Source organism: Homalodisca vitripennis, chromosome 5, assembly GCF_021130785.1.
Source record: "Homalodisca vitripennis isolate AUS2020 chromosome 5, UT_GWSS_2.1, whole genome shotgun sequence".
NCBI classification, from domain to species: domain Eukaryota; kingdom Metazoa; phylum Arthropoda; class Insecta; order Hemiptera; family Cicadellidae; genus Homalodisca; species Homalodisca vitripennis.
The window spans coordinates 30998420-31142598 of NC_060211.1; the positions used below are offsets into that span (position 1 = coordinate 30998420).

The 144179-nt window shown below is 33.7% G+C and overlaps 1 protein-coding gene across 1 annotated transcript; it reads right to left on the reverse strand.

Moving 5' to 3' along the window:
* Positions 1-35023: 35023 nt before the first annotated feature.
* LOC124363403 lies at positions 35024-115330 on the reverse strand. The gene is made up of 7 exons (XM_046818654.1): positions 113343-115330; positions 88254-88410; positions 81903-82019; positions 74086-74252; positions 46380-46577; positions 41862-42012; positions 35024-35241 (listed from the first exon to the last, which is right to left on the reverse strand). The coding sequence occupies exons 1-7, from the start codon at positions 115281-115283 to the stop codon at positions 35024-35026; spliced, it is 2949 nt and encodes a 982-aa protein (XP_046674610.1). The 5' UTR covers positions 115284-115330.
* Between the last annotated feature and the right edge of the window lie 28849 nt (positions 115331-144179).

Genomic DNA, 144179 nt, shown 5'->3' on the forward strand with positions numbered 1-144179 from the left:
TCCAAGTCCATAAATACAATGCATAATGCAGTGTTAAGAGTTTCAAGATCAATGAAGAGTAGCCCGGAGGAATTTTTGAAATGGGAACAAGCCTATATATTAACCCGAGACCCTAAGGATGTCTATGTGAAATTTACATGTTTTGATCATACAAGTGGTTATAGAGACCAAAATATTTTGTACGATAATATTCCAACTACTATTCTTCAAGCCATTACTACAGAGCACTAACTCGTAATCGTAGTACTTCAGCGGGAGCCAAAGTTGACAGAACGCATCAAAGCGGAGGGCGGATACTCAGATAATTAATCCATAATCGTTTGATCAAACAAGTGGCCATAGTGACCAAAATATTTTGCTCGATAATATTCCAACTACTATTCTTCAAGCCATTACTACAGAGCACTGACTCGTAATCGTAGTACTTCAGCGGGAGCCAAAGTTGACAGAACACATCAAAGCGGAGGGCGGATACTCAGATACTTAGCCCATAATCGTTTGATCAAACAAGTGGCCATAGTGACCAAAATATTTTGCTCGATACTATTCCAACTACTATTCTTCAAGCCATTACTACAGAGCACTGACTCGTAATCGTAGTACTTCAGCGGGAGCCAAAGTTGACAGAACGCATCAAAGCGGAGGGCGGATACTCAGATACTTAGCCCATAATCGTTTGATCATACAAGTGGCCATAGTGACCAAAATATTTTGCTCGATAATACTCCAACTACTATTCTTCAAGCCATTACTACAGAGCACTGACTCGTAATCGTAGTACTTCAGCGGGAGGCATAGTTAACAGAAAGCTTCAAAGCGGAGGGCGGATACTCAGATACTTAGCCCATAATTGATTGTTCAAACAAGTGGCCATAGTGACCAGAATATTTTGTACGATAATAGTCCAACTATTATTGTTCAAGCCATTACTACGAAGCACTGACTCGTAATCGTAGTACTTCAGCGGGAGCCAAAGTTGACAGAACGCATCAAAGCGGAGGGCGGCGGCAGCAGAGCAGACGCCTCGCCGACACGTCATCTCTCGCACTTATTGAAGCCAGTATTTTTAGTGCACCGAGTGACATTTGTAAGTGGGCTAAGTATAGAGCGGTCCGCTCTCTGGTCTGTGGCCAAGGCAAATATTGTTATCGACAATGAGCCAACACCAACTGCAGTCTCGCCTCGGGAACTTCCTCCTGATCCGCCGACACTGCATTCCCTGCTTCCGATGGTTTCATCTTTCACGGTTTGCACATCTACCCCGCAAGATAGTGCAGGTGCCGAAAAGGTTTATGACGAAGATTCTTAGTTATCGGAAGTTGGAAGTATGCCAGACCTTTAGAACGGGTATTCAGTCGCAAGTACCTAAGTCAAAAGTTTTAATATACCTCATTGTACGAAACATATCAATGGTTGGAATGATGCCACTTCCTTCTCAAACTAAAAATATAAATTTACTCTTTTCTGGAAGCCGGTATATAGTATTTTATGATCTTCTACGCCAGAGAAAACGGGTTTTTTTCAAAATGTTTTATGAACCACCAAGAATCCAAACGATGGCATCATAGTTAGAGAACCATCTGATGCCTAGGCTGCATTGAAAGTAAATATTTAACAGAAAAGTATAAAACAAGGAATCAGATTCTCTAACTTTTGGGAGTTTTCACTAAAATTAATATCACCATTCCAGGATAAAGTGTCCTCTCCCAAAGAGTGCTGAAGCTTGGGGACGAAGAATTATTTGCTAAGAGGGTTATAGATGTAAACAGGCCATCATGAGAAATATTTAATTACAGGTCATTCGTACAATATAAAAACGGAATAATGAGGAATAATGTGGTCTGCATTCTTTCAATATCGAGTTCATCGAACTTTTCGTATAGATGATGCAGTCTTTGTTAGATTGGTTTAATTTTCAGAATTAGAAAAACTATGTAATCACAGCCCCTATATTTTGTATATCAGAAGACAAAATATAGTGAAGATTCTCTTTCATTCTATCACGAATTGTAGGAAAAAAAACTCGTAATATTTGGGAGTATTTTGCAATCAGACCAATAAAAAAAACTGCTGAAGATGAGAGTACAAAATGTTACAGTATGTTTATAAAACTTATGGTTTTATGAAAAAATGTAATTTCCTTAAAAGATATTTCATTTAAAACATTAATTTTCACAAATTACACTTCATTAAAAAACGTTGTTTTATGGATTTATAAATAATTAAATATTAAAAACTGCTCAAACGTGTAGCAGCTTTTCTTAGCTTGTGGTTGTTTTTATTCGAATTTTATTCAAATAATGTAAAATTACATCATTTATTACATCGTAAGTGTCTTAACTGGTAAGTTAAGGACTTCTACTGCAGTTTCTCTGTAACTTAGGATTTCTCCACATTAGCCTAACATAGTTTTAATTGTTATTGGATTTGTTGGATATGTTCAATAAAATTGTGTTACAGGTTTGTTCCTCTGTTACTTTCAGGTCGAAAGTCTCGTGTCTAAGCCAACCATTCATAGTATACGAAAAAACTTAGCAATAACTAATAAATAAACTTAAGAGGGAGCGAGGAACTCAATGAATATTGAATCCACTGAATATTTATTTATCTTACAAATAAATCTAAAAACTAGGCTGGCTTTTTAATAAATTAATGTTTTATAAGACTGGGTACAATACTACTAAGTCTATTAACTATATTGTATATTTATTTACACACGAGTCTATTTTACACTGTACAGTCAATAATCATTAACGGATTTCCATCTGTCATGATCATGAGTATTGCCACTAATTATGTCACTTAAAAAGTTCAATTCTGGACCTCAGCCCACTTGCTGCGTCGCTACAGCTCCTTGGCGCTTCGAGAACATTCGAATTCGAGAACTTACTATAGAAGACAGACGTGCGGGAAGGAAGAACAATTAAGGTGAAAAGGTCACAGTGCCTACCCACCGCTCGTGTAAGGAGGGCCTGTTGTCGTATAAAGCAACTGACCCAACCCACTGAGCGCTCTCTCTCCAACGACGGTATTAAGCTATTATCCCTTTTGGTACTGTCAGGGACTCGAATGTTTGGTCACAAACCCTTGTAACAAAGGTTTAACTGTTTATCTGAAACATTCTCCTACATTCTATTAACACTACCTCCTCCTTAAGACTGTTCAGCACTACAGAAGGGTTTCCTTTTGGGTTCAAGGGAGCGGCACGATGTCTTCGTCTGGATCACATCGCCCTGTCTGCTTTGCCTCTACGATTTTTTCAAGAATTGGAAATAGACACGTAATGTCAATTCCTGAGTTTTCGAAGACCTTCTCCAACATTGATCCGGCAATCTTCCAGTCTAGACCACCGTAGCCACAACATAATTTAGGAATACCGAGCTTCTTCACACCTAAGCACTGGAGGTGGAGACGCAGATTGAGCAGACCTCTCCACAATGGTGTAAATAGATTCCTTACACACCGTTTCTCTTTGATCACGCCAGGGAAATAGAGTGCTAATCACGAAGTCGAAGGTGTAGTACTACATTCTCGTAACAATATCATGAAAAGTTGGAGAGAAATTTGAGAAATTTCAGAAGTACGTTTAAAAACAGCTTCACTTTCCACTTCAGGGCCCTGTCTTTAAACTGAAATAAATAGATGAAGAGATTGTAATATCTTTCAGTGACTAACACTGATCTCAGGATTGTTTGGAATGCTATTTAAAAAGGATATGTTCATGGTATCTCTGTTTTTCAAAATGAAATTACGTGCGAAGCCACGGGTAACTACTGCTAATACAAGATATTTTGATTACTGTGGCCATATGTAAGGTCAAACGATTATGAGCAAAGTAAGTATATCTAGGCTTAGGTATATTTCAACGAACGCCTCTTATATGGCTGCTAGGCGTCTGCTCTGTTGCCTCTACCCTCCGATTTGATGGTCTCTGTCAACTTTGGATCCGCTAAAGAATAATTATTAAGCTTCAATAATTTAAACAGAATAATTTTGTACATTATTAGAAAATAGTTATTAAAATAACGCAGTTTGCTCCGCTATAAGTCATAATTACTATATTAATATGTTGGAATTGACCACTAGAGTATTTATGAAATAATTCAATGCGTTTATAATCTTGAATTAATTCGTTTTCAAGTATCTTAATGCTTATAAGACATTTAAATTACATTTATTTCCGGTTAATTTCTTAGGTACAGTGTGTGTTCTTAAAGATCTGTAGTAAAAATTGCAATTGTTAATGTTAATAGAACAGATTTTGTTACTTATATCTGGATTAAAAAAAAAAAAAAAAAAAAAAAAAACATTGAGGAACGGGTCGGTACGGAGTGCAAATCAAATCAAATCAAATTTCTTTATTGCCAAGACATGGTTAACATGTATAGCATGCGTCAAATGACGTTATTGTAACTAAAATTTTTCCATCCGTTCTACATCAAAATCCTCAATCAAACATACAATTTCACCTTCATTCATTTCCTTTTATTCGCCAATCATCCCACCACCAGCGACGGGGCGACATACCTATTGGCTGGTCTCCCAGTTTTTTGCCAAATACTCGTCGACATTATAAAATGCCTGTGTCGCTAAAAAGCGTTTTAGACGAATTTTGAACGCCTTGGGCGTTGGGGCATTTTTTATTCGGTGTGGCAGCTTGTTGATGAAATGAACTCCTGCTTGTGATGGCAGGCGTTCATAAATCACCGTTCTGTGTTGGCCAATTCGGTAGTTTCCCCTGGCTCTGGTCTCATATGAATGTATGTCTTGGCCACTTGTCTTGACGCATTTTGACATACAATACTGTGTTGTTTCGAAAATGTAGAGATATTGAGGGCGAGGCTTGATCGATAGGTCTAGTTTGTTGCGGAGGACGATTTTTGGAGTGGGTGAAGCTTATTTAGTAAAGTTAAATGTAAGGAAGAGCTATCCCCTTGCCTGCTTTGACTGAATAGGCTGGAACTGAGCTAGCCTTCTCTTCTTCCAAGGTGACATGACTGGGACGTATCTCTCATGGTGGATGTAAAAATGGAACCTCAACTCAAACCTTATCATTCCTGAATGTCCTGCCAATCCCAGATTTTTAGTGAGCTTAATAACCTAAACTCCTATCCGAAAGTATTGTAGAATCAAGAAGTCATCTGCGTAATTGTGATTTCTTGTGATGTTCAAATACAAATTTGGCACAGAAGACTGAAAACGAATTAATCTCTACGATGTTCCAAATAAACAGACCGTCTTGACGTTGGTTCGCCCAATCGTGAAAGGAGGAATGCCAAAAATATCCATGGGGTTTCATTTATTCACAGATATGACCTGGAAAGTAAAAGGCACTCATTGTTGGACGGAATGTGGAGACAATGTAAGCAACGCTGCCAATGAGGCAAGCTGTGGCTGTCAATTCACAATTGCTGCTCGAGTACTGTGGTGCTGGCCTCAAGCCACGTCGTCAGCCCGGCTTATTTATTCCTGCATTGTTTTTAATAAACTCGCTCGCACGCAGCTGTCGAATGAGATCCTGTGCGTGCGTGCTGCAAGTGTCATGCACGGCAGTGGGGCCCACAACTAGCGCGGTTTACGATCTATTTGTTGCCTACTTGACGCTTACTTAGGCCTAACTTTAGCTAGCGATCGTTGCAACATCGATTCTACACGCCAATCACTTCCACTTGTAGCAGCTGGTTAAAATGGTACTTTATGGATGTAGATTGTGTAAAAATATGATAATAATAATGTTATTGCTTTCGAACATGTACATGTTATAGCAATTTTCAATCAGAATATAGGCTAAACTTTGGATTCGTACATGACATCTAGGTTACTTTCATACATACAATTTGTTCCATCCATCCTACTGCTCATTCATTCGAATTTCCCACTCTAGCACCAGCGTCAGTCAGCCAATCATGTGGTCGTCCAAATATGTGCCATGAACTCGTCTGTACTGCAATAATCTTCTGAGATCAATGCGGTTTTCAGACGAGTTTTAAATGCCTTAGGCATTGCGGCACTTTTTATCAAATTTGGCTGTTTGTTGACAAACTGAGTTGCTGCCTGAGAAGGCAACGCTCATGTACTACCGTCCTGTGTCTCCCTGTTCGGTAGTTGTCCCTGCCTCTAGTCACATACCTCTAATGTGATTGCATTTTGATCTGAAAAACAAAGACGTCTCTAAAATGTAGAAGCAGGGTAATGTCAACAGTTTCAAATTTCTAAACGCTGGTCTGCACGACTCTCTCCACGGTAGTTTTACAAATGTTTCGAACGGCCTTTTTCTTACATTGATAGAGGTTTTTTCTTTACACGATAGATATTTAACGATCTCCGCTCAAGAAGTGTTAATTTTGTGTTTACGCAGAATATACCAGGTGCTAGTATATAAAAAGTATATTATTTTAATAATGAAAGCTATTGCAGTACTAGAAAAATAAAAAATTAAGTAACTCAAATTTTGTAAATTTAAATGATTGTAATGAATGCTCCAGTAAATTTCTCTTCTAGATGGTTTTTACATTCCAGTAAACCCTATACTAACTGGGAAGAGCAAAAACGGATAGCAATGATATTTGGCCGACCATATGGATGCCCAGGAGCGGCACATTACTATAACCGCATATGTCGATATGTTGATGTGGAAGTGTCGATCAATAGGTCCAGTCTAATGCGGAGGATGAGTGTTGGAGTGGGAGGAGCTCTCTTAGTGTTAAGGGCTGTTTCTAGCCTGGTCATGAGGGAGTACTTTGCCCTGTCCGATTTGACTGGAAATACTGGAACAGAACTGAGTTCCAGTTCTCTTCTTACAGGATGGCATGACTGAGAGTCCCCGCGATCCCACCTCAAGGGATCTAGAAAGGAGATGGTGCCTTCTTCAACCTTACCCATCCTGAATATCCTTTCACTCCAGATGCAAGCACAAAGGTCATTTTAGGACTGAGTGCAATGAGAGGTTTCTCAACTTTTTGTCCTAAGTGAAAAGAAATTGTAGCTACAAAATAAAATCAACTATATTGTATTAAAATGTATGCCGGTAGAGATTAGAGTTGATCTTTCTTACTAAGTAGATAGCCTCCAAACTGTATAAGTACTAGGAATCAAATGTAACAAAACAAAATATTTCAGACATTTGTTCCTTGTGAAATTTAAAATGTTTTAGTTTAATACAATTATAAAATAAGTACAAACTAATCTAACTAACAACTCGGTAAGATGATGTTCTAATTATTTTATTTATTTATTATGCATTGGGGCATCCTGTAAATTTAAATGGAAATTCATTTCAATCCATACTCTAACAACAATTGCCTGCAAATTCTGTTGGTTATAAAAATTAGCTTGCTGAAAATGTTTTGAATACTTGATATTTTTGGTATGAACGTGTTAGTTTTTCAAAAATTTGAATGTCACAAGTTCATGTGTAAATTTGTTGAGTACTGCTGTACTTACAAAATTTAGTAGGATTGCTTCCGTCATAAACATTGTTAGGTATAATACAGGTATACATTTAATATAATTTATTTGAATACAAGTATATTTAGTATATCATAACTACTACATGACTTCCAATCTTATAAACATAATGATTCTCCTGCATTTGTAAAGGAAGTTGGACTAAAAAATCGTCAAAGTAGCTACGGCTTGGAATATAAACATTTTTAATTAAGTTTTATCTTGCACGAGTTTACTAAACATTAAATTCTATTTGTAACTAGCATGATGCTGCGGCAAACAAATCCATATACTCACTGACATATCAATTTTCATGTTCACATTTTTTCTTTAATTTACCCCGGATTCATATATTTGAAATTATAGCTTTGTGAAAACTCAGATGATTCTCTGAGTATAGACAATAGATCTTGAACATTGAGAATAGTTTTAAAAACTATTTAATAAGGCACTGCAGTCCAGTCCATCAGGTTTTTGTATTGATTATCTCTTTTTGCTTTCACTTATTCAGTATCGAATTGTACTTTTGTAGAAACTGAAGTAATATCTCATATTGAAGTGGGCAATTCAATAAGAGAGCAGGTGCTGTTTTCAAACTTCAAATTGATGTGATGGGTAGAAGTTAGAACCACCTGGTAATTTTGGTTTCCGATCTTACTAGTGTGTCAGAAATAAAAAGTTTTAATTTCCACATTTTTCTAAAATTTTCAAAGATTTATCCCACAGTGGTACCTAATTGGGGGAATGTTTTCCAAAACAGGACCTCATCCGAGGGTTTTAAGCTGAATTTCAAACCAGCAGAAACCGCCACTAATCATGAGTAGTTGTATTTGTTCAGTTCTGATTTCATACATAATTATATAAATTAAGTTTTGGTGACCATAATATTAAAAGAGTTCTATCAGAGGAATTAGAACAACTTTGAAAATTTAAAGTAAAATCTTGTAACCATATTATGTAAAAAGAAATAATATTTAATCGGATAGTATCATTGTATATCAGCTTCTTAATTATCCTTGATGTTTATTTAGTAACACACGATATTCTCTCTGTGCCAATGTTATTAGTACCAACTATTATTATTATTTTATTATGTAACAATAAGCTAATCAGGACTAACTAGCTTATTTACTTTTCCACAGTCATACATGTAATACTGATGGAGATTGCACTCTTCTGAAAATTATATACCATAAATATACAATTAAATAGAGCTAAATAGAGATCAAAATAAAATTTTTACATTGTGTGTGTCGACTATATCTTCAAGGAATCCAATATGTTTTAATATCTTATTTAAAGTAACTTTTTTTATGAAATATGACTTAAGAAAGAGAAGTGTTCTTATCTTTACGTTTCCTAGTACATAAGTAAATCACATTCTTTGTGTAAGAAATATATCACTTCTTGCTGTTATCTTTCACACTATAAGAAATTCACAACTTACGCCCTCTTTTCGGGCCTGTTTTCAAGACATCCTCAATTATTACTTTAAACATGTACAATACATGACAGAGTAATAAAACTTTTCTACTTTTCTTGTCTTCTGGGAAAACTAATGAAAGGGCTGTGGTTAAAACTTTTACAACTAAAAACAGATCATTTTAAATTACCACTCTATATTATTCACATTATGTAGAGTAACTCTGCAGTTGCATAAGTAAATTTTATAGTATCTAATGAAGGAACATGTGTCAAAGACACGTGTGTTACTGACGTACAGCCTGGCAGTCGCAAACCGTTAGCTGCTGTTTCAGAAAGGTTCCTCAGAGAGCCTGATCAGTCCGACTCTGAGCATGCCCGGGTTGCTGGACACCCTGTCAGTGGACGACCTGAGCCAGGAACAGGGCGGCATACCCAACATAGTCAGCTGCTGTCTCAGGCATCTGGAGAACCATGGACTGCACACGCTCGGCATCTTCCGAGTCAGCAGCTCCAAGAAACGTGTTCGTCAGGTGAGTCTGATTGTGTTAATGCGTAACTTTTGTTAGCGTGTTACTAATCCTATCCTTTACTTGTGAAAAAAAAAACTTAAGATATAATGTTAAGAATATTTCAGAAATTTTCCAATGTTATACTGTATGTTACAACAAAAATAAAACACTATGCTTCTGGGGTTGAAATCTTCCTTTTTTCAGGTGTAAAAACCCATAAAAATAAAAATTCTTATAGGCTAAAGTGTAGCAATGAATTCCACTCAAAGGTATATTTAAGTAACAGCTGGCACAAAGGTAGCCAGAAAAACATATTTGGAGGGGTCCAGATGATTGATATTTTCCCGTGTTGGAAAGAAAGTAAAGAAAGTGCAGTCAACCGCTCATTCCCCATTTTGTTCCTTAAAAAGTCCTTGATCCATTTCGATGTTGAGAACGATCTTTCAGCAGTACATGTCAGTAATATTAAATTATTTAAATAATAATAATCGTTTGCTAAAAAGTAGTTTTTAAAACTTGGAAGGGGTCCGTAACCCTTGGACCCCCTCTTTGGCTAAGTCCTTGACACCTGACTAATACATGAACAACATGAAGTCCAGACTGGAAATAATGAACCCTAGCAATGTTACTACTCATGAGCCAAGAGCACAAAAAAAAACTTATCACACCTGAAAAAGTGAATTTGGAAGACAGGCAAATGTCCAGAATCATACTGTCCTTTCAAATCATCCATCATCAATAACACACTTTAAACAAAGAACAAGGTTAAACATGCACAAAGGCATGAAGCTGTAATCAACAGATGGTAATCGTCAACTCACCAATATCAAACTTGACATCTGAATAAGTTTTAAATCAAATAATCAAGTATAAATGTGAATGTCCAGAGCAGACAGAAGAAGAAATAAATTTCAATACAGGCACCTGCAGATCAAATTCTGCACTCACTAGATAAGAGGAGACTGGGAAAAAAAATTTTGTCCAAGTGTTTTCAACTATGACTGAGAAGTTCATCACCATAATAAATTAATTTGTCTTTTAATTACAAAACATAATTATGAAATGCTTAATAAAATCTTAACATTTCCAGTCAAAAAAAGCTTACAGTAGGTACTTGAAAGAAGCGAACTGTATGTCAGTATTCATAATATATTACCAATAACCATAAAATGTCGTACAGAAAGGCTCTTTCCAAATCTGTCAGAGGATTTTACTAAATAATGCTTACCATTAATATATAAACGTTTTTTAAATTGTATGTTAACTAAATTATATGTTTGTTTTTTTTTTTATTTGAAGAAGATGATAGATTCTCATTCTTAAAATGCAGTCTTCTAATTTTTTTGAAATATATAATTAAATTTCGTTAGGCAACACTCCATAACCATTTACATTCAGATGCGGTAGTAAAATATTATATAAAAGGTTTTTGTGCATTGTGCAAAGTTAACGACAAAAATTTAAAATTAGAAAGTGGTTATTCTTATAATACCTAAAAAAGGACTTATACATAAAATATATTGGGGAACTATCATAAATATTCGCCTGAAAAAAAATTGTATTCTTTTGTGTCAGACATATGGATCTAGAACCTGTAAATCTCAGTACAGTAATTGTGAACTTATTATGTCAAACTCACAATTAATCTTGGCTTTTTGTGAAATAAACACTTGAAACAGAGCAATCAGGATATTGGGAATATCAACGCAATCTAATCAAAATGGAAAACTGAAGATGACCCTATTCGCTTAACTATCAAGCCCTGCCAAAACTCATCTGATGAGTTCTCAGCAAAAGCAAAATCAGTCAAGAGTTTGGCTAAGCCTGTGGTATCTCTTCAATCAGGTTGTTTCATGTAATACGATTGTTGTACTCTCATCTACATGCAGATATGGAATGTAACTCACTTTCATAGCCTTCTGAAAAATAATGATTACCGTGTTCAATTATTATTTACATCATGTTGGAGTGGACATTTCATTTGAATACGGTTTACGAGTTAAGAGTTAAGTTTACGGTAAACTTAAGTTCTTTAAGACAACCACATGTGGGCAGGACATTGGGTATAGACAGGCCCACAGGGTATAGGTCTAAGAGCCTGGTAAAAAAAGGCAGGAGAGATGGAGATGTAGCAATATATCCCATGTTGCGAAATCACTTGAAACTCACCACTGACAAATTAATTATATTTCTTACGGTGATAAGCTTTGTATTTATTACAGAAACATATTTTTTACATAAACAAAACTAGTGTTTCTAGTTAAGCTATGGCTGTTGTGGCTTTATCATCAGATGTCTTTTTCCTGGATTTCAAGATCTCCTGAAATATCTATGAGTCTGCTGAGTTTATTAGAAGTAATCTCTTTTTTGTCCATCCTTGTGTCTGATTTTATTACTTTATGACATGAAAATCATAAACTCCAACTGAAGTGAATCTTTAGTGGATATACGGTTTTTAAAATATCTCCAAACATCTGTGAACTTATCCTGATTATTCTGTCTCAATGTAACCTAATTATCTGTACAAAGTGATCTCCGATCAGAATGACCAACTAGCATTACTTGAAGAGTCATATGACATAAGCATCATAGCAGAGTGCAAGTTATAGTGAATTCCGATGGTATCATATAATACATGTTATATATTAGTAATTTGTACATTATTTTTATTTCAGTATATTTTAATTTAAATAAACCTAAATTAATTTTTTATCATATGAAGTTTTTAAGATATTTATGATAAGGTTTTTAAATAGCCGTCATTTTGAAAATAAACTTTATAAAACCTAATTATTTTTTATGCAATTAGGTCTTTAGGTTATAAAGCTGTATACCAAATTTCAACTTATTACACATAGCCATTCTCAAATTTAAAATATTTGAATGAAAAAACTAAATTATGTTTGAAGGGTATAATTTCTTAATAGAGATGTAATTTACTTAATATTTGTTATTCACCTCTATTACATTTAACGTTGATTATTTATTAGTACCAGAGTATAATAAAAATGAGAGATTAATGCGATTTGGTCAGCAGCACTATCCTATGTTCAATTTGTCAATGAAATTATTGTTTCTATAAAGATACTTAGCAACTTTTTAAATGTGTGTATTTAAAACTTGATGACATCTCCTGACTAGTAAGGAAAATATGGAACGTAAAGGTACAGTACTGTAATAAAATTCTGTTTCTTACCTGTACCACTTGCATAAAACTTGTTTATTTTATTCAAATCGTATTTGCCTAGTTTAATAAGTTTAATGATCATAATATTATTTTAGTGATAAAAACCAAGTTAATGGTTAAACATATATGTTTAAAATATAACAAAACTTAAATATATATTTAAAAACATGTTAATATTTATCACTATTATACTCTAAATGGTTTAGATCTTTTCAACGGAAAAGTCCATGACTTCTCCCTTACTATTCAGGCAAATGTCCAATAGAATGCATTTGGACAAGGATGAAATCATGTGTTGCAAATGGAAGTGGTACATGTAAATATTTCTAAAACGCAGTCTCTTTGTGAAAATAATATAGCAGCCATTGTTATAAGAGATGAACTACAAGAGAAGCAGGTTAGAAAACGTTTGGAGAATTTAATAGGTGTAAGGATCCAAAATCTATAGTATTCCTTTATAATTCATGAAAGTAGACACTATGCCTTTTTTAAATCAGCACAATGTTGATTTTCCCTCACAATGACTTTTCCCTTACTATTCAGACAAATGTCCAATAGAATTCATTTGGAACAGGACGAAATCATGTGTTGCAAATGGAAATGGTACATGTAAATATTTTTTAAATGCAGTCTCTTTATGAAGGTAATATGGCAGCCATGGTTGTAAAAGATAGACTGAAAGAAAACCAGGTTAGAAAACGTTTGGTGAATTTAATAGGTGTAAGGATCCAAAAACTATAGTATTCCTCTAAAATTCATGAAAGAATACGCTGTGCCTTTTTTTGAATCAGCACTGTGTTGTTTTTAATTAGCACACACAGTTCAATGGTAAATTACTTTTCTGTTCTGTATAGAAATAAGTGACAACACGAACTATGCGATATTTAGTCCGTATTCTTATATTACAGGAGGAAGTTGACTAGATCAAGGATCAGTAGTATTAGTGGCAGTATTCTTCTTTCATATTAATATTTGTAACCCCCTCTCGCCAGTTTTATGTTGCTGAGAATATAACAAATAAATTTCAAAGAATCTATTGCCTTTATCTTGAAAATTGTTGTAAATGAATTGAACACTGACGATGGCCTTAAATAAACGCTTGTGCTGATGGTACGTGCAGTTGCGAGAGGACTTTGACTGTGGCAAGGAGACAACGATGGAGCCAGACCTGTGTCCGCACGATGTGGCAACACTGCTCAAAGAGTACTTTCGAGATTTGCCAGACTCTCTACTCTGCAAGGACCTCTACTCAGCTTTTGTGCAGACCCAGAGTAAGTATAGAGTGCCTTACAGAGGATCTTGTTGTGCTTGCTATTTAATTGATTATTATCTAATATTATTTCTGGAAATGTTGATCAGGAAATTATTTATTTAATGTTGTAAATAATCAATCATGCAAATTTGTATCTCTTTTTTGCTTTATGTGGAATTTTCTCACTTATCATACCTATATATAAGATTTGATACATGTTTCCTTGTCAATTTTTAGGTTTTTTATTTTTAACAACAATTCACTTAATATACTATTCCGGTTTTCAACATGTTTAGCTATATCCTTTTCTTCGATTTTAAACAATTTACTTAAGTTAGTTAGTCGGCGCTGCCAATGATTTATTTTTGTTTCACACCTAACTATGTCCAATGTTAGTCCCTGTTCAATGGATTCCTCCAGTCTACTTCCTAATACTTGGGTTTCTAACTTAATTCTATCCCATTCCTCCTTGAAAGCGACCTTTCCACTCAGGTTCAAATAATTACTATTTACATCAAGACTTATTAACTGCCGTAACTTTTTCCTTAAATCTATCACTTTAAGACTAGGAGACACTTCCACACCTCTTAACCTAATTTCATAGTCCAATTCCTCCTTGGTTAACAAGTCCACCTTAAGTGCCATTTTAAAAGTTTAATATTAAACACTTTATAAATTTCCAGTATCCAAGCCACTTATTAATGAACAACCACTAAGTTCAATTTTATTAAGGTTCACCAGAATAAAGCAGAGTGGCGCACTTATTTGTATACTAAATGTTAATATACAAAAATTTTTTGTTTTTATTATGATGACCTTAAATATTCTCGAACTCATAAGATTTAAGTAGATACTGGTGGAAATTAAAACTGCACCTTTTTAGAAATATTCAGGTTTATTAAATCAATCCAAATTTCAATTATTAACCTTGTATTCCACCAATGAAATGTTTTGCACAATAGTTTAAAATTACTACTTCCTTAGGCAAGGCACTTTCGATTTAACATGGACTCACTGTCCTCCAAATACGTGTGTATAAAATATAAAATAAAATAATAATCTTGAATAAATTTGTATGAAATAAAATAAATTGGCTTCTTCTCAAAAGTAATAAAATAAAAATTATAAACTTCTTTAAAATAAAATTCACAAACAAATCTAAACAGTTCTCAACAGGAATTTTTCACAAGTTCCTACAGGATATGGTGCAGTACCTGCAGCTCTTAATTTTAACTAGAATCCCTATAATTTCAATTAAATTTTTACGTTTGACTTTAAATAAATAACTCCTTTACAATTTAGATATATATTAGTCCACACTCAACAGAATTTGATCGTTAATTTCAAATTTCAATTCTAATTTCAAATTAATTCACTTCTTAAATTTTCAAATTTCAAATTTAGAAAAATTTAATAATTCAGTCAAAAGTACTTAGCTCTTTGGTCGTGAAGGTCTTGGAGTTCGGTATTAAAATAATCTATACCAACGGATCCTACGCCCGACACTACTTTTAAACTCGCACTAAAGACTTTACTCTATCGCTTCTCAACTCGGAATGGAAGCAGAGCGTGTTTTCTTGGCCTGCACCGACTACGCTCCTGTTCCTGCAGGCCTGTTTGAATCACTCTCAACGCAGGTTCGCCGCCTAACAAAAGATTGAATCCACTGTAGACTATTGTTTAGCAGTCACTGCCATCAAGTCAGGTCTAGACCAGATTCCAAGCGCGTTGTGCCTGCCGCTGGATTACAATATAAATTTACTTTTTTATTCCCTATCCATTTACAATTCTAAAATAAAATTTTATTTATTAAATTTTTATTTTTATTTAAAGTATACCATGTAATTGGTATACACACCCCCCCTTAAAGCGCTTGGTATCTGCCAAGTTTAATACTTAAATCTAAGAAATTTATCTCACATCCTTTAGAAATTGTATTTCCACCTAGCCTTAACATGCATCATCAAATCTACAAAACCCTTTTTTTTTATTTATAATATTTGTTTTAATTTATTTTTGATAAATAGTTGTAAGAAGTGGCAGCATACTAGTTGTCAAGTTATTTTAACCAAGCGTTAATTATTATAAATTCTTTTTAAAGGAGTCCATACATTATCAGATTGTTTTTTGAAAACTTAACAATTAAATTCCCCAATAGAAACCTTGACCTAAACTATGGCAAATATTAAGAGTCCAATTGCCACCTACCTTTTTACAATTCTAAGTCCTACCATAAAGATAGTCCATCCAGATAATCCTTCACAATGGGTCGAACGAGGAAGACGGTGATTGTTGTTGTGGGATGTTTATAGCAGGTCCGGTCTGTTATCAGTTGGGTCGTCCCTGGAACCTTTGCCCTGCACGGCTGTGTGTGTTGGCTCGCCCATTCACTGGTTGATGCAGCTTCATATAGTTTTTAAAACATATCCCCAGACGGGGGTGTCAGTTCTTATTTTATTATTTTTACCTATACCATTCTTTATCATAGAAATAACAGTCTTTTTTCTTCTGTTCCCCTCTTCCTTGGCATAAATTTTATCAAACTAACAAGTTTAAATTAATATTCCAACATTCGTGTTAATTATTAATTTACATACAAACATAAATAACACATGTTAATAAGATTAATTACGGACCATGAGTTTCGGATTTGTGCATTATTCAGAAAAATAAATACTGAATTGGTTTAATACACTCCTCCTCTCCCAAACCATGTAGTTATCGCAACTGTGTACTTCACCTGTGCCCTTTTATCTAAATCATAAACTTTTTATTCCTCTTGAGGTTTCTTCAAGTTTAAAATACATTTTTACAAGATTACAATTCCAATTAAAATTTACAATTTAACAGGGCTGTAGAATTTCCTCAATTGTTCACTATATTTTAATTTAATCTTCCTTGTCACTGAAATTTCTCAAATCAAACATACATACATACAACGTACATCCAATATAGTTTTTCTTCATTCTTACAACTAATTTAATTCGTCATAATTTTTAATCAGTTCCTTTTTTAAAAATTTTTTGTAATTCAATTATTTACCCCTCGGTAATTATTTTGTTTTGTTATATTTAAATATACATTCTTCTTTCCCCAGTGGGTTTCACATCCTGCAAGTGTATTCTACGGAACTCATTCAATTCTTTTAAATTTTGAACCACATATGAGTTGGAGCTAATAATTGAAATTATTCTGAATGGTCCTTCATATTTCAGATCTAGCTTATATCGCTGATTTGTAATTCTACAATAGACTACATCATACATTTTTAATTGCCTGTGATTTCGGTTGTATCGGTTTCTTCTCGAATTCAGCTCATTTTGTCTTTTTAAATTTTGAATAGCTTCAACCATCTTTGCATTCTTATCTTTGCTCCATTTTTTCATCACAAATATCTTTAATTTGCCATTTTAGTGACAAACCATCATTTGCTTTGAAACTGAACATCAATTCAAATGCAGACGACTTTATGCTTTCATTGTGACAAGTATTTAGGGCCATTTGCACATGGTACAAATCCTTGTCCCAATTCTTTTTACAGTCATGATAATAAGCTGTCAGAATTTGATTTAAATTTCGAATTTGCCTTTCACTTTTATTTCCTTGAGGAGTATAAGGTATTATGGTCCTTTGTTTTACACCCAAATTAAACAAATAATTTTTGAATTCCTCGCTGACAAAATATGTTCCATTATCCGTCACGAATTCTTCAGGCAAAGAAAAATTTTTGAAAATATTATTTTCTAATGCATTAATTACATTACCTGAGGTGCATTTCCTGAGTGGCATTATCCAATTATATTTGGTGAAGTCATCTACTGCTATCAGGATGTATTGCATTCGATTGGAAGATGCAGGTAATGGCCCATAAATATCCATATATAACTTCTGCATTGGACGACTGCTCAGATTGCTGTTCAAAGGTCCTTGGTCCCTCCAGTTGCTACTTTTTGCTTTCAAACACACTTCACAAAATTTTACATTATTTTTCACATAATCATTTAGTTTAGGGTGATAAAACCTTTCATTTATTTTCTGTTGTGTTTTTAAAATGCCGAAGTGACAGCCAGACAATGAGTTGTGATAATACTCGTATACGACCTTGAATAAGTGCTCAGGTAAATAGATCCTTTTAGAATTGTTTTTATTTTTCACATAAAATAACACCCCTTTTTCCACACTGTAAACATCACTATTGGTATAGTTCAATATACCCTCCATAATTTTAGTTATATTTACATCCTGTTTCTGATGCGTTTTTAAGTCCATAAAGCTAAAAGGCATCGTACTTATACTATTTATAGACACTGTTTCCTCTCTTATTACTAAGTCCTTATTATTTATAGTTTCATTGTTCATTTTTATAGAGTTATCATTCATCTTGTCCTTATTCACTAATTTTTTCTAGTTCATGTAACACATTGTGGTCAACTTCACTATCTTGAAATAATCTAGATAAATAGTCCGCTACTGGGTTCTGATTACCTTTAACATGCGTAATTTTAAATGGTAGAGACAATATAACCTCCACCCAGCGCCCTAATTTTCCTAACTTACGAAAGTGGGACAATACCCAAGCCAATGCTGAGTTGTCGGTCACTAAGTTGAATGGTCTCATTTCTAGGAAATTACGGAATTTATTTATTGAACAGACAACTGCCAAAGCTTCCTTTTGGTAGGTAGTAAGTTTCACCTCACTTTCGTTAAATTTTCTCGAATAATAGGCCATCGGTTTTAAATGTCCATTGTCCGCTTCCTGTAATAAACAGGAACCGAGGGCCTTATCACTCGCGTCGCATTGGACTGTGAACTCCTTGTTGAAGTCAGGGATGGCTAACACGGGGGGACGGGTAACCGCTCGTTTCAGTTTATCGAACGATTCCTGACATTTTTGGTCCCACACAAATTTGGACGACTTCTTCCTCATTTCACTGAGTGGATGAGCTATTTCCGCATAATTTGGAATAAATTTAGAGAAATAACTAGTCATCCCTATGAATCTCGCAATACCTTTCTTGTCCCGGGGCCTCGGAGATTCTAATAACGTCCGTGTACGGTCAGGGTCCATTCTTATAGTGTCTTTGGAAACCAAATGTCCCAGAAATTTAATTTCATTATAACAAAATTTTACTTTCTCCGGATTCACAGTAAGATTATTTTTCTTTAAACACTCTAACACTTGTTTCAAATGCATATAATGTTCCTCCAATGTCTTCGAATACACAATAATATCGTCCAAAAAGGCGATATTGCAAGTAAATCTCAATTCTCCTAAGATTTTATTCATATATGACGACAATACCCCACTTCCAATTAATAATCCAAAAGGAATTCGTTTAAAGCTGTAACTTCCGAAAGGTACCGAGAACGTAGTTAACTCCTGGCTTTCCTTCGCTAAACTTATTTGATAAAAACTTTTGGTTAAGTCTATTACTGAGTAATAATTGTTTCCCTTCAAATGGTAATATAGTTCGTGCATGTCGCCTATAGGATAACTCACTCCTTCCAACTTCTTGTTTAACTCCTTGTAATTAACTACTAATCTTTCCGATTTTCCATCTTCCTTACCTACTAAAAAGGCTGGACTCGAGTACTGACTCACACTTGGTTGAATAATGTCCTGTTCCAATAATTCGTCAATAATTTTTTTTATTTTTAATTGTTTAGGTGGATTCAATGGATATGGTCTAAGTTTTACGGGTTCATGATCTTTAACTTTTAATTTATACTCATAATCTAGAGTTTTACCAATTTTGTCGGTAAATACCGTTGGAAATTCCTTTATAATTTTTATTATTTCATTACTGGCCTCTTCGCATCCTATTTTATAAGTGTGATTGGTGTTCATACACGCTACTGTAATATTTTGCACAAATTTTATACACTTTTCTATATTAAAGTCAAATCGACAACAATTATTTTTCAAGTCTATTAACAAACCAGAATGTTTTATAAAGTTCGCTCCTAAAATTGCCTTTTGAGCTAAGTCCTTCACTATAACAAATTCCACTTTCCAGCTGAACATATCTATTTTTATTTTTATATTTACACTGCCGATTACGGACATTTTTTTATTTTCAGCACTCATACATGTCAGGTTAGATAACTGGTAACACTTTACAATCTTATTATCTAATAATAGTTTATACAGTCTATCACTTATTATATTTATACTACTACCAGTATCTAATAATACATTTAATGATATATTCTTGCCAAAATCTATTTCTAAGCTGGGCAATGAACTGATATTTTCCGAATTTTTCTTTTGCCAAGTATGATTTAATTTAGCAGATAATTCATGTGAATTTTTGTTGGACACAATTTTAGGTAACCGGGAAAGTTCGCCCTTCCTTAACTCATTGTTCGAACTTTCCCTACTAACTAGTTTTTTGACTCCTGTACATTACGACCTACATTTTCGGGGTTTATAGCTGGAGTGTGGTTTACAATAGGTCTCCGCTGGTTTACAACAGGTTTCCTGTTTACCTCCCGGCACTGATAAGCATAATGACCAGGTCTATTACATTTATAACAAGTTATTGTTTCTTGCCTCGCCCTGATGCTGTTAACCGGTACATTATACTTCCTATTCACATTCAAATTATTCCCTGTTTTCCTCACGTTGTCAGCATAACCTACATTATTCGCCCTTATACACATCTCATCCAGTTCGGAATATGTGCTCGGATTTCCCATAAACACTAGTTTATTTCTGGTTTCAGGATTAATTCCCACCTTAATTAATTCCACAACATCCCTTTCATTTATATTACAACAAAGTACTTCTACTGATTCCTTAATGTCTATAATGTAGTTGGATAAGCTTTCATTATATCTTTGGGGACGGTGCACCTTTTCAAATTTCAAAAGTTCACGCTGATGATATGGCACGAAATAATTCAATAATATTTCAAGCATTAATTTGACCGTGACATTGTCCTGTTTTATTTCTAATAGTTTCGACAAAAGAGCTCCCTGACTATGTGAAATCGCAATCTCCATAATATCCTCTTCCGTACATCTAGTTTCCTTTTTAAGTTTCAAGATTATTTTAAAGAATTCTAATAATTCTTGAACATTTAATCCATCGCAGATTTTTAACTCTTTCAAATAACGCTCAATGGGGTTCGGTAGTTTATTATAACTTAAATGTGGCCGTCCCGAAACAAACACCTCATCTCTCATATTTAGACCAGACTTATCTTTCACTTCCGGTTTACTAGCCTCTTCCAGCTCACCTTCTATTTCCAGATTGGAATCAGATAACTTACGCACTAAGTTATCAGATGTTTCCTTGTCAATTTTTAGGTTTTTTATTTTTAACAACAATTCACTTAATATACTATTCCGGTTTTCAACATGTTTAGCTATATCCTTTTCTTCGATTTTAAACAATTTACTTAAGTTAGTTAGTCGGCGCTGCCAATGATTTATTTTTGTTTCACACCTAACTATGTCCAATGTTAGTCCCTGTTCAATGGATTCCTCCAGTCTACTTCCTAATACTTGGGTTTCTAACTTAATTTTATCCCATTCCTCCTTGAAAGCGACCTTTCCACTCAGGTTCAAATAATTACTATTTACATCAAGACTTATTAACTGCCGTAACTTTTTCCTTAAATCTATCACTTTAAGACTAGGAGACACTTCCACACCTCTTAACCTAATTTCATAGTCCAATTCCTCCTTGGTTAACAAGTCCACCTTAAGTGCCATTTTAAAAGTTTAATATTAAACACTTTATAAATTTCCAGTATCCAAGCCACTTATTAATGAACAACCACTAAGTTCAATTTTATTAAGGTTCACCAGAATAAAGCAGAGTGGCGCACTTATTTGTATACTAAATGTTAAACAAAATTTTTTGTTTTTATTATGATGACCTTAAATATTCTCGAACTCATAAGATTTAAGTAGATACTGGTGGAAATTAAAACTGCACCTTTTTAGAAATATTCAGGTTTATTAAATCAATCCAAATTTCAATTATTAACCTTGTATTCCACCAATGAAATGTTTTGCACAATAGTTTAAAATTACTACTTCCTTAGGCAAGGCACTTTCGATTTAACATGGACTCACTGTCCTCCAAATACGTGTGTATAAAATATAAAATAAAATAATAATCTTGAATAAATTTGTATGAAATAAAATAAATAGGCTTCTTCTCAAAAGTAATAAAATAAAAATTATAAACTTCTTTAAAATAAAATTCACAAACAAATCTAAACAGTTCTCAACAGGAATTTTTCACAAGTTCCTACAGGATATGGTGCAGTACCTGCAGCTCTTAATTTTAACTAGAATCCCTATAATTTCAATTAAATTTTTACGTTTGACTTTAAATAAATAACTCCTTTACAATTTAGATATATATTAGTCCACACTCAACAGAATTTGATCGTTAATTTCAAATTTCAATTCCAATTTCAAATTAATTCACTTCTTAAATTTTCAAATTTCAAATTTAGAAAAATTTAATAATTCAGTCAAAAGTACTTAGCTCTTTGGTCGTGAAGGTCTTGGAGTTCGGTATTAAAATAATCTATACCAACGGATCCTACGCCCGACACTACTTTTAAACTCGCACTAAAGACTTTACTCTATCGCTTCTCAACTCGGAATGGAAGCAGAGCGTGTTTTCTTGGCCTGCACCGACTACGCTCCTGTTCCTGCAGGCCTGTTTGAATCACTCTCAACGCAGGTTCGCCGCCGCCTAACAAAAGATTGAATCCACTGTAGACTATTGTTTAGCAGTCACTGCCATCAAGTCAGGTCTAGACCAGATTCCAAGCGCGTTGTGCCTGCCGCTGGATTACAATATAAATTTACTTTTTTATTCCCTATCCATTTACAATTCTAAAATAAAATTTTATTTATTAAATTTTTATTTTTATTTAAAGTATACCATGTAATTGGTATAATTAGGTATTGTTCTAGACTTGAATACAGTATGTTCAGAAAGTCTGGGTAACTCTTTAATGTTTTTTAAGCCATAGCATAAAATATCTATAAACTTTGTAGTGCTATATTGCTATCTTAATTAATTTTTTATGCAATACCCACCATACACCTAAATTGGGGGGGGGGGATGGCCCATGGAGATTGTTATTGACATCTGAAATTTGGTCATGGGTCTAGTCATACCTTGTTTTAAAGATCTCATTTAGTTGTTAAATGCTGCTAGTTGTAACTCAAAAGATGGATCTATTTAGAATGTGATTGGAAAACATGATGGTGTGTAGAAGAAAACAATAAGCAAACTACAATAATTGTAGATTTCTTAAACATCCTCATTTGTTAAGAGATGACTGTATTGGCAGCCATCTAAGAGGCTTATCTGTTTGTAAGGAAAACTAGGTTAACAGAAATTTACTTGTAGTAGCTATAAATCTAAGTTGAATAGGAATGTCTAAAAGAAACTTTGTGAGAAGTTACTACATTTACAGAATATAAACGTTATTTGTGGAGGAAACAGGATTTTTCCAGACATTTGCCATTGTTCAACGATACGGAAAATCCGTAACACTATGTTTTGAGATATGCAATCTGATCTCTTCCTCAGGTGAAAAACTAATCTAACACACAACTACAATCTAACTTAATTACATTTAAAAACTTAAAACAATAGTTAGTTCTTTTACTTTTGTGAGGCCTTTCGATAGCAAGGCTATCTTCGTCGGCCTCTGCTATCGAAAGGTCTCACGAAAATAAAAGTACTAAATATTGGTTTAAGTGTTTAAATGTAATTAAGTTAAACAGACGCCAATATAACCTCCATATTCAACTGCAATCTAGTTTAAAATAAACAAATCATACCAAAGTGTTATGACATGCATAAGTCAGGGATCACGACAACCATGTTGTGTGTCAACGCCATGCACACTAACTCTAAAATATGTACTTAATAAAACAAAAAGCACTAATTAATAAAACTGAACTACACTGCCAACTGGTCTGCCAATTTAATGTATGAAGACTCGATTAATTTCCTATTAAAGAAATGAGGTTCCTAATGTATTACGTTGGCTTCACCCCAATTTATACAGTGATATGCAATTCTTTATTTTTCTGTTAGGCCCTTTCTGGTTTCTTTGTTTTTATTATCCTTACATTTAATGGTCTTTCCTATTTTGCAACTATATTTTATACTGTAAGTACCAGTGTACTCTGAAATCCTGTATGGCATTTTTTTGGTTTTGTTTTTACGAGACTTTCTCTGAGTTTAGTGTTTTTTAAACGCAGTTCTAATGTTATACTATCTACCTACTCTTCTAATTTTTACAAATAATGCTGTTACATAAGGAATTGACAAAAAGACAAATTTATCTCTGTTCTGATTTACTCATGAATGAATGATTCTTCTGGTTCTTTGCACTTGTTTAGTACTGACTGAGGGTATCCATTATGTCTAAGATCCAATTCATCGTTATTAAATTTCTTTTTTCATCCATCTTTATCAGAATATTAGCTCTTTGCTCTATCAAATAATATATATATAGACCACTCCTCTTTTGACAGATTTTTGGTAGTTTGATTAATAGTTTAAATGTTTACCTGTATTTCCTTTTGAAAAAATCATAGTCTTCAGGATATTCCTATCTGTCAATACATAGTTATCCAAAAAAAGGAAGCTTGTTTTAGATTTCCAATTCCATTGTGAGGTGGACAGAAGGAGAAATACTATGATATGATCTAAAATCTCACATTCAATTCAGTGGCTCCATGATAAAAAAACAACAAAATTATCATCCACAAACCTCCACCAAATTTTCATTTGAAGCCTAGGCATTTTGCTCAAATTCCTCCATAAATATATAGGTGAAAATAGGAGATAGTGGAGAACAGTTGTCATCCCCTCATCTTGATGGTAAATTTTATACTCTAAATCAAAATAATTGCATTGAATGCATAGTTCTAACAGTTCTATAATTACTCACTCGGGAAGTTTAGTCCTTTCATTTAATGTTTGGTCTTATTTGAGATGTAATTTAATGATTTTAGGAGTTTGTGGAACTGGTACATTTGTAAATAGATTTTCAATGTCAAAACTAACGTCAGCTTGTCAGTTTTAGTCAACTTTAGGAATTTTGACTTCTCTACAAAATCCCTAGAATGTTTAATAAAAGAGTCAGTTTTTCTAAAAATGGCGTTAAAACATCCAAAAGGATTTTTTTTAGAAGACAATTCCCTGCAGGGTTAATAATGAGAACTAATTATAGGCAAGAGAGGGATGCTAGGTTTCTGGATTTTGGGAAGGCTATACATATGACGATTTTTGGAATGTTGAGGATAACTCCTAGGATGTGTTAATTATATCTTAATTCATCTGAAAAATGTGTTTTGTGTGTATTCTGTACTGTATAGTAAGTTGATAAGTGACACTATAACATCTAATCAGATATGTTATGGGATACACATAAATTCTTAACTTAGACTGTCTTTAAAACTGTAAAAGTTATTTTTAATAATTGGATTTTAGTACAGATTCTTGAGGCATAAGAGTGGAATTTTATGTTTACGAGCAAGAAATTACCAGGATTGTATTGTTGTTACTAAGTGTCATTGATTATAAGTACCAAGTGCATGTTGGATTGCTTATTTCGTTATTCCCTCGTTAATCAACTCTGTGGCTGTGTGTCTGTAAACAAACCCATGAATCTACTACTTGCCACTTTCACCAGCTTTCATTCATAATTCCAACAAATTTAATAGCTTACAGTTTTTGGATGTTAGCCTTCTTTTCCACTCAATACATTATTAAAGCATAAGATATATACATGAGATCCAATACACTCTTCTACATTGTATTCATCAGGAAATTTCTATAATTTAGCAATCTACTTGAATCAATTTTGTTTGTAAAAATACTTTAGAACAAATCTTTATAGCACATTTTTTAGACTTTTGTGCATAACATCTAGAAATTGTTAAATTTGTATATAATGAGTAAAAACAAGCATGTGTAACCATTACAGAAGAAATGAGATCCTACCTGACAGAAGCTATGGAGGTTCTGCTATGCTTATCTTTACCAGAAATGGTGAAATGGACTGATAGGAGAATATTAATTAGAATGGTGAAATCGGGTTTACTTGAAGAAATAAGGTTGAAGCCCAACTGCTACTAGAAGACCACTTTTCCAATCTGCTTAGTGACACAACTATAGGAAGTATTCCTTTGAGAGGAACTACCACTTTTAATTAAGCACCAAGGGAATAGCAACACTCAAAACAGTTGTGTGATGCAAACATCCCAAAATGCAAAAGTACAAAATGCACACAGTCCATCATAAATAGAATAAATGAGAAATGGGACATAACTATTGTTATGACAGTGAAGCAAACATAAGAACACTGAATTCTTACACAACTATCTCTGATATGGTGTGGAACTACAAACAGACCGTGAATGATGTACCATAAAATGAAAAATTTTTCCTCCTTTGGGTATAGGGCATGTAGAAGCTGAAGGGAATAAAGAAGCCGATCAACTAGAAAATACAGGAGGCTCTACACATCTACTAACAGGAATTGAAACAGGATGTGGGCTGAGCACTAACTTTTGTTTTAAGAAAAACTCAAGGAAAGTGGAGAAACCAAAGAAGAAATCCTTGGGACAGAACTTAAAGGCTGAGATATGTCAAAGAGCTATTTGAGAATTATGATCAAAGACAACTGAGAAGAAACAGACAGATTATTGATTGGCTTTCTTACAGGGAGTTGTAAGAAATTGTAAGCTCAATGGATATCCAAGGAAGCTAATACAGGTTTGAGAGAAGAGAGAAGATACTGCAGGCATCTGAACATTCTACCAGGATGGACAGTAGATAACTTTGCATATGTTAGGATAATATGATACTCTAGCAAGGAGAAGGGTCAAAATCCTAGGCTGGCATCAACATAGAGAACAATAACTAAAAAAGTAATGAGCCCATTCAAATTATTGTACTCTTTGGGGAGACAGGGCTGGGATTTTCCTCAGTGAAGCAGCAGAGGTAGTACAATAGATCTAGGTTGTGTTGCCTTTTTTCCATCTTATTTAGTTCAGTACAATACAATCTTTGATTGTTAAGAGAAATTTTAGTACAATTTTATAACTGCACAAAATATTCAAAATACAAAGTTATATTAAAATTTAGTAAGTAAAAAACAAATTTTTAGATTGTAATCTCAAAACATGAAATTTTTAGAACATCAGTAAAGTATTTACATATTTGGTTTAGAAATAAAAATTGGTATTAAAAATATACTTTACATTGGGATACTCCATTTATAAAATTATTGAAAATTTTGTATTCTAGAGAAGAATGATTCCCTTGGTACATCTTGACAACCACGAGTGTTGACTTTTTCAACGAGAAATTCTAATTAAGGAAGAAAAATACCTATCATATTCCCAAAAGTAAATAAATAAATAAGTGTTTTTTTTTATGATTACATTTATAAAACTGTACGATATTTATCCTAGTCATTAAAATTTGTATTGTAAAATTCGAATCTCTTGTTTAAGTATAAGTTTCATAATAAAATTTAATATTTTTTAAAGTTTGATGACTTTTCAACACATTTCACAGTACATGCAGTAATAGTAGATTAATGATTTGTGGTATCATTGTTACACTCTTATTTCTGAAGATCGTAACTTTTCTTCATGGTTATATCACTGTGTTTTGTATCATACTATTTTCATATCGTACATGCCACCTTAATTTTTATCACTTTTCTTGACATTCTAAAATGTACTGATATGGTGAATAACATTTTGTGTATGGATACACTAATAAAAATGCTATTCTCTAGCTAAACCGCCTGCTAGGGATTAGAAAACAAAAGCAACAAGGCAACAAAAACGATTTAGTATTACTCACAGTCATTAGTTAGTGGGCATTGTCTGTTTGTTCCATATTAGTTTGTTCTTTAGGTATTGACTACATAATGTGAATGACTAATAATCTTTGTCAAGTAAATTCACAATCAATTTAATTGTCATATTTCTAAGCTAATATTAAACCAGTTAACTGATGCTGTACAAACAGCATATAAACACTAAACAAACTGCAGTAACAACTCAATATCTCAAAAACTTATTCCAAGAATATAAACAAAAAAATTTTAGTTGGGTCCAAGACAACAGATATTTTCTCAAAGTGGACAGAAACTAAGGCCCCATGTTGTTCCTTAAAATGTTATTGATCCGTATCTGTGTTAAGAACGATCTTTCAGCATTACATGTCAGATATACAGAATTATTTATATTTAATTAATACTTATTATTTACTCCAAAAGTAATTGAAACAATTGAAAATTTGGGGATGTCCGGACCTCTTGGACCCCCTTGCTGCTGCGCTGGCTTAATGTAAATATTTCGTAGTAGGCTACATATGCGTTAAATCTGAACAGGTGATGTTTTATCCCCTTAAGATAAATAATAAAACAGGCTAGATTATCAATTTATTGACCCTGGATATTTAAGTTTATTGTGAAATCATTGTTTAAAAAGACGAGTTATGTTCTTAAAATAAATAGCCTTAAGAGCTAGCTGTAATGAAGTAATATTTAAGTTTTACCCCAAGAATAATGGTAAACTTTAATATTTTACAGCGTTAATTTAGGTTATATAATCTTGGAAGACTTAAAATATATGGTAAATATGTATCAAAAACTTGCCTACAAGAACTTAGTAGTTAAGGTTTACAATCTTATCACTAGTAACATTAGCCTTGCTCTCTCTCAAGTTCTCAATAATTCGAATAAGAATATTTTCTAATCTACTTTTTCGAGATTTTGTTGTTTAAATTACGACACTTACTATATTTTTATCACAAAACAGACTCTCAAAATAGCTACAAAACCATCTAAATGTTTGAGAGGGTTAGGAAACTAATAACTGTGATATTCATAAAAGTTTTATTACGCAGCAAAGGTTAGAAATACATTGATCAGTCACATGTAAATTAATTGAATACCATAATTTACTTGCAGAGGTTGAGAAAGAACTTTACAAAGGAGTAAAAATCACCTTGCAAAATGTTTTGATATTACACTGTATTATTTTGGTTTGCTAGCAATCTTTGTTTTTTATTGTTTCATTTTTTATTAGTTAGTAAGATGTAAATGTATTTAATACTTATTTTCAGATACATACAGCAGTTGACTGTAATGTTACTGTTGCAGTCAGTGTTGCAGTTGCTGCCATAATTTATTCTGGTTTGGGTGATTTCCATGGCTCAGGTAGCTAATGTACGAGTGTATACAGTATTTGTGTGCAGGAATACGCAACAGGCGGCTGCAGCATGAGGCTTTACAGCACCTGCTCCAGCTGTTTACCGGTGCGAACAGAGACACGCTCTGGGTCCTGCTTGCTTTCCTCAGCCAGGTGGCGCAGAACAGTGAAGACCACAGGGATACGTTCAGGTACCGTACGCAGTGTTAGATCTCTGCAGTTCAATGCCATTTCTGACAAGAATCTTACAATTACTGAAGACTGTTTGAATGTTGAGTTAGCTCCAGTTCACCTTCCTCTTATTGCAGCGTCTGGTACCTGACGCTGTCTCAGACTTGACTCCTGGAATCTGGAGTCATGTTCGTCTGAAGAGATAGAAGGAAAGTTAGTGACAAAGAAGCTCAAAATGAACGTTTACATGGTTTCAATATCAGAACACAATATAAACTACAATGTTTCTAACATGATTTCTAAGCATGGTGGAGTAACCGAGTTTTCTACATATTGTTTTGAGCTTCTTCATTCACCCAACTTTCTTTGGATCTCTTCAGACAAACATGACTCTAGATTCCACGAATCAAGTCTCAGATACCAGATGCTGCAATAAAAGGAAGGTGAACTGGAGCTAAACTCAACATTTAAATTGAATCAATCCTTCATACCATAGCTACGTTATGTACTGAAGACTCTTGGAGCAATTGGAAAAATTTAAAGTATAGTACAAAGACATATAAATGCAAGCCTGAGTTGTGACGTGGTGTTGCCAGCTGTGATGGAAAAAATAACTAGTCAATAGATTATTCCCAAGGGATAATCGATTGAATTCAACAATCAAGCAATCGTTACTGCTTATCTTAATAATATCTACCTTCCTGAATCTTTTACCTTCACTATTAAATAAACAAGTGTTACACAACAACACAGAACATGAACAAAAAATATAATAAAATAAAAACATGCAGAATAATCTAACAAAATGGATGTAAACAGTTGGAATGAAGTGAGACCTCAACATTAGCTATGCAGTAACTGCCCATACAGTTTTGACTTGCAACAACGTGTCTCATACTATAGTAGTTAATAAAACATCACTTTTCCAATATTTTATTTTTTTGGGTGAAGCCTTTTCAAAACCGAAGGTTTCGTCATCAGACGACTCCACAAATAAATATTTACATTATTTTTATTACAAATAATATTACAATACAATATGGTATAAATACGCAAATATTATAATTTGGAATTATTTCAACCAGTATGAAAAATTAGACATGACTAAAATTTTAGTTTAGTAGAACGGAATTTTAATTATAGGCTTCTTCATTATCAATCCATTTGTTTTGTTTAAATCTTTTATTGATTTTAGATCTGTATTTTGATATTGTGTCCTGATTCAATTTAGTGCTTGGATACATACAATTTTTTAATTCTTCCATATCTTGTGTGTAATAAATGCTTTTTAAAGCTTGTTTTAATTTTTCTTGTTTAGCCATATAATGTTTCACAGTCATCAAATCTAATCTCTTAAATTTCTTATCCAAAGTCAATCACATCATAGTGCACCTATAAGACTAAGAATATCTCTTCCCCTATATTAAACTATATCGGTGGTCTAGATGTCTGATTTCGTAACGATGTAATGAGTTCACTTTCAGCTTCTTCGTCACCAAACTTTTTTTTGTATCTTTTCAGACAAACATGACTCCAAATTTCAGGAGTTAAGTCTGTAACAGCATCAGATTTCCAGATGCTGCACTAAGAGGAAGGTGAACTGGAGCTTAACTCAATATTCACATTAAACCAACCTTTCCCACCATAGCTACTTTAAGTGTAGAAATACAAGCTGATAAACTATGGACTTAGGAATTTGTCTCTGTAATAATAAGAGTACATTGAAACAAGTTTCTTAGATATAATCAATGAATAATGGATATCAGTGATAGAAAGTATTATTTAATCAGATATAAACCTTATTAGCTTCAGATGACCTCCACTTTTCTTAAACGTATACTACAGAAAGTTTGAAGTACATTTTACTGGAGAAAGTAATAACAAATAATTACCACAAAGCAGTAATGATTTACATAGTGCAATTTATGACAACTGATTGGTTATTAGAGGTAAGCCTACTAAGAAGTTGTAGACCAAGCTCTACAACACACGCTGTGATATCTATTCATCACAGCTTTTTCATTTGTTGATAAATAATCATCTGAATCTAGCCTAAATTAATGTGATTAGTGAATTAACCAACTAGTAAATTGATACTAAGTAGGAGAGTAGGCTATACCTGAGCACATGTGGTTTAACAGGCTTCACTAAATTTTGAGCCATGGAAAAGCACTTGGCCAAGAAAAAAGTTTAGAGGGGGTCAAGACAAAATTGGTGTGCCTCCCCAAGAAATATTCAAAATTTTTAAAAACTTTCAAATTTTAAGCAACCAAAATAGTTAATTTTGCACAAAGTTGTTACATCTCTGATTAGGTTGTATTGACGATTGATAGTCACAACTGTGGAGGCACTGCTTTATTAGGCTGTGTAGGGTTAATTTCAATTATTATTGGTTCAGTCTTATGTAGTAATGTAATTACAAAAAGATGCTTTTATTAGCCTGTAAAACAGGAAAATAGTATAACAAAAACAGTAAAATTCTTCTTGATTTTTCTGAGCCATTGTATCTAGTACTTGCTCTGGAGAAACTGATATTTTTCCTGTAGTGACAGAAAGTAAGGCGAGTGCATAGTCAATTGCTCATTTCCCATTTTGTCCCTTAAAACGTTCATGAACCCTTTTCAATGTTGTGAATCTTTCAGCAGTGCATGTCATTAATACTGAATTATTTAAATAGTAATTGTTTTGCTAAGAAAGTAATTGAAAAAATTGGAAATTTGGAATGGGTCTGGACCCAATTCTTAGATATTCCCCAGGACTTTACTAATACTCCCACCAAATCCTATGCAAACATTTTTAAATCTACAGCTTAATTTCTTTTCTTCAGATATCCACCTGAGTGATGCTTTGATAACACTTAGCCAAACATCTTAAACTGGATATAACCCATAATCAAACTCAAATTTGCCTATTGAAGGTTTGTGTACAAACCTTCAATTAGGCAAATTTGAGTTTGATTATGGACTATATCCAGTTAAGATGTTTGGCTAAGTGTTATCAAAGTATCACTCAGGTGGATATCTGAAGAAAGAAATTAAGCTGTAGATTTTAAAATGTTGCATAGGATTTGGTTGAGCATTAGTAAAGTCCTGGGGAATATCTAAGAATGGTCCAGACCCTTCCAAATTTCCAATTTTTTCAATTACTTTCTTAGCAAACAATTACTATTTAAATAATTCAGTATTAATGACATGCACTGCTGAAAGATTCACAACATTGAAAAGGGTCATGAACTTTTTAAGGGACAAAATGGGAATGAGCAATTGACTATGCACTCGCCTTACTTTCTGTCACTACAGGAAAATATCAGTTTCTCCAGAGCAAGTACTAGATACAATGGCTCAGAAATCAAGACGATTTTACTTTTGTATACTATTTTCCTGTTTTACAGGCAATAAAAGCATCTTTTTGTAATTACATTACTACATAAGACTAATCAATAATTATTGAAATTAACCCTACACCGCCTAATAAAGCAGTGCCTCCACAGTTGTGACTATCAATCGTCAATACAACCTAATCAAAGATTGTAACAACTTTGTGCAAAATGAACTATTTTGTTTCTGAAATTTGAAAGTTTAAAAAATTTTGAATGTTTCTAGGGGAGGCACACCAATTTTTATCTTGACCCCCTCTAAACTTTTTTCTTGGCCAAGTGCTTTTTCCATGGCTCAAAATTTAGTGAAGCCTGTTAAACCAACATGTGCTCAGTATATAGCCTACTCCTACTTAGTATCAATTTACTAGTTGGTTAATTCACTAATCACATTAATTTAGGCTAGATTCAGATGATTATTTATCAACAAATGAAAAAGCTGTGATGAATAGATATCACAGCGTTGTGTTGTAGATCTTGGTCTACAACTTCTTAGTAGGCTTACCTCCAATAACCAATCAGTTGTCATAAATTGCACTATGTAAATCATTACTGCTTTGTGGTAATTATTTGTTATTACTTTCTTCAGTAAAATGTACTTCAAACTTTCTGTAGTACACGTTTAAGAAAAGTGGAGGTTATCTGAAGCTAATAAGGTTTATCTGATTAAATAATACTTTCTATCACTGATATCCATTATTCATTGATTATATCTAAGAAACTTGTTTCAATGTACTCTTATTATTACAGAGACAAATTCCTAAGTCCATAGTTTATCAGCTTGTATTTCTACACTTAAAGTAGCTATGGTGGGAAAGGTTGGGTTAATGTGAATATTGAGTTAAGCTCCAATTCACCTTCCTCTTAGTGCAGCATCTGGAATCTGATGCTGTTACAGACTTAACTCCTGAAATTTGGAGTCATGTTTGTCTGAAAAGATACAAAAAAAAGTTGGTGACGAAGAAGCTGAAAGTGAACTCATTACATTGTTACGAAATCAGAGACATCTAGACCACCGATATAGTTTAATATAGGGGAAGAGATATTCTTAGTCTTATAGGTACACTATGATGTGATTGACTTTGGATTAGAAATTTAAGAGATTAGATGTGATGACTGTGAAACATTATAAGGCTAAACAAGAAAAGTTAAAACAAGCTTTAAAAAGCATTTTATCACACACAAGATATGGAGAATTAAAAAAATTGTATGTATCCAAGCACTAAATTGAATCAGGACCCAATATCAAATACAGATCTAAAATCAATAAAAGATTAAACAAAACAAATGGATTGATAATGAAGAAGTCTATAATGAAAATTCCGTTCTACTAAACTAAAATTTTAGTCATGTCTAATTTTTCATACTGGTTGAAATAATTCCAAATTATAATATTTGCATACTTATACCGTATTGCATTGTAATATTATTTGTAATAAAAAATAATATAAATATTTATTTGTGGAGTCGTCTGATGACGAAACCTTCGGTTTTGAAAGGCCTCACCCAAAAAAATAAAATATTGGAAAAATGATGTTTTATAATATAGTTTTATTAACTATTATAGTACGAGATACGTTGTTGCAATTCAAACTGTATGGACAATTACTGCATAGCTAATGTTGAGGTCTCACTTCATTCCAACTGTTTACATCCATTTTGTTAGATTATTCTGCATGTTTTTATTTTATTATTATTTTTTGTTCATGTTCTGTGTCGTAGTGTAACACTTGTTTATTTAATAGTGAAGGTAAAAGATTCAGGAAGGTAGATATTATTAAAGATAAGCAGTAATGATTGCTTGATTGTTGAATTCAATTGATTATCCCTTGGGAATAATCTATTGACTAGTTATTTTTCCATCACAGCTGGCAACACCACGTCACAACTCAGGCTTGCATTTATATGTCTTGTACTATACTTTAAATTTTTCCAATTGCTCCAAGAGTCTTCAGTACATAACGTAGCTATGGTATGAAGGATTGATTCAATTTAAATGTTGAGTTTAGCTCCAGTTCACCTTCCTTTTATTGCAGCATCTGGTATCTGAGACTTGATTCGTGGAATCTAGAGTCATGTTTGTCTGAAGAGATCCAAAGAAAGTTGGTGAACGAAGAAGCTCAAAACAAACAATATGTAGAAAACTCGGTTACTCCACCATGCTTAGAGATCATGTTAGAAACATTGTAGTTTATATGTGTTCTGATATTGAAAACCATGTAAACGTTCATTTTGAGCTTCTTTGTCACTAACTTTCCTTCTATCTCTTCAGACGAACATGACTCCAGATTCCAGGAGTCAAGTCTGAGACGGCGTCAGGTACCAGACGCTGCAATAAGAGGAAGGTGAACTGGAGCTAAATTCAACTTATATGCACACGTTTTGACATATTTTCTTGATCGTGACAACAAGGCAAACTCAAAATTCAATCAGTCTTCAGTAATTGTAAGATTCTTGTCAGAAATGGCATTGAACTGCAGAGATCTAACACTGCGTACGGTACCTGACGTATCCCTGTGGTCTTCACTGTTCTGCGCCACCTGGCTGAGGAAAGCGAGCAGGACCCAGAGCGTGTCTCTGTTCGGCACCGGTAACAGCTGGAGCAGGTGCTGTAAAGCCTCATGCTGCAGCCGCCTGTTGCGTATTCCTGCACACAAATACTGTATACACTCGTACATTAGCTACCTGAGCCATGGAAATCACCCAAACCAGAATAAATTATGGCAGCAACTGCAACACTGACTGCAACAGTAACATTACAGTCAACTGCTGTATGTATCTGAAAATAAGTATTAAATACATTTACATCTTACTAACTAATAAAAAATGAAACAATAAAAAACAAAGATTGCTAGCAAACCAAAATAATACAGTGTAATATCAAAACATTTTGCAAGGTGATTTTTACTCCTTTGTAAAGTTCTTTCTCAACCTCTGCAAGTAAATTATGGTATTCAATTAATTTACATGTGACTGATCAATGTATTTCAAACCTTTGCTGAGTAATAAAACTTTTATGAATATCACAGTTATTAGTTTCCTAATCTTCTCAAACATTTAGATGGTTTTGTAGCTATTTTGAGAGTCTGTTTTGTGATAAAAATATAGTAAATGTCGTAATTTAAACAACAAAATCTCGAAAAAGTAGATTAGAAAATATTCTTACTCGAATTATTGAGAACTTGAGAGAGAGCAAGGCTAATGTTACTAGTGATAAGATTGTAAACCTTAACTACTAAGTTCTTGTAGGCAAGTTTTGATACATATTTACCATATATTTTAAGTCTTCCAAGATTATATAACCTAAATTAACGCTGTAAAAGAGTTGAAGTTTACCATTATTCTTGGGGTAAAACTTAAATATTACTTCATTACAGCTAGCTCTTAAGGCTATTTATTTTAAGAACATAACTCGTCTTTTTAAACAATGATTTCACAATAAACTTAAATATCCAGGGTCAATAAATTGATAATCTAGCCTGTTTTATTATTTATCTTAAGGGGATAAAACATCACCTGTTCAGATTTAACGCATATGTAGCCTACTACGAAATATTTACATTAAGCGTTAAAATATGTTCAAGGTAAGTAAAAGATATGTTCCTTGAAATTCTTCGACAAGGACGCAGCCAGCGCAGCAGCAAGGGGGTCCAAGAGATCCAGACCTCCCCAAATTTTCAATTGTTTCAATTACTTTTGTAGTAAATAATAAGTATTAATTAAATATAAATAATTCAGTATATCTGACATGTAATGCTGAAAGATCGTTCTTAACACAGATACGGATCAATAACATTTTAAGGAACAACATGGGGCCTTACTTTCTGTCCACTTTGAGAAAATATCTGTTGTCTTGACCCAACTAAAATTTTTTTGTTTATATTCTTGAAATAAGTTTTTGAGATATTGAGTTGTTACTGCAGTTTGTTTAGTGTTTATATGCTGTTTATACAGCATCAGTTAACTGGTTTAATATTAGCTTAGAAATATGACAATTAAATTGATTGTGAATTTACTTGACAAAGATTATTAGTCATTCACATTATGTAGTCAATACCTAAAGAACAAACTAATATGGAGCAAACAGACAATGCCCACTAACTAATGGACTGTGAGTAATACTAAATTGTTTTTGTTGCCTTGTTGCTTTTGTTTTCTAATCCCTAGCAGGCTGTTTAGCTAGAGAATAGCATTTTTATTAGTGTATCCATACACAAATGTTATTCACCATATCAGTACATTTTAGAATGTCAAGAAAAGTGATAAAAATTAAGGTGGCATGTACGATATGAAAATAGTATGATACAAAACACTGTGATATAAACATGAAGAAAAGTTACGATCTTCAGAAATAAGAGTGTAACAATGATACCACAAATCATTAATCTACTATTACTGCATGTACTGTGAAATGTGTTGAAAAGTCATCAAACTTTAAAAAATATTAAATTTTACTATGAAACTTATACTTAAACAAGAGATTCGAATTTTACAAATACAATACAAATTTTAATGACTAGGATAAATATCGTACAGTTTTTATAAATGTAATCATAAAAAAAATTAAACACTTATTTATTTATTTACTTTTGGGAATATGATAGGTATTTTTCTTCCTTAATTAGAATTTCTCGTTGAAAAATTCAACATTCGTGGTTGTCAAGATGTACCAAGGGAATCATTCTTCTCTAGAATACAAAATTTTCAATAATTTTATAAATGGAGTATCCCAATGTAAAGTATATTTTTGATACCAATTTTTATTTCTAAACCAAATATGTAAATACTTTACTGATGTTCTAAAATTTCATGTTTTGAGATTACAATCTAAAATTTGTTTTATATGAAGTGATGTACTTGAGACAGTTACACAAATAAAATTGATTTTTTTAACTTCTGTTTAATTTATAAAAATAGGGATATCGAATAAAGACATCTCATGCTTACTACATTTTAATATAACTTTGTATTTTGAATATTTTGTGCAGTTATAAAATTGTACTAAAATTTCTCTTAACAATCAAAGATTGTATTGTACTGAACTAAATAAGATGGAAAAAAAGGCAACACAACCTAGATCTATTGTACTACCTCTGCTGCTTCACTGAGGAAAATCCCAGCCCTGTCTCCCCAAAGAGTACAATAATTTGAATGGGCTCATTACTTTTTTTGTTATTGTTTCTCTATGTTGATGCCAGCCTAGGATTTTGACCCTTCTCCTTGCTAGAGTATCATATTCTCCTAACATATGCAAAGTTATCTACTGTCCATCCTGGTAGAATGTTCAGATGCCTGCAGTATCTTCTCTCTTCTCTCAAACCTGTATTAGCTTCCTTGGATATCCATTGAGCTTACAATTTCTTACAACTCCCTGTAAGAAAGCCAATCAATAATCTGTCTGTTTCTTCTCAGTTGCCTTTGATCATAATTCTCAAATAGCTCTTTGACACATCTCAGCCTTTAAGTTCTGTCCCAAGGATTTCTTCTTTGGTTTCTCCACTTTCCTTGAGTTTTTCTTAAAACAAAAGTTAGTGCTCAGCCCACATCCTGTTTCAATTCCTGTTAGTAGATGTGTAGAGCCTCCTGTATTTTCTAGTTGATCAGCTTCTTCATTCCTTTCAGCTTCTACATGCCCTGATACCCAAAGGAGGACAAATTTTTCATTTTGTGGTACATCATTCGCGGTCTGTTTGAAGTTCCACACCACATCAGAGCTAATAGTGGAAGACTGTGGAGCTAGTGGATTCTAATCATGTTGGACTGTGTGCAATATTACTTTTGCATCTTGGTGTGTTTGCATCACACAACTATTTTGAGTGTTGCTATTCCCTTAGTGCTTCATTAAAAGTGGTACTTTCTCTCAAAGTTATACTTCCTATAGTTGTGTCACTAAACAGATTTGAAAAGTGGTCTTCTAGTAGGAGCTGGGCTCCACCAAACTTATTTCTCCAATTAAACTACAAATTAAGCAAGTTCTAAATGTTATGCTCAAAGTTCTAAAACATGTGCCATAAAGATTTGTTCTGCAGTATTTTTTATAAACAAAATTGATTCAAGTAGATTACTAAATTATAAATTACCTGGTGTATACATTAAACAATAGTGTATTGGCTCTCATGTATATATCTTATGCTTGAATAATGTATTGAGTGGAAAAGAGGGCTAACATCCAAAAACTGTAAGCTATTAAATTTGTTGGAATTATGAATGAAAGCTGGTGAAAGTGACATAAGTTATGTGGCAAGTAGTGGATTCATGGGTTTGTTTACGGGCACACAGCCACAGAGTTGATTAACGAGGGAATAACGAAATAAGCAATCCAACATGCACTTGGTACTTATAATCAATGGTACTTAGCAACAACATGATAAGCCACGTTCAAAGTAACACACGTGGTACATGAGCTTCCTTCACGTGGTAAGAAATCCTGGTAATTTCTTGCTTGTAACACATCAAATTCCACACTTATGCCTCAAGAATCCGTACTAAAATTCCATTATTAAAAATTACTTGTACAGTTTTAAAGGCAGTTTAAGTTAAGAACTTATGTGTATCCCATAGCATAACTGTATTATCTAACTAGATAGTTTTAGTGTCACTTATCAATTCACTATACAGTGAACAACACACATAAAGCATATTTTTCAGATGAATTAAGATCTAATTAACATCATCCTAAGTTAATTCACCATTCCAAAATCCCTGTATGTATAGCCTTCCCAAAATCCAGAAACCTAGCATCTTCTCTAGCCTATAATTAGCTCTCATTATTCACCCTGCAGGGAATTGTCTTCTAAAAAAAACCGTTTGGACGTTTTAACGCCATTTTTAGGGAAAACTGACTCTTTTATTAAACATTCTAGGGATTTCGTAGAGAAGTCAAAAGTTCTAAAGTAGACTGAAACTGACAAGCTAGTAATTTTTGACGTTGAAAGTTTATTTACAAATATATCAGTTCCAGAAACTTCTGAACTCATTAAATCACATCTCAGAAAAGACCAAAAATTACATGAAAAGAATGAACTTCCCATTCCAGTAATTATGGAACTGTTATAACTGTGCACTCAATGCAATTATTTTGATTTAGAGGGTCAAATTTACCGTCAAGATTAGGGGATGGCAATAGGTTCTCCACTGTCTCATATTTTCACCTATATATTTATCGAGGGATTTGAGCAAAATGCCTTGGCTTTAACTCAGTTTAAAACAAAAATTTGGTGGAGGCATGTGGATAATACCTTTGTTGTTTTTTTTTATCATGGAGACACTGAATTGAATGTCAGTTTTTGAATCACATTAATAGCATTTCACCTTCTATCCACCTCAAAATGGAATTTAAAATCTAACACAAGCTTCCTTTTTTGGATATCTATGTATTAACAGATAGAAATGTCCTTAAGACAATGATTTTCAAAAGAAAACACAGGTAAACATTTAAACTATTAATCAAACCATCAAAAATTTGTCAAAAGAGGAGTGGTTTTCTTTATTATTTGATAGTGTAAAGAGCTAATGCTCAGATAAAGATGGATTAAAAGGAAAATTTAATAAAGATGAATCGGATCTTAGACACAATGGATACCCTCAATCAGTACTAAACAAGTGCAAAGAACCAGAAGAATCATTCATGAGTGAGTAAATCAGAACAGAGATAAATTTGTGTTTTTGTCAATTCCTTATGTAAGAGCATTATTCGTAAAAATTAGAAGAGTAGGTAGATAGTATAACATTAGAACTGCGTTTAAAAAACACTAAACTCAGAGAAAGGTCTCGTAAAAACAAAACCAAAAAATGCCATACAGGATTTCAGAGTACACTGGTACTTACAGTATAAAATATAGTTGCAAAATAGGAAAGACCATTAAATGTAAGGATAATAAAAACAAAGAAAAAACAAGAAAGGGCCTAACAGAAAAATAAAGAATTGCATATCACTGTATAAATTGGGGTGAAGCCAACGTAATACATTAGGAACCTCATTTCTTTAATAGGAAATTAATCGAGTCTTGATACATTAAATTGGCAGACCAGTTGGCAGTGTAGTTCAGTTTTATTAATTAGTGCTTTTTTTTTTATTAAGTACATATTTTAGAGTTAGTGTGCATGGCGTTGACACACAACATGGATGTTGTGATTCCTGACTTATGCATGTCATAACGCTTTGGTATGATTTGTTTATTTCAAACTAGATTGTAGTTGAATATGGAGGTTATACTGGCTACTGTTAATTTAATTACATTTAAACACTTAAACCAATATTTAGTACTTTTATTTTCGTGAGGCCTTTCGATAGCAGAGGCCGACGAAGATAGCCTTGCTATCGAAAGGCCTCACAAAAATAAAAGAACAAACTATTGTTTTAAGTTTTTAAATGTAATTAAGATAGATTGTAGTTATGTGCTGGATTAGTTTTTCACCTGAGGAAGAGATCAGATTGCATATCTCAAAACATAGTGTTACGGATTTTCCGTATCGTTGAACAATGGCAAATGTCTGGAAAAATCCTGTTTCCTCCACAAATAACATTTATATTCTGTAAATGTAGTAACTTCTCACAAAGTTTCTTTTAGACATTCCTATTCAACTTAGATTTATAGCTACTACAAGTAAATTTCTGTTAACCTAGTTTTCCTTACAAACAGATAAGCCTCTTAGATGGCTGCCAATACAGTAATCTCTTAACAAATGAGGATGTTTAAGAAATCTACAATTATTGTAGTTTGCTTATTGTTTTCTTTCTACACACCATCATGTTTTCCAATCACATTCTAAATAGATCCATCTTTTGAGTTACAATTAGCAGCATTTAACAACTAAATGAGATCTTTAAAACAAGGTATGACTAGACCCATGATCAAATTTCAGATTTCAATAACAATCTCCATGGGCCATCTCCCCCCCACCCACAATTTAGGTGTATGGTGGGTATTGCATAAAAAATTAATTAAGATAGCAATATAGCATTACAAAGTTTATAGATATTTTATGCTATGGCTTAAAAAACATTAAAGAGTTACCCAGACTTTCTGAACATACTGTATTCAAGTCTAGAACAATACCTAATGTATCAAATCTTATATTATATAGGTATGATAAGTCAGAAAATTCCACATAAAGCAAAAAAGAAATACAAATTTGCATGATTGATTATTTACAACATTAAATAAATAATTTCCTGATCAACATTTCCAGAAATAATATTAGATAATAATCAATTAAATAGCAAACACAACAAGATCCTCTCTCTGTAAGGCACTCTATACTTACTCTGGGTCTGCACAAAAGCTGAGTAGAGGTCCTTGCAGAGTAGAGAGTCTGGCAAATCTCGAAAGTACTCTTTGAGCAGTGTTGCCACATCGTGCGGACACAGGTCTGGCTCCATCGTTGTCTCCTTGCCACAGTCAAAGTCCTCTCGCAACTGCACGTACCATCAGCACAAGCGTTTATTTAAGGCCATCGTCAGTGTTCAATTCATTTACAAAAATTTTCAAGATAAAGGCAATAGATTCTTTGAAATTTATTTGTTATATTCTCAGCAACATAAAACTGGCGAGAGGGGGTTACAAATATTAATATGAAAGAAGAATACTGCCACTAATACTACTGATCCTTGATCTAGTCAACTTCCACCTGTAATGTAAGAATACGGACTAAATATCGCATAGTTCGTGTTGTCACTTATTTCTATACAGAACAGAAAAGTAATTTACGATTGAACTGTGTGTGCTAATTAAAAACAACACAGTGCTGATTTAAAAAAGGCATAGCGTATTCTTTCATGAATTATAGAGGAATACTATAGTTTTTGGATCCTTACACCTATTAAATTCACCAAACGTTTTCTAACCTGGTTTTCTTTCAGTCTATCTCTTACAACCATGGCTGCCATATTACCTTCATAAAGAGACTGCATTTAAAAAATATTTACATGTACCATTTCCATTTGCAACACATGATTTCATCCTGTTCCAAATGAATTGTATTGGACATTTGTCTGAATAGTAAGGGAAAAGTCATTGTGAGGGAAATCAACATTGTGCTGATTTAAAAAAGGCATAGTGTCTACTTTCATGAATTATAAAGGAATACTATACATTTTGGATCCTTATACCTTTCAAATTCTCCAAACGTTTTCTAACCTGCTTCTCTTGTAGTTCATCTCTTATAACAATGGCTGCCATATTATTTTCACAAAGAGACTGCGTTTAAGAAATATTTACATGTACCACTTCCATTTGCAACACATGATTTCATCCTTGTCCAAATGCATTCTATTGGACATTTGCCTGAATAGTAAGGGAGAAGTCATGGGGACTTTTCCGTTGAAAAGATCTAAACCATTTAGAGTGTAATAGTGATAAATATTAACATGTTTTTAAATATATATTTAAGTTTTGTTATATTTTAAACATATTTGTTTAACCACTAACTTGGTTTTTATCACTAAAATAATATTATGATCATTAAACTTATTAAACTAGGCAAATACGATTTGAATAAAATAAACAAAGTTTTATGCAAGTGGTACAGATAATAAAACAGAATTTTATTACAGTACTGTACCTTTACGTTCCATATTTTCCTTACTAGTCAGCAGATGTCATCAAGTTTTTAAATATACACACATTTAAAAAGTTGCAAAGTATCTTTATAGAAACAATAATTTCATTGACAAATTGAACATAGGATAGTGCTGCTGACCAAATCGCATTAATCTCTAATTTTTATTATACTCTGGTACTAATAAATAATCAATGTTAAATGTAATAGAGGTGAATAACAAATATTAAGTAAATTACATCTCTATTAAGAAATTATACCCTTCAAACATAATTTAGTTTTTTCATTCAAATATTTTTAATTTGAGAATGGCTATCTGTAATAAGTTGAAATTTGGTATACAGCTTTATAACCTAAAGACCTAATTGCATAAAAAATAATTAGGTTTTATACAGTTTATTTTCGAAATGATGGCTATTTAAAAACCTTATCATAAATATCTTAAAAACTTCATATGATACAAAATTAATTTAGGTTTATTTAAATTAAAATATACTGAAATAAAAATAATGTACAAATTACTAATATAGAACATGTATTATATGATACCATCGGAATTCACTATAACTTGCACTCTGCTATGATGCATTGAGAGAGAATAATCAGGATAAGTTCAAAGATGTTTGGAGATATTTTAAAAACCGTATATCCACTAAAGATTCACTTCAGTTGGAGTTTATGATTTTCATGTCATAAAGTAATAAAATCAGACACAAGGATGGACAAAAAAGAGATTACTTCTAATAAACTCATCAGACTCATAGATATTTCAGGAGATCTTGAAATCCAGGAAAAGACATCTGATGATAAAGCCACAACAGCCATAGCTTAACTAGAAACACTAGTTTTGTTTATGTAAAAAATATGTTTCTGTAATAAATACAAAGCTTATCACCGTAAGAAATATAATTAATTTGTCAGTGGTGAGTTTCAAGTGATTTCGCAACATGGGATATATTACTACATCTCCATCTCTCCTGACTTTTTTATCAGGCTTTTGGACCTATACCCTGTGGGCCTGTCTATACCCAATGTCCTGCCCACATGTGGTTGTCTTAAAGAACTTAAGTTTAACTTAACTCGTAAACCGTATTCAAATGAAATGTCCACTCCAAAATGATGTAAATAATAATTGAACACGGTAATCATTATTTTTCAGAAGCCTATGAAAGTGAGTTACATTCCATATCTGCATGTAGATGAGAGTACAACAATCGTATTACATGAAACAACCTGATTGAAGAGATACCACGGGTTTTGCCAAACTCTTGACTGATTTTGCTTTTGCTGAGAACTCATCAGATGAGTTTTGGCAAGGCTTGATAGTTAAGCGAATTGGTTCATCTTCAGTTTTCCATTTTGATTAGATTGGGTTGATATTCCCAATACCCTGATTGCTCTGTTTCAAGTGTTTCAGATGAGTTCTCAACAAAAGCGAAATCAGTCAAGAGTTTGGCAAAACCTGTGGTATCTCTTCAATCAGGTTGTTTCATGTGATACGATTGTTGTACTCTCATCTACATGCAGATATGGAATGTAACTCACTTTCATAGCCTTCTGAAAAATAAAATTGTGAGTTTGACATAACAAGTTCACAATTACTTCACTGGGATTTACAGGTTCTAGATCCAAATGTCTGACACAAAAGAATACCATTTTCTCAGACGAATATTTATGATAGTTCCCCAATATATTTTATGTATAAGTCCTTTTTTAGGTATTATAAGAATAACCACTTTCTAATTTTAAATTTTTGTCGTTAACTTTGCACAATGCACAAAAACCTTTTATATAATATTTTACTACCGCATCTGAATGTTTTGCACACTATTATTTCCATTCAGTTATGGAGTGTTGCCTAACTAAATTTAATTATATATTTCAAAAAAATTAGAAGACTACATTTTAAGAATTAGAATCTATCATCTTCTTCAAATAAAAAAAAAAACAAACATATAATTTAGTTAACATACAATTTAAAAACGTTATATATTAATGGTAAGCATTATTTAGTAAAATCCTTTGACAGATTTGGAAAGAGCCTTTCTGTACGACATTTTATGGTTATTGGTAATATATTATGAATACTGACATACAGTTCGCTTCTTTCAAGTACCTACTGTAAGCTTTTTTTGACTGGAAATGTTAAGATTTTATTAAGCATTTCATAATTATGTATGCATTTCATAAAAGAAAAATTAATTTATTATGGTGATGAACTTCTCAGTCATACTTGAAAACACTTGGACAACATTTTTCCCAGTGTCCTCTTATCTAGTGAGTGCAGAATTTGATCTGCAGGTGCCTGTATTGAAATTTATTTCTTCTTCTGACTGCTCTGGACTTTCAAGTATATGCTTGATTATTTCATTTACAACTTATTCTGATATCAAGTTCGATGTTGGTGAGTTGATGATTACCATCTTTTGATTACAGCTTCATGCCTTTGTGCATGTTTAATATTGTTCTTTATTTAAAGTGTGTTATTGATGATGGATGATTTGAAAGGACAGAAGGAAGGATTCTGGACATTTGCCTGTCTTCCAAATTCACTTGTTCAGTTGTGATATGTTTTTTTTTGTGCTCTTGGCTCATGAGTAATACACTGCTAGGGTTCATTATTTTCCATTCTGGACTTCATGTTGTTCATGTATTAGTCAGGTGTCAAGGACTTAGCCAACGAGGGGGTCCAAGGGGTTCGGACCCCCTCCAATTTTTCAAGTTTTAGCAAACGAAACTAAACTACTTTTTAGCAAACGATTATTATTATTTAAAGAATTCAGTATCACTGACATGTACTGCTGAAATATCGTTCTCAACATTGAAATGGGTCAAGGACTTTTTAGGAAACATAATGGGGAATGAGCGGTTGACTGCACTTTCCTTACTTTCTGCCCAATATGGAAAAATATCAATCGTCTGGAAACCCTCCAAATTTTTTTCCTGGTTACGTTCTTGTAAGGATTTACTTAAATATACCTTTGAGTGGAATTCCATTGCTAAACTTTAGCCTATAAGTTTTTTTTTTTTTATTAGGGTTTTTACACCTGACAAAAAGGAAGATCTCAACCCCAGATACATAGTTTTTTACTATTTTTTGTAACATGTAATGTTGGAAAATGTCTTTAATCCTTCTTAACATTACATCTTAAGTTATTTTCCTAAGTAACGGAGAGGATTACTAACACCCAAACAAAATTTATGCACCAACACAATCAGACTCACCTGACGAACACGTTTCTTAGAGCTGCTGACTCGGAAGATGCCGAGCGTGTGCAGTCCATGGTTCTCCAGATGCCTGAGACAGCAGCTGACGATGTTGGGTATGCCCCCCTGTTCCTGGCTCAGGTCGTCCACTGACAGGGTGTCCAGCAACCCGGGCATGCTCAGAGTCGGACTGATCAGGCTCTCTGAGGAACCTTTCTGAAACAGCAGCTAACGGTTTGCGACTGCCAGGCTGTGCATTAGTAACAAACACATACTGGCATGTGTGTCTTTTTTTTTTAGACACGTCTTGGACACATGTTCCTTCATTAGATACTAGAAATGTATATGTTAAATTGGCTTAGGTCTTAAACATCAGAGAACTTCCATGATACAACTGCAGAGCTACAATACATAATTTTACAATGACTGTGTGGTAATAAGCGGTGTAATCTGCTTTTTGGTTGTAAAAGTTTTAACCACAGCTTTTTAATTTATTTTTCCCAGAAGAAAAGGAAAGTAAAAAAAGATTTTTATCATTCTATTATCAATTGTACATGTTTAAAGCAATAATTGAGGATGTCTTGAAAACAGGCCCGAAAAGAGGGCTTAAGTTGTGAATTTCTTATATTGTGAAAGATAACAGCAAGAAGTGATATGTTTCTTATATACAAAGAATGTGGTGTTTACTTATGTAGTAGTTAACACATGAGATAAGAACACTTAATTTTTCTTAAGTCATGTTTCGTAAAAGAAGTCACTCATTAAATAAAATATTAAAACTTGGATTCCTTGAAGATATAATTGACATACATAATGTAACATTATTTTAATCTCAGCACTATTTAAATGTATATTTATGGTATATAATTTTCAGAAGAGTGCAATCTCCATCAGTATTTACATGTATGACTGTGGAAATTAAATAAGCTAGTTAGTCTTGATTAGATTATTGTTACATAATAAAATAATAATAATAGTTGGTACTAATAACATTGGCACAGAGAGAATATCGTGTGTTACTACTAAATAGACATCAAGGATAATTATAGGAAGCTGGTATAAAATGATACTGTCCGATTAAATATTATTTATTTTTATTGTTCTAATTCCTCTGATAGAAACTCCTTTAATATTTACGGTCACCAATATAATTATGTCTGAAAACAGAACTGAAGAAATACTACTCATGATTTGTGGCGTTGTTTGCTGGTTTGAAATTCAGCTTAAAAAACCTCAGATATTTTTTTTATCAAAACTTTTATTTCAAAAATTGTTATCAAACAGTAGTAGTAAATACTTTATTTAATCCTTTTCAGGTCTTGTTTTAGAAAAAAATCCCACAATTTGGTGCCACTGTGGGATAAATCTTTGAAAATTTTAGAAAAATGTGGAAATTAAAACTTTTTATTTCTGACACACTAGTAAGATCGGAAAACCAAAATTACCAGGTGGTTCTAACTTGTACCCATCACCATCAATTAGAAGTTTCAAAACAGCACCTGCTCTCTTACTGAATAGCCCACTTCAATATGAGTTATTAATTCAGTTTCTACAAAAGAATACTTCCATACTGAAGAAGTCAAAGCAAACAGAGATAATTAATACAAAAGCCTAACAGGTAGGACTTCAGTGCCTTATTAAATAGTTTTCATAACTATTCTCAATTTTTAAGATCAGTAGAAATTACATGAATAACTAATTTATGAATTTACATGATTTCACAAAACTATGACTTTCAAACATATGAATCGGGTGTAGATTAAAGAAAAAATGTGAATATGAAAATATATATGACAGTAAGTATATGGATTTATATGCCACAGCAAGCATCATACAAGTTATAAATAGAATCTGATGTTTAATAAACTCATGCAAGAAGAAACAATGAAAAATTTTTATATTTAAAACCGTAGCTACTTCGACGACTTGTTAGTCCATCTTCTTTACAAATGCAAGAGAATCATTATGTTTATAAAGATTGGAAGTCATGTTTTACATTATGATATACTAAATATAATAGTATTTAAATAAATTACATTAAATGTGTACATGTGGTTTGCATGTAAAATAATGACATTCAAAAGTTTTGTAAACTAACATGTGTATACCAAACACATTAAAAAATTTAAAATATTATCAGCTAACTAATTTTTATAACCAATAGAATTTGCAAGCAATTGCTGGTAGAGTACGTATTGAAATGAATTTCCATTTAAAGTTTAGAGGGATGCCCCTATGTGTAATAAAATAATTAGAACATCATCTTACCGACTTGTTAGTTACATTAGTTAGTATTAATTTCATAATTGTAAACTAAAGAATCATTAAGAAGAAGTATCTGAAATATTCCGATTTTATTATAATTTGATTCCCAGTACTCTTACTGTTTGGAGGCTATCTATTCTTGGTAAGAAAGAGCAACTCCAATCTCTACGGCATACATTTTAAACACAATAAACAGTTGATGTTTTTTTGTAGATACAGTTTTTTTCACTTAGGACAAATAACTGAAAACCTCTCATTGCACTCAGTCCTAAAATGACCTTTGTGCTTGCATCTGGAGTAAAAGGATATTCAGGATGGGTAAGGTTGCAGAATGTGCCATCTCCTTTCTAGATCCCTTCAGGTGGGATTGCGGGGACTCTCAGTCATGCCATCCTGTAAGAAGAGAGAACTGGAACTCAGTTCTCTGTTCCAGTATTTCCAGTCAAATCGGACAGGGCAAAGTACTCCTCATGACCAGACCTAGAAACAGCCCTTAACACTGAGAGAACTCCTCCCACTCCAACACTCATCCTCCGCAGTAGACTAGACCTATTGATCGACACTCCCACCCCAATATATCGACATTTGCGGTTATAGTAATGTGCCGCTCCTGGGCATCCATAGGGTCGCCCAAATATCATTGCTATCCGTTTTTGCTCTTCCCAGTTAGTATAGGTTTTACTGGAATGTAAAAACCATCCAGAAGAGAAATTTACTGGAGCATTCATTACAATCATTTAAATTTACAAAATTTGAGTTACTTAATTTTTATTTTTTTAGAATTAAAATAGCTTTCATTATTAAAATAATGAACTTTTTATATACTGGCACCTGGTATCTTTTATATGCTGGCACAAAATTAACAGGACTTCTGAGATCGTTAAATATCTATCAAGTAAAGAAAAAAGCTCTATCAATGTAAGAAAAAGGCCGTTCGAACAATTGCAAAACTACAATGGAGAGAGTCGTACAGACCAGCATTCAGAAATATGAAACTGTTGACATTACCCTGCCTCTACATTTTAAAAACGTCTCTGTTTTTTCAGATCAAAATGCAATCACATTAGAGGTAGTGATATACACTCTTATGGGACTAGAGGCAGGGATAACTACCGTACTGGGAGACACAGGACGGTAATACATGAGCTTTTGCCTTCTCAGGCAGGAACTCAGTTTGTCAACAAACAGCCAAATTTGATAAAAAGTGCCGCAATGCCTAAGGCATTTAAAACTCGTCTGAAAACCGCATTGATCTCAGAAGATTATTGCAGTACAGACGAGTTCATGGCACATATTTGGTTGACCACATGATTGGCTGACTGACGCTGGTGCTAGAGTGGGAAATTCGAATGAATGAGCAGTAGGATGGATGGAACGAATTGTATGTATGAAAGTAACCTAGGTGTCATGTACGAATCCAAAGTTTAGCCTATATTCTTGCTTGACAATTGCTATAACATGTTCATGTTCGAAAGCAATAACATTATTATTACCATATTTTACACAATCTACATCCATAAAGTACCATTTTAACCCGCTGCTACAAGTGGAAGTGATTGGCGTGTAGAATCGATGTTGCAACGATCGCTAGCTAAAGTTAGGCCTAAGTAAGCGTCAAGTAGGCAACAAATAGATCGTAAACCGCGCTAGTTGTGGGCCCCACTGCCGTGCATGACACTTGCAGCACGCACGCACAGGATCTCATTCGACAGCTGCGTGCGAGCGAGTTTATTAAAACAATGCAGGAATAAATAAGCCGGGCTGACGACGTGGCTTGAGGCCAGCACCACAGTACTCGAGCAGCAATTGTGAATTGACAGCCACAGCTTGCCTCATTGGCAGCGTTGCTTACATTGTCTCCACATTCCGTCCAACAATGAGTGCCTTTTACTTTCCAGGTCATATCTGTGGATAAATGAAACCCCATGGATATTTTTGGCATTCCTCCTTTCACGATTGGGCGAACCAACGTCAAGACGGTCTGTTTATTTGGAACATCGTAGAGATTAATTCGTTTTCAGTCTTCTGTGCCAAATTTGTATTTGAACATCACAAGAAATCACAATTACGCAGATGACTTCTTGATTCTACAATACTTTCGGATAGGAGTTTAGGTTATTAAGCTCACTAAAAATCTGGGATTGGCAGGACATTCAGGAATGATAAAGTTTGAGTTGAGGTTCCATTTTACATCCACCATGAGAGATACGTCCCAGTCATGTCACCTTGGAAGAAGAGAAGGCTAGCTCAGTTCCAGCCTATTCAGTCAAAGCAGGCGAGGGGATAGCTCTTCCTTACATTTAACTTTACTAAATAAGCTTCACCCACTCCAAAAATCGTCCTCCGCAACAAACTAGACCTATCGATCAAGCCTTGCCCTCAATATCTCGACATTTGCACTCCGTACCGACCCGTTCCTCAATTTTTTTTTTTTAATCCAGATATAAGTAACAAATCTGTTCTATTAACATTAACAATTGCAATTTTGACTACAGATCTTTAAGAACACACACTGTACCTAAGAAATTAACCGGAAATAAATGTAATTTAAATGTCTTATAAGCATTAAGATACTTGGAAACGAATTAATTCAAGATTATAAACGCATTGAATTATTTCATAAATACTCTAGTGGTCAATTCCAACATATTAATATAGCAATTATGACTTATAGCTGAGTAAACTGTGTTATTTCAATACGGTAACTATTTTCCAATAATGTACAAAAATATTCTGTTTAAATTATTGAAGCTTAATAATTGTTCTTTAGCGGATCCAAAGTTGACAGAGACCATCAAATCGGAGGGTAGAGGCAACAGAGCAGACGCCTAGCAGCCATATAAGAGGCGTTCGTTGAAATATACCTAAGCCTAGATATACTTACTTTGCTCATAATCGTTTGACCTTACAAATGGCCACAGTAATCAAAATATCTTGTATTATCAGTAGTTACCCGTGGCTTCGCACGTAATTTCATTTTGAAAAACAGAGATACCATGAACATATTCTTTTCAAACAATCCTGAGATCTGTGTCAGCCACTAAAAGATATTACAATCTCTTCATCTATTTATTTAAGTTTAAAGATAGAGTCCTGAAGTTGGAAAGTGAAGCTGGTTTCTATACGTACTTCTGAAATTTCTCAAATTTATCTCCAATTTTTCATGATATTGTTACGAGAATGTAGTACTACACCTTCGACTTCGTGATCAGCACTCTATTTACCTGGCGTGATCAAAGAGAAACGGTGTAAGGAATCTATTTACACCATTGTGGAGAGGTCTGTTCAATTGCGTCTCCACCTCCAGTGCTTAGGTGTGAAGAAGCTCGGTATTCCTAAATTATGTTGTGGCTACGATGGTCTAGACTGGAAGATTGCCGGATCAATGTTGGAGAAGGTCTTCGAAAACTTAAGAATTGACATTACGTGTCTATTTCCAATTCTTGAAAAATCGTAGAAGCAAAGCAGACAGGGCGATGTGATCCAGACGAAGACATCGTGCCGCTCCCTTGAACCCAAAAGGAAACCCTTCTGTAGTGCTGAACAGTAGGAGGAAGTGTTAATAGAATGTAGGAGAATGTTTCAGATAAACAGTTAAACCTTTGTTACAAGGGTTTGTGATCAAACATTCGAGTCCCTGACAGTACCAAAAGGGATAATAGCTTAATACCGTCGTTGGAGAGAGAGCGCTCAGTGGGTTGGGTCAGCTGCTTTATATGACAACAGCCCCTCCTTACACGAGCGGTGGGTAGGCACTGTGACCTTTTCACCACTCGTAATTGTTCTTCCTTCCCGCACGTCTGTCTTCTATAGTAAGTTCTCGAATTCGAATGTTCTCGAAGCGCCAAGGAGCTGTAGCGACGCAGCAAGTGGGCTGAGGTCCAGAATTGAACTTTTTAAGTGACATAATTAGTGGCAGTACTCATGATCATGACAGATGGAAACCCGTTAATGATTATTGACTGTACAGTGTAAAATAGACTCGTGTGTAAACAAATATACAATATAGTTAATAGACTTAGTAGTATTGTACCCAGTCTTATAAAACATTAATTTATTTAAAGCCAGCCTAGTTTTTAGATTTATTTGTAAGATAAATCAATATTCAGTGGATTCAATATTCATTGAGTTCCTCGCTCCCTCAAGTTTATTTATTAGTTATTGCTAAGTTTAAGTTTCATCAGTTTCGTATACTATGAATGGTTGGCTTAGACACGAGACTTTCGGACCTGAAAGTAACAGAGGAACAAACCTGTAACACAATTTTATTGAACATATCCAACGATTTCAATAACAATTAAACTATGTTAGGCTAATGTGGAGAAATTCTAAGTTGCAGAGAAACTGCAGTAGAAGTCCTTAACTTACCAGTTAAGACACTTACGATGTAATAAATTATATCATTTTACTGTAGTTGATTAAAATCCTAATAAAAACAACCCCAAGCTAAGAAAAGCTGCTGCATGTTTGAGTGGTTTTTGATGTTTAATGGTTTATAATTTCATAAAACGAAGTTTTTTAATGAAGTGTAATTTATGAAAATTAATGTTTAAAATAAAATATCCTTTTATTACGGATATTACATTTATTCATGAAAACAAGTCACTCCGTCTAGTATAATTCTTAAACATACTGTAACATTTCGTACTCTAATCTTCAGCAGTTTATTTATAGATCTGATTACAAAATACTCCCAAGTATTGCGAGTTTTTTTTATTCCTAAAATTCGTGATAGAATGAAAGAAAATGTTAACTATATTTTGTCTTCTGATAAGATAACAGGGGCTGTGACTAAATAGTTTTTCTAATTCTGAAAATTAAACCAATCTAACAAAGCCTGCATCATCTATACGAAAAGTTCGATGAACTCGATATTGAAGCATGCAGACCACATTATTCCTAATTATTCCGTTTTTATATTGTACGAATGACCTGTAATTAAATATTTCTCATGATAGCCTGTTTACATCTATAACCCTCTTAGCAAATCATTCTTCGTCCCCACGCTTCAGCACTCTTTGGGAGAAGAAACTTTATCCTGGAATGGTGATATAAATTTTAGTGAAAACCCCCAAAATTTGGAGAATCTGATTCCCTGTTTTATACTTTTCTGTTAAATCCTTACTTTCAATGCAGCCTAGGCATCAGATGGTTCTCTAACTATGATGCCATCGTTTGGATTCTTGGTGGTTCATACAAATTTTTGAAAAAGACCCGTTTTCTCTGGCGTAGAAGATCAAAAAATACTATATACCGGCTTCCAGAAAAGAGTAAATTTATGTTAGATATGTAGCCTCGAAAAGTGTTTTATAATAAATAACATAATAGTAAATGATTTTGTACCTGAAGATGGAATCAATGATTCCGAAATGTACATCGTCTAAGAAAAATAAAAGTTTAAAAGTGTTAAAAGTTTATTCCTATTATGTTATTTATTTAGTAAATTTATATTTTTAGTTTGAGAAGGAAGTGGCATCATTCCAACCATTGATATGTTTCGTACAATGAGGTATATTAAAACTTTTGACTTAGGTACTTGCGACTGTATACCCGTTCTAAAGGTCTGGCATACTTCCAACTTCCGATAACTAAGAATCTTCGTCATAAACCTTTTCGGAACCTGCACTATCTTGCTGGATAGATGTGCAAACCGTGAAAGATGAAACCATCGGAAGCAGGGAATGCAGTGTCGGCGGATCAGGAGGAAGTTCCCGAGGCGAGACTGCAGTTGGTGTTGGCTCATTGTCGATAACAATATTTGCCTTGGCCACAGACCAGAGAGCGGACCGCTCTATACTTAGCCCACTTACAAATGTCACTCGGTGCACTAAAAATACTGGCTTCAATAAGTGCGAGAGATGACGTGTCGGCGAGGCGTCTGCTCTGCTGCCGCCGCCCTCCGCTTTGATGCGTTCTGTCAACTTTGGCTCCCGCTGAAGTACTACGATTACGAGTCAGTGCTTCGTAGTAATGGCTTGAACAATAATAGTTGGACTATTATCGTACAAAATATTTTGGTCACTATGGCCACTTGTTTGATCAAACGATTATGGGCTAAGTATCTGAGCATCCGCCCTCCGCTTTGATGCGTTCTGTCAACTTTGGCTCCCGCTGAAGTACTACGATTACGAGTCAGTGCTCTGTAGTAATGGCTTGAAGAAAAGTAGTTGGACTGTCATCGTACAAAATATTTTGGTCACTATGGCCACTTGTTTGAACAATCGATTATGGACTAAGTATCTGAGTATCCGCCCTCCGCTTTGATGTGTTCTGTCAACTTTGGCTCCCGCTTAAGTACTACGATTACGAGTCAGTGCTCTGTAGTAATGGCTTGAAGATTCATATTTGGAATATTGCCATACAAAATATTTTGGTTACTACAACCACTTGTATGATCAAAAATGAAAATTTTACATAGACATCCTTAGGGTCTCTGGTTAATATATAGGTTTGTTCCCATTTCAAAAATCCCTCCGGGCTACTCTTCATTGATCTTGAAACTCTTAACACTGCATTATGCATTGTATTTATGGACTTGGATTAATCACCCGATGGTAAATATGTTGTCATCCCTTATCCTGGAAACTTAAGACTAATAAGTATTCTACTTTATACAAATTTAAATAGTTAAAAGTAAATGTTTGTTGTATCCATCTGTCAAGGTCAGTTACACTTTGCACGAAGACGTTGACACGATCTCTAAGCACGGCGGAGCAACCGAGTTTTTACACATAACGTCGCTATGGTGGGAAGAATTTATTCAATGTGAATGTTGAATTTAGCTCAGTTGTGCACTTTTTGATTCCTTAATTTGATCCCTAAAGAACTCAATTTAGCAAATTTCTCAAAAATAGCCCAATTAGAGGGTGGATGTGGTTTGTTTGACATATGCAGATGTAAACATGGATTGTTTGAGACATAATATTAAAGGTCACATTACAAAGAACATTTTGACGAAATAAAATTAATTACATTCAACCGCATTTACAGGCTTAATGAAACGTTAAAAAGACGTTTAAAAATAAATATTGGGTTATTCTTACTATAATATGGAATGGTAATAACTTTTTCCAAGCCTAGTACTAAGATATTCTTTAAGGGAATACATGGTAGGAGCGCTATTGAATTGGGATTTCCAAATTAGAAAACGCTGATATTTAAAGAATAATAAAAAGAAAAAACTCATATTTTAAATAGTAACAAATAATGAATGGTAAACTCCATGAAATATATCCTTAAAATGCATATTTCGTATATAAGGCCTTTGTCTAACTAAAATGGCAGCCTGAATCACAATCAAAATTTTTAACCAACAAAATTAAATAATTCACATCCAAGTTTCGTAAATGAACCTTTAAAAAAAAACAAAAAACAACACAATCTTGTTTTACAATATGTTTGTTCCAGTACAGACTACTAGAACTTCACAGCCGAAATACAGAAATGATACCTTGCCACACTCTCAGCTTAGGAAGGTATTTGAAAATGCAACAGCAAGAGTACATAAAAGCATCAGCAAGTTTTGGGACGAACACGAAGAGAACACGTACTGAAGGACGAGAACATGCCCGTGAGTATGTAGTGACAACAGACTAACGTTACTCGTGTTATTTTAGTAACTACAACTTACGGGCGGTGATATACTTACTGCTATTGTACCGTCTACTCTCTACTTACAGCTTGATATTGCAGTCATATAAACACAAATATTTATTCTACGAGAGACTGAAGAAGTCCACATGCCAACGAATGTGTGGTACAAGGCAGTGTAAAGGTGCGCTCTGGTTTCTTTACTGCATTCGCCAAACACAACATTCAGATTTTGATTGTGTCTGAAAACACGGCGCAAATAGTGATTGCGCCGGTCAATATTCCAACGTTGACTCATTCTCTGGCACCTAGCCACGCAATTGAGTATAAGTACGGGCTAAAACTCACAAGTACTGTTTTACTCTGTCTAGCGTTAAATTGGCGGAACCACATGTGTGGCTTGCTTTGATTTACTACTGCATTTAAGGAAAGCTCTGAGTAATGTTCCTATTTGTCCTAATACCGTATATTTATTACAAAAGGTGTTCACTAAAAGTGTTCTAATACTGTGGGATTTTGTTTTACACATAAAAACGAGCAAAAAGGTTCATGTGAAGGTATGTCCCAAAATCTTTTCTGTCTATCTGTCTGTATATGTTTTTTATAAAAAAATATCTTTCGAACCAGTTAAGATAAGGTTATGAAACTTGAGAATTGTATTAACAGTTAATACACCTGTTTCAAAAAAAAATATTCTTAAACTCGTTTCAAAACGGCGTCTGTAAAAAGTTTTAAAGGCCAAATAACAAAAACTGGCGCTACCAAATACCAATCCAAACGGTACCTTTTTCAAATAACTCCGTCAACACATAAGCGAGCACGATCACTTCAGAGGCATGCTTGCACAAGCCGGAAGCAACTAAGACTTTGTCTTTTGTTAGGCATCAGCTATTGTAAATAGAGTATACAAATTTAAATAAATACCAATTATTTTGATATTTTTATTAAAATTCCAACAGTACTTTTTCCAACAAAATTCTTCAACGCATAAACAAGCACGGCCACATTAAAGATACGCTTGCACAAGCCAGGAGCAACAATCAACTGATACCTCTCAACTGGGACATGTTTGGTGCTCCCGGCTTCTGATTTTAATTTTTTATTCACTAAAGTATGTACACATTGTTTAACAGCTTCATATGAAAAACATCAAATGTAAAAAATTGTACACATTGAACATTGCAAAACTTTGTAAATTTTACCTTTTACACAAAAAAATCAATTTACTTACGAATTGCTGTGGGAATGATTCTACGAGCTAGGAAAGCGTATGTTTTCTGTGTGCGTGAGGAGTAAAGATTTGTCAAAATATATTTTACAATATATTATATAATTATATATATATATATATATATATATATATATATATATATATATATATATATATATATATATATATATATACAGGGTGTCCCATGAAGAAACGGAGAAACTGTCAGGACTTGTTCTTACGGTGAAAATAATGAAAAAAGTTCATATACACATAGGTCCAGAAACGCTTAGTTAGCGAGCTATACAGGGTGAAAGATTTCGCCCAGATTTCAGTGCCACCGTTAAAAGGGAGCCCTAATTAATTATTTTGGGCATTATCCAGGACGTAAAATTTAATGTATATTATGCAAATTGAACTGAAAAATTGAATAAAATTAGTACCAGACCTCTAGCTGCAGTAATTTTTAAGATATCTGAAGAAATACGCATAATTCGGTGTCCAAAAACAAGTTTCATTTAGGTTTCAAGTAGATTAACTTTGTTAAATGTGTAACAAACACGTAAAATTCTTTAACAAAAGTTGTAAATAATTAATTTCTTAAGATAATGATGTAAAATAAGCCAATAAGAATTATACGTAAACATTAAGAAAATCAATTTTTAATTAAATAAATAACGTACAAAGAATAGACAAAATCGGTTACACTTTTTTTCTTGCTGAACGTACATGTTTTATAAACTTGTACACAATACACACAACAAGTTACAAGTGTACAAGTGTAACTTGTACACTTGTTTCAGATATATATATATATATATATATATATATATATATATATATATCTGATATATGTATATATGTATGAAATAATCAGATATATATATATATATATATATATATATATATATATATATATATATATCTGATATATGTATATATGTATGAAATAATCAGATATATATATATATCTGATATATGTATATATGTATGAAATAATCAGATATATATATATATATATCTGATATATGTATATATGTATGAAATAATCAGATATATATATATATATATATATATATATATCTCTGATATATGTATATATGTATGAAATAATCAGATATATATATATATATATATATATATCTGATATATGTATATATGTATGAAATAATCAGATATATATATATATATATATATATATCTGATATATGTATATATGTATGATATGTATAAATATATCAGATATATATATATATATATATATATATATATATATATCTGATATATGTATATATGTATGAAATAATCAGATATATATATATATATATATATATATATATCTGATATATGTATATATGTATGAAATAATCAGATATATATATATATATATCTGATATATGTATATATGTATGAAATAATCAGATATATATATATATATATATCTGATATATGTATATATGTATGAAATAATCAGATATATATATATATATATATATATCTGATATATGTATATGTATATGTATGAAATAATCAGATATATATATATATATATATATCTGATATATGTATATATGTATGAAATAATCAGATATATATATATATATATATGTATATATATATATATATATATATCTGATATATGTATATATATGTATGAAATAATCAGATATATATATATATATATATATATATATATATATCTGATATATGTATATATATATATATATATGAAATAATCAGATATATATATATATATATATATATATATATATATATATATATATATATATCTGATATATCTGATATATATATATATGTATGAAATATATCAGATATATATATATATATATATATATATATATATATATATATATATATATATATCTGATATATGTATATATATATATGAATATATATCAGATATATATATATATATATATATATATATATATCTGATATATGTATATATGTATGAAATAATCAGATATATATATATATATATATATATATATATATATCTGATTATTTCAAACACGTTTACGCCCTTATTTTGGCGTACAATGGTCGGGGGTGTCTCGTTTGAATAATATAATACGCATGCAAACGTTCATTACTTTTTTTTGTTATTTTGTATCATTATCAAGAAAAGAATTTATACTTTATTACTTCAGTATTCAAAAAATATGCAAGGAAAGAGAGAGCGTACACCTTCTGAATCGTAAGGTATAAGTTACTGAATGTATTATCAATGTTATCTTTACATTACAGATTTCTACGTATTGTAACAATAATTGTAAAATGCATAGTGTGCGAACAAATGATTGACTTAAGAAAGGCGGGGATGTGTGGTGCATACGGCATACACTAAGAGAGACATTTAAGAAAAGGTGAATGACGAACACTTCTTGCTATTCTCTGTTACTAAGACTACAAATAAATCTCTTATCCCACCCCTTCTTGCAGCCTAACCCTCCGTTCTAATATGGATAAGGAAGCACTTTAAAACGATACCAGAAATTACTGAAGTGATACTAATACACTTGTTAGAATGGATTTATTAAGATATCAGATTAACGTCTAAGGGTGAAATGAAACCGTATTCAAATTTCTACATAGCTTTAGCAACTATTTATTTTAAAATTTAAGTTAATACTATACGCATACAAAGGATATAAATATACCTGGAACTCACTTGGTTTGTATGTATACATACAAATCTCTTTTTGACATTATTTCCATTTAATTCATTGATAAAATAATATTTTCATATTACATTGAGTAGATTTAATTTTTGTTATGATTCGCAAACTTTGTTATGTAGGTCTAATGATGTGTTCCTTGAGCACGAAAAGCCTCACAGAAATAAAAAAATATTATTGGAGTGTTTGTTTTTAATTTTTTACTGATAATCTATTTTTTCTAACATTTTTTGAGAGGAATAAAAATATTGAGTCAATATATTGGGTTGACATTATACAATATTGTCAACACAACACAATTAGAATTCATTTTCAGGGGGGGGGGTAATTATTGCTTATTGAACAGAATAAGGGCGTAACAAGGGGCTCAAGCCAGCTCCCCCCCCCCCCGAAATTTTGGTATAGAAACATATAAATTGCACCCAGTAGGTTGTTTGAATCCAGAACATATTCATGGGTCTTTAAACAATTTGCTGGTGGAAGATTCCCGAAGCCCTATTTTTGGAGGGTAATTTATACTTTTTAAACCACTCAGTTTGTTAGCCCCTAAAACATTTCTATATACGCTACAGTAACAGGATTCGACAAAATATAGCTAGTTGCAAAAATGCCATTTAAAGATGATAAGAGAAACAATAGAAATAACCAAGAATGAAAATAACTTAAACAAGTAAGGCTGCGTGAAATTATCAAAAAGCTGGTTATAAAGCTGGAATTATCATCCTGTTATAAAGAAGACATTTTTATCACTGTTTTATCATACTTGTTGTTGATTGGTCGTTACGACTCCGCCCTCTTCAAATCGCTGTATAAGCAGACCTGTTTTATTGCCAGTTTCTGTTTAACATCTGTTGGTAGCTCTCTATAGCGTGGATGGAATATGTTAAGAATTTAGATGTGTTAACAATGTTTAGATGCATTTTGTCTCATTTCATTAGTTTATTCTAATTATGAAACTCAATTTCAAAGATTTGAGGGTAAACGGATCTGAAACGTCAACTATATGCACTTTCTTAGTTGTCAGATCAGATATTGTTCAAATGAAGTAGTTTTCATAAGTTCAGAGATATGTTGAACAATTCAATTGCCATGGAACAATATTTTTTGTCTGTACATGTACCACGATTGCACATAGGAAAACTCCACATAATCGGTACTCACGGCGAGGAATGTCACTGGTGTTGAAAACGCAAAATTGCCACTAAATTCATCTTAATTTTTTATGCAAAAGCCTATTTAGCATTCAAATAAGTTATTAGTATTTCTATGATACATTTGGTAAAATTAATATTCTTTTAAAGTGTATTCATTTATGTTAAATTTTATTTAAATATCCACCTCCACGTATACGTATTTTGGTTACTTTAATGAACATTTCGTGAAAAACCACTTATATAATTTAAATATTGTACAAATTACGTTATATTCCTTAAAATCGTTTAACATGTTTCTGTATAAAAACAAGGTAGAATTAACTCCACACCAAAAGTCACGCAACAGACTTCGCTGATGTTGTATGAAAAATATCAAGCCATTTAATTCTCGAGACGTTTCGCTGACAGATTGGTCATACAAAACAGCGATTGACACAGAAATGTCGCATCATAGAACTCATTCCTGTAGAAATGAAGAAGTTTCATTCAAAATTTAAAATCTACATATGAAATCTTTCTCGCATACCTCATCATATGGTACATTCATATTTTTGTTTATTAAATTTGGTTTAATATCATTGTTAAATAATTATCATCCACGCATCCAGTCACTCTAAAATAAATTTGTATGTGTTGGGATAGATTGGCTACACGTGTTAATATGTTTCACGTTAAAATCACATACGACTGTGCTCAGTTTGTTTACGAATTTATTTACTCTGTTATTTTCTCGTTGCCATCATGCTTACCATAAGACGAATGTAAAAACATTCGCTAACGCTCAGCTAAGCCCCTTGAAGTGACATGCACCATCATCAAACTCAATGTGTATACAAAAATTGGATTGCCAGGAAAATGTAAATTCATGTTATAATAGGAAGACAAAAGAACGTCTTTGCAGAACAAATAAAAAATTATTTTATTAACAGCCTGCATAATTGTAGTACTACAACGTGAAGGGTCATACTTAACAGTGGCGTAACTAGTATTATGCTCTGGGAGGATGAAATCTAATTGAAGGGTATAAAGGGTACCCACATCAAATTGGTGGGTATGGTTTAATTTTTAATTTAAATAAATGATTATGCAACCTAACCTAACCTAACCTAACATAACCTAACCTAACCTAACATAACCTAACCTAACCCAACCTAACCTAACCTAACCTAAACTACGTTCATATAGCTTACGTTATATGAACGTAAGCTATTTCACTGAGTATTTCAAGTAAATTAAATTTATAATTTTGTAATTTTAATAAATTTGTAATATTTTACATTTTATATTTAATTTTATACATAATTATTTTGTATTTAATTTTTTATAATTTTTAAATTTGTTTAAGCTTTTGAGACAGTTACATTACCCTAAACCCTCAACCCCCCCTCTCACCCCTCTTAGTTACGCCACTGTTACTTAACATTACTAAATAAAAACAAGCCAGTGATACATATTTATTTTACAAATGTTTTATTTCATCCTGTTATTTTTTAGCGTGAGCACGGTAACAATAATTTATTAATTCACCGTCTTAAATTCTAACAGGTCACTCACTCTAGGTTTATTTCTCTTGAGCCGTTCTTTAAAATATTCCGGCTCGCGACTCTAAATTTTTTGTGACTCACTGACTCCCGTATTACGACAGTATCATTGCGTAATACCACGGCTCACTTCAAAGGCCCACCGTTGGATTGATGGTCGGAGAAGACAAAACAAAGGTCAGCCTACTCCGAGCGGGCCGACACTGTCGAGCTAATCGTCTTTCAGCATAATTGAACTATCACATAAAATAGGTCAGTGGCACTAAAATAGTTTGAAGTGGCTTAAATTAGCCAGTGTGCTTCAGTTAGGCTATGAATAGTCTCGGGAGGTCCGACAGGTTATGGGGGAGGGGGGGCAGTGGGGGGACCGGGCACACTACTACTGTTGAAATCGGCGAGAGATTCCATAAAAAAGTTATGTAGACAAATCGGCTGTTGATGGCGGATGAGATGTTTGCATTGAGATCAGCTGATACACAAGCGCTTAAAATAGGTCTCGGAATCAATCCCGGTGTCTTGTGTATATACAGAAATAGAAGAGCCATTCCTTCAGAAATAGTGGAGCCCAGTTTGGGATAAAATGTGGGGTAGCACACAATTATAGCCGGCCGCCTTCCATTCTTAAAGCGATACGCGGCTAGTAGTGTTGTCCTTTCATTCGCAACACAAGTTCTCCGTTGAATTAGTGAATTCACATTAAAAGCTCATTTAATTAAGGATCGTATTACAACTTAATTGGACTACAAGACAAAATACAGCGGATAAACACAAATAAATACATTGTTATATATTAATAACGCGTATATACTTTGCAAATATTCAGTCGTATAAAGTCTGGACATTTTTGAATAATTAATTACAAAATTCGTGTACTATAAAAATGCATTATGTGTCCGCTACATCAGGAATGGAAAATTGCATTACCATCACTGGGAAACGGTAGTGCATGCTACAAGACATATTTTTCCATTTTAAATTCATATTGGTCCGAAATAAATATATGTATTTCAAAATTAGGTCACTTAAGCACATATACAATGTATACAAGATTCTATGCAGATAGGATAAAAGTTAGGATTCATTAGCAATAAACACTTTAATTTATTTGTATATTAAAAGTATAATTTTATTTTATATGTTTTAAGAATAACAGAAGTAGTTAATTTATTAATGTGTTAAATTTTAATTATAACATGTTAAGATATTATATTAATTTCACCACATTGTTTAAATGTAATTATTTCTTTATTTTATTATTATTATTATTTTTATTCTTAAGGTAATATTTATTTAATGTTTAAAATTTACGTTGTCGCAGATTAAGTGTAAGAAAGGGCCATGCGGCCCTAACTTTGCCTGTATAAATAAAGAATTTTTCATTTAATTTCATTTTCATTTCAGATAGCAATAGATGAGATTTCATTCTTTTTTTGGGATTGCTTAAAGAATTTCTGTATCCATAACTAACAAAATAAATATAATTAACACACTATATGATGATTTTGTGTAACAAAAAATTGATATGAGGTGAAAATATCTAGGGTTCAACAAAAGAAATGTAATATAAACACTAACTGTTACCTGCAGCTTCACATGTATTTCTGCTGAATAACAAGGACGTCAAATAATATCCTCCTAATTACTTAGCACATCTGACATAAGTAATGGTAACTGTAAGATATTTCCATGTCCTGATTAAATAAATAAATACCACGCCTTTATTTGGCCACCGTATTTCAACTGACAATTGCTTTTCAAATCGACTGTTGTCCAGTAAATTACAAATAAATGCACATAAATAAAACCAAACTTAACCTAAAAGATAAATAGATTGTTGTGCTATGATAAAGTGAAAAGACTAATTACAAATTCATTATTCTTACTTAAGGCGTGTAATTACTTGCGAGCGTCTCTCAACTTACGTTTAAAGTTTTTACTAAAAACTATAGTTATGATTTGCAAGGGAAGTGGTCATTAAACAATTTGGGGCCGGAGTCCTTTCGATCTCAAGCTTCACTTTAGGAAAATGGAAGTTTCGGTTCTGTAGGGTGATACTTCAGATACCTCCTCCCAGTATAAGAGCATCTCGCTTAAGGACTGTGGCTCTTTAAGAATAAGAGCTTTGTGAATCATGCAGCATTTCAGCATTCTGCATATCCCTTCCATGGGCAGCACTCAGGCAGTCTCTCGAAAGGATGAAACATGGTCTAAGCGTTTTAAATTGATAAGTTGATTCGCTTCGGAATAATTGGATATTAAGTTTAAATGACTTGATTTGGAGGTTTTATAAATATAAGGTCTGAAGGCGAACCAGTTTCCAGTTTTATAAGCACTAATAAGATAACTCGAATTTCAATGAACATTTCCATATTTAATTGAATAGCTCCAAAGAATTCAGTAGCATTTAGGCCAATAAGAGTAATCCTAAAGTAGGAGTACGTAGCTTTCTTATTGGAAGCACTTATGATGGGCTCTTTCATAATTATGAAACGGAAGGAGGCATGTTTGAAGTGCACATTATTACAGTGCTCTCTAAAGTTTAGCACAAGCGTAGATAGCAGGTTTTGTGCGTCAGAAGAACAAACATACAAAACCACCAATTCTAAATAATAATATTTACGATTAGGTTAAATTCCTAAAAGGCCTGCATCACGGGTCAACCAGCTCGCTGTCTTGGTATATATTCTAAGTTTTAGTTCTTTGAAAGAGTGTAAATCTAATAGATGGTATGTCCTTTATGTTTACTAACCCATATACTCTTGGTTCAATCTAGGAATTGTGTCAATTAGTATCGAACGTAATTATTGTGTCCTATCCCATTCATTGGTGCAAAACCTATATTGTAACGTTTTTTATCAAATCTTCTTTTATACATTGAAATTTCTACTAGATTTTAAATATTGTAATGGAAAAAACAAGCAAGCAGGTACAATTTTTAATGCAACAATTAAACAAGCAATTAAACAATTAAATGCAAAGAAAGAAGAGATTTGATGAATAAAATGTTATGAAACATTTTTTAAGACGAGCAAGCACGGGGTGATATTAGGATTTAAGTAAAAAATTTTAACGCAACGACCCATTTTTTACACAATTAAAAGGAAGTGTTTTCCTTATTTCAAAAATACCGTATATGTTATACGTTCCTTGTGGTTTTTATAAAATAAAACATAAATACCCGTTTTTGTATGGCCTTTTGAAGTGAAAAATTATTATATTAGCCGGATGTTTGGTAAACTTGCCTGATCACCTGGAATATTATTTTTATATTGATAATGTCAATATATAAATATATATGTTTTAGTTATATAATTTTTTAACCATATTTAATGTCATATGGAACTCATTATGAGGCTTTTTAATACTAACTACATACAACAACGTAAGCTTTTTGTTTTAGATTTTAAATATTGATTTACAATAATTTATAACTGAGGCGAAAAAGTTGTTTTTTAAATTACGTATTGGAGCATATTTGAATGTTTGTGTTGTGTTCATACAGATTTAGTACTGCTATAACCAATATTTTGGTTGTGACTTTATATACCTGAATACGCCTTAAATTCGGATTCAGCTGCTAAAAATAATTTAATGTAATAAAAAAAAATGTTTATGACTTTTTAAATAAAATAGATGTTTCTGGATATCAATCCATCAGATATTTAGTAACAGCAATTAGTAACAGCATTAGTAACAGTTCACAATTAACTACAGTAGATTGCGTAGTGTAGCTACTTCACCATCATTAGGACCACATTATTGTATCTCTAAGAAATACGAGGAGAAAGCAGCTCTAGTATACCTGTTCAGCGATTTGAGATTGTCCCATTTCCATTGCTTAATATACAATTGATATCCAACTTGACTGGAAGAGGGTGGAACAAATCTATCCTCCCCCCATTCAAAGGTGACATGACTGTTACCCCCGCCTGTTATCCCTCTTCAGAGGATATCGGATTAAGTGCAATGAGGGGTTCCCTCATCGTATTCTCCTAAGTGAACAAAGAGGTTACACTTCGACAAGACGTCATGCTGTCCACTTAAGACAAGTGATCTAAAGCGTTATTAGGATTCATTCCTAAATCCAGTAACAGCTTTGGCCAGATTGTTCTAACGTCGTTTATTACCGCCATGTAGTAATGTATTTCAAAATTTGACATTTTAGCGAAGTAATCAAATATTGTTCTTCAGTATATTTTAACTGAAAAATAGATGTTATTAGCATTAATGTTTACCTTAAAATTTTAATCTCCTTAATCTTGTATAACTTAAATAATAAATCAATATTTTAGGTCGGGCGCTCGCCCTTGTCCTTTTAAAACACTGACGCCACTTGAACACTCTCTCAGAGCTGCCACAGACGTCACACTCCATTTATAAAAATGCAGGATGATAATAAATTATAAGCTAACTATAAACTATTATTATAATTTTGAAAAGTCAAGTACTTAAAAATGTTAATTTAATTTAAGTCAACAGACTGAATGTTCTATGATATTGACGGGACCAAAATAGTGTGACAAGAAAGTTGGGCTGGAAATGCGTTTTCAGATTTTATGTCTGATTCTAAGTTAAATATGAAGAATAACTTGTTTCCCAATTTTAACTTTGTTTAGCCGCTAGCCCCCACTTTGTATATTTTATTCACAAATTATTATCTCTAAAACTAGTAAAGCTAAAGAAACCAAATTAGGCACATAGGTTTAAATAGGTAAGAGGAAAATAAAAAATATTGTATTATTTTCTTAATTATTAACAAGATGGCGTTTGTTGAAACTTTTTGAAGTCAAATAACAATAAAACTAGTATAGTTATAAAAGTTGTCCTGGATATCAACCATTTGAGTATTTTATTGCAATTCTAATGGTACTAATTTCAAACGAAATCCGTCAACGCATAAGCGAGCACGGCCACTTTAGAAATACGCTTGCACAAGCCGGGAGCGCCAAACATGTCATAGTTGAGAGTTATCAGTTGTTTGTTGCTCCTGGATTCTATTTAGAGATAATGATTTAATAATAAACACAAAATGGTGGCCAGCAGCTAAACGAAGTAGAAATTGAAAAAAATTATTCTTCATGTTTAGCTTAGCATCACACACAAAATTTGAAAATACATAGCCAGGCCAACCTTTTTGTTACGTCCTGTACTTTTATGGCATTGCTTAAACACGATGATTCTGTAATATACGTGTGTATCTAGTCGTACAAATTAAAAAGAACACACGGCTACAAATGTTTATATCTACAAACGTTACTTTCAAAAGACACGATGCATCCAGGTATAAAAAGGAATACATAAGTTACAAACATTAAATTTTTAGTTTGCCATATTGATTTAAGGAGTGTATGAGGCAAAAAGTTAATTAAATTCGTCATATATTAGAGGTTGTATGACCAACAGCTCATAAATACAATTACTGACGATGTGGACAAAAAAGTTAAATGGATTTGGTTCATCTCGCATAAAAATGTTTAATGTAGCCTAATCGATAACAACTCCATTGGCGGAATAAAGTAAAAGTAAAAAGTACAGATATCAAAGAAATGCAATTTTTATAATTATTATTAATTAACTATAATCTGACTATATCAATGCCACCAGTATTCAGCAATATTTTCGAAAAGGTACATTCACTCGGTATGTAACATTTTTAGAAATAATTTTTATAATAATCTGCCATCAACGAACCAATTTGAACTCCGAAGTTGAAAGTCGATAATTGACGCGGTCTAGTCGATATAATAGTAGAATGTATCGAAAGTTAAAGAGACACTTTAAGTGTATTACTACTCGACTTATAGAAAAGCTTTTGATTGTGTTGATAACCACGCCCTCATTTACAAACGAGAACACTACGGGATAAGAGAAGTACCACTCACGTGGTGCAAATCATACTTTAGTAATATAACACAATTTGAGATATTTCAGACGTTCAATCGGAGGAGAGGGAGATTAACTATAGGGTTCCACAGGGTTCCGTACTTCGTCCTCTAATCTTCCTAATATACGAGTTCACCAGTAGACATTCGTCCTGGGCCACTCATCCAGTACGTTGATGACAGGACTCTGTTTTAATGAGAATTTAAAAAAAATAACTGCAAAAAACGACGTTCATCGAGCTCAACAGTTCTATTCAACATTTAATGAACTCAATCTCAAAACAAATAAAACGAATTCAACATTCATTCTGTTGGAGACTATAGTCCAACAGTAAAGCTGGATGAAACTGAGATTGAAGAAATATACTCAACAAAGTTCTCGGAATACACATTGATCGAGGGTTGATTTGAGATTGTCACGTACACAGTGTTTGCTGTAAGTTATGCTTAGGCATTAGCTTTGAGTAAACTTTCCGAATAGTGCCCGTATCAAGTGGTGTTGACGGCATACTATGGAATATGGAGTACTCTACCCATACCTCTCTTACGGTTTGGCTTTGTGAGAAGATCCAAACGCCAACTTTTCAAGGAGTTTATTCTTAAAAATAGCAGTTAAAATAATTGCAAAACTCGTGTAGGCCAGCATTCAAAAAGTGGAAATTGTTGACACTACCCTGCAGCAACAATTTAGAGACGAAATGCGATGTCGTTAGAGATAACGACGTACTTTCCTGCTCAACCAGAAGCAGAGAGAAATATATGAATATATATTCTTAATCAGGAGAACAAGGCATCTATGGGACCATTCCAACTAGAAGCGCTCCTACAAGCGCGATGCCGGAAATGAACACATGCTGAACATCGTGAAGCAAAATTCATATCACGGCAAGAATGAGCGCTCTCAAATTACAACTTCTAAGTTACCTACTGGATTGTTTTAACTTCATCGTCTTTCATAAAGCTATAAAATATCACAACTCTGTTACTTATATGAAATTTTTAGAGGAAATACTAACTAAAGGCAAAGAAGTCTCGAGTTAGTTTGAGTCCCATTTTCGGAAAGAGCTATTTACAATGATTCAATACACCTATTGCATTACCTAACGCAATTCGTCTAGTTCAATTGAGGTGAAGTGTTTGAAAATGTTCCCCTTGACTCTTTATATGTTACTTGATATTTTATAATGTTCTAGTAGTCACTGTTTCACACCACTGTAGTTGAAAGTAAAGTAAAGATGTATTTTTTACCAGGCGAAGTTATGACTAAGAAGCCTTCTCTAACACTTAACCTGAGGACGAACGACTGGTGACTTCCGAACCACCACCGACAGGGCAGGCGAGCTGCTTGCACGGATAAGGGTAAGAACAGAACAAGTGGGTCGCGGTAGAGGTGGAGGTCGCGGTCGCGGTCGATGTCGACATCCATGTAAAACAAACACGTTGTAGTGAATGGAAGAGAACAGAGCAGGTAAGTCGCGGTGGAGGTTTAGCGCGATGCCATCCAGGAGGTTTACATCGATGCTTTTGAAAATCAAATGAGTTTGTTTTACATGGATGCCTACTGCGCGGTCTTCAAGGATGCTTCGCTGTGATTGGCGCGTTCAAGGCCAAGTTGTCAACCCCCTCCCCTACACCACACACCCCAACAGCTCGCATGTAGTCTGGCGTCTGTCATCCCGTGCGGTAAGGTACACTTAAATCTTTGTTGCGTTGTTTTTTGTTCAAATCAAGTATGAAGGAAGAACTCATAGCGATTGTGCATATCACTCCCGTATTGTGGGACAAGACCCACAGACAACATCATAACCGCATGTTCTAGAAAAGGAGTGGAAGAAGATAGCAACTCAACTTGGAACGACAGGTGATTGATACAAGTTACAATACACAAAATAAAAGGTATCCAGTTATTATAGAGACATATTATATAAGTGTTTTTTTATTTCAATTATCAACAAAATGATTTTCTATAGTAGACTACATTTATAATAGGCTTTTTTATTATTTCATAATTTATATTTATTTAACATTTATTTTTAAAGGATTATTTTGCCGAAATGCGAACATGCCGTGACAAAAATAGGCGAAATAATTGTAAAAGTGTACAAAACATTATACTCATTAATAATACCCGCGGAACACGGAGTGGGCTTCGCGGCACTCAAAGGGTTAATCTAGAGTTGTTAAATAGCAGTCAACTGTTTCTTAAAGAATTAATAATTTTTTATTCAATTTACTGTACAGCTGTATTACAAAGGTATTTTTACACACTAAATTGGCCTATCTTTCTAGTGGATTGTTTACGAAATAATTTACAAACTTTCTTCTTATACACTTTGCTTCTTTTGCGGCCGCGTTTCTTGATGTTCCTGCCCTGTTGAGGTTTTATCTTGCTGGAACGGGTGGAAGGTCTTCAACGTCACCACAGAATCCATCCATATCAATAACTAAATTATGTAAAATACAAACTGCTTTAATAATATCATCCGCAGTAGAAGGATTAGTTTCAATACAATTACTCAGGATACGCCACTTAGCAAATAAGATTCCAAAAGCACATTCGACAGTTTTTCTAGCCCTTGATAGGCTTTTGTTAAAAAATCTCTTCAGCATCGCCTAGGTTGTTTCTTCCAAAAGGTCTCATGATGTTTTCTTTTAGTGGGTAAGCTTCATCTGCTATGAACACATGTGGAACTTTGATATCGGTACAGGGAATCTCCGTATCCTCAGGTATAGGTAATTTATTATTTTCCAATAAACGACCAACATCGGAAGCAGCAAACGTACCCCCATCACTTTGTTTCCCATAACCTCCAACATCAATACACACGAACTTGTAGTGGTCGTCGGCTACTGCTTGCAAAATAATAGAAAAGAAATGTTTGTAGTTGAAATACATGGAGCCAGAATGAGTGGGACACTTTATTCTGCCAATGTTTTCCATCGATTGCACCAATACAGTTTGGAAAGTTCCACACTTCATTGAACCGTTAGCGATGCGTTGGAAATCTGAAGTAGACGGTGCAGGCATGTGTGGAGAGGTTGCAGAACCTGCCAGAAACACTTGCAGACATTTTTCACTATAGCAGCTACAGTTGATGCGCCCATTCGAAAGGAAAATGCAAGGGATTTTAAAGCTACATCCTGTTGCTAGATACCTGAAACAAAATAAATTCGCTTCAATTTACTATACATACATATAAATAAATTTATGTATAGTATAAATGTGTATAAAAAATATATATTTTTTATTCTTTATTTTCAGATAAACAAGTGAACATGTATGGAAAAAACCTTCGCCAGGAATTTGGGAAGCAGCTAAGGAAGACCTTGAAGTCAGGATCAGCTGCTCCAGATGAGCCCTCCTCTCATTGGCCATACTTCGAGTCAATGCTTTTTTTTAACTGATCAGTTCATTCCTAGGACCATCCAGTGGAAATCTTGCCACTAACTACGATGATAGCAGTGTTATCGTATCAGAAGATGGGGAAGAAGAAGGAAATGGGGATGATATCCAGATTGAACAGTTAGAAACTATAGTTCTAGCTCCAAATCACCCAACAAATGAAGTCTCAGGAAACCTGACTAATGTAGCAGAATCCCGAAATGTATCAAAGACAAAGACTGGATACACCAAACGAGTAACACCTCAAACTGTTATTGGACAACAGCTGTTTGGAACTAGAAAAAGAGAAACTGAAAATGAAACAGAATAAAGCAGCCGAAAAACCCGAATGATGAGGATATTGGTTTCTTTAATTCTCTGTTACCACACGTAAGAAAACTGTCTCCACGTGACAAATTACGCTTTCGGATGCAAGTTCAAGGGATCCTTTTTTGACATGGCCTACCCACATCAACAACCAATGACAGCCTCGAGTACTCCATACATGGCTCTTTCCCCACAACATTCCGCAACTTCAAGTTCAACTTCGTTTTATCCACTTTATGAGAGTGGTCACGAAGACGCCACGACTGGTAAACACAGCTGCAGATGGTGGAAGTATTATAAGTTTTAATTAATTTTACTATATCAAAACTATGTCCTCAAACCATTAAACTTGGGTTTATAAATTAGCGTTTCATTATCAACCATAAACTAAAACTCTTATTGGCCAACCCAAATGTAGCTAAAATATTAACTAAACCTAAAAAAACGTTGTACAATAAAAGCCATAATTACTATATAAACAAATTATATTAAACCTCGTTTGATTTTAAAAATCAATAGATTGAAATAAAAATTCTTTTCTTTTTCAAAATTATTGTCAAGAGCTCGTCAAATAAATAAAATCACAAACAGTCTGAATAATAATAAATAAATGACTGTATGACTCTGATTTTATAAATTACTGCATTACAATAGTAAATAACTTATAAAATAAGTACCCGTAGCCTAGGGGCGTACTTTATAAACAAATAATAATTTATTCTCATTTTTACAAACTAGGTATTAATGTTATTGACTCAAATGATCTATGTTAAATTTTGAAACAATATAGTTAAACCAAATATTATAATATCACGTATTTAGTTACCTGATTGTTACCACCAACTTTTCTTCTGCTTCAATTGGAGTTCGATGAAAGTTGTGGTGAGAAACAGAGCAAACCAAAAAAACGGAAACGTTGTTTCCAATAAGTACGAGAATGTCACAGGCGTCATTCTCATATAAGAATGAAATCGTTTCCGAGTCATTTTCAGTTCGAGAAAAAGATGATGGTATTCCCCTTAGACTGCTTCTTCTCAAATTTATTGGATGCACTGGAAACCGTCCCTGTTGGGTATATTACCTATCAGCCACCACTTGGTGACAACTGACATTTCATCACTATCATCACTTGACTCACAAAGCATAACAAAAGCACAATCTAGTTAGTAATATTTTGTCAAACGAATTCACTTGACAGTGGTCGTAGCTTGACTGAGCAGCGTTGGTAACCTCCTTGCTATGTACTGTCGACATCGACCGCGACTTAAACTAGTAGCATCCACCGCGACCTCCACCTCTACCGCGACCCACTTGTTCTGTTCTTACCCTAAGATCGCTCAACGGTCACCCATCCAAGCAGAAACCACGCTCGACGTTGCTTGATCCGGATATCTTGCGATAACCATTGTACCCGCTACACTATACCATTGGCAATTCGATTAGTTTATTGTGTAGTCTCCATAAATACGATTATAACTATTTGTTGTAATTTTGTGTGATGTGTGAAAATTCCAACCTATTGTACATACGGGGCATTTAAATCGTAAAACAACACTCAACACTTTCGCGTTATAGCGATATAATTAGTATTAATAATAAGAAGTCATCACGTTTATGACACCAAACAATTCATACCGTTAAATAAACTAATAATTCAATTGTATAGAGTCTTACTTCTTCTTTAGCCGGGGAGTCGATGAGGGAGTTGAAGCTGGAGCGACTTCCGTGGTGAGATTTCCGCCGTAACTCAGACTCGTCACCAACCTTGCCACCCCGCGCGAGCCGCTCGCTCTCCACACACTGACCCAACGACACGCCAAACACCAGCCCTCCACCGTCACCTGCAAGCAGAAACTAGGAGTTAGTGAACGTCAACAACTTTGACACACCGCGCGAGCCGCTCGCTCTCCACACTCTGGCCCAACGACACACCAAACACCAGCCCTCCACCGTCACCTGCAAGCAGAAACTAGGAGTTAGTGAATGTCAACAACTTTGCAACACCGGGCGAGCCGCTCGCTCTCCACACACTGGCCCAACGACACGCCAAACACCAGCCCTCCACCGTCACCTGCAAGCAGAAACTAGGAGTTAGTGAACGTCAACAACTTTGACACACCGCGCGAGCCGCTCGCTCTCCACACACTGGCCCAACGACACGCCAAACACCAGCCCTCCACCGTCACCTGCAAGCAGAAACTAGGAGTTAGTGAACGTCAACAACTTTGCCACACCGCGCGAGCCGCACGCTCTCCACACACTGGCCCAACGACACGCCAAACACCAGCCCTCCACCGTCACCTGCAAGCAGAAACTAGGAGTTAGTGAACGTCAACAACTTTGCCACACCGCGCGAGCCGCACGCTCTCCACACACTGGCCCAACGACACGCCAAACACCAGCCCTCCACCGTCACCTGTAAGCAGAAACTAGGAGTTAGTGAACGTCAACAACTTTGCCACCCCGCGCGAGCCGCTCGCTCTCCATACACTGGCCCAACGACACGCCAAACACCAGCCCTCCACCGTCACCTGCAAGCAGAAACTAGGAGTTAGTGAATGTCAACAACTTTGCAACACCGGGCGAGCCGCTCGCTCTCCACACACTGGCCCAACGACACGCCAAACACCAGCCCTCCACCGTCACCTGCAAGCAGAAACTAGGAGTTAGTGAACGTCAACAACTTTGACACACCGCGCGAGCCGCTCGCTCTCCACACACTGGCCCAACGACACGCCAAACACCAGCCCTCCACCGTCACCTGCAAGCAGAAACTAGGAGTTAGTGAACGTCAACAACTTTGCCACACCGCGCGAGCCGCACGCTCTCCACACACTGGCCCAACGACACGCCAAACACCAGCCCTCCACCGTCACCTGCAAGCAGAAACTAGGAGTTAGTGAACGTCACCAACTTTGCCACCCCTTGTCAGCCGCTAGTTCTTCACACACTAAGCCAAAGACACGCCAAACACCAGCCCTACACCGTCACCTGCAAACAGGAACTAGGAGTTAGTGAACGTCAACAACCTTGACGCCCCTTGTCAGCCGCTTGCTCTCCACACACTATCCCATCACACACCATCACATGCAAGCAGTAAGTTAATGACCATTAAATATTTATTTTGACGTCATAGAAGTCTCGTTCAATCGTTTTTCTATACACCGAGCCAATGGCATATTAAACACCGTGTTTGCGTTACTTTGCTCTTGCCTCCAATACAGGGACAGTGTTCTCCTACAAAATCCAGCAGGTACTTGTATTTCTTCTAATGTTAATATCCAATTCTAATTTTATTCAAAACTATAATCTCTGTCAAAATTTTACAGCCTTAGAACATTCTACGTAAAACTGTTGCTTTTTAATGAGCTGACTTATGCCCTTCTCACAGACCTTTCATATGTCGTTGCACATGTCGCACATGCCTCGAGTCAACCCTGCTCTGACGTATTTCGTGACTTATGCTCTTCTCTCAGAGCCGTAGTGCGGTTACACACGTCTCACATGCCTCGAGTCCTCTGCTCTGCTCTTACACGTTTTGTGACTTGAGAGAAATGCATCTTTAAACCGTCACCATCAACACACACCAGACCTCCACAGGGTCTAAGGGCCATGCAGCACTTGCCACTGTGTCGGTTCATACACATACATTATCTCGTGGACAATCACACGGGGACTGTGCTGGGCTGGCTCCGGTAGGCCGGGCTATTTGTGCTGATGACGTCACTTCACTATAACCTTCTCCAATGTTTGTATACGGATTCCCTAACACTCACATGTCAGCGGATATAAAACATTTTGTAGTTAAGTGCTCCGCCTCGCTGGTTGCCTAGTTTTCCAACCGATTGTCGTTATTCCTTGCTTTAGCTTTTATTCGGCCAATTAGATTAAATTATTTGTGACTTATAAAATGTTTCCATTTCTCGTAAAACCCGGAAAAAACTAAGCGCTTTTGTAAACGGCGTTACGACCACAGAGTATAAAGATTCTAGTAATATTAAAACTGATTGAAATGTCTCCGGAAGAATATTTACTGGTTTCAGGCACCGGAAGATGGCAAATGACAATGTGGGAAAAGCTACTAAAATAAATTTAATTTGAAAAGATGTGCTTTACTGTAGTAGCATTTCTTTTTGAGTTTCAACGTTTACTTAATTAATTTACTTTTAAAAGTAATATTTTAGTAGTAGTAGTACTTCAGTAATTGAAAAACACATTTTACAACGTGATCGCAACGAAAGAGATCTTTTAAAGTAACGTAAATATATATAAATTATTCAAAGTAATTTTAATCATGGAATGGTTTGCAATTTATACATGTAACTGAGATGATATTTGGCATTAATAATTGTTGAAGAGTCACTCTGGCAAGATTATAAGTTGAAAAACCAGAATTTTTAACGCCAAATAAATACAATGGTGAGAAGTCTCACAAAATGTATGTTTTATATTATTAAGTAACACAAAAACACAAAGTATTATGTTCATCTCAACGATGGTAGTTCACTTGAAAAAATATAATAACAACTATGAATTTCTTACAAGAAATTCAAATGTTTCACAATTTTATACAATATAACAGACAATAATACCTTTAACAGCTTTGATTCAGCCCATTTGGTTATGAAAAGCTGCAGAACGATCATCAGTAAGTATATAAAACATAAGATCAATTTTGTTTCAGCTGTCAATAATAAACAAAGCTATATAAGAAAACCACCCACGAGTAAAAGCTTTTCCAGCTATTTGCTTCTTATCCTATTTATAACCCAATAGCTCTTAAGATTGAGTTGTAAAGTGGGCTAAAATATCGTAACTGTGCTCAAAAAATTAAATTTTCATTTTATCTATTCTATATTCTACTGTTATTCGTAGGGAGCCCTCAATATGACTCGTTAGAGTCAAGAGTAAAAACACGCTGGTAGCCTTTGCGTTTACATTCCAAAGCCACTGGAGTTTATTATGTTTTAGTGTCACAACTAAGAAAGAAAATCTGCATCAAGTGGAGCTAAAGGAAAGGTACAGATGGAGGAATCTTTCTATATTACACAGGAGGAAATAATAGAGCTCAGACAATGTTTTACGTAATTCTGGGAATTAGCGGAATACTTTGACAATTTTTGAGGCATTATCGCGATCTCGGGTAGGGCGAGTGCCAGAGCTATATATAGAGACCGCACCTGTCGCCGCCTCCCCACTCACCTTACACAATGTGGACTCACTCACTCCGGTTTGTGTTTTTCTAGAAAACAGGTTGTGTAACTCGGCAAAGCTCTATTATTTAATAATACACAAATCTCCTCCACTCACCTTACACAATGTGGACTCACTCACTCCGGTTTGTGTTTTTCTAGAAAACAGGTTGTGTAACTCAGCACAGCTCTATTATTTAATAATACACAAATCTCCTCCACTCACCTTACACAATGTGGACTCACTCACTCCGGTTTGTGTTTTTCTTGAAAACAGGTTGTGTAACTCGGCACAGCTCTATTATTTAATAATACACAAATCTCCTCCACTCACCTTACACAATGTGGACTCACTCACTCCGGTTTGTGTTTTTCTTGAAAACAGGTTGTGTAACTCAGCACAGCTCTATTATTTAATAATACACAAATCTCCTCCACTCACCTTACACAATGTGGACTCACTCACTCCGGTTTGTGTTTTTCTAGAAAACAGGTTGTGTAACTCAGCACAGCTCTATTATTTAATAATACACAAATCTCCTCCACTCACCTTACACAATGTGGACTCACTCACTCCGGTTTGTGTTTTTCTTGAAAACAGGTTGTGTAACTCAGGACAGCTCTATTATTTAATAATACACAAATTCTCCTCCACTTCACCTTACACAATGTGGACTCACTCACTCCGGGTTTTTCTACAATTACATACATACAGGGTGGAAAAGAAGTATGGAAACGCTTTCACTAATTTTGTATGGTTTCAACTTATACAAATTAAATTTTGTATATCACCACTTGTATTAAGAAACCTAGTTTTTGAGACCAGTGGGGACATTTTATCTTTTCAGGGGGACGGCCCGTGAGGAGTCGGACGAAAATCTTAAATGTAAGCATAGGCCGAGTTTGGTATCAAATTAAAGGTCTAGTAAAGAGAAACTCATTACCGCAAACCGCACTTAAAAAGGTTGACCCTATCCAGAGTACGGGACGTATGAATTTCATGACAAATAAATTTAGTAATTTTGTCTTTGTGAAGTAACTAATTTACTTTCAGTAGTATGTTTTTATGTCGGTTATGTAAATTTGAAAAGCAATTTCCAACAAAAAATTATTTTTTTTTACCTCTACATTTGTTGGATAACTGTAAATAGGGGTTTTCCTGTCTTGTCTTCAAGAAACTGAGAGTATGCAATAATACCACCAACTCCTTATCAACATGAGGTCAAGGTCCAGTCCCTCCAGCCCTTTTATCTCAGGCAAATATAAACTGGTTTAGGCAATACAAAACAGTACTGTCACAGCAAAACTCCACAGTTTTGTATTTTTAATATCAGCTTGGTTTTTAGTCTACTTAATAATTTCGTCCACGTAAGATAAAGTTGAAAGTCTTCACTAGAGGGTACTGCGATAGTTATACATTTTTTTACTTAAGTGTTTACATTTTATCCTAATAGTTTTAAAAGCAATGTCACTTAGTGAGTTTGAGAGAATCACGCTGCTTATGATGCTTGGGTATGGATATCTAGTTCGTCCCTATGAAGAAACAGCGCATTTGTTTAATGACACTTTTCTTGATAGACCCCCAATTAGTAAGTCAACAGTGTTTAAGACAGTAAAAAAGATTTGAAGAAACTAGAACAGTCAAAGATCGCGAAAGAAGTGGCAGGCCTAAATCGGCAACAAATGAACAAATATCTTTGGATGTACTCCAAACATTTGTTGAAAATCCCAGCACCTCGGCCAGAGTGGCTGCAGAAGATCTTGATATGAGCCATACCTCAGTGTTGAATGTTTTACACAAAAACAAGTATCACCCTTTTAAAGTAACCCTAACCCAAGAACTTGCAGAGGATGATTTTGATCGAAGGGACTGAATTTTGCGAAATAATGATGAGAAAGTGTGATGAAATTCAAAATTTTTTAAGTTCGATATTGTTTTCAGATGAAGCTACATTCTTTGTTAATGGACAAGTTAATAGGCATAATTGCCGTTACTCTGGGCCGACCATAATCCACACTGGATGATAGAAGGCCACACGCAAAGGCCTCAGAAAGTGAATATGTGGGCTGGAATAATAAACAATAACATTGTAGGACCGTTTTTGATAGATGGAAATCTAACAGGCGAAATTTATTTCAATATGTTGACAAATAACATTTTGCCAGCAGTGCGTGCTCTTCTTGGGGCAAATTTTAATGCAGTATGGTTTCAGCAAGATGGAGCAATGCCCCATTACTATTTGCGGGTGCGCAATCTGTTAGATGAAGTGTTTCCTAACCGTTGGATTGGTCGCAGGGGTACCGTTGAGTGGCCGGCTAGGTCACCGGATCTTAATCCACTAGATTTCTTTTTGTGGGGCTTCTTAAAAGATAATGTGTATAAAACTAAACCCAGCCAACATTGAGGAGCTGACAAATCGTTTATTAGAAGAAGCAAGAAGAATTAAAACCCGAGATGCTTCAAAATGTGACAGCAGTAGGTTTTTATAATAGACTAGCTCATTGCCGACAAGTGTTTGAGAGCAGTTTGAGCACCTCATTTAAAAGGTATGGTTATTTTTTGTAATACAGATAATTTTTAATTTAATTCTTTTGGATAATTGTGTTTCCATAAAGTGTCATTTTCAGTCAGAAAAGTTTACTTGAGACTGTGGAATTGCGGAAAAATAATAATTAATCAAACGTAACTTATGAAATTCAAACCGCCCGTACTCCTGGATAGGGTCAACCTTTTTAAGTGCGGTTTGCGGTAATGAGTTTCTCTTTACTAGACCTTTAATTTGATACCAAACTCGGCCTATGCTTACATTTAAGATTTTCGTCCGACTCCTCACGGGCCGTCCCCCTGAAAAGATAAAAATGTCCCCACTGGTCTCAAAAACTAGTTTCTTAATACAAGTGGTGATGTACAAATTTTAATTTGTATAAGTGAAGCCATACAAAATTAGTGAAAGCGTTTCCATACTTTTTTTCCACCCTGTACATCTACAAGCGGACCACATGTTCAACATGTTAAAAGGAAAGGAAAAGTTGTTCTTTTTAAAATTTAAAACAAATTATTCCAACCAAAACCCGACTGTACCACCACATATGACGTTTTATTTATAAAAATGTAATTGTTTTAAGTAAATTTATTTAATGACAAGTCATTTTCTTAAATTGTATTTAGTAAATGATTTACTTAAGTTAATATGTCAAGCCCAAATGTCATAATTTATATATGTACTGTACAAAGTTCATTATGTTATCTATAGCTGTTTTTAATTTGGTCTAATTGTAAAATTACTTAAATTGCCTACTTTAACTAGCTTTAATTTGACGTGGAGTGATAAATGTTCATTTTTTGTATTTAGAGAGGTTATTTTAAAAAGGCCATGAATTAACATAAGTCCAAAATCGATTGCACTACCCAAACTATCTATCTCACCTACTACAAGGACTCCACACCTCCAATCGCGTAACACGCTTCGGAGATTCAATGCCCATTTAAAGTCCATAACTCATTTCATTATTGACAGATAGAACGACATCAGACGAAACATAAACGTTTACATCCCCCAGCCAACAAATTTGTAATTGTGTCATCCTGCTGAGATAAAGGCTTCAGCGACGCTCATCTAAATTCCAGGATGAATATTCACATCTTAGAACCCATTCTTGTCTATGCAGAAATGAGGTTCATGCAACATTGTAACAGTCTACTGATGAAACCTCTCTTGACGTATCTTGCCACATGATATATTTACATCATTTTCATTACATTGAGTTTTATATTAGTGTTCAAATTATAAAATTCTGAACCCGAAGTCACCGTAAAGTTGGGATAGTTAGGCTGCATGTGTAAATATGTCACATGTTAAAATTTCTTACGAGTGTACTGGTTTAAAAAAATAATTTATTCTGCTATTATCTCGTTGCCATCATGGTTACCCATAAGATAAATGTAAAATTTTCGCTAACATTTTGCTAAATTACATGGAGTGACATGCTCCATCTTCGAAATCCATGCAAAAAAAGCTGCAAGCAAAATTTCAACTCTGTAGGTCATTTCGTTTTCGAGAGATCGCGCATATAAGACAAGGCAGACAGAAATTAATTTTCCGGTCCCTCGAAGATAATCTTTGCTGACGCTCAACCAATTACATATCCTTATGAAGGAGTGTCCTACTTTAATTTATTTCATACGCCATTATATAATTGACTAGTAGAAACAAGACTTTTACATATAAGATATTGTTCATTTATTGCCAAAATATTTGTTGGATAATCCAAATATCCCAATATACTCTTAAGACTTACTTTTCTCCTTATCATCTTTCCCAGCCTTAGAGTCAAAGAAGCCGGTTGTGATGGCCTTCCTCTTGAGGAGGTAAGCTCGTCTCTTCGGCTTCTGGACAGAACCGGCAGCAGTCGACTCTGCAACAACAAACATCTGTGTTCAACAACACATTTGTGTATAGAGATAACACTAGCTCAGATACACTAGGCCTTAAGAGGTTTGTGAAGATTTGTTTTATGCTTTCGATTTGTTAAATTAGTTTTAATTGCGTGCTGCTTTAGGGTAATGCATTTCTGGTACCAACATTAAAATGGTAAAATATTTTCTTTTTTTTTTTTTTGCTTTGTTGGTGTTTGTGGATCTTTATCACTTGTTATTCATACTTAGTTTTTTGCATTGTCACTTATTTAAAAATATTTTATTCACATTGTTGTTCATTTATATATTTTTGCTGTTGTTCTTCTTATCCGTTTATACTTGTTTTCACTGTTACTTATTTACGGATAGTTTATTTTTGCATTGTTGTATTTTTGTTGTATTTTATTAACATTGTTGTTCATTTATATATTTTTGTTGTTGTTGTTCTTATCCGTTTATAGTTTTTTCACTGTTACTTATTTACGGATAATTTATTTTTGCATTATTATTTATTTCTAGATTGCTTATCTGCTCAATCATTATTTAACATTACTGTTATAGTTATTATAATTTATACTTATTTTGTGCACTGTCAATTATGTCTAGGAATATAAAGTTCAATTGCATGTTTGGCTTGTCCCTTGTCATGTTTAAGCAGTGCGGTAATTAGCTACTTTGCAGTATTTTTATAGTTATAAAGTGTGTCTTTGACCGTGTGTGAAGTGTGTGTGTGTGTGTGAATAGTGTGTGTGTGTGTGTGTGTGTGTGTGTGTGTGTGTGTGTGTATCTAATAGCTTTCTATTCCGATTTGCATAAGAATTGCATTTTTAATCAATGACATGACTGATAAGGAAAATACATGTATTGTGACGAATTTTGTCAACAGACATTTTTCAACGCGTCATAAATTAAATATGCCATTCTTTTTAAAACAGTTTTAGGAATTAAGAGACTACAAAGAAAAAAGAAGTTTATAATTATAGTCAATATGATTGTATAACGTGTAATCCTGAGAGATTAAATTGTATTCAATCAATATCAAATATAAACATTTATAATGAAATACACAATAAATATATATTTTTTAAGGTTTTTTTTTATTGAAAATGAGTAAAGAGAATCATGTGAATTAAGTAAGTAATTTAGAACCAAATAAAATACATAACTTTGAACTTGTTAGGGCTGAATTGATTGTACTGTAAGTTTTTTTTATTGAGTAATAATAGTGAAGATTATTGAAGTAAGTCTGATTTTTTCAATAAAAATGTTAAATAATCGCAAACGACAGCCAGAGTAGTGTAAGAATATTATCTGAAAGCAAACACTTTCTAGAATTCTCTCTGTGACCCAGCCCCCCACCACCATTGAACCGAACGCAAACAATCAAGAGGAAGTATTGCGGGAATAAATGAATGAATTGAATGGTGTTTACTAAGTTTCATAAAACATCGTATAACACATGAAGTTTTACACAACATTAAATACTCTTAAGTTAAATAAGTTGGAGCTATCTATCGTATACCTGTAACCATATGATGCGGTTTTTTCATTTCTCCTGTAACCATGGGTTAGACCCACAAAAAAATTCACAAAAAGTAGTTCACATAAAATTTTGAAATAAAAAAACTCAAAATTAAAGTCTGATTAATACTCTAAAACATGAAAAATATCAATTTTTTTAATTTATCTAGGGAGTTTAAAATTGCACACAAATGTGGCCAAAAATTATATTAAACCAAATTTTAATGTTATAAATTGTAATGTTTTGATTTTTTCAACGGAAAGAGATTTACATTGATACTAAAAACAATATTTAAAGCTATAAATTCTATTAAAGACAAAATATAAGGAAGTGTTCCGAAAAAATTATAAATGTATAACTATAAATTGAAAAAATTGCTTTTCATTATTCTTTTAGTTTTTTTAATAATGTAATCATCAGTATACATTAAAAATCTGATGATTCACAAATGACTTGATATCTCAAGTTGGTGTAAATTTTGCCAACTTGTTTTACGCCGCCATATTAGCAAAAGGTGAACACAAAACCAGTATACTTTTTAAAATAGTTACGTATAAGGTAACTATGGGTTTAGGAATCCAATTACTTACTGTTTTCTAAATAACCGGAGATAAAAATCTTTTAAGGGCCAAAAACTGCTTAGGATATTAGAAGACTGGAAACACGAATTTGCATTAAACAATTGATATATTAGCTGGTTTAACCCTTATCCAGCCCTGGTATTACAGTAAGAATACTACACTGGGCTGTAAATTCTGTACATACTGTACATCTGTCCACATGGCACTGCTAAGCAGTAAGGAGTACGTATCAAAACTAAGATTATTTTTATTTTGGAGAGTACTAAACAAAAGAAAAAGGGTAGGGTACGATAAGCGGACCCTTTTTCTTATATCGAAATTGGTAAACGATATTACGTAATCATAACCATCGATATAATCAATCGATACTGATTAATTATTTTGAACTATTAACTTAAATAATCTATATCAACAGCTGTAAACACTCTAAAATAACACACGTAGGATAATATTTCAATTTGACATAAGTAATTCTTTTTATTAAAAATGGCAGTCAATTTTAGAAATTTACACGACGTTGCTTTTTCGTGGCTTCAACATGTTGGACTCGTACCGAAAAACCCATTATGTGAAATTTGTGGGAAAGAAACAACTGTAACTGTGAGAGGAGTAAATATGGTCGTCTTCAGTTTTCCTAATTTTGGTTATAATAATTTGTTTGATCACTGTAAATATTAAATTCATATTTTAATTTAAAACATATGATTGTTATTAAGGACTATTATAGGCAAGATGACTATATTCTTCGATATAAAAACCGGGTCCGCTTATCGTACTCTTCCCAAGAAAAATACCCAGTTCTGTGAACCCAATGTTACTGGTGGAGGTTAAAATAACTCTGTTTTGAAAATTTTGAAAGTGTGTGCTTTCAGAATACCAATTCATAAGCTATGTTGGAACCATATTTCACAGATTAGTGAGGGTGGTTACAGATTGGTGTTACTTAAATTATATGTGTATCATTTGCAAAGCTCATTGCTAGGTTCCTATTGTCAATTCCAAGTACAATCAACAGTGTAGTGTATCGCGCTTATTACAGGCACTATTGAACATTTGCTTAGTAATTTTCTTTTTACGAATTAAAGCTTTATAAATGAAAAATGTTACTCCCTGAATCTAAAACTCATGTAAATATTGTAACATTTTCACATTTATATTTGGGCCTGATTTCAAAAGTACATGCATTTTCTGCTTCAAATACCTGAGATTTCACGAGGAGTATCAAAAGAAATTTCTACTTTCACTGTATTTAGGAAAGTTATCTTTAAAGACTATGAATTTAAAATAAAATAATATATTCCTAACTCAAATTCAGACAGTGACATTTTATATTTGGCATCAATAAAATAACTCAAATTTCTGTGCGAAATTAATTTTATAATATATGATTGGATAGTTCTAACAATTTTCAGTAACTAATACAGTAGAGTAATTTAAGTAGTACTAATTTTAATATTATATTTTAGGCTAATGATGACTCTTAAAGTTTGAGTCTGAAGCTGTTTTAGCACTTATTATATAATTCTATGGAGTCGTCTGAAAATTTTGAACGGAATTAGACATATTTGTGATAAATTATATTTAAGTGTTCATTGCAAATTTTAACACAATTCTAAATAGTATCATATGCATGATAAAAGCACAAAATATTACATATAACTTTTACGATCAGTATTATTGCCTAAATGGGCATACATATGACTGCTTCATGTACCACGGGGTTGCCTTCTTCGTACCCTGGGTACGTAATTATTGCTGAAAGTGAGAACATTGTATATCTGACACAATACATTGTATGTAATTTCTTTCTGATCTCTGTTAGCTATTCTCCGATTAAAATGTTTATACGCCCGAGTTTGAAAAATAAACACAACAAACCATTAGACCTACAATAACAGGAATTACATAAAAATATTATATGCTTGTTTATTTTGGCGTTTATACACGTAAAGAAAATCATTAACAAATAATAACTTCCATTGTTATATCCATAACAGCGGAAATGGTACGTTTTGGCCCTTTAAAAAAATTGCAACTGGAAAATTGAAAACTAGGAAACTTGCAATCCTATGACGACTGTATTTTATACAAGATAATAAGTGTGCTGTTTTTCGGTACAAATTTTAGAATTCGGGTATATCTATACTACATGGTACGGAGTACGCCACACCACGTGTCACGTAACAGGCTTCGCTGAGGTTGCATGCCAGATTTCAAAAAAAAAAAAAAAAAAAAAAAAAAAAAAAAATATATATATATATTTTTTTTTTTTAAATATATATATACTTACGTTAAATAGTATAAATGGCAATAGCCTTATTTAATTTCAATAAACATTGAGACGACAAGTGAGAGATCCGGGTTCGACTCCCGGCGGAGCAAGTACTTTTTGCGATTCAATGTTTATTGAAATTATATATATATATATATACAATTACTTTTTTATATTAAGTTAGGCATTATAGCACTTTTCAAATAGTACAGGTTTTGTTGAGCTAGAGAGAGCATTAAAACATACACAATGTTGTCACCGAGATTTAAAATTTTTTTCTACTTTATTATGTTTAGTTTTACTGTATGAATAAAAATGTCTAGTGTTAAAATCTCATATGATTGTAATCAGCTTTTTTACTAATTTATTTATTCGGCAGTTTTATAGTTCCCATGACGGTTACCCATAATACAAATGTTAAAGTTTAGCTGATGCTCAACCCACTTTCATAGGGTTACATGCACCGTCTATCTGCACGTTTGTGTTAACACAATGAATAGAATAAATATTTTATTTTAGTTTAATTAGTTGTTTATTTACTTTACGTGCTGTTTTTAAAGAGATTCGATTGTACACCACCGTCCATTTTGAACAGCACTTTGCAGAACAAAAACAGTATTTAAATAATTTATTATTGTACATTAAATACAATTATATTTTGGATCTTTGGATTCAAAGACTACTCATAATAAGTCATATACTACCTTATAAAATAACTTATTACAGAATAATTTGAAATTTAAACTATAGAGTTAGACGACACAACAGGGAAATAACATTTTTTTATTTAGGGTAACTTAATCGTTTCACTCCTCCCACAAGCAACCGCGACGAGAGATTCAAAGTTGCTAAGAACTTTGGGGTTTGTGACAACTAGATTCTTTCTAAACTTATCGTGCACTACACAAAGTACGGTGTTGTTGGCTTTAACACTATACTTTTAAGACTAAAAGAGCTTTAAGAAGTGATGACACAAATACTTGTGACGCCATTGTGTCTTGCAGCCACTCTCAACAGTAATTCAGTACCTTTTTTTCTCATACATAGATCTTGACTTTCCTTTTTTCTTTAAGAGGGTTCTTTCTACGCAAGCACTTTATATGCCCCTAATTTCTATAAAGAGAAACCCTTAATATTAAATACTAATAACGCAAAAATTTTACAATATATAAACTCACATATAGAGGAGACTAATACTAAACCCATTGAAGCAGTTCGTTATTCATTCAGTCGGCGATTTGCATCAAAGTAATCAGTAATACAGTATTACTAGAAAGATTCATCAAGTATTGTATTCCTCAAAGTCGAAGTAAAAGACTTACTGTAAAATAAGGTACTGCGCCGTCTCTATAGAAGTGTTTTCTTAAAATTGAGTTCCTAAAGACTGCTAAGATCCAGTATAAATTACTTTCCAATCTGGAGACATTATATTTTCTTTCCATATGTAAATATTACACAATATGTAAAGGATTTAGTGTATTTAAAACCTAACATATTGTACAGTATCATTAATTTTGGCAAATATTTTGTAATTCTCTGTACATTTTCTTAACCTCTCCTCTTACGAGAAGATTATTCTCCGACCTTTCATTTTTATCGTAATTCAATACAAAAGCCACCTATCAAACTGGGCTTGGGTTGTGTGTTCTACTTACACGTCTACACAATTTCAAGATTAAAAATAACCATCCATACTATTCTAATGAATACAAAATTTTTAATTGGATTACGAAACAGCTTATTACTGGATTATTTACGTGCATAGTCATAAGAATAGTTTTATACTATTGTATATTGAACATAATTAGTATATGATCGCTGTGCAGGGTTAACCCCAGTTGTGCAGCTGAAGACTGACCGGATGGTATCCTGATCGCCACTCCGAGGTTGAGGGCTTGTAGTTTCGCGAGAGCAACCTTCTGCAGGACCCGCCTCTCGATGTCGGACAGGTGCAGCAGGGATGTGTCCCCGAGGGTGATGGTCCGTCCGGCAACATTGGTCCACTGGCAGTTACCCTGCAACAGGTCAGTATTTGTACAACACAAGCTTATATAAGCTAAAACTAGTAGGAGGGGGAAGAAACCAGAAGCAATGTGGCAACATGGCGCTTAGATTCCACTCAACTGAAATCCCATCTGAATCAAAATCGCAATATGACATTGAGACTCCACTCAATTCAAATCCTACCAGAAGCTAAATGGCAGGATGACATTTATACTGCACTAAACTCAAATCGCATAAGAAACAAAATCACAATATGACATTGAGACTCCACTCAATTCAAATCCTACCAGAAGCAAAATGGCAATATGACCTTAATTTTAGACTCCACTCAACTCAAATCCCATCACAATTAAAATGGCAATATCACATTTACGACTACACTCAACTCAAATCGCATAAGAAACAAAATCGCAATAATATGCCATTGGACTCCACTCAACTTATATGACACTCTGAAATCATACTCTCGCTGTTCATTTACGAGTTCATTTAGAGTATCTTCATCACCGACTATTTTGGATCTTTTCAGACAACATGACTTTAGATTTCAGAATAAGATCATTTCAGGAAGGTATAAGACTTCCATTATAGATAAGACTAAAATAGCTTTGTTAGCCCTTAATAAGACTAAAATAGCTTTGTTACAAATTTCATTGATTCTATGCAAAACTGTTGGAAATTACATACTGTTTAAAATAAACAGTAACAAATTTTAGAACCAATACGTAAGGGGTGGACTACGTCTAAGTTTCATAAAGTATAATTATGTGCAACCCTTGCAATGTGTATTTAACGGTGACCTTGGGAGATCTTAGAGGTATTTAGGTTTCTGACCCACAAAAGGAGCTTTATATTAAAAATTACAGCTCTGGTAATCTCAGTTATGTCACAGAGAATAATTGTGCTAGTAATTGCTTTTAGTCTATCACCACAATCTGAAAAGAAATTCCTCAGAGTCAGGATCCGTGATGGAGCTCGTTGCAACCGCCCCAAATAAAATAGAATTGTTTAACTGCAGTTAACAATGTACATTGCATAGCAAACGTCAATTTTCATACTTATTTTTTTATTTATCCCACATTAAGGCCACACTTAAACTTACAACACTCAAACTTCACTCCCCATTCATTCCATGCCAATTACGCCCACTTCCGGCGCTGGAGTCAGTTTCCTCATCGCGTGGTCTCCCAGTTGAATGCCATAAACTCTTCAAACACTGTACGAGTAAAAAGCGTTTGACGCCAAGCAGAGTTTGATACGAGTTTTTTAACACTTAAAATTTGGGCGTTGAATCATTTTTAATTGAGTTTGGCAAACTGTTTATAAATGAACACCTACCAAATGTTCATATACCACCGTTCTGTGCATTCCCGAACGGTAGGTCTAGTTATCTCTGCCTCTTCTCTCATATTTATGTATGTCTCGCGCTCTGGTTAAGGCACATTTAGACAAACAATATGAGTTTTCTTCTAAGATGTAAAGACAACAGCTGAAAAATTTTTAAACACTGTATTTGCACGACTCTCTCAAGTTCAAATTAGCGATGATGCGAATTTTTTTTTTAACTCTCTTAAAATGGTTGCTTGCACAGGCTCCCCACAATACGTATCCATACGAAAAATGGGGATAAATTAAGCCGTAGTATGCCGTAATCAGTACCTGACTCGGGCAATATTTTGCCAAAGACCATAAGACATACACTTATGAGGATAATTTGGGAGAAATGTGATTTTTCAATATCAACCCTCGATGAAGGTGTATTTCAAGGAACTTTGAAGAACAGTCTTCCTCCAATTAATTATGTACTTCCCCGAGTCAAACGCCTCAAAACTCACTCAGAATATTGCTAATCAGAAGCCTGAGAATCAGATGCCTTGTGTTTCTGAAAGGGATTGATCACTCACCAGTAATGTGAGAGATCATGATAAGCCAAAGTACAGAGAAAGTTCTAAACACTTGCAACGATAAGTTCTGGCAAATTGTTCACTGGGGTACACTCTTTGATGGACTTAGAATGAGTGACACGTACTAGTGGATCGCCTGGTGGTTTTGACCTCGAATTAAATCTACATTGAATGAATTTATATGGTCGATGTAGCATTTTGTTTTTTAAACTATACATTTTTTCATAGTTTAAACAAATTACTATAAAAAATAGTCTTTGAGTTATATAGTTTTGCTTTAAGTATTATTTTGATTACTTGTATGTAAATTTTCAACTAAACAGATATAGATACATGTATTAAAGATACCAGTATATCAATAGGCCCTTAAAAAGGTGATAAAAGGTGGAGGAGAGAGAGCGGAGTGCTAGGTGCAAAGTACACCGGTATTTTTCGTCTAGTTTACTAATAAAGTTATGCGTTCTCTGTATATGTTGTCTATATACTTTGCAACAGTGAAAATGTATTGTTCTGTCGAATATTTCTTGTATATGTTTAACAGAAATCGTATTTAAAACGAATATTTCTATTAAACTTTCACAGCACATTTTTTATTACTTCGTTCTTGTGTATAGTATTTAATTTGATTTGAAACTTCAGCTCATTATTGGATTATTAATAAAATAGATGAAAAATACAAATTAATATTTCTACATATAGTATATTTCACCTACTAGATTAAAATAAAAGATAGAAAGATAAATAATGGTAAGTACTCGTTAAAAATCGAATCCCCTTCATAGTTAAAGCATGTAAATTGTTCTGAAAGCCTATTTCAGGATGTGGCCTCCAGAAGGATTTGTCCTTTATAATTGCTTACATTTAGGACTTCCGAATAATACATTCATACCTTCCTGTCAGAACTAGAACTAATAATGAGTATTAAGAGCACTTTTAACAAGAACGCCATTATAATAGCAGGCTATTGTAATATTAATTTGTTGAACATTAGTGCAGACTATTCAAAACATGTTTTTGTGTTAATAAACTAATAAGGTCTCAATGTTTCTTTTAAAGAACGTGCCAAAACTGCTTTTAAATGTACTATACTATACTAGATAATATTATCACAAATATATAAAAAAATATTGTTTTTTGTTTGAACCTGGTTGATCTTGTAACTAAATAAAAATACAATAATATATTAACTACTATAAAAATCAATAATTTAATAACAATATATAGACATAAAAAATAATACATTAAAAACACAAAAATCAAATTAAATATATAAATACAAGTAAAATCATAATTTATAGATCAACTACAAAACACGATAAATTCAGCACAATAAAATATAAACTATAATTTTAAACTGTTTTGTACACCTACCACAGTTTATACGAAGCTTTAAAATTAATTTTTCAAACATAAAGACAACAATACAAATTTTGAATGGCTAACAGAAGGCATAAAACCCAATGTCAATGTAAACGCCATTAGCGTGTAGCCCGATCTACTGCAGATTGCCTTGTGCTCACCGCATATTATAAAATACAAAATATTAAATAAAGTTAACACGCTGATAAAAGAATGGCAAATGACAGAATGCCTTGTATAAGGAAGTAAACGTAGAGCATTTATATTTATTGAGGGGATACTGAAAGGATACCAATGAAACAAGTGAAAATACAACATTAAGTATAGATAATAACATAATATCTTACACCATATAGCCTTAGCAGATAATTGTTTCTTTCAACAATTAATTTATTACCATTACAGGCCAACTGATATAAAATAATCTCTCATTATGTACTCTTCATGTTTGCTTACCCAATAGGTCGTGGCAAAATCTCTGCAACCTGTAGCATGTAGGCTACATTTTTTAAATACACAGTAACAATTTATTGCTTTGAAATGAATTTTTTTAATTTTTTTTTTTTTTTTTTTTTTTTGAGCTAAAATAGTGAGTATATATATGAATGTTCGTGTCAAATGTTGATAGTAAAAATGTTTGAAGTGGTAAAAAATATATTTATTTTAAAATGAGTTGTTATTGATATTTGTTTTTATTTTGAACTAAAATAGTGAGAGTAAGTCCGTATTAATAGTTGGTAGTAAATATAATTAAGATGAAAAACCTTAATTTAAAATTTAAACCGGACGAGCAGTATAATTGCTCCAGTAAAAAACAATTTTCCGCAAACACTTCTACAGTTATGATCTTTGAAAAGTAAACATCTTACACATTAATATGTTAAAAAATTGTCAAAAACATCCTTTGTGGGACTCACGTGCTGCTTGCTAACAATGTTTTCGGACAGTTTCTGAAGAAATTCTTATATCTACACAAATTTTCTGTTAAGACCAAACTTAAAATAATAAAAATGGCGATGTTATTGTTGGATAATTATATGAAATAACTCATACTGAGATAAAGTAGATTACGGATTATGTTTTTCCATGCAGGATCGGGGAAGGGAAAGAGGTTAATATAAATTAATTTTATTATAGCTTGATCAATTATTAAAGAAAATTGGTAATAAAATTAGTATAATACGTAAAATATTCATAATTATTTGTGAAGTTATCTATAATTTATGGAGGCCGGATATGTTATGGTATAGATCTCTTATTCTTGATAACCTAATCAACAATTATCCACACTACCGTCCGTTGTTATCTGCCGTAAGATGGCGGCGGAGTATTAACGATGGCGGTGTCTTTTGAAGATTTGTTTCGCACCTCTACAAAAAAATCAACATAATTTGTAAAATTATAAACCGAGACTAAATATTACACTTTGATGACACTTGCTTTCAGTGCTAAAATACTTTAAAATTAAGATACCTTACTTGCACTAATTCAACCTTCAAAAACACAAGTTCCAAGAAAAGCCTGGATTTAAAATATTTATAACAATTTCGAACCTTTTACATTATTTTCAACAAGTTATCTTTGTCTTCCAAAACCATTGGGAAATTATATGAGAAGAATATTATATTTAGTACTAGTTCTTCTTAACAGAACTTGATAGAGTACAAAATATAGGATGAAAAAAATAAAACTTACTATAATTCTTTAAAGTCATTTATACAAGGAGTAACCACTCACCAATCTTAACCCAGATTAACAACAAATCTATTGAAATCAGGAAGTTATGCTTAATGAACTGATTTACTGAAAAAGACTTTCTCACAAACTGTGTAAATCGTGAAGAGCAACGTACGGGAAACATCATCGTCTCCAGGTGTAAAATTCAACTCATATTTAAAGAAATAAGCCAGTTATTCATTTAATAAAATGAAACTTCTGTGATATCAATCTATCTATACGATTTTCATTACACTTATAAACCTTTCATTACATCTCTCAACCTTTCAGCGTGAAGGATGTTATGATACTTGTGGACTACACTTACGATTAAAAATGATTAGTTCTTTTTTTAAAACATTATTTAAAAAAGCACACACAACCAGTTTATCATTTTATCTAATGACTAGCAGTTTCCCGTGGCTTCACACGCAGTTAGGCTTTGCACGTGTATGAGCACTTCTGGTTCAAGTGAATCATATTTACGTCGCAAACATTTGAATTTGCCATGATCAAGAAAATAGGTAAAAATGTGTTTCTTTACGGCGATTGCAATTTACTCCGGTGATATTAATTTTCTGCTCCATTATTAATTTTGCTGTTTGTTTTCCTGTTCAACAAAAAAAAATATATATATACATGTATTTTATACGATATACATATACAGGTCTGAGAAGCCCAGTTATCAAAAGAAACTTAAAATAGGTTGTATCACAGTCTTTAAATTGAAAGTAAAGGCTAGATAGTAACTCTCTTTAATATCTACACAACAGTACTGACCAAGCACTGCATATTTCATATTTTCTAAAAAGTACAGTATATACATATTTTTCCTAAAAGTTTTAATTTAAGATTCGAGTAGGAAATTTATACAAGAATTTTTTATTATCAGGCTTACCTTTTGCTTTCAAGATTATACATGTAAATACATTTAAACAGAATAGTTGATTACATTTAACAGGCTATTACCATTAATAATTCTTCTTTGTTTGAAGTTTATTTTTTGACGATGGAATGATTGTGAATGAAACAGGATTTTCCGGACATTTGCCATCGTTTAGTGATTTTTTATAACACTTTTTTGTTGTAATGAAACTTTACAGACAAAAATGGGCCCTTCTGGAACTTAAGAGACCAGTGAGACACTAAGAATGCCAGTAAAGATACCATAAGATTGTTATATAATAGTATAGAATGTTCGCTTGCACCATACTCATCACGAATATTTGGCTGCAGATTGTATCTTCCGTGATTATGCTAAAGAGGACAATGAATGGTTGAGCTTTAGCGAAGCCCATCACTCTTGGGGCTGGAACAATGTAATGCATAACTGTCTGTCTGTCCGTATTATATCTCGAAAACATTAAAATACTTAATTTTATTTATATATTAGCACCACTGAGATCAATGATGGTACGTGTCACTCCATGCGACTTGGCTGAGCGTTAGCGAATATTTGTACATCGGTATTTTGGGCAACCACAATGGTAACGAGACAATAGCAGGATAAATCAATTTGCAAACAAGCTTAGTACAATCATATGAGAGTTTAACCTGTGACATATTTATGCATGTAATCTAATGAAATGATCTATAGACTTTTTTAAGTAAGAGGTAGGAAAATACCATGCATTTGTACACAGGTGGCCAGACTTGGCATAGTGCATGCAAACCTTAGCAAAGCGACACGTGGTGTGGCGTCCTCCTTATTTATTCAAACAACAAAGACACAGCGTTACGAGAATTAGTAACCTGCTCTCCTCTTTAGGTATATAATTGAAAAGTACCAGGTTAAGAATACAATAAAACCCAATATTGATAAACACGGTAACGGACACGTCATAATAGAAACACATAAATTAAAAATCACGACACAACTTAGACGTACCACTAAAATAAGTGATGGAAATAAGTGGCTGTACAATATTTATTTTAAATTTGGTGCTATTTCACATATCACATATATGTATGTGTCCTTCGACGAGCAAACCTTTTGTTCTCGACTTAGAATTTCGGTGTACATCACCACGTTTTAAAATTCTTAATTTCTTGTATGATTAATCCTTACGCTTTAGGATTTAACTCCTGAAGAAAAGGTCGAATGCCCTTCCTGAAACGTGGTGATTCTCTTATAGCACATTACGGTAAAAATGTTCGTAATCTTGTTATCAAGGAGTTTTTCCATCGCTCCTAAAGGACGTTGTTGTGAGTCTAGTCAAAATGATTGTGGGGGGATTAGGAAGTCGAAATTCCACATTAAATGTTTTTCTCGACTTATCAAAAGCATGTGACTTGTGTTTCATGGCATCAGAGGTGCAGCTCATTTCTTAGCCACAGAACACTAATTTAAGACAAATTCTCTGAACCATTTCAACTGATTTATGGAGTCCCTCAAGGATCAATTCTCAGTCCAAATGTTTCTTATGTATGCCAATGGCATAGGGTCATCGCTAAGATACAGAAGACTTATACAGCACGCCGATGATACAAAGTTTCGTACAAGTAAAATTCCAAAATAATTCTGGAGCGAAAAACCTTTGTCGTCAAAATAATTGTGTTTAGCAATTTAACAGCATCAATATTAAAACAAATTCCTCAAAATTAAATTTCTTGAGTTTCGCATTGCGATAGGAAGATGCAAACGACGGACCAGCTGTCTTATTGGATGATTCACTGGTGGATTAAGTCAATTTTTCAAAATTACTTAAAATATTCCTGGGCAGGGGATTGACCTAGAATGTTTGCATAGATCATGTTTGCTCTAAATTGTCCTTAATCACTTATTTTTGAATCCAAATAATGCCCTAATGACGTCCTGGTGACGGCGTATTACGGATTGATCAACTCCCAACTCTCCTCCGGTTTAGTGATGTGAAGAGCTATTAATTGACTTTTCCGACCTTCTAAATTTTAGATGCAACTTTATTTTGCATGTCTAAATGTGCTTTGATAATTGTCGAGACATATATGTGTATGACAAAAGGAACAGATATTTACAAAACTGACGGACACAAAACGGTAATTTACGAACACTTACCTTCAAAAGCAGGAGTTCGTTTTGTCAAGTTGCCAGAATCAGTTAAAAATGCCTTTTACTACTAAGACGTTAATAGCTCGTTTGAAACGCTTTTTAACGTTCCAAGCATTTTATAGTGCTGACGATTTAATGGCATGCGAATGGGTGACTTCACAATCAGTATACTGGCACTGGAAGCGCGAAGATTGGCAAGAATGATCGTGGAATGAGTGAGAGTACTATATGTTTGACAGATTTTGATGTGGTGCGGATGTTTAGTAATTTTAAATTTCAAATAAATAGTATTTGACGATTGCTATACATTTTTTATTTTCTGTCAAAATATTTTATTTATTTAATTTGCTGTACATCCCAAATTTTAAGTCTATAGCTCAATCTGTTCTTGAGATACCCAGCGGAAATTACATACAGGAATTGTGGGGTCACTTTAAATCATTAGTTTTTAAAACACATCCCACTGGTGTGCAAGACTTGAAAACAGGAGCACTGCTGAGTGCAGACGCTTAACCGGAGGAACTTTTAGAAAGATTAGGCAAGGATGTGAATATAGGTTGTTATCTTTTTGCTTGAACAACAATGGCTACCAATTTGAAGATTTTATTTAAAGCTTTACAACGGATTTACAAAAGTATTCAGTGAGTAATTTTGTTGTAATTAGCAGCAGTACAGTAGTTTGTAGACTAATAATAGTTTTGTAAGAAATTACATAATTGGCTGCTGATACCAAAAGGCTTGGCCGATTTCAATTTTTTTACCTAAATACAACACGCAATTAATTTTGTTTGGTGGCTGTTGCCATTTCAAAATTTTGGCTTTGGGTACAGGAGGCGTGGGGGTGAGCACCCCCATCTTAAAAATAATTTGTTTGTTCCTCCAATTAGTATATACACTCCCGTTTACAGAATTTGATACTGGGACTATACGTATTTTAATTTTTTAAAGTTTGAAGTTTTCAAATGAACACCCTGTATAGACATACTATAGAGAAATTTTGCCAATAATCCTTAGTAATGACCAAGAATAATAACAAGGTTTTAGCTCAATTCATTCTCTAGATATCACCCTGAGTTATAAGGTTTGCTAATAATCAGCTAAATATATAGAGACGTGCAGTATCATCGAACTCTGCGCTTTCTAAACAGAAATGTACTAAAACAAAGGAGTAATGCAGGACCCGATAGAAAGTACTACCAACACATCCATAAAACATCTTGCGGAAAGTTAGGATGCATTTGTTATTATTTCACACAATTTTACTCAGTTTATAATATTTTTATTCTATTATTTCTCGTTGCCATCGTGGTTATTGATAACACCATATAAAAATGTTCACTAACGCTCAGCCAAATTCCGTAGAGTGACAAGCATCATCATCTAACTTAATATTGACTAGTTTATGTAAAATTTAAGTTTCGTGCAAAATTTCAAGTCTATAGGTCAGTCTATTCTCAATATAAACGCGTGGATAGCTAGACAAAAATACAAATGTTTCAGTCCCTCGAGTGATGAAACACCTCTTCGCTAACGCTCAGAAAATTACAAATTAGTTTTTCGATCAGTAGTTCAGACATAAGTAAAAAGTTTAAAGTTCAGGATCAACCATTGATTGCGATAAAACACATTAGGGTTCAATATAACACCCTAAATGGTGGCAAGATCATGCTATTGTTAAAGGAAATAAACAAACGAAAATATGATAGATTTTCTAACAAGAACAAATATAATTTCAAAAATACCATCTAATCATGAAAGTTATATAGGCGAACAGTTGATATTATAAGACTTAATAAAATTAAAAATTAACAGAAGTAAGGCATAAATCACCTTGTATAAGAATATCTTTCATATCATTGTATAAACATATGTATACTAGTTTTATATATATATATATATTATATATATATATATTATATATATATAATATATATATATATAAATAACTTTTTATAATTTTTAAAAATTCAGTATTCTTGTAATAAGTGATTCCGTTTAAAAAATAAACAAATTTCATTTTATTTCTATTTTAAGTTACTAATTATTTTGTGTTTTAATAAAACACTGGAGATTTATGTATAATTACGTTAGAGTAAAGACTCCTATACCTCATTAGGAAACGTCACCGCCAAGGTTTACTGCTAATTGAGTTCTTAACTGAAATATCCTCTTCCCACTCTGAGCTATTTACACACACGATTACCAAACTTTTTATCTACGTCAGGATTTTTAAAAGATATTTTGCTGATTCTAAAGCTCTATAGACTTAACTACAAGTAAAAAAACTTACTGGGCCGTTGAATAATAACTTCAGGTCAAGAAAGTGTCTGTTGACGATACCAAATAAAATGAATCCTTACTTACAGATAGTTTTGAAACATTAGCAAATTTTGCATGCACCTGGATATAATTATGGCATAAATTGTACATGAAATCTATTATATGTTTTAACAAATATAAATATATTTATTATCCAATGCTTAAATTTAGTGACGGAGTTGAAGTTTCATGTTCTCATTTTAATATCCATCCTATATGCTCGAAACTGATCAACCTTATAAAAAGTTTGACAAATTTTAGAAAATGAACATCTTCTTGTCAAAGAAAATATTTTGAAAGTAGTGTCCAGTCCCATACTTATGTTTTAGCCACTTATCATCGTATATTTAAACATATAAAATTAAGCTGTTTGAACGTTCTCATAGTTCTGCATTACTCCACGAAAACGAAGTTGAAGTAGGGTAAATCAAATCATAACACATCTTCAGAACCTCTACTTTGGCTAAGTATCCCAGTACATAAATGAACAAGAAGATTTCGACCAAACAAGATTGATGTGGTTATTTCAAATCAACCCTCGATCAAAGTATCATAATTAATCTCATGGAATTATAAACAGTTGATCCTACTTTTTTAAGGAGAAGCCGATCCCCTTTTAAGCCATATTCTTACTTACTAGTGTATTGATCCTAACGCAAAATTCAAAGAACCTTATAAAGAATTTATGACTCGATGTCGTTTATAATTGTCATGAACAGAATTGGACTGAGGATTGTGCCCTGTGGAACACAAAAACCCAAGCGAAACGTTCTAGAGGGTTTATTAGAAATTGCCCACTGGATAGGCACACCCTTGGATGTCACGAGGTTCCAACTTTTAAAGCAGTGTAAAGTACGTGTTTTTTCAATGCAGTCTAGGAAGACGATCAGTATGGGATATCAAAGTTCCACAAAAGTCCTTCCAAAACTATACGAACTAGAAACACAATAGCGTTTATCGTTTACCTGCCGTTTCAAAATATAATTGTCCTTCGTAAAGCTGCTTATGTTTTTTAAATAACTGAAGCTCTCTGGTCATATAGAGTTTTTATTGCGGTAAAGGCTGGCAATATTAAAAAGGTAAAATTATACGTAGATCAAAAGTTTTTTTTTCAGAATTTAATGTAATTTTGAAAATGTTAAGCGTGAGGGAAAACTCTTATTTCAAAAGATAAATACAGTAAACTGGCTGATTGAATTAGTGGTATCTCCAACAAAGAAAAAACTGTAAGAATATTTAAGAGCCGTAGAGAAATGTTTTTGATTTTTGGTTGAGATTTTTTAAATGATTTGATTTAGCTATATATCAAAGACAGTTGACAATAGTTTTCAACTCTCACCACATCCTCCAGAAATCTATTCCATTGGGGGTCTATTACCATGAAGTATGGATTGCCATCCATACTTCATGGTAAAGCATACAGTTCACGAAACGTTTTTAGAAGAAACAATCAATTAACAACAAAAATACCTTACAATTATCATCCCTCTTCCGTTAAGTGTTTACCTCTTATTTGAATTGATTGGTTGGTTTCAAAAGAGTTTCAATTTTTAGACCGGTTTGTTGTCAAAACTTAATTTTCTCAAGAAACTTATTAAATGGTCGCGTTGATTTATTTTGATAAATTTTGATTGCTTTGTTAGTGCAGCATATATTAGCATCGAAGTGTCGAGTATCATTCAAGGATTAGTGATTGAAATTACTGTTCCATAGATTGAAATGCTTCTGGGAGTCTCAACTTTCCTTTCCAACAGAAGGGTTTAGAAGACCAATGTTCCATTCTTTTAAATTCGTATTGTTACATGTCTAGTGATATCTGATACCAGTCAATTTAAATTATTTCACTAATTACGATCTGAGGCATAATGGTCCAAGAATCCTTTCTTGAATACTGCCACTGCGCCATTTGGATTTGGATGAGATCAAACTAAATTGATTGATATGACTATGATTCTGCTTAATGCATCTTTTTAAAATTGCCCATTATTACACTATCTGATTAATGACAATTCATTTCATACTTGAAGGAGATGTTTCCTTCATTCCCATCAGGAGACATCTAGATCCAATTATGATTGATTAAAACTTTTTAGTGAAATTTATTCCGATTCTTAGGATAGAAAGAGACGAATCTTTTGTGTTGAGACTATCTTGGTGACGGATTGTGCATTTTAGTGTAGGAGCGAGACAAAATTGGATTTTGAATTCAAGAGATTGAAAGTGTGTATACGTTACATCAATGTTGTGTGAAGGCAATAAATGGAGTTCCAAAAAGACAATATTAGTCTTATTTGAGGGACTCAACAAGTGATGACCTGGACAAAGTTCTTATAGTAGGGTCACGTCATTACGCCTGCTGAGGATTGTATCTGGGGTTTTCAGGTCTCAAAGGAGCAGCCCGACTCCTGACGGTGGGAGATTCCTCAAATTCAACTTGAAGCCTGTGCCTAGTGGATTGCCTTCTGTTGAGTTGGGTCGATCTGCATTTATATGGTTGTGGTGCCGCACAGGCAGTTCTTCAACTTAGGCGTTTACCTGCAAGATTTGAGCATGTATAGGGTAATTATCCCTAGAATTGTATCAAAGTATTACAGTAAATAACCTATGTAGGTGGTGTAAATCACAACACTCATTTCGGTAGTCATAATGCGGTCCGGGATTCATATTTTATGTTTGCCAATCTACTTGAGAAAACCTAAGGGTAGGGCACTACCCTAAATATCTGAGATCTAGGGCTCACTCTTAGATAATAATATCATCCTACACAACGCTTGCTAATATAACAACATAGTCTTGTACTGTTCTGCACACTATCCATTATTTATACAATTTCATTTTTATTTACTTGGATAAGAAATAGAGGATTGCTTATTAATTTAAAGCAAGATATTTTGTTATGGAGCAACTTTCTCACTGAAAAAACCAAATCACTTCTGTAGTTTATGGAATGTTTAAATATTCCAATCTGAGTACCGCAAACCATTCATTATTTCTACTGTTTCATTTTTATTTACTGGGATGTTAAATATAAAATTCAAACAGAATTGATAATAAATTAAAAAAGAATGTGTTATGTATCCATTCATCACTGCAATAATCAAATTATCTGTGTAGTTTTAATATTTCCATCTGATTACCTACTGCAAACTATTCATTATTTCTACTATTTCATTTTTATTTATTATCGGGTCCTGAGTTTCTTCGTTGTTTTAGTTATTTGTATATATCAATACCGAGTTTTATGATAGTGAACTCCCTATGGGAGTTAGCTGGCGTTAGAGAAGTCTATAACTTAGAGTGATATCTCGAAAATGAATTGAGATAAACACTTGGAATGTTGTTGATTTGCTCAGATAGTTTTATGATTTATTAAGGGTTTTTGGCAAATTCCTCTTTTGTCTTTCTGTCTGTCTATCTGCCTGAGTGTCTAATATCCGCTGAATATCTCAAGAGAGGTTTAAGCCACAACCTTAAAATGTTGCATGTAACCTCAGCAAAGCCTTTTACACGACACAACCACGTCTATCTTGTTTTGTAAGATACGATCAAATAAACAATTCTTTTCCACTGTCGTTTATGTATATCTTTAATAATTGAATGCATTAAACGCAAGAATATACCGTTCAAATTAAACAGCAAGAAATTACATTTCTACATAAACAAGAATTGGTCATGAGCTGAGCGTTCGTGACGACTGTTAGTTAGTAGGCTGGCCCAATTTGCCTATCAATTATACAACTCTCGCCTATCACGGGGATTTGAAAGTTTTATTTCTGTATGATTGACTATATGTCTGTCCGCAGGAGATCTCAATAATGGGAAATGCTTTATAGACTTGAAGAAAACGTGACGTTGAACAAAAGATATAAATCTTTTCCATCCTTAAGGGCCAGGTAATTCTTTTGTATAAGATTCATAAAAAAAATGAAAAAACTGAAAAAATAGTTTGATTATACAATTTTGAGATAAGAATGTGTCATTTTGGATTCTGAAAAGCTGCTTAGTTTCAACAAAGGATGTTCCTGTACCAAAACGTCTTTGAGACACTCCTGTATATTGTTTAGGTACTCTTTACACGATTTAAAACCACTTTGCAAAAACAACTCCCACTACAACTACCCAACCACTTTGATAGGATAGTGATTCTGAAAAAATTAAACAGCGAACAAAAATTTGACATTGATGTTACCACATGTGAGCCTTATATTATCAAAGCCTATGTTGCCGATATGATGTAGTCCTATATCTTAATTAGTTTAACAAAAATATAGGATATCAAATACAACATTTTTCCATAATTTGGAATTTTGTACAGTTTCACAAAAAGGCTTGTAACCACTTCCCCTTCACATTAGCTGTAACTAATGAGGAGAGTAAATGACGTTCACTTCATCTCCAGATAGTTGTTTGATACGAACCTCGACGTTTAATACAAAGCTTGCGTATACATCCCATACAATATTAAACCAGACCAGCAATTTAAACCTGCCCTTCTTAATACGCTTTCAATACATTTTATGTAATAATGTTTAACTGATCTAGCTGAACTCCATATGCAAACAACTCTGTATTGGACTTCAAATTGTCGGCAGCATTGTCTTGAAACAATTCAATTCCTTAAGCTGAAGAGTGGAGTTTGTCTAAGTTACTGTTTATGTTCTATATTAACATATTTTCACGCAAACTAAGCAAGCCTATATTCCAAGACTACTTGTCAGGTACAACTTCATTTTTAAAACTGGTAGCTTTAGCCGAGCCTTTGTTGGTAATATGTCACCGTAATTATTTTATTGACAATCTCTATGTTTTCAATGACAGGATCTAATCTTTTCAAATTCGTCACTACGTTTAGTGTAAAATTTTAATTAATCTGGAACCGAGAAGCAATGTGTATTATATAAGCATACAATATAGTTTTTCTTGAAATCGAAATGGGAATTTTCCTTAAGAAAGAAATTGAATGTCAGGCACGCCAACCAACCGTTACAAGCGAAGATAAATAATAAATCACCTTTACTTAACAAGATAGACCAATTAGCCTATTAAATTTAGCTAAACGTTGAAAATTTCAGTCTGTTTATCTGGACGTCTGATGGTGATATAATTATTATTTACTAGTTTGGTTTAAAGGGATCAAGATAGAAAAAAATACAATCTGAAAAAATTATAGTTTAATATCTTTACACATTTGATACCCTCCTATTCACTTTCCGTCAATTCTAGCGGTGGCTGATAATCAATTTTTTTGAAAGGAAATATTCCTCTATTGATTTGAAGAAAACCATTGTTTCTGCTTTTAAAGTGCTGATTGGCTCTTGGTAATAATAAATAATCAGTAATATTTCTCATACAATAACTAAAAATAAATAGTTAAATAACTAAAATCTAGTAAAGCGTTTAAAAAATATTTCAACAGATTTTTTTATAATATGATTAATTATCTAGGGCCAAAATTGTAATAAGAATTCAGGAACAGCCATTATTTACAATTCATTTAATATTTATTACAATACTGATTAGCTATTGTTGTTTGTTTCTTCTCTAATTAGCCCAATAATGTTTAATTGTAAATGGAGAGTAAATAGTTATCTCACAAAACTATTGATAAAAAATTTTAATTTTCTTTATGAAAGACTATGCAACTTAACATCAGAAATTTGGTGAATAAAAATATAATTATTATAACGAATACCAACATTAGTTCCAACATTAAATTACCTCTAATTAAAGTTTGAAAGACTGTATTAAAGTATAAGAATAGATTAAACATTGATCAGCAATAACTTCACACACGAATTTGTGAAAAACCACGAAAGTATCAATCTATTATTATTGGCTCTTGGAAGATGAGGTTACACTCGAGAGGCTGGAAATATTTCACTTCTGTCTGTCTACAACACCAAGTTCAATGGCTGAGCGTTAGCGACCATTTTTTAGTTATAATTTTTGTTTTGTTTTGTTACAATCTACCGACTTATGTGTAGCCTACTCTTATCTTGTTACAATCTACCGACTTATGTGTGGCCTACTCCTATCTTGTTACAATCTACCGACTTATGTGTGGCCTACTCCTATCTTGTTACAATCTACCGACTTATGTGTGGCCTACTCCTATCTTGTTACAATCTACCGACTATGTGTGGCCTACTCCTATCTTGTTACAATCTACCGACTTATGTGTGGCCTACTCCAATCTTGTTACAATCTACCGACTTATGTGTGGCCTACTCCTATCTTGTTACAATCTACCGACTTATGTGCGGCCTACTCTTATCTTGTTACAATCTACCGACTTATGTGTGGCCTACTCCTATCTTGTTACAATCTACCGACTTATGTGTGGCCTACTCCTATCTTGTTACAATCTACCGACTTATGTGTGGCCTACTCCTATCTTGTTACAATCTACCGACTATGTGTGGCCTACTCCTATCTTGTTACAATCTACCGACTTATCTAACTATTAATGGTGTAACAAAAAGGTTGGCCTGACTATGCATTATCAGATTCTATGTGTGATTCTAGGATAAAATTGAAGAATTTCTTTTCCAATTTCCACTTTAATTAGTAGCTATACGACAATTTTTTTATCAAAACAATTTTATCTTTGTTGGTATATTTACGATATATATAAAACTTGGTAAATTAATCCATGTCAGAAGATATTATAAAAAAAATTATAAATCAGTTTTAATATTTTCAAAATGGCGGCTATTTACTTTTTGTTTAATGAAATATAAAACGCCAGCGGTTTTAACCAAAATACGCCGTAAGGTTTTTAAAATCATTTTCCCTTTTCAAGGATAGAGGTATAGTTGCAGTTTGCAAGGCCATATATCAGATACATGTCCGTCATCTCTTAAAAAGAATACATGTTTTTCATAACAGTGCAATATCCAAACTGATCTTACAAACGTTTTTATTTGGTTATGTTTACATTTATTAGCGTTGAAGTTTCAATAGTCAGTTTCAGTGTTGTATTTTAATTACAGTAACAGCTTACTTAAATAACGGCTGTTCAAATACTATCAAATTAGGGGCAATTTAGATAACATGTGTAATACGAAACCTACCATAAAAAAGTTATTTCTTAACATAATATTCGTGCATATTTTCAATTCATTGTTTTACACAGCTTTTAACGTACCTCGAAGTAAAGAAGCAGACGGGTGGTTTTATATTAACATTTTCAACGTGGTTATGTTTCGTTAGCTTTACTTTTCCACCAATTTTTTCGAATATATGAAAGATAAATCTTGCAGGTTGAGTTGTTTTGACAAAACATTGTTTCTCTAATTTACCAAAACATTATTGTTCGTTTTGCATTATTGCACCTTTTAAAAACCTTACTGCGTATTTTGGTTAAAACAGCAATTAAATTGTCGTTATTTAAGATGTAAAATAAAGGATTGTTCCTGGTTTGGAAAATATTCAGCCACATCATTGGGCTCTTACAACCATCCTCAAACCGTATTACAAAAAAGTTATATATTCAATTATGTAAAATGATTGAAACACTTAAGGTATGTTGGTGGTTCAAAGGAGTCTTTAATAAACTGTTAAGACTCAATTGAGTGTCACCACACAAAATGTTTAGAGTCCCATTCGACTTTGGTCTGGGCAACACTATCCCAAATATGTCCAGAAACACAGATCTTTGGAATAAACGCACTCTTTCTAAAATGAACTCGAGATCTGTAACAACATGGAAATAAATATAAGGACTGCACTTCACTGGATTAAATATGACGTTCCTACATTGACGTTGTCTATGCCACCTGATCTAGAATTACCTGAATTCCTTGAATTCCTAGATAAAGGATCGTGAGAGAAGCCCAAAAAGATTGATTAGGCAGTGTCAATCGCAAACCCAAAATTTCAGTGTACAGTCCACAAAGCAATATTGACCATTATATTTTGTTTTTTTGTAAAGTTTATATAAATATTTATATTTATAATTTAAGAATAGGGTGTCCATCAAGAAAGTAAAATAATAAAACCGATCTAAAATATCGTTTTAAATTCAAGGATGGGACCTCATTACAAGCTCTGCTTTGGAGGCCATGTATTTTTCTTAAAGAAAGTTAAAGTTTATGTCATATATGCTATTAACTGTTTATATTTGTTACAACATAATATGGTATATTTTAAATATTACTATGTGTTTTGTCATAAGGTCAGACTAAGCACGAGAAAGGCTGTATTAAATTCTGTTTTGTTTTTAACATCTTTGTTTTTGTACTTTGTGTAGATTTAAAAGAATATTTTCAATACGATTATTTTTGGTTTGACTGTCAAACAAGAAAAAGAAATCAGATGTACATTACTTTCTTTTATTGTAAATAAATTTCTTTCTTTCTTTCTGTCAATATCCAAATAAATAAGGAAATCGGTGTAACGAATTTACTTTCTTTAAATTTAACTTTGTAGGCCATCACTTCTTTTCAACCACAAAAAGCCCATCAAATTCCGCTCATATATATCTGACACAAAGTCTAGAAACCCATTTGGCACTCGACTCAGCCAAAACGCTAGCAATGTCAAAGATGGTAAACAAACCAAATGCCAACCGAGCTTAAGACGGATGGTGGCTGAGGTTAATCACGCCTTGGGCTACCTGTACGAGCAGCTATTTCTGGTAAACCGCACTAAAGTCCAACGGAGGGCGATTATTACATTCAATTACGTTTCCCTTCGCGCCATACTTCCTGTGGAGACAACCATTCGCTGGTAAACAGCGCCTACATCCGCCCAAGTACAACACAGATGGTGACTACGGTTAATTAACAGTGTAAAGTGTTTTGGTTGGAGGACATCAAGCCGGTTGTGCCAAGAAACTTGCCAAAGTGAGAAAAAAACAACGAAAGGAATTCCAATTTGGCACGGAAGTTCTACGCCTCGTACCGGCCACCCCACGACGTTAAACTGGGTGAAGTTACACCAGCCCACATGACATTGCAATTGTGACAACGTGCTCTTCCAACTTTGTACGATGCTTTACAAGTCACAGTAAACATAATTTACATAATTCAACATCAATTCTTAAGCTAAACCTTAAGTGAAAATCAAGGTAATTTCTTTTGTGGTAAACACAAGTGCATGATATAAAATTTGTTGTTGTAATACCTTATGGTTGTTTTACAAAAAACTTGTTTTTTTTTACTCAATTTTTACAATATTTTTTACAAAATGATTGTTCCTACTTTTTTCACGTTTGCGGTTCCAGCTGAAGTTGTTACTCTGATTGCGTTGTTCACTTTGGCCTTGTTTTTAAATTTGTTATGCTGTTATTTACTATTGATATATTTATGCATCACATAATATTTATTTTTGTGTAGACTACTTGATGAAGTTTTTTGTTGATGTCATTTTTTGCACTATTGATAAAGATATTCTATGTTATATATCTGTTGTTATACCTTTTACTTTGTTATTTGTTATTGATTATGAAGTTTATAAATGTTTTGTAACATGTTATATTTTGTATATCATTTATTAATTTATTGTATACCATGTTATAATTGTTGTATACCAAGTATTTACTGTCGTAAGGACATTATATAAATTTATATTATAACTGTATGACAATTAAATTAACCCATGAGCTCCATGGGAACTATAGAAAAATGTATTGTGTGTTTCTTCCTGAATAAACATTATTTGAACTTGAATTTGAACTTGAAATTGAACAGTACTACAACACTGATGAAATTGAAATACTAATACAAATTTAAAAAGATAGTGTACATGTATAAAACACTTTTTATTTAAGGTTAACTTTGAACGAAGTATTTGGAAATACATTTACACTCATATTCTGTCTACATTAGCTCACGAGTGTCCGGTAAGGTATACAGTGTATTACCATAATTTTGTAATTATATCATTTGTCTCAGCCTTCAAAACATAGCAAAATTTAAATTTAAAATATAAGTAAATGTAATTATAACTATTATATAAATAATATCTTGACGGTCTGCACATAAAATTTCAAATTGTTTTAACGATATATAACTATTGTATGTACTTAATATACAGTATAACATTCAGCCACGAATTTTGTTTTTAATAAAAGGCTAAAAAAACTAAGGAACAAACACTCTATGAATTGTCTTTTTCACTGCAAAACAATTTTAATAAAACATCAAATATGTATCGACTGTCTAATCGAAACTTTTATAATCAATACAAAGTAAATATATAATAATGTAAATTTCCCATACTTTTCCTACTTACGGCTGCATCAAAATCACAACTTTGTCTCCATTGTATTACAATTATCTACTTTACAATTCTTTAACTTACAATCTTTATACCGTGACTCCTAAACTATACTTATCACAGACGTAATCCATTTTCGAGAGTGTTTGTTTAGGTAATTGTTTAATGGCTACAGTTAGTATATTTGTTGTACTGTTAGGTTAGATTTTATATTTATTAAAAAATGCTTTAATAAATTTTATTTTGTTTTGAAACATCTTTTCTAATGATTCCAAAAATAAAATATGTATAATTCTATAAGAAATTGTAGGCATTAAAAGAATTTTTTGGGATATCTTTTAGTCAGAACCGTAGAAAAATAGCTAAAGATAAGAAAATAAAATTGCACTGTACTTGAATAGAAGATGGGAGTGGGGTGGTTTTATCAAGAAAATGTAATTACTTTAATTGGCTGAGCGTTAGCGAAGCCTATCACTCGAGGGGCTGGAAAAATAACATTTCTATCTGTCTGTCTTTTCGCACGATATCTAGAGAACTATAAGAAAGTCTTGAAATACGTAAAACTATTGTGAGATGAAGCGTTCAATTATTAATTCTGTCTTTGTGGAAGTAACTTTTTTTAAATGTGACTAAAATTTAAAAATAACTCACCCAAAAACCGTTTTCACACAAAAAAATTTCATAAAAACTACAATTTATTATATAGCTTGTTTTCCTTTTGGGTTCCACTTTAACTGAAAATCAAGGGATTAATGCTAAAGTAAAATAAAATTTTATTGCACAATTAAATATAGAAAATGTGGTATGTATTTGAAAATCTTTTGCGAGTTAAAGGTATAGTGATATTAATATCCATAAATAAAAAGCTAAATAAATAAATATATATGTAATGAAGAGGATTCAATATATATATATATATATATATATATATATATATATATATATATATATATATAGGTATGCTTCGTGTTATTAATCTATTACACTCTTAATGTTTGTGTTTCATATACGTACAAAATTCCCCCATCCATTTTTTTTTTAAATTTAAATTCAACCTGTGTGAAATAAATATATTTTAGACTCATGTAACTCTACAAGTTATAATATAGTGTTCAGAAATAATTGGGGTTTGGTTTGCAAAACATACTGTACAAACCGTGGCATGTTCTAAATTTGAATGAATCTTTAGCGAGCTAAAAACGTTTCAACCTTACTATCCATATCATACCCATGTATAAAAAGCTATTTCTACTATTACACTAGCAATAAATCTATTTAACTGTGTACCAGAACTTTTACAATGAATCTCTATAAACTAGAGAAATCACTAAGTTTATAGTCTGCTTAATATTTTTTCCGTATTACATTATTCTGTTATGGAAATTGCATGTCACATAGAATATTTTTCAGAAAGTTGTTATCAATATACAATTATATGTTTAATAATCGTGAAATTTTGAAACTGCTACAAGCGTTTTAGATCCCCTGAACAAAAAACCTGATGTAGCAGTAATCATAATATAACTCCAACAGGATTTCGGACATTTGCCATCGTTATATGTTACAAAATTTATAACACAACGTTTCGTGGATTTTAATTTAACCTCTTAATCAGATGACGGGACAATTGGTATAAGAAATTTAGTACGTGTAAAAACTGTCCCTTCACCTGATGAAGAGGATAGATTTCAATTCTCGAAACGTTGTGTTATACATTTTGTGACATATAAGGATGGAAAATGCCAGTAATTCTATTATACTTTCTAACCTTCCATCGTCAATAACAAAATACAAAGAATAACTCTTAAGCTGTAAATCCCCCACAATCTTTGAGTTGGTTCATACACAAGCATAAATTACAATAATGATTGAAACATTTATAAAAATCTTGTAATTTCAATGTAAATTACAACTGCACAAATTGACGATTGATTATCTGTGGTAATGATCACTTACCTTTAAAGCATGTTTACTCTCTATTGTAACATAATCTGTGGATAGTGTAAATAAATAGATGTTTCCACATGCATATCATAATCACGAGAGTGAGTTGACTCAAATTTGTAACCTCTCTGTTCTCACACTCCTGGTGTATGGCACACACTTGTTACTGTATCTCTGTACGGACTGTATGTAGGGTTCGTTATTTTTTATAATGGTGGTTGTTACATTATAACCAAAGATTTAATCGCTGTATAAGAAATACATCGTTACGGTATTTATACATTTCTTACTAAAGTATCGCTATCGTTGAAAATTTACAGGTTATAGTGTAAAGGGTGAATCAAATAGTACATACATATAATATATTCGCGTATAAGGCGTATTACAGTAAAAATGCGAAAACGTGGATTATATTGGAAAATAAACTTTAATATTATGTCCTTTGTTTGGATTTAGTTTTGACGATGGAAGGATTGTAAAGGAAACAGAATTTTCCGGACATTTGCCATTGTTCAGTGATAAATACAGTCAGTAACACTACGTTTCGAGATCTGCAATCTGATTTCTTCTTCAGGTAAATTACTAAACTAATGTGTGTTTACCACAACGCCAACTCTAAATTATGCACTTAATAAATTAATTTGTGACCTTTATTCTGTAGTTCAGTTGTAATAATCAGTGTACACGTTTCAAAGTTAGTGTGCATGGAATATAAACACAACATGGCTCTTGTTGTTCCTGTCTTGTGCGTGTCACAACGCTCTGGTATGTAATGTACTTTAACATAGGTTGTAGTCATGCATTAGTTTAGTCGTTTACCTGAAGAAGAGATCAGATTGCAGATCTGGAAACGTAGTGTCACTAATTATATTGTATCATTGAACAATGGCAAATGTCTGGAAAATTCTGTTTCCATTACTTGTGTAATTATTTGAAGTATTTCAGGCAATAGTTTAAGTAGTTTTGGCTCTTTTGAAAATTGTACAAACTGTGCAAATTTGTTTTAACCTGGCAATTGAGTGATAGACATTCAAAATTATAACTTTATATGGGTAAATATATTACGGAGTAAAAATAATTCATATTAATACCAATAAAAAATATACTGTTTTTCAATTAAAATCTACGTGTTGTTAGTTTTATTATGCCGCAAAATCTTACATTCTAAAGTACAACCCTGAAAGCTTTAATTTGCTATATTTAAAACTGGACAACTTACTATTACTTCTGATTGTCTCTTACGTTGTGTATTATATAAAACTTTGGTATAGAATAAAAATTCAAATAATTTATAAAAACTCAATACTTTTCTTCAAGATCTCTAGGTAAACTTGTAAATTTTGCACCCACACAAAGTGTTTTTCACTATAATTTAAGTTTGATAAGCTAACATTTATAGGTAATTAAATAATCATTTGGTAAGTCACATGGATGTTGTACCAGAATATTTCATTTCAATGAGGCAATTTTACTTGCCTGATTTATTGAATGAATATTTCTATAAAGAAATTGCATTGTCTACACAGACATTACTCAAAATTCGTATTAATTTTTATGGTCTATGTAAAACCTATAAAACCCTAGTTACTTCACAATAACCAAGCAAGTGCTTCATTATTTACAAATTCCTGGTGTAAAAGAGAACAAGTTGGTGGTGTCATTTTTTCCTAAATAGTTTTATTAGATTGTTAACTAATTTTATTTGTTGTTATTTATGTGTTGCTTTAACTGTTATTGTTGTATTATCTGTTACGTCTTATTCCTTGTTATCACTGTTTTTGTAATATTCATCAATGATAACAATAGACTCTTGAATCCCCCAACTTTATTCAAATCTATGTATTTATATATTGCATCTTGTTTGCTACATTTCTCTAAGGGAACAATAAACTTTATCTAATCTTATTATGATGTTGGTCAAAGTAATTTGCACACTATTGCAATTGTAGACCAATAGATAATAAATTATATAAATACCATAAAAACTTACTTGACTGTAAACATTTTATAATTATACATATGACCCTTTATTGAGTGCTTCCAAATACATTTCGTATTGCTAAATTTCACTTGAGAATCTTACACACAACTTATAATCAAGTTTATTATTTATGATTTCAGTACCGGTACATTTAAAACATTGAAAAATTAATAAAATTATATAACAGTAAATCTATCAGATTCACACATTAAAACATACATAAAAATAGTGGGGAGAGGGATAAATGGCCTCAGAAATAAAATTAATTTTTTTAAATTATACAATTTTGCATTAGGCTAAATATGCTTTAGGCATAATGAAATCCTTGGTCACACTGGTCAAACAGGACGGAACACAATCCATGCAATTAATCAGTGTTTAGTGAATAACAAGACATTCGTGTTACAAAAAGCTCAGTTCACTGGACAGTTACTAGGATCACTGGACACTTCGAACGACACACTTTACCTGGGGGGTCCACACGGAACTGGCTGAGGCAGTGACGCGAGTCTGACTCTTGGAGCGGGACTTCCAAATCTTCTTGGCGACCAGTCGACTGCCTTGGTGAACGACACTGGACGACGATTTGGATTTCTGCATCACCCCGGGCACTGCAGAAACAGAAGGCGTGTTACGAGATTTCTGGTGGTGCAGTAAATTGGACAAAAATGTTTGACCGGTCGATAGTATCCCTGAAGGAGATTTGGACGGAGGAACCGGAGTTTGAGGTGGTGAGGACAGGTCCTCCACTCCAGTGTCCACACTGCTCCTGGAACTGGTCACTCTGGAACTGGACCGGTCTTCACCGGCACTGGAAGATATTTCTCCCGGTTTATCTTCCAGTTTCAACTCCTTCAACGCGGCAATCCAAGATTCGTCCGTTTGAATACCTTTATCTAAGCCGTCATCGTCTCCTATTTTAGTTATTTCCCCTTTCGGTTTTATGTTCCTAATGTTTTTATCGTAATTTACTCTCTTGAATCTGTCCACTTTATCCGAATCTATACTCTTTTTCCTAGCCATCCTCAGGTACCTCTTAATGGTATCCCCTACAGAAGGTGAGACATCATCGTTGTCAGTCACACTACTCCTCCGGTAATTCCTTCCCTTCTGCGGGTCCTCCTTCGCTTCTTGTTCTTCGGCCTCCTGTTTTGCCAATTTTATCCGTTTCAGTTCTTCTTGAATAGCCAACAACATACTCGGAGTGATCACTTCCGTCTGGGTAGCATAACTTTTGTCCTGAGAACGCCTCTCTTCTTTCACTTCTATCACAGAGGCTGGTGATGTACACTCACTTCCCACGTTGTGTCTAGAGTCAGTCAACACTCCCTCGTCATCCGACCCTTCCTCTTCCTGCAGATCCTGGTAGTGCAGTGGACTCCCGGCCCCGCTCGGTCTCCAAGATGATCTCCATCTCGAAGCACTGTAACCTCCCGTATTCCAACCACTCACGACACTGTCACCACCTTTCCTGCCACTCTTAAACCCACGTGTTTTTCTCAAATCAAAGTATAACATTTCTAAAGATTTTCTATCAGTTAATAAATCACTAAACATCTTTTCCCTGTTCGTTGACTTTCCGAAATATCTTCGAAACGTCTCAAGTAACATTTTTTGGGTGTGATCTCCTTCAAAATGTACACTAGGAGGTCTGACAGGCCTGAGACGTTCTTCGGCAGCTACCCTCTCTATACTGGCGAGATGTTCGCGTAATTTAGTTAAAAGTTCTTCGTGATTCAAGGCAGATTTGGAGGTACCCGCTAATTTGGGATCAGCAGGTTTCTCTTTCAGGTACATTTCTAGAGTCTCTAGGAGCAGATCACTTTCCTCTTCTGGAGAAGATAAGGTCCCTGCCCCGGCCGTCCGTGACACATCAGGATGGGGTTTGCCGCTGCCTAAAGAGCCTAATAGGAATTCCTCTTTCAACTTTTTGAGGTCTAACCTGCTCCCTAACTTACGGGTGAGTTGTGGCGTCAGGCTGGCAGAGCACTGTTTGATGTCATCCGCCTCGTCCGCAGAACTGGTCTTATCCCGACAACTACCACCCATCTTCTTCCTGCCGCCTCGCGACCTCCCCTTGTTGCGGAAGCCGATGGCACCGGGGTACGACTGTTTCCTCCAAAGTAGGAACCTGGGCTCTTTCTGGCACACTTCTTGGAAGTAAGCCTCTATCTTCGGCACGTCCTCGGGGCGGTTCTGCAGCCCCTCCGGTATCAATTTGCGGCCCGCGTCTGCCATGTACCGCCACGTCTTCCTCGTCAGCAACCATCGCTCTCTCTTCGGCCGCACTCTCCGCTTCTCCATCGGATCCCCCGGACTCACGTCGGGTCGCGGCTTTCCCATGGGCACTACACCACTAATACTACTACTACTACTGGTATCTAGGTCTCGCCCGCGGCTGCGGTCCATGTCGCCGTCACATGGTCGCTCGCCCGCCCGCCCGACCCGCTTCGAGAGTCTCACCGCACTGACCGCCGCCGCCGCCGCCGCCACCGCGCCTCGCCCTCCCGCTCCGCTCTGGCTGCCAACTCGCGGACTTCCACTATTGTTTTATGCCGCACCTATTCTTGGACCTTTATTGTTATTCCTGTTATACCTATGTTTTGCCGTATTTCACTCGACCCGGACATTCCTAAGAGTGCGTCCTAAAATACTGGAAAAATACCGATTAAAAATTTATGTTTTACACGACAAACAATTGTTAGTCCACTGAGGACTGAATAATTGATCCCTTTCAAATACTGTGAACCTGGATACCTTAACTGGGGTTACCCAGATTTAATTCTTTAAAATAGTATACCACTGTGTATATGTGTATCTGTAAGAGTTGAGTGATATTCCAAATAGTAAAAACATATCTTTATATCTATATGCTTACTATGGGAACTCATTTGGAATTATAGATGAACATGACATTCACATTCGAGGTTTTATACGAGTAAATAACCCAATATTCATCATGGAAATGTTAAATATTAACAGGCTTCGCTCGTTATTTTTAAAGCCGAAGGGCGTAATATTTTTAGGTTATGCTTTTAAGATGTAATTTGATGGAGCCGTATGATAGTTTTCAAACAGAATTAGGCATACATCAGATAATTACTTATATGCTTAAGAAATTCAAAATTAAATATAATTTTTACTGGTTTATATTTTAGGCTTTACACGTATCAGCTTACATTTCTGGTTCGAACCAACTACTTTTCTCACCACAGTTGAGTTTGCCTGCCCTAACGCCCAGTCAAAAGTGTCTACTTTCGACTCTTGTAATTTACTTCCGGTCTAAAATATTTCTAATGCCATAAATTGACTTTTCCTTGTTGTCAGATGAAAAAAATGTAAATATACATACATGACAAAACATAGGTTCACGGCCTTTTTATCAACTAACGGAAGCCTAAAAGTATACACGAAAAAAAAATAAAAGTATATATTCTAACCTCGATCTAATTTATTCATGGCTGAAAGTTTTAAACAACTGTTACTATGTTAGATGACATATTAGACAAATTGTCTTATCAGTGGTTTACATTGGCACTGGAGATCAAATTTGGTCATTCGGGGATTTTATTTCCCTAAACATTTTTTATCACGCTGGACAAGGGCTGGACGTGTCAGGCCTAAAGCACGCCATTGGAAACACATCTACTGGAAGGATTTCCAGATGAGAAGTTAGTAATACGATTTGGTTTACTAACAGAACAATTTTAAATTTTTATAGCAGGTTTTTTGGTAGGAATTTTTCATGTTTTTGTTCATTACACGTTACAGAAATAGGAGTATTAATCAATGAATGTGAATGATAGAAGTCTTACAGTTAAGATCTATGAAAAGACTACAACTCAAAGAGGGTTAACCCCCGTTTTTCTAAAGTTAGTAATTTAGTATTTTACCAAACAAGTTTGAACTTTAAATATGATAAATTAATTGTAGAAGCATCTTTCTTATTCAATTTTATGAATAATTTAAAAACAAGCACTCCATAAATAATGTAATGTAATTTGTGATAGATCCAAAAAAATAAAACAAATGAGTAAGAAATAGAGGAATTTGTCAAATTAGTTGTGACAACTGTAATTTGAAATACACTGGCCAAAATGTGAAGTTAAAAAGAGAGCAACATAGATTATGTTTGAAATATGACCGGGAAGAAAGATCGGCCTTGGAAAACACGCACTTCAAAGTAAACACTGTTTTTCTAAAGTAACTTTATTAAAAGAAATCCAAAGAAAGAAATTCCTCAATGCTTACGCAACGATATTTATAAAGAGCCAAAATAATTTAGTAAATAAACCTGGGCCTTTCCAAAATTATCCTTTACTGTTTTTGACTTAGTTAAATATTACTTTTATTTTTCAAATATACATTAGCCTTATTCCAGGTGTTTTTTAAATTTCATCTACTTTTATTGTTAATGTGATTTTATTTAATTACAACATTGTTTATATTTTTTATTTAACAACTTTTATTTCAGTTATGTGGGTCTGATTATGTTTTCATTAAAAACGAAAGGCCTCACTCAAATAAAATTGAATTACTATGGGAATGTTTGTTTTCTTTTAATTATAAATGGTTAATTAATATTATCCTTAATGTTTACTCACACGATCAAATTTTATCTCCAATTCGTTCAACCAGATATTCTAAGGAGAGAATTTATAAACTAGTGGCAGCATTTTTCAAGCGTTAAAAAATATATACATTCCGTTTATCCATATTTTTCTTGATTAAAGGCGATCCACAAACACCTTCAATCAAAACTTGAAGCGCATGTAACTGTTGGAGGATTGCTTCACTGGTTCTCCAGTTAATGCTAAAAGGAAACCAAGTTACTGTTAAGTTCTCATGAGCTTTATCAGAGGAGTTTGCACCACCACCGGGCATCCCTACGCGAACACATCTTGGACCACTCCTGTTTTATTTCTTCACTGGTTTTATCATCGTAGACTGCCATCTATTTGCAAGACATTTAAAGCGTTAGAAGAAGATCTCAATTTCAAGCTATTGTTTAGCCGGTAAGTAAGTCTCGTCGCAGTACAGAATGTTTCCAACGCTACAAGATAGTCTTGAACAAGGACGTAGCCCAGTGAAGGGGTCTAAGGGATCCGGACCCCCATTTTCTATTTTTTACAATAACATTTTTGGTAAACTATTAGTATTATTTAAATAACTCATTATTACTGACATGTACTGCTGAAAGATCGTTCTCAACAACAACAAAAAATGGTCAAGAACTTTTAAAAGAACAAAATAAGGCCTTCCCTGTCCTCTACGGGAAAATATCAGTTTTCTGGACCACCCCCCAAATTTTTTCCTGGCTACATTCTTGGGCTTAAACGTGATCAGATGTGTATTTTGGTTTGGAATATTAAATGCTGTAGTGGTTTACCAATATTATCCCAAAGACCATTCGTTTAATACTGACTTTATTAAGAATCTGGGAGGGATTTTATATAAAGAACTCAGTCCCGAGCGCTGTCAACATAACGTACCAATACATATAAGGCATTGGAATTTATCACTCGAGAATTCTGAAACATGATAAATAATAATTGCAGCAGACAAATGTTACTAACCGAAAGAATATGTCAAAATTGAATCAACAGTTATATGTAAACATTACGGTTTGACACAATATCAGCGTTTCAGTACGTTGAGTACCATTTTAAATTTATTTCTTCACATTTATAGTCTTGAAGGCATAGAGTAAACAACACTTCTTATTTCAACCTTTTCTTTAACACCTTCTCTACAATAAGTGTCTTTTTACCAACTTTAGGACAGCGGGGAGATTTTCAGTATGCGCCCACTGCAGCCAATGTGTTAATCGCTGTTGAGCACAGAGGTTATCCTGACAATAAAATTGGAAGTGTTGGTAAAAACGTCATTTCATCTGTACATTTTAGCAATATTAAGTATGCAGTGCTTGATGAGGAGTGTAATGCAATAATGACGACAAAATTATTATCTACTTTGTAATACAGATTGTATACACTCATAAACCCACCTTGTTTTTGACAGAAGTAGGCTAGGGTTTTTAGACCCCATCTACTTGATTGAAGCAATAAAGCAATCTCAACTGTGGCACCTGAAATATCTTAGACGAAGATATATTATATTTTTTGATCTTGGAAACAAGATAAACTCAACTATGGCACCTTTTACCACAGACCACAGTAATTTACAAGGGCCATAAGTAGCACACTTTTATACATATTTTCTTGATGAAGAGTACATACACGCGCCAACATTAAATTAAGAGCTATAACCAATTTGGCTTAACATCTGATGCTTTAATTACGCTAACATGGTTCTCTAGATCGGGTTAGATTATTACATTAAAATATAACGTTTAATGTAATACTTACTATTACCTTACTATTACTTGCATACGCTAAACAAGTCCTATACATTCACATGCAATGCGCTTGCGCCTCCATTATTGTGACAGCGCCTGGGGGGCGAGGAGTGAGAGTGGCCTGGATTACATTAACATAATTAAAACCTGCTGCCGATTTTCTCCCAGCCATCATATCCATATCTATTAATATTTGAGCACAAGTCCATTATTATTGTATTAATAATGGCAAACATACTGAAATCCAGTGAAAATAAGCTGTAAGTAGTTATAAATATTGGTACTTGTCGAGGCTGCCTCACTTGTGGAAAATATTAATATTAAAACAGTGTTAACATTCGTTGGAATTAGCATTATGATAAATCTTTATAAGGATATGTAAATATTAATTTAAACAGCTATACGGTATGTAAACACTTACCATCTCCATCGACAAGAATCTGTTTTGGTGAGGCGAAGACAATATAAGAATGTAATAAATTGAATTGAATAGTCTCCAAAATTATACTCATTCAAACACTACGTAGCGCTGTTTCAAATTGAGCCACGTTTCGGTTTAATTAGTGTGGATTAGGGAGGAATACAAAAAGAAAAACAGTAGCCTACAGTTTTGGGCATTTTCTTTAATATTAGTAGGTCTAAAATATCTTTGTTAACTTGAACCACCTTTTGAACCAACTGGATCTTTGAATTTGGCAAAGTTCCAATACACAGTTTAAACGAACACCATACAGTTTTTAAGATTATGATAAAACGAATATCATTAGGGAAATTTAAAATATTAGGTTGGCAGGCATGTATCATGCAAGATTGCACAATCATTTCATTGTCATTAGGTGTTCGCTTCCATTCAACAGATCATTCCATCGACCTTCTTCCTTTGCTATTAACTTTCAGCACCTATAGCACCAGAAATTGATGGGAAACACCAAAAAAGCAAAGCTGGCACTCAGCTCAGATATCCTGTGGTGTAAAAAATTAGCAATGCCCCGCTCGCTGCCAGCTCAGTGGGAGTCAAGGTTGAAGCGAGGTAATTTTCGGTGTGGAAGTAATTAGGCTGTTACTTAATCCATCTATTTCCGCCTTACGGTTAGTCTTTGACTTGAGTCTATTTCTTGATTTTTGAAGTTCCTTGATGTATTGGTAGGCTACATACATTGGTATTATCCGTAGGCCACTATTTTTCAACGAGGTTTTGTACCGGGGATCTAAAAAATACTACATTATCAAAAATAAGTAACTTTATATCACTTACTGTGAAAATTACCTGTCATTATGACGATTTGTTCTAGTTTGCTGCCTCCCAAAAGGCGATGTTGGAGGGAGGGGGCCACTCTGTTCCTATATACTACTTGGTATTACGCAATACAGGTAAGTTTGAATTCCGTTATCATAAATACTCTACTAATAGCACCAAAGTTAAAGATAACCTTTGCAATCGCTCACGTGACCTAAGCTTGACTTTGGCTACAATCTCGAGGGATATTTTTCTATTGCCACCAGAAGTGGAGGGTGGCACCGAAGGCGCCACTGAAGCTAGTACTGATGGCCAGGGGCATTTAAAATCGGTTCTTTCCAGACTTCAGATCACGTACCAGATCGTCCAACTTCTCATACATCAGATCTTCTTCGACGCCACCCCGCACTTCTTCCGAATCAAAACACCCCTCGAGATGGTACCTAAATTCAAGCTCAAATTGCGTGAGGACTCCTGAATGTTAATTCAAACTTGTTTATATTTTATAATACGTACGTGTGTATTTACTTACTTATGTAGCCTTATAACAAATAAATAGTAGATAGGGACAGAGACGCATGGTTCTCGCTGACAACGGTTTCTTTTTGGAGGCAGAAAACAAGAACCGATCGTCGTGATTACATGTAATTTTCAAAGTAAGTCAAATAGAGTCTATTCTTTCTAATAACGTAAGTTTTTGGATTCCCGGCAAGAAATACCTTTCAAAATGTAGTAGCTCCCGAATAATACCAAAGTACCGATGTGCTTTACATTCCGAAATACTTTCCTCAACTGAGAAGGCAAGGCAAATAAGAAACATCCGATGTTGTCTCCATCTCCAACAACGATGTCTTTCTGACAGGTAAAACTAGGATAATAAATCATCAGACAAGAATGGCCATAAATGAATGAGTTGACAACAGCCGAAATGCGGCAATCAAACATTTCACCTCGGGATAGCGGTAATGGCGCGATAAAATGGCGGCTGTCACCAGCTGGCCTCTGGACCGCTCGAGTAACAGCCAGCATCATTCCGCCGTTATTTATACATAAAAGCTGAACACGCATTTGTGGCAACTACACTCCAATTAACACGAATTTATGGATTTCGAGGGAAAGCAGAGCAAATATTTTGAGGCGCAACAATGTTTAAGAGTAATTTAGAGCCGTCCAAGTGTTTTCAACACTAAACACTGTAAAACGATAGAATTTCTTAAAATATTCGCGTTTTCGTCACGATTCTTTCCAACCGCTCCCCTGGCTATTAACATTGGCGAATTACAGTGGTATGTAGTAGATTCGTGTCATAATACGTTTACATAGTGAGTAATTTTAATTTTAATTATATGTACAGATGCTATAAAAATAACAAAACTAAGGAATCCCAGTTTTTTGTAGGACGTTCAGTGTGTTGATTTGTGAGACTTCAGAACAATTAACCCTATTTTCAAAAATAGTAGGTGATGTATTGCCACTCATTTTACTATACAGACTAAATACTCTTGCTTAAAGAGCTAATGACCTTTCCTGAAGTTTAAAATTGGAATATACTGTACATGAAATTAAAATAGTTTTGATGAAATCGAGTATATATTTTTTCGTTTGAGAGTAATTTTATAACTGAACTGGTTTTGATAACAAACTAAACTATTTCCTTTCATTTTCAATCTCCACATTGCAACCGTTATGGTTTTGATGATGATAATAATAATTCTTTTTTGCAGTAAAACAATTAACAAAATCGCATTGCAAGCGTCATTTCAACATATTGATTTAAAAATCTATAAACTAAAACCTATCTTATCATAGGCACAGTTGATTCCACATACTCATGTGTGAACCTAACAATATATTGTATTTTGCATGTTTTAGATATCAGAAAATGATAAATAGAATAATAATAATAAAATGATAATTTTCATCCCAGCGGCCCATCGTAAACTCATCAACGGAGTAAAATGCCTTTGACAACAAAAAGTGTCTTAATCGAGATTTGAATTGTTTGGGTTAATTAATTCGTTTGAGATCTCCAGGGAGCTTATTGACTAACTTGACACCCATTTGAGATGGAAAGTGTTCGAACATAGCCGTTCAGTCCTGAAATTGTTCCTGCCTCTGGACTCGTACTGATGGACGTTTCTGTCCTGAACCAGTTCACATTTGAATCGGCAGTACAGAGTAACGTCGAGAATATAGAGGCTGGGTAAGGTTAGAAATCCAAGCTCCCTGAAGGCCATTTTACACAACTCTTGGGTTTTAATTTCGAAATTATTCGAACAGCTTTCTTTTGTGTTCTAAACTCTGTCAAATTTTTATTTAGAACAGCTGCCCCATAGTCTCATGATTACCGAATGATATCGATACAAGGTATGAGTATGTGCTGTCACGCATAACAGGCTTCTCTGAGATTGCAAATTTCAACTATATAGATTATTCCATTTTCGAGATATTCTGGGGACAGATAGACAATTATACAGAGAAGAATATTTTACATCCATTTGAAATAGAAAAGAGGTTTCAGTTTATTGAATGATAGACTTCAATGAGGCTGAGCAAAATTCCATGGTACGAAATGCACCATAATTTATTATAATTTATATATATACATACATACATACATACATACATACATATATACATTAAATTGTATAAATGGCAATTGCCTTATTTAATTTCAATAAACATTGAATCGCAAAAAGTACTTGCTCCGCCGGGAGTCGAACCCGGATCTCTCACTTGCCGGGTGAATGTGCTACCATTACACCACAGAGCGCTTACTTTTTCCGATTCAATTATTATTAATTATTCAATTTAATGTAAATAAAAGTCGTTTGACAGTATTTGGTCTTCCAATCATATGTTAGTTTGCTTATTTAAACGCATATGTGACAGATACGGCCAAATACAAAATAATTGAATCTGAAAAAGTAAGCGCTCTGTGGTGTAATGGTAGCACATTCACCCGGCAAGTGAGAGATCCGGGTTCGCCTCCCGGCGGAGCAAGTACTTTTTGCGATTCAATGTTTATTGAAATTATATATATATATATATATATATATATATATATATATATATACATTTATGTATATGTATATATATATATTTATGTATATATATATATATATATACATTTATGTATATGTATATATTTTAATAGACAACTGTTCAAATAATCCTTCTTTCAAATCTTTGGCAAATTCGTGTCAAAAGTGGGTTCCAAAACTTCATTATCACGCTTCTAGCGTTGTTGTACTCTCCCTAGCTTCCTAGCTCTCCGGAAATGTGTTTCCTTGGTTACCGTCGTATACCAGATGGCGGCAATTTCAAATTTATAAAAACTGTATTTCAATTTGTTCTATTAAAAACTTAGTTTATAGAAATGTCACCACAAATTGTGTCGGACAGCACTTATACTGATTTTCATAAAGTGGAAATAACATAAGTAATATAAGATATACGATAAACCATTTATACAACGTAAACACTTGTATTACAATATTCATTCGCTGCTGTATAGTAAGCACCAACCACTACCGAAACAGAGTAAATTATCTAATAGGAATAGCTAAACTATCGAACCCAAAACATTCAAATTATAGTTGTTTATAATTATTATTGCTAGCTCTTTTTAAAGCCTTGAATAAACATTACCCAAAATTTGTTAAATAAAAATAAAATTATTTGTATGGTATTTGAGTAATGGCCGCAAGTAATATGACAATGTACATGTCTTATTTGTGCCATAAACTGTTAGACATGTATATCCTTAAAAGTACTGTATTAAAAAGTAACTAAATGTTACACTGTTTTATTTCTTAAATTTTATAAATACACAAAACCTAGATAGTTTTTATTCATCATTAAATGACTACTTTTTTAGATATAAAACGTAACCAGGTTGAACTATCCAGCTGATCCATAGTGCAATTTGAAATACTTTTAGTATAATTCGGTTCAGTAGTTCAGATAATAATGAAAAATCAGAGATTCGGTGGTGGTGGTCGCTTATTATATTGCCACCAAGAACGTAATTCCTAATTATCACCTAATTTTTGGCAGCTGACATATTAACGAGAGTAAAACACATTCAGCCAATCAAAAACAGTTGCCCTGATTAACGCTGTTTCCGTTATAGTACCAACCTAGCCGAAGAAGAAGAAGAAATTGATCATGGATCCCCATTGTGATGTTTAATTTAAAGGGTCTGGTCTAATCTATAATAAAAATAGATTGTGTTCGACATATTATGTTCAAATACATCCGGTGGGTTATTTATAATTTACCGGGTTTAACTAATATTCCATTTTCAAAATAGTTATTTTAGTTTATTCAATTGATATGCGAGAAACTCCAGTAGTACTCAAGGTCTTTATAAGAGTTGGAAATAATCATTAACCGCGCATCTTCTGACAAGAAAGTATAGTCTAGCTTATCTGACAACGCGGTCTACTAATTGAATTCTTATAATGATCCTATGTATTAATGATCCACACCATTTATGCTGGACGGCTAGGCACCGTAGTACAAACACATGATGTCCCTAGTGAATATTCCTAGCGTACCGTACAGTTATTGCGTCAATAAATTTGCCAAGATCCGGGAAGAGAGTGATACCTGTGTAGCAGACGCCTCGACATACCACAACACAACGTATTCGTGTACTCCGTGAATAGCTCAACCTTGCTATATATAGCAGACGGGGGCGACCCCACGCAGTCGGCACTGGTCCTGTGACTGGGGTATAGTACTATTGTCCCACCTCTGCAAACAAATCAAGAACCTAGTAAAAACACCTACAGTAAACTTAGTGGCGGCTCGTCCGTATGGATTCTTGGAAAGAGCCTATTTTCCTAATATCAACAAGAAAATTTTAAACTGATTATATTCATATAATAAACTAAGTACATACAATTTTTAAATGTCTATAAATAATCATCTGAAGCCAACGATGAAGAAGGTGATTGTTGGAGTGGGTAGAGCATCCTTAGTTCCGTGTATTAAATCCGATTCGATAAGGGAGCTCCACCCATTCCAACAGTCAATCAGTCAGGATGTTTGTAACGATTAAATTTCCCTACTCGCTTTGACTGGAAAGGCTGGAACAGACCTGGCCTTCCCTTCTTCCAAGGCGACATGACTGACATTTACAGTACCCGCTATCCCTCAATCTGGGAATCTTTACAGGAGTCGGCCATTACTACCATTTTTATCCATCCTGAATATCTTGTCAATCCGTAAGCAAGGTCCTTTTAGGACTAAGTAGAATGAGAGGCGCCTCAGATTCTTGTATTGAGTGAAAAAAAAATCAAAATGTCACCCGAAGAATTGTTAGTAGCTTTGCCATCGTAGTCTTCGCGGGGTAAACGGACTGTAGGTCCACGTCATAAAACTGCCGGAAGCATTTCTTACCTACTTCTTAAGGGGTGGACAGTAGGTCCACGGTCCCGGCCTGGGACCCACTGTCCGACTCACGGGTTTCTTTTGACGAGGGGTTGATAAGGGATCGTCGTACTCACACTGCAGCACTTGAATGGATGTTTAGAGATCTAAACTCTATATATGCTACATCATTTTCAGTACACTACATAAGACAGCTGCAAAAAGAATGAAACTAAATTATATACATAAAATAAAGTCAGGTTAGTTACGCCATTTCGAATGTCTGTAACGATTATAGTGTCTACTGGTATATACAGTATTATACAAGCGATGGTCCAATATAAGGAATAACTAATACAAACTTACTGTAGATGTTTATGATTCATTAGGACAATACCAACCAAATTAATCAGATCGTAATATAATGCTATATGGAATTCGTTACGATATAATCGCTATTAGTAATCCACTTCATATGTGCTAGCTTGAGTAAACTGTTGTTAATATTTGCTGCTTTAGCAGTACGCTGTGCGAATGTAGTGGAAGCATCACTGACCAAAATAAAGAATAAATGCAGGTAGAAAAACTAATGCACGGCCAGGTCAGTTTTGAAAAGTAGGACAGTTAGTCCACAGGTGTCAGCGTGGACTAACTGTCCTACCCTGCAGAAAAGTGACGTCAGCCACCCTCGTCAAACTAGGCGTGGACCTACTGTCCTACAATCTCTTCGCGGACACCGTGGAAGTCACCCAAGATAAATCAAATGGCAAAATTTCTCGGAAATGACAGTTGTTTGAATAGGAGAGTTAGGACAAAGCACTGATTTCAGTGTTGCTGCCATCTATGGGCGGTGAACGCAACTATGTAAGCAGTTCGGTATAAGAAGCACACAAGCTTGATGGAAACGCGACAACAGCTTTCTTTCATACTATTTGTATACAGAGTGTTTGAAAAAGAACTCCCTAGTTTTAATGTGTCCTAGAATCTATACAATAGAGACATACACTATTCTAGTTTGTGGTTTTTGATTCATCGACTCTCCAAGTCTTCTCTTCTGCAGTTGGCAGGTCTGATTGACCTTGAGACGGTACCAGTGCTCTTGACACTCGCTTTCCAGGAAGGTGAACAGGCAGGGCTGGTATTAACTTGGCCACCATGAGTCCAGACTTAACCCCACTAGACTTTATTTTGGGGCCACATAAAAAATGTTGTGTAGTGTGAAAATACCAGAGACATCAATCATTTACGGGAAAGAATCATCGCGGCGGTTGGGACAATACACTTGAAATGTTGGTGAATGTGGCGAGAAGTGCAATATCATCTTATCGTGTGCATAGCACAAATGGACCACACGTTGAAGTCTACTAACATTAAACAAAACTTGAAAGAATTCTCTTTCGTGACAAATACTCATTGATGTAATTTTTCATTAATTTTCCCATTAAATTTATACTAAACTCGACAGAGTTTTTTAAACATCCTGTAATGTATAAATTCGAAAGTTTGGAAGATTTCTGGATATTTGGAAGTTTTATGTTGAATCACACAAAACCTATAGAACAGATTTGGACGAAATGTGGCATTTTCATTACTAAGGTTTAGGAATATTGTATATTGCATATGTACATTTTATTCCAAAATACCGCTCACAGTTGCTTTCAAAAATTGTATGTATTATATATGTAAAGTTGTGATCCCTAGGCGATGTTCTCCCTCCAACTTTCAAACTTGCGAACCGTTCTGTTCCCTGAGAGTTTTAAAAATAGCCTAATGTGTCTTAATCTATTCATATTTTCCGTATGGAGTGAGACTTTAGGGAGGTGTGTTAAAAACAAATTAGAGGAAGTTTACAAAAAAAGGATGTTAGAATAATCAACAAAATGAATTATACAGAGTCGTGTAGGGAAGCTTTCAGAGAGTCGGGATCGCTGACTTTTCCTTGCCTCTATATTCTTGAGGTGATTGTGCATTGCAGATTTTGATGCGCTTTTATTCGCGGCGTTGGCGTTTATCGATATGAAACCATATGTAGTGACCACTTCAGAACTGAACAAAATAGACTGACATTGTCTCAACACCTACAACAACAAGGTAGTGTCAGACTAATCAATAAACTCCCTGAAAGTATAAACAATTATGATAGCCAAAATCGATTAAAAACCCGTCTCAAATCCTTTTGGTATCCAATGTGATTTACTCTGTTAATGAAAACATGATGAGCCACTTGGATACCTACTTGAAAGTGCTGGATCTGAAATCAGAGCGACTTTGTTTTTAATGTATAAGGGCGCATTATGAAAGCAATGCACATCTTCTACGAAAATATATTTAGTCATTCGATTGTTACAAATTGTTAAAAATAGTTTTATGCCGCATCATTACTGCATAGATGATTCTGCCACGCATGTAAGCACCCTGGAACTTCTCGACTGAAATGCCTCTTAGGAACTTTGTAACTTGAGCTTGGATGTTCTCCACCGAGTGCTTTCCCAGTCGGGGGAAGAAGAAATTCACACGGAGACAGTTCAGGGCTGTAAGAAGGGTGCACCAAAGAGCTCATTTTATGGTCATGTAGAGTGGGTAATGACTAAGGCCGTGGAGCTTGAAGATATTTTTGGTTTCAGAACCGACACACTCGACCAGGCGTTTCAGTCTCTTGAGTACAGTACCTCCAGGTAAAATGATGCGTTGGCAGATTGTCCTTGCGGTAAAAACTCAAAATGGATGATTCCTCAAACGTCAAAGAAGACAACATGCAATGTTTTGAGTTTTGCTCAGGCGCGCTTTTTGGGTTTGGGAGAAGATTGTGTGTACCACCTTCCGCATTGAGATCTCGAAATGCATTACTCTTCAAAGGCCTCTTAAAGCATTGGATCAGTTTCCATCACATTCTTCCCAAGACCCACACAAAATTCGATCGCGTACCGCCGTACCAGCGAGCGCTCAATTGCGCCGTAACACAGTCGAAAAAAATATACTTTGTGCAAAGACACGTCCTACAGTTTGGAGAGAACTGAGACTGAGCGCGTTAGGAAGGGCAGAATCCCCATCACATTATCCGACCGGTCAGAGCAATAAATACTTTATTTAATAATTTGTTGTATTTTCATAAATGCATCCTGTGATAATAATTATTACTTATTATTATTATCATCATTATCGAGAAAACTCTACAAGGAGAGTAGCTGTCTAGTCATTAATTATTTCCTCTTTTCAAATACTTTTACCTAACATCAAAAAACACAAACTAATAACAAAGAGGTTGTCGCTGTCCATTGACTGCAGTACCCCGCCGCGCCGCCCCGCTCTCTGTACTACGCTGTTTACCTACTACTGTTTATATTTGGTTAGTCTGAACATGTTAGGAACGCTGACTTGTTTACTAATACACTACTTTAACGTTTAACACATAGCAAACAAAAACACCTCTCGTTATACATTTTACGAAATGGATTGCGAGAAGTAGCTCGAGCACCTACGTACTGGTACTCTACGCTGGGTGAGTACTCTGTACTCTCGTGTTTGTAGAACTCTGCAGTTGAGCCATTCCAGCTGTGTGTGTATTCAGTATTCCTGAGCCATTCCCGCTGTGTGTGTATTCAGTATTCCTGAGCCATTCCAGCTGTGTGTGTATTCAGTATTCCTGAGCCATTCCAGCTGTGTGTGTATTCAGTATTCCTGAGCCATTCCAGCTGTGTGTGTATTCAGTATTCCTGAGCCATTCCAGCTGTGTGTGTATTCAGTATTCCTGAGCCATTCCAGCTGTGTGTGTATTCAGTATTCCTGAGCCATTCCAGCTGTGTGTGTATTCAGTATTCCTAAGTATCCAGACTTGGCATTCAATGGTAACAATCAAACACCCAAATAATGAATAGCTAACGGCAAGAAGCTGAAAGCTCAGTATTAGACATCCTAATATTAATAATATTACAAATGCGAAAGTCTCTTAGTTCTTTTTTTCTTCACGCATAAACTACCCAACCGATTGTACTGAAATTTTACATGGACATTCTTACGGTTCCTGGAATGAATATTGGCCGATTCTTATTTCGAAAATCCCCCGGGCTATGCCTTAGTGGTCTTTAAACTAGTGAAAATCCCATCTTGGTTTCTAAAGTTGCAAAATATTAATTAAAAGTGCCAGCTAATTGTAATTAACTGTTCTGTGTATACATTGTATTATACAGCACAGGTTAATTAATTTATCCACTACTTTCTATTATTGTTTTATGTATAATCTAAAAATATAGAGTAAGCTTGGCAGTAACAATACTTCTTATGTCAATCTTTTCTGCAACTGGTGTTGAGCACAGAATAAACAAATATCCAGATAGTAAAATTAAAAGATTGATAAAACATATACTTTTAAGTTTATATATTTTAAGTAACTATTAAGTATTAGATGTAAGAGTCGAAGTTACTAAGTTTTCCTATAAATTTAAATACTTACAAAACCCATCATACAGCTGTCTTTTGAAAGAAGGGGGTGCCTTAGCACCCCCTGGAATAAATATCCCCCTTGGCTCTAATGTCACGCATGGAAAGTGCTTATTCAGTGCACGGACACGGTCAAGGCACTGAACTAGCACCCCTCAGTTTCAATATTTCTTATATATTTAATATATTTAAGACATACAGTAATGTATTACTGTTCTAATAGAGTTATGAACTGGCAACATCTTTTAATCGAGCACTTTATAAGGGGGAAGTGTGGGGATTTTCGTAAAATTTGGTATGGAATTCCTCCCCTTTAAATTAGATCATAGTTGTGATTTAGATTTTGAAGTGGGTAGAGTAAAAAGCAGTCTGAATTCCGAAAACAAAATTAAAAATTATCATTATCATAATTGGTTTCTCCAAATGGATGCAGCAACACCTGTTTTTAAAAATTTAATATTCTTCTAAATTCTCTCAGTTTAAAGTCGTCCAAATTTATTATACTGGCGATCTCAACATCGATGCCTTGGACCACACTGGCCACTTAACCCAGCGGCTACGTGATAATCTTAATTTTTCCGTTTAATCTGGTCAGTAAACACGCCAACACGAGTGACCACCACATCGAGCACAGCCATCGACAACGTCATCACAAACATTCCAAACGCCACAATCTCTGTACTAGATGTGACCATCTCTGACCACTTTACTCAGGAGACCATAATTAATAATTTCAAGTCAAAATATTAATTATGGTTTCTAGAACTGGTTATGGTTTTGATCCGTTAACTCCATCATCCAAAATCCTCACGTCCCTTCGAAAAACATCGCCCTTATGAATTCATAAAAAAAGTGTTTAAATAACTTTGAAAGTGTTGATAAAGCTTTCACCGCATTCCACGATCGTTTTGCTTTGGTTTTCAACGTAGTTTGCCCGTTTAAAAACTTTAGAGAGCATAAACAGATAAAATCGAATTCGTGGATAACTCAGGATATTCTTAAATTACGTGAACGTTTGAAATTTTACAATTCCATATCTACGTGCAAACAGAGAACGAATAATTCAAAGCTGTTTATAGAAATTTCAAGAACAACTATCGTAAAACAATAAGAACATCAAAAGGATTCAAAATCAAAAATAAAACTAACAAATTCTGAACATTCTTTTCCAAAACTGCTTGGAGCATCATAAAAAAGTAACGACACAGCCCAATGAATCTAAACAGTCCAAAATTATAAAACTAAAAATATATAATGAATTAATTACAGGTCCATTAACAGTAGTAGGCGAATTCAACGCCTTTTTTGTCTCTTACGTTATCCGATCAATCCTTCAAATGCTCCAACCAAGTGTCATTGATGGGACCGGTCTCTTCCATGGCACTGTCTCCAGAGAGTGAGGAGGAGGTGTCCCGTCTGATACAGAGATGCAAACCAAAAAAGTCATGTAACACTAACGGCATGTTAATGTGGCTGCTCAAACGCTGCTTCAAGCACATTTTGACTCCACTGAAAAACATGTCTTTTTCTCAAAATATTTTTCCTTCTACCGTCAACAGCTAAAGTCACACCAATTTTTAAAATAGACGATCCTTGCCTTGCAAGCAGCTATCGCCCCATTTCAATCCTTCCAATCATGAGAATGTTTTTAAGCCTTTTCTGTCAAGATTAGAAAAGTTCTTTGAACGTTTTGATGTTGCTTATCAATTCAACTTCAGAAAGAACAAATCCCCTATCAATGCCCTTACAAATTTAATCGAAACCGTTGTCGATGGCCTGGAGAGGCGAGAACAGGTGCTTAGCATATGTCATGATCTGTCCAAAGCATTCGACTGTGTAAATCATGAGACATTGTTGTACCAGTTGAAGACATGTGGTGTTCGAGGTATACCACACGAATGGCTTACGTCTTATCTCAGAGATAGAATCTAGTGTATGCAGATTGTGACTTCCCTGTCAGAAAAATTTAAAATGGCCTATAGTGTACCGCAGGGATCTGTCCTTGGACCAGTACTATTTCCTGTGTACGTCAACAGATTGAATTCGTCGCTTCTAAGGAGTGAGATGGTTTAATACACTGACGATACAACGCTCTGTTTCAAAGCCAAAACAAAAAAAACCACTTAGAAATCAATTCTTTTTTTGGAACTAAATTCATGCATTCAGTATTTCTCAACATTGAACCTGAGAGAAAACAGTGCCTAATCAAATGTGGCACATTTTTGCATTCGGCAATATGAGCCCAAATATTGCACTGCTGTGATGGTGGATGATGTCCTCGTAGAGGAAAATTATTCTACCGAGTTCCTTAGGATGTGCCTTGATCGAGGCCTGACATGGGACGATAACATACAAGGCATCTGTTCAAAGGTTTCTTCGGGCATTTATCCTTTACGAAACCTCTCAAAGTTTTGCTCCTTGGATGTACTAAGAACGGCCTATTTTGGCCTTGTATATCCTCATATATCATACGGGCTGAGACTATGGGGCAGCTGTTCCAAATACACATTATTTAAAGGAGTATTTAGAGTTCAAAAGAAAGCGGTCCGAATAATTTAAAAATTCAAATTCAGAGATTCGTGGGGCAGGGACGTTCATCAATATGGAACTACGAACCGGGACAACTTTCGTATTCAACAGCACAGAACTGCCACAGTCGAACGTTTACCATCCGAGGTTCGTCTTAAGTTGATAAATAAGCTCCAAAAAAAACTCAAAGCCCGATTGAGAAATCTATTGGTGTTGAGTTTGTTCTACTCTGTTGAAGAGTTTATGATAAGCCGCTGGGATAAAATTTGAAATTAATTGGTTCAATCTTTTAGTTATGTTCTAAATTGTAATCGGCATAGCTGAAAACTGTTTAATAAGCGAATTGACGTGCGTTTAAATTGATTTAAACAGATCAAATGTATTTTGCTTCATGGATATTGACGATTGTGTAATTTTTTTTAATTGCGAACGCAATAAAGATTTATTGTTATTATTATATGTGTTGACTTGGTGGAATAATATATGACCAGAGTAAATTTATTGCACAGAAATGAACCAGTGTAAAAACGTCAGCATCAAATTGTTTGCAAATTTGTGAGGACATCTTGGATTCCAAATTTAATTTTAAACTCATTTAAATCAATACCGTTTCATATTTCTTTTTGTCTTCGTTACTATTAAACTGCTTTTACATTCCCATTGCTTATAATGTTCCATGTATTTCGTTGATCTCTTTTCATATTTAATTTATTCGTTTGGTGTTTCCAAGTTTCAGGTGAAGAATCAAGGAGTAATAAATATATGGATGCTAGTAGAAATGGATGCATCAGAGAGATCTTTTATAACTAAGGAGATTGCAAATCTCTCTTAGGGATGCAGCCTGATTACTCTCCCTCCTGAGAAGATGGATTACTCGTTCCATTGAAACTCGTGCCTATTGGAAGCGAAACCAGAAACTCAGAGGTACATCTATTATGACCAAAGAACATGCTCACTGGATAAAGAAAATGCATGACGGTTGATAACCTTTTTTCTGAAAGAGGGCAGTAGTAAGAATCTCGGTCTGTCAAAGTGCTGAGTTGTGGCAATGGTCGAATTTGACAAAGCTTATCTCGATCTGCTTTATTATAGTCATTGATGCTGATGAGGACGAGATAAAGCACCTCGATCTTTACAAGTGGTTTGGTGATAACTTCTTGAGTAACTTCATCTTTTAAAGTTTCCAAGGTCCTAATACGATGTTTGTAGACCTGTGCTTTTAGATAACCCCACAGGAGTAAATCGCATGATGTCAAACTCGGGTGTGCTTTTTGACCGGACAATGTCACCCAGTAATGAGAGGATACAGCCGGTACTATTTCAAACTTCCGTGAGACTGACGAGAAGTGTGGGTGTAGCTCCGCCTCGTTGTAACTTTCTACTCCTCCATGGACTTCATCGAATTGGTTCATCAACTGCGTCTGAAGAAAAATCTCAATAAAGTTGCCCGTATTTTCTGCACTGTTTAAAAATAAAACACACGTCTATTTATCGTCCGAATGTATCTTTCGCATACACCTCGTAAAAGATCTTATCCTTATCCTTCTTCATTCTGCGTCAAAAGCATGGCCTCGTCGATTGATCAATTTATTTAGTTTGTCTTGCCTCTACATTTATAGGTAGATAATTTATAATTAGACAGTTATATTATTTATTCTAACCTGACTGATTCCAGTTAGGGTAGTGGTTTCTTTTGTGTTATCATAGAAAACGATAATTTTCATTATTCTTTTACGTTATCGAAAAAAGAATAAAAGTTTTTAAAGCATGTAGCCCTGTCGCGTAAAGCGTCCTTGTTATCAAGAGTTGAAATTCATTCAATCACTGTAATTTTCATACCTGACGATGTTTTTAATGGTTTAGATATTTGAAACTTATTATTATAACATTGTAATACATACGTACATCTTCATTTAGAATGTAATTAAATATGTGTGCTAAGCAAGATTCAGAAACATTAGCCTCGTAAATTTATTTTTTTGGTTATGATAGATCTGAGAACGGAGACATCAAGTGCAGAGCGAAGGAAGAGAGGAACTAATTGAGGGCTGGAGGAGTAAATCTGGGTAGTGGGACTGCCGGTGGTGGGTGAAGGGTGAGTGCGCTCCTGCTCGTGCATCCACGAGCCGTACGGCAGGAAACAGACTGAAAATCCGAAGGTGTGGGATGTCTTTTTAAGAATTAACACAGATTCCATATGAATACGATTTGTATAATTTAAAAAACTTCAAATTTTAGATATAATTCTCTCAGAGGGAGTAACATGTTTTTAATTCTAAAATATATCAGATTAATGCTTTTCCCGTAACATTTATACACATTAGAAAAATTAACTAGTTTTTTTTTTCAAAATAAAAAATATCCGGTACCTTCGATTATACGAGTATTTTACGTACCTACTGTAAAAATTTGAAATCCTTATCATCAGACCTTTTCCATTTGGCCTGATTATAAAAAAGACCCAAAATGACCGCAAATGTCTATAATTTCTGAAAAGGGACGTGAAAATTTTTTTTGCTCTTTTTCTGTCTTCAGGAAGGATAGGTTGAAGGATTGTGACTATTATATTTTAAAACATTGACACAACCCAAATTCTATTGCACCACCTTGACCGTTACCTTTGTGCGATAATCTTCAAACATGTTGGACCCTAGTAAGCACATTTGGCTACACAATACCATTTAATTACTCAATCACAGAAGGAATCACTGAAAAAGCCAATATTCTTGAACATGACACCAATGTCATGTCAGCAATGGTAACCGGCTTTTTGTCATTCTGACCACGTGACTCCCAAGATGGTCGGATATGAGGGGTTCTACTGTATTGTATTGCATTCGAATGCTGTGTTTGAAGGCTAACGCCACAAACATCTTCCTCGCAATTTCTTCCTTATGCGACGAATTACATTTAAGTACTTATGATATAATAATATAATTGTCCCTATCCATTTTTTCTTCAGAGAAGTTTTTAATGAGAACGTTCCCGTTGTTTTGATGTGGAGATGCGATAGCGGCAAGATGGTGATCGTAGTCTGCGACAGTAGCACCTGTTCTGGCTCATACTGACAGTACACCGCGGTGCTGCCAGAAATACCGCTGCTGACGTCATCGCGATAACGTAACATCAGTCGCGCCGCGCCGCCCAGAGCCAGTGAGGTCACTCTCTCGCCAAGTCCATGGTGCAGCGTCCCGTCCACCGAGAATCTACCCTCTGTCAGATATAACTTGGAGTTTGGCACATATGTAGTGGTTCACCATAGGGTCAAGATCCAAAAATGGCAACTCTCGAATAGTTTCATTTGTGAGTCCCATGTTATATTTCTCCGTCAGAAATACCAAACCCGTTACACATAAAACTAAGAAAAACGTTGAAATGGATATGTATATATATATATATATATATATATATATATATATATATATATATATATCCATATATATCCAGACATTTCCACATGTTGCACGTTGTGTTGAATGTCACAACTCCTATATGTCTAGCAAACAATAATTCTCTAGAAGCAACCACATGGCAGTGCACATCAGGGCTTCATGACGTCATCAAAGGTCTCTTTATAAGTAAACCGTAAAGAAATATATATCTATATGTCCGTCTGCCCGCTTGTTCAATAACGCTTGATATAACGCTCCTAGACAGTTGAAACTCGGTGCATGAGTGCCTATTAGTCCAAGGAAGTGCGCTAATAAATCTAAATAATGATTAATATATTTTTATTGGAGCATGTATCTTAAAGATCTATATGAACAATATAACAGCGATTTACATTCTGTGACATACATTCATGTAATTTGTTTGCTTATCTTATATATATATATATATATATATATATATATATATATATATATATATATATATATTTGTACAAGTGGCAATAGCCTAATTTAATTTCAATAAATCAGGTACAATCATATAATACATGACATTTTAAGTATTTTTTCCTCATACAATTTTTTTATTTACACAGTGGAATTGTAAATAATAAAGTGGAAAGGCAATTTTAAAACTCGGTGGCAAAATTTGATTAGAGCGTGCTCTTGTGTTTTAGTGCTTTCTCTAACTCACCGAAACTTTTAATATTTGAACACTGTTATAAAACCTAACTTAATGAACGAAAAAGCGAATGCACACATATATATGTGCATAAAGGTATGTGTGTGTGTGTGTGTGTGTGTGTGTGTGTGTGTGTGCGTGCGTGCGTGCGTGCGTGCGTGCGTGCGTGCGTGCGTGGTGTGTGTGTGTGTGTGTGTGTGTGTGTGTGTGTGTGTGTGTGTGTGTGTGTGTGTGTGTGTGTGTGTGTGTTTTGAAGACGGACATATATATGTATATTTGTTACGGTTTACTTATAAAGAGACATTTGATGACGTCATGAAGCCCTGATGTGCACTGCCATGTGGTTGCTTCTAGAGAATTATTGTTTGCTAGACATTTATAGGGATTGTGACATTCAATACAACATGCAGCAAGTGATAAGGTCTGACTTATGGTAAACCTATATATTGTTAAAACGAATATATAACATTTTCATATAAAAGATGTCCTGCCAGGGTTTGTTAGTCAAAGATGGAAGATTCTAAGGCTTGGAAAGCAGGAAGAGATACAGATACAAGGACTGTCCTTTGACCACAAAATCAGTAACTTTCTTTCTTGGACCAAGGGATACTCATGCGTGTTCTTACTGAAGTTTTATTATTTTTATATATAGACAACTAGACATCTTAGCACTGTCTATTATAATTTTATGTCGGTGATTATAATAAAATAGTGTATATTTCCTTTATCACTTTGAAGTTTTAGTCGAAAAAAAGTAGATAATACATATTGTTCCCTAAAATTTTAGTTAATAGTGGATAACATGTATTACCAGATATATAACGCTGCAGACAGTTAATTTATTACACCTACTACCTAATAGTACTTCAGATATTCAAAGCACTGAAATCTCACTTTAAAAATTCCTTATTTAAAGATTTCGTCAATTATAACGACAATGAAGTTTTAAATCTATACATTTATTGGGTAAAGAATTATTTAACAAAACTTTTTAAGATTGAATTCTGTTGGCAATTTTTCGTGGCATTGAGATATGGAAAACGTTACCGTCCGCGACACGATTAGGTACAGTAAATATTTTAAACTGCAAAGACAATTTGTTATTTTCTAGCTAACAACGACATGTAAGTTTAGCTTTTTTATCTCCTCACATTAAATCTTGGCAAATGTATATGATTGAAATAAATTTAAAAGTTTGTACAATTAATTATGTAAATGTACGCTCAGGATAAGTGTTGTATTCATTTAGATTTTTACGATTCAGATAAGTAAAGACATTTTTGGAAACGCATGATGCTTTTCTTTTAATAAATTTGGGCAATAAATTAAATGAAACTATCAAGATTTTAAATTAAAGTTAAAAGGCTGCTATCCTGAACAAGATCAATGTAAAGGCCTCAAGTTTTTACAAATGTTTATATTCGTGAATGTTTCAAAATGATATTTTACAAGTTATTTAAATCTACCCTCTTCTTCTATTGTATAAAATACTAAGACATTAAAACATTATTAGCGTAAAACAGTTTTTAATTTGTTAGGGCTGTACTCTTGAAGAAGTGGGTAGATTTACAATCCTCGTAAAGTGGTGTTGTACTTTTTTGTGACAAATAAGATAGCAAATGTCCGAAATCCTTTCAAACAACCATCGTCAATAATACATGTTAAACAAAAATATGTGTCACGAACCGGCACATTAAAACTTGTTAGGCAGATTAAATAAAAAAATATCAAAGGCATTTGACAATTTCTTTGGGTCTTTTTTACACCTGAAACGGAGGGTAGATTTCATTCCTAAAAACGCAGTGATATACATTTTTGTAGAATATGTCCGAAATACTTTTATAGTTTCAAAACCTTCCATGTTTTTCTGTACATTTCTCCAACGTGCACAGACTCTATTATATGAGCAATGACTAAATTGAGCAGAAAAATAGTTTATTGGAGGTAGAAGTAATTCATGTGGACACTGGTCTTACAAAACAAGATAAGGAATGAATGTACAATACTGGTGAAAGTGATAAGATAAGGAATTAAAACATTGATAAAGGATGTGACCATTAATCCGTAACTAGCATCCACTAAGTATTTTAAACTGCTTTACTTTTTTGTAATCTTCAATTCCTTGTTTTATGAGGCAGTTTTATAAAACATAAAAATTAAGTACAGTTGTTATTAAATTGTTTTAATCTTTTTGTAGCTTGCATGTTTTTTAATATTAAAACCGATAAAAGTAGGTAACCGAATACTTAACTATGGTCATATGGCATACCATTTTAAAGCCTATTAAATGGCAAAGTTTTTAATATTACTTGACACATTATTGTGTACAGGGTGTGGTAAAAAGATGGGGTTCAATGATATTTCAGTTTTTCTGAAACTTAGCAACTTTGCAATTTAATCAACCTGAAGCTTAATTTTCTTTTCTTACCGTTTGAACCGATAACTTTTTCAAATTGAAAATTTAACAGAGAATCTAAAAATGATGTAGTTTGCTCTCATATGTCTATAAGTTGCTGAGAAATACATACAGATTTACGTACAAAAACACGGGTTTTTTTAGAAAAACTAAAAATAATTCATTTCAGACATAATTTTTGGAGTTATACTTTTTTATAAACGCCATTGTATCACATTTACATTGCATTATAACCCAAAAAATTTTGTCACACCAAGAGCCACTCACCCTGTAGGCTATAATGTACATTTTATGTAGTACAAATTGAATGTAATTTCTTCCTTTGAACACGTAATAGCGAACCTAGATCAGTTTATGGTATAATTTAAAATGTATACATAAATATTTTAAAACTTCTCACGATGGTACATACAACTGAGGTTCTTCTATACACTGACTGTTCTACCTTAGATTTTCATTAAAACACATTGTCGTTCTTACACTATCGCAGCAACTTACATGTACAATACTCATCTTTCTTTTTAAAGGTCTTCTAGTAAACGCAAACAAACAATATATTATTACAGTATTATGGAAAATTTACGCTTCGAAACTGTGTTTTTGCCAACTAAAATAATCGTTAACAACAAGTCTGAGATCAAAATATTTATAATTAAAACCTACTACGTATATTTTCTCCGCAAATGATTTAAAGTGATCTCCCTTCTTTACATAATCCAGCCTGTCGTAAAACCCCTTCTAACTTCTCTAAATCATGTTTCTCTTGTAACACCTGTTCACTCGAATTTTATTCGTTTGAGCCATTCAACTTCTGCGTCTGATCCATTGGTCAGCCATACATATTCATTTTGTGTAGTCTACCCATCTTCCACATAATAAAGAAGTGTTTCATCGTGTCTGCAAAACAATAGATTTTTTTCATTTCCGACTCGCTCTGCTCAATTAATACGTAGTTATATTCTGGATTATTACTACAAATGATGTAATAAACAAACAAAAATTATAATTTTTATCAATCCGTCTTCCAATATGATTTTTTTGTTAAATTTTCATGAAATCATACTGCTAAAAAACAAAGAATTTGTTTTGTACAATAATACATATTTTCACCATTTGTATTGAAAAAATAAAGGACATTTAATTATTAAGAATGGATATGTATAAATCTACTATGTACAATGTCTTTCAAAAGTATAAGGACACTAGTAAGATACTAATACATATACTGTAGTACTTAAATCTTTGCTAAATTTAATTATGTTATGCTATTAGGTATCATAAAGCAAATTTAAAAAAACAAAATGTTTGGACACAAATTAGATCTCTCTACCTTTTACAGCGGATTCCACTTTTTTGTGAAAACGGCTTGAAAAAAAATAGTATTAAACATAATATATAAATTTTTGTGTTACTTAACTTAAAAACATTGTAAATTAATATATAACAGCTGTTCATAGATAGCTGTAATAATGACAAAAGCTGTTTTAATCAGTTGTACTAATTCGTAAAATCCAGATCTACATGGCTTTGAAGTGTTTATACAATATCATGACTTCAAATATGACACTGGGTACTTAACCTCGTGACAGACTTCTCGCGATGTTTAAAAACGTTTTCTAAAGCCAGCTAAACATCCCTTAACTAGGAACTAGTTGTCTTGTTTTATCCGTTCTAGAGTTATAATTTGTTATACTAATCTTTGTGTTTTTAGACCGTTTTTATGACCAGAAACAAAATTGTGGAATCCGCTGCATTAAATACAGAGTGATATTATTTTCCGTAAAAGAGGTTTTGTTTCTCGTTATATGGCAATGGTTTAACATAATTAGTTTTAGCAAATTTTACTACAGCCTACGTATAAGTATGTTGCTGGTGTGCTTATACTTTTGACAGACACTGTATATTAAGAATATTGTAAAAATGGAAGTGTATGGACCGCAGTTTTGGAATGTACAAAGAGGAATTAAAGTTAATCAAAAACTTACACGGAGGAAGTAACACCTGTTCAAGAATGTTAGAAGGGGTTAGTGTGCTAAATGGGCTTTTTCAATTGGCTGGGTCGTAGTTATATTTTTTAAGTACGAGAACACTTATCCTCAGAATCATTGTAACTACTCTGCTGTTTTGTAATGATTTTTTACTTCTACCTTTATATTAGGAAGGATATTTGGAAATATAACATCCACCTTCCCATTCCTAACTCTTAATATTTAATTACGAAAATGATATAATTTCGAATTAACAATCATTATAATACTATGTAACATTAAGTACTACTTTACTGTCATTAAACAGCCAATTAAAGTTATATTACAAAACACTCAAAATATTGTGAAAATAACCCAACCGATTAAAAAATTCTTAGTATCACTCATATCGCTAATGAGTATATTCATATAAAACCATCTTTAAGTTTAAAATTTAGAACATACAGATAGATCATTAGAGTTGGTAACATGCATGTTGATAGCAATGTTTCGAAACTGTAAATACATCATTTTGTAATTTATCTTTAAACCACTAATGTAATGAACATGTGTTAATATTCCTGAAACATATTGTTTTAGTTTTACACTAGTTTTGAAAATATTAGTGTGTAATAGAACAATTCCAAATTTAAAAAAGTCAATTTACCATAAGCAAATATGGCTACTACTTATTAAGCGTCTAAATTCCTACATTATCTATTTACTGTACATTGCACCATTTATACGCCACAGTCAAAAAAACTGAATAACGCAATTGATTACAGTTAGTTGTGGATCAAACTTCTACTTTGTATATTTACTGTATATTGCACCATTTATACGCCACAGTCAAAACAATGAATAACGCAACTAATTACAGCTAGTTGAGGATCAAACTTCTACTTTGTTTGTTTACTGTACTTTGCACCATTTATACGCCACAGTCAAAACAATGAATAACGCAACTAATTACAGCTAGTTGAGGATCAAACTCCTACTTTGTGTATATTTACTGTACATTGCACCATTTATACGCAACAGTCAAAACAATGAATAACGCAACTAATTACAGCTAGTTGAGGATCAAACTCCTACTGTGTATATTACTGTACATTGCACCATTTATACGCCACACAGTCAAAACAATGAATAACGCAATTAATTACAGCTAGTTGTGGATCAAACCGTGATTAAAACTTCGCAGTTGTGCAACTATTTACAATTGTATGTATCTTAGCTTTCCGTTCTACAGCCAAATCCATTGCACTGGTCGTCATTATTACTTTGTTTATTGTTTCAATCTAGATTTGGGAATAGACGTATGTGTCTTTAGGTGGTGAAACTGGTTTTTGGTTAGGTTTTTTATTTGCGAGTACTCGCTCTTTACTATGACTTCTCTGCATATAGATAAATTATAAATATTCTCTAACTCTCCACATATAAACTATAGGCATTTATAAAAAAACATTTTGAGAAATGTTTTAACTTCGGCCATATAAGAACAGATGAAGGCAAACACTTTTTTATAGTACTTATATGAAATATAAATTAGAAGTTTTAATGACTTAGCACTGTATTAAGTAAATAACATTTGTTTGTTTAAAAACCTGGTTTTTGGCAAAATATTACTTAAATAAATTGAATTTTGATATATCAAAATATCATATTTTGACATCATATATATATATATATATATATATATATATATATATATATATTATATAATATATATATATATACATGTACATCCTGGGTGTAACAAAAAACGGTTGGGCTGGCTATGCTTTTTTCAGTTGCTATCTGTGATTCTAAGCTAATAATTAAGAATGGTTTTCCCAATTACCACTACGTTTAGCAGTAATACGCCATTTTTTTATGAAAACTATTTAATATTTGTTGATATCTTTACTATTTTTACAAAACTTGATAAACGGGTCTATGTTAGAAGGCATTAATTTTTAATTAGTTTTAATATTTTAACAACGTTTATATTAATTAAAATATTAAATATTTAATTTTTGTTTTATCAAAATGTTTTAAACTACGAAAAACTGTTATAATTTTGCCTTCCTAAAGGACCTTAATAGGAAAATCGGTTATGAAATAACAATTTTCTGGAATGTTTCGTATAATATAATGGCCCATAACTAAATGACACATAATTTAACAGTATTTAAATAGCTGTTATGTAAATCATCAGTTACTATAATTAGATATAATACCTTCTGATAGGTTTACCAAGTTGTGTAACAATCGCAAAGATAACAACAACGATAAAATTGTTTAAAAAAATGGTGTATAGCTGCTAAACGAATTGGGAATTGGAAAAATGTATAATTTATGTTTAGCTTAGAACCACACATGGAATCTGAAAATGCATAGCCAGCCCAACATTTTTGTTATACCCTGTATAGTAAAATAATTGTATCGAACTCGGCTAAAAAATATTGTGAACAAAACCAGCTATAGTGTGTTAAGGATAGATTAATTCAATTTACTTGATTATATTTTCACTAAATAACAGGCGTATAAGATAGTAAACCCACATATGTAATAAGATGTTCACAACTTCTACGATAATTATAATACTTAACATTAAAAGTATAACTAAACTTTTTACTCCTGAGTTATTAAATTATACATTATATACCCCTTTATGTTTTATTTCATTTTGAATATTCTATAACACAAGTGGTTTGACAGGCAAAAGCGTCCCAATCAGATTGGCCAATCGGTCAACCGCCCAGAGGTATAAAGTCCCGTCTTCGATTGTCACCGTATTTAATTAAAGTAAAGGGTTAGAAATGGCGAGAGTAGATGTGATGAGTTCGTTGCCTCAAGGAATAGCCGCCACCACCACGGCAGTACGGCTAAATCCGGCCAGCCCTTGGCGCTTCCTTACACTTTAGTC

Excerpts from the sequence above, each read along its gene's own strand:
- LOC124363403 (XM_046818654.1), bottom strand. The coding sequence starts at position 115,283 with ATGGACCGCAGCCGCGGGCGAGACCTAGATACCAGTAGTAGTAGTAGT. Across the intron at positions 74,253-81,902 it reads GAAAGATGATAAGGAGAAAA|GTGACGGTGGAGGGCTGGTG; the intron begins GTAAGTCTTAAG and ends TTCTGCTTGCAG. Across the intron at positions 46,578-74,085 it reads ACTCCCCGGCTAAAGAAGAA|AAAGGTTCCTCAGAGAGCCT; the intron begins GTAAGACTCTAT and ends CTGCTGTTTCAG.